Raw genomic sequence first — 127,504 nt, 5'->3', positions numbered from 1 at the left:
CACAGTTTTTACAACTGGTAGTACAGCTTATGTTTCCATACACCAACTTTACAGCCTCTTGACTCTTAAGATCATTCAACACAACCTGTACAATAGAGCAGTTTCCGAACATCTACGTCACACACACACAAAAAAAAAATCATCATCTGTCAGTGCTATTCCCTTAGACCATTGACCTCTCCATACAAGTTTATTTTTACCACTTTATTCATGTTCCTGTCATTAATTGCTTACAGCTGTTATATGAAATGGATCACTTAATGTTATTTCATTTTTAAATGTTTTCAACACAGTGTAATTTAAATCAAGTAGCTTGAGGTCTGCTTGAGTCCAGTATGACACAATAACTTTACTGTCGTAACAGTTTATACCATGACAGTTTCCACCCACCTTCACAATGCGCTGCTGTTTTAATTCGTTGGATGAGATTGTCATAAACTGAATTTTGTGAGACAGCTAGTTCAGTGCTCGTTACTGGGGTGACACCAAGAGGCTTGTCATCTATTTGTAGTCGATCAGTTACAGTTTGACTATAAGTATCCACTATGTTTACAGCATGGTTATAGTAGTCATCTATGATAAGACGATCGGTAGTAAGGAGAGTCATTCCTGTTATCCAGCATCTGTGATTATCTTCCGACGTTTTCACACAAATATCTCCCTTGTAAGAAAATTGCTTAGACTTCAATGTTGTACATTCTATTTCGATACCAAATGGTGTTTAATAATTGTAGTTAGCACCGTTGATATTATTTCATAAGGACTGAAACTGTGACACTTGTTTAAATATGCAAGCTCTTTCTTGCAGTCTTCTATCATTTCAACTGCTCGTTTTACTTCCACCAAAAGATTATCTGCCTTGTTTTTTGGCTGTTTAATTTCTTTGATTGACAAGAGGATTGCCATTAAAAATCTGTTTCTATCGTTTACAAGGTCTTGTATTTTGTTTGAAATTTTGGGAATTATTTTCTTTAAACTACTTTTTTTTATTAATGCCATCCTTTGTTTATGTTCATCTAAATCTTTGGATTCATTTATTTCCAAAGTTCTTCTAATTACATTTTTCAAGGGTGCAAGTTAAATTTACAGATTACTTTACGACGATGTTATGTGTATAAAACGAAATTGATCAGAAATTTTTGTACCTATTTTTTCAAGATTTTCACCGGTACTCTTTCCCATCAAAAGGGTTTTAAAAAATGTTGGTAAATAGCTCATTTTTTGAGCAAAGAAAGTTGAATCCTAGGTAACCCCAAACACGGGAAATTTAAGTTCTTTCAGGGAAAATCCCCCAATAATCCCTTATGACCCATTTTTGTGTTTATAGGACACTTTTGTGCAAGAAAATTCCCCGCTGGTTTAAATTTTGAGCAGTAGAAGTTTTTATAGGGAATGTTTTTTTTAATAAAACAGTATTGATGTGGGGAAAGGGGTTATATCTCCATGAGTTTTTTGTAACGGGTTTTTACATAAGTGTTAAACTTTTCAATTTTTGTAATAGACATTGTGCACCCCTTTCCCGGAAACCCGGGAGCATACCCGATTTGAAAATTGTCTTTGCTTCAAGCTTTTTTGCTTTTGTTTTAAAATTTAATGATTTCCTGAAAAAGGTCGGGGGAAGATCGGGTTTGGGGAAGAAAAAAATCCCAAAGAACGTCTACTTTTTACATCAAAATTTTATTAAATGGTAAGGGTAATGAAAACATTACTGTTTTTGAATCTGATTTCAAAATTTCAAAAACCCTTGTTCCCTTGGCAAAATAAGTCAAATAAAAATGAGTTTTCTTCGGAAAACCCTTTTTTAAAAATCAAAAACACAAGTTAAAATTTTAAAACAACGGAGTTGATAAAAAAGGATTTTAGATAAACCTTTATTTTTAATATTTTTTATCAGCACCATTTTTAAAAAAAAGTTATGCAAAAGGGGTTCCCCATATTTTTTAATTTAAAGGGATAGACAAAAAAATTAAATTTTCAAAATAATTAAAAGGGAAAACCCAAAAATCTCTAAAGTTTTTTAAATTATCCAAATTTTCATGTCTAACAGAGTTAAGAAATTCAAACAATTTCTAGATATTTCTACAGTCATAAAACTTTCAATAACAATTTTTCAAGCAAATATTAAATCAGTAACTTCCACATAGTCATCAACAAATATACTGTAGAGCAATACAAAACATACACATAAGGCTTACTGATAGAGAAAAAAAAAAGATCTTTTAAAAAACGGTCGGAACTGAAACATATCAATAGCTTTATTTCATGCTTGTTCAAGGAATTGACGTATAATGCTTGAGTAATTGTTTTTATAAAGTTCTATTAGTTAGCTTAGGTTTAAAAGCTAACTTCATGCTTAGCTCTTTGATGAACTAAATCATCAAAATAATTACAAAACATAAAAAATAAAATTCAGCTCTTAAGTTCAAGTTAAAATATTTTCAGAAGAACAACAAGCATTATTGTTTTACCAATTGTTTAATTTACATTTTTTTCCACGACTCAGTAAGAAGTTTAAACTCAAACAAGAATTAGATAGAAAGTTTACACTAAAAAAAAGACCAAGTGTTTCATGGATTGATAAATTTAGTTTAAACTAATTATGACCCAGTATTTCATAGGTAGGTAGGAAATCTAATCTTAAAGAAGGCAAACAATTAAACATGAGGATAGAATTCTTGAAATAAACAAATCAATATATTTCTTGGGTTTTCAATTTTAACAAAACAACATGTTTTATACGTAGGTAGATAGGAAATTTAATCTCAAACAATACCACATATTCCATACATGGATAGAAAAATTATAAATCATAAAAGACATTATAATACTTGAAATAATGGACATCAATATATGAATATGACAAACGTAAAATATGTTGATTTAACATGTACAGATACACTCAATTTTTATGACAACTTTGGAAAAATCAACAACAGTGGTACAGTATACATAATAAGAAAATTTATAAAATTGTCTTCTTTTTTTAACTTTATATCTTATCGTCTTTTATTCTGATTTATGAAACAAACAAAATGACTAGTTTTCAAGACATAAAGTTTAAATGAAGAAAACAGAGGATCTTTACAAACAAACACAGCAGAACCCATACATATATAAATACTGAGCTGTCGGGTTTTTTTTAATCATCTGGACGTCGTGAAGTTAAGATTTTTCAGAGAATTAAAATATTTTTTGTCGGATTGCGTTTAAGTTAATCAGAAGTTAATCATATCTGATCCCATGGGCTGAAACATTTGCAGTGTTAAATAGATATTTTTTTTTTTCCATTTTGATGTAAAGTTAAGCTGAAAAAGTAGGTTACATCTGGCAAATTAAAACTGTTAATATTATGTTGATTACTAGAGAGAAGTATATCTCCAAATAGGAATCACCACACAAGCATACAAAAATAGTAATAATACAAGGATTTTTTTAACATTTTTTCAAAACTTAATTTCAAAACCAGGTTCTAAACAAGTAAACCTAAATTCTAAAATAGGTATACGATTGTCGCTAAAAATATATATGCTGACCCTGTGTACTCATATACTAGTACACCCTGACACTGTCCCAATGTTCTAACTCCTGGTGAAAAATGAATTATAATTTACGATTATATTACCTTCTTATTCCAAAGAGCTTTGGAAGGTCTGTAACAAAACATGAACGAAGGTATTATTTCACAGAACAGTAAGACAATTTTGAAGAACACAGAGTTTTTGTTGTTTTGTTTTTTGCAATTTACCATTTACATGTATTTTTTTCATTTAAATTACATACATATTCTAATTCATAAAGTACTCCTGGTTTCATTCAAAGAAAAGAAACAGACTCCCAAACACATCTCAGACAAAACTAAATACTATATAAGTTAAGAAAATCCATCTATGTAAATATGTTATCAAATAAATATATAATCATACAATTTTGAGCAAAAAGAGTCACAAAGAGTTACATCAACATAACAAAAATTAATTCCATAAAAAATTGTTGTTTTGATTCTAAACAGAATGTAAGAACTAAATGTCTACAGTAAAGATGAAAATAAAATTTTGGTAAAATATACATAAGTATTTTGTTTTATTTTGCTATATCAAGGATAATAGTTAGCATTTTAATCATGAAGTCGAAGATAGAATGATAATCATATAAAATGAGCCATGAATAACACTGTTAAATAAGTTATCTCAAGTGAATATTTATTGATACATATATAGTTTTGGTACATATACATCCTTATATTTTTTCCTTTTTACACAGTACATACATATGTGCAGATATACATACACTCGCACTACAGACACCTGTTTAACATTTGACAGCTGTGAAATTATATGGTATCAAAACGTTGAAAACACAAGAAAATTAAATCTTCAAATACTGTTAAAACGATCATGTAATAATCTGGACATACTGGTTGCACTGTAATGGCTTTTTAAATTAATCGTTCTATATTGTTCAGTATCAACAGGTGTTATCAAATACAGTGTGACAGAATAACATATCTTTAGATGGAACATGTAACATTATTTATTATACGGGAAAGAACCTTCTTTAATAATTCTTATCTATATCTACCTCGTCACATGACCTTGTACATACGCAACCACTTTATATGATGTATAAATTTCAAACAACATGTTATATTCTCCCATGTCCATAAATATTATGTGACCTTTTAATATGATGTAACAAATCCAAATGACCTTATTCAAGCATGATCTTTTCATACAATATATCCTGATTAACGTGATGTGACTGACACTTTACCTGAAATTTCCATCCATACATTACAACACCCGTACATAGATAAATACTGATTTCCAAAAAAATAAAAAAATAAAAAGAATATACCAATCACTATCACATTACAGACAGACGGACAGAAAGACAGGCCACAAGACAATGACTAGCAACAAGAAATTTGCAACAACCTTTTAGCATCAACAAGATATAACTGTAGAACACAAAAACTCATACATTTATCCATATTCTGTTAATTAAACTAAAGACAAATCATAATAACCCAGGAGATCAAAAGTTATTTTATAGAATCTGTGCAATATACCACTAATATACAGAGATGCACTGGTCAAGTAGCATGCTAAATTTCAGTATGAAGCCTCAAGTTAATACACTAATAGAGTGAAAATTGTACAACAAAAAATTAAAGTTAAAAGCCAGTGATGCAGCCAGTCAGACAAGACAAAAACAAAATTCCCAATAACAATGTTGTTTTTTCTGCAGATAAAGATTTCTGATTTCATTCTGACTAAAATAGAATTTCAAATACAAAAACAATATGTATGTAAACAAAATGGTATATTAAAAATAAAAAATAAAAGTTTTTGATAAGCATTATCGATCACTTTTCTTTTGATCATAAAAATGACATTTTTGGTGCAATTAGACTGTAAAACATGTTTTAAAAAAACAACCTTAGGGCGCTGTATCGACTTATATTTATTTAAAGTGTTTAGTTTTCTTTACAAAAAAATATCAATTTATTAATAATATACAAAAATAATAGCACAAATAAAATATTTTGGTCCCATTGAACTCCTTTTCCATTTACATACAGAGTAAAGTATTAATTTATGCCAGACCTAATAACAAATACTTTATGTTTGACCACTTTTATTTAATTTGCATCAATATCAAATCATTTACTTATATTGGATCACCTACATCGGACCTCTTATATCAGATCTAACCACACCTGCTTCACGTCATATCTGTTTAAGTTAACTTTACAATTATTAATAAATATCTGATCAGAAGTATCAAGTAACATTCTGCCTATCTGTGAATTGTGAGTGGACAGGTAAAAATCAAAATAAGATGATATTTTGCCATATTTTAGGTCAATTTTACTATGAAAAAATAATCAAAAATCAATGTGAACAATGGGAATCTAAAAATGTTGTTTAGGATGTAACGTAACATTAAATTTTTAAAGAGAAAGGGGCAGTCTTTTTTAATTATAAAGGTCGTTTTCATATTGAATCATACAACATTTTTATTGTCAATTATTGGTCAATCACCATTTATAAATAAATTACAAATTCAACTCAACGTGACAGCAAAAAAATGAGCATAATGTCACTCAAATAATAAAATACATTTAATAGAAAGGAACCCTTAATGACACACCTGTTGTTTTTTGTTTTGTTGCTGAAAAATGAATGATTTTATAAAGTGTAAGACCAAACAGAAAAATACTAAATGTCAATTCTTGTTTTTTTGAAAAAATGTCTGTGACTTATGTCAGACTAAATAATAAATATTGATTTATGTCAGACTCATTCAACATTATTATTGAATGAAAATGATTGTAGATTCACAACAGACATCACAACAAAGCCTGACATAATGTCAGACATAATATATCATACATATCTTAAATCATTTCATTCATTTCTTTAATTAGAAACCTATTGATTAGTATTATAAGAAAAAAACACTACTTTATTTTCAATTTCTTTAACCTTTAAAAAAACATCACAACACATAGGTTTATGTCAGACTGAAACAAAAATATTATAATCTCATGCAAAGCCTCAAAACACTTCAGTCAATTTTATATGGATATAGTCAATTTTACTGAGAAAATAAATAACAAGAGGGCCATGATGGCCCTGAGGTCGCTCACCTGTATATAGGCCCCCCCACCCCCGGGCCAATTTTTACCCAAGGGCTTTTATTTGTTTATTTGAACAGACTTGGTAGACACCCATAAGAAGATGTTTCATGCTAAACATCTAATTTCTAGCTCATTGGGTTTTTTAAAAGAAGATTTTTAAAGTTTTTACTATACACATATAGTTAAAAACAATGACACCCCTGGGGCAGGGCCAGTTTTGACCCCCGGGCTTTTATTTGAACAAACTTTGTAGATATTTACTTAAAGATGTTTCATGCTCAATATCTAAACTCTAGCTCTTTGAGTTCTTTAAAAGAAGATTTTTTAAGTTTTTGCTATACACATATAAGGAAAATCAATGACCCCCCCCCCCCCCCCGGGCGGGGCCAGTTTTGACCCCGGGGCTTTTATTTGAACATACTTGGTAGACACCCATTAGAACATGTTTAATGCTAAATATCTTAGCTCTAGCTCTTTGAGTTCTTTAAAAGAAGATTTTTTAAGTTATTACTATATATGCATATAGGGAAAATCAATGACCCCCTTTGGGCGGGGCCAGTTTTGACCCAAGGGCTTTTATTTGAACAAACTTGGTAGACACTTATTAGAAGATGTTTCATGCTAAATATCTTAGCTCTAGCTCTTTGGGTTCTTTAAAAGAAGATTTTTTAAGTTTTTACTATATGCATATAGGGAAAATCTATGACCCCCTGGGGCGGGGTCAATTTTGACCCCCAGGGCTTTTATTTGAACAAACTTGGTAGACATTCACTAGAACAAATTCAAGATGTTTCATGCCAAATATCTAAGCTCTAGCTCTTATGGTTCTTTAAAAGAAGATTTTTTTAAGTTTTTACTATATGCATATAGGGAAAATCAATGACCCCCCGGGGTGGGGCCAATTTTGACCACAGGGCTTTAATTTGAACAAACTTGGTAGACACTCACTAGAAGATGTTTCATGCTTAATATCTTAGCTCTAGCTCTTTGGGTTCTTTAAAAGAAGATTTATAAGTTTTTACTATATGCATATAGGGAAAATCAATGACCCCCTGGGGCGGGGCCAATTTGACCCCAGGGCTTTTATTTGAACAAACTTGGTAGACATTCACTAGAAGATGTTTCATGCTTAATATCTAAGCTCTAGCTCTTACGGTTCTTTAAAAGAAGATTTTTTAAGTTTTTACTATATGCATATAGGGAAAATCAATGACCCCCCGGGGCGGGGCCAATTTTGACCCAAGGGCTTTTATTTGAACAAACTTGGTAGACACTCACTAGAAGATGTTTCATGCTAAATATCTTAGCTCTAGCTCTTTGGGTTCTTTAAAAGAAGATTTTTTAAGTTTTTACTATATGCATATAGGGAAAATCAATGACCCCCTGGGGCGGGGCCAATTTTGACCCCAGGGCTTTTATTTGAACAAACTTGGTAGACACTCACTAGAAGATGTTTCATGCCAAATATCTAAGCTCTAGCTCTTGGGGTTGTTTAAAAGAAGATATTTAAAGATTTTTCTTTCCGTTGCCATGGCAACCAGAGTTCTGCATGGAATTAAATTCTTTGAACAATTTTTAAAGGTGACCACCAAAGGAACATTCCTGTGAAGTTTGGATGAAATTGGCTCAGTGGTTTATGAGGAGATGTCATTTAAAGCAAAAGTTTACGGACGGCCGGACGGACGCTGGACGAAAAGTGATCACAAAAGCTCACCCTGTCACTTTGTGACAGGTGAGCTAAAAACAAATCTTCTCAATCCTAACAAAGAAATATTTCTAGCTCAACAAATGTATTCCATGCTTTAAAGGTCCATTCTCCCCAGCAAAGCTATATTCGTACTTCTTTAAAGCTTTTTTTATTGGTGGTGCTCTGTTATAGTTTCCAAAAACTCACTAATTTGCCAATTACCTGCATTATCTTTTGCTTCTGTTGCTGTTTGGCAAGTAGTACAGGTTGAGTGTTTTAATATTTTGTATGGAAGTCAAAATACTACTATTTTGTTTACATTTTCCCTAATTTAATGGCCAATTATTTCACTTACAGCACTACTTTCTTCAGGTGATAAGCATCTAACATGCTCTAAAATGACTATTTATCTTGTGCATTTATGTCATACAATTAAAATTTGATAGTACTAACCACATCAGAGCAAAGAGACAGAAAATTACAACCCATAAAATATATTGCACAGTTCAACATAACTGTGTATTGCACATCTAAACACTATAACATATATTCATACAACTCAATAATCATGTCTCAAATATGTTCAACATTAAAATATTTTCAACCTTTAAATTTTCAAACTTTTAACTACATGTAACAAGTAAAACATAACTTAAATTCTTTAACTTGAAACCAGTAAAGAGTTTATTTTCAAAAACAGGATAAAAAACTTTCTAAAAAACAGTGTCAATCTATGTTAATATACAACTTATTGTAAAATGATCTATACATGTGACTTACTTAAAGAAACTATCTATGCTCAAATCTGTTCAAAGATAATATTAAAGTGGATTGATCTACAATGGGCACATTTTCCATAAGTATTTCAAATATTGATGAAAACAATAGAAATTCATCATTTTGATATTTTTATAAAATATTGCTTAAAAAATTGATAAAGCTCTAAATGATTGAATATGAATATTCATATTGTGAATAATACAATTTTGTTCTAGAATATTTTATTATCTGCTATATAAATGCATGGTATATCAGGTTCCATATCTCATACTTGCCAACAACATCCATATGTTAAGTATTTCATGGTTTGTTGCTAGTTTTGATAATAGACATTATCAACATAATTATCTATTTGTAAAACAGACCTTCTATTATAGACCAATTCACTTTAACAATGCAGACATTTTCTGTTACAATATGAAATAAATAAAATTACAACTTTGTCTGCAAATGAAAATTAGCTAGCAAAACCTGTACACATAACTATCTTAACAACAACATCACTGCAAAAATTTGATTTCTAAATAATCAAAGGCCACAATTTAATTCAATTTGCCTATGAACAACTAACATAAAACTTATAGCCATTTCCAATGGTCTTTTAAATTCTTAATGGTGAATCTATACCGACTTATCACCAATTCAAAAGGTCATTAAAATTGTAGATGGTGAATCTGTTCCAACAGGTATGGCATTGCTGTTTAAATCCCATAATACTTGACATATAAAATCTTTACTGGAAATTAAGAACATATAGGAAAAAACCCATATATTTCCATGTTCAAAGGTCTTTTAAGTCCTTAAAAATGACTAACTTTGGCCTTATTTAACAGTAAAAGACCTTGACCTTTGTATTCAAAACTGCTTTCAACTTAAAAGGGGAGGATACTCTGCATTCTTTCTATGTGGTTAACTATGACTGCTATAAATATATTTCAATTCCTGGTAATTAATAAACACCTTAAAAATGTCACCATGAACTTCCATTTTAAATTTTTCCTATGACCTTTGACCTTAGAAAGTCTCCACATCCTCTGATTCTTTCTCCAACAAGAAAGAAGTATTTTGCTTCTGATTTTTAAGCATTCTTTACAACAAAGCTGTATACTGAGTCTGTCTTGCCCTAACATCTGCTTATAACTTCATTGTGTAAAGTATTCAGTCTTATGTAATATCATAATGACACACATCACTATGTATGGGCCATAACTCTTGTCACTTTTACATTTATTAAACAGTTGTCTCCCTCGATTTTAGTGTCCCGATGGTTTCTCCTTTGTTGTGTCATACACTCTGATTAATTCAGCCTGAAAAACAATACACAAAAGGTTATATGTTGTTTTTTCTTGTTTTGTTTTTGGTAAAAAAAAACGCTTTTGTAGCCCAAAGGGCTTAGTCTTTGCCACCAGTTTAGAGCCAAGACAGCCTGCACATTCAGGTTGTCTGGCCAGGATCTATAATGTTGTAAGCTCAAATTTTGTATACTGATATTAATAGTCTTAGATTTGCAAGAGACCCTCAAACAACAATGAAAATGTAATAAACAGAATTGCAGCTTCAATTAGGATAAAGTATACTGTTACCTACACATGGTTTTTTGTTGTGTTTTTTTTCATACCAATGCTATAAAGGTCATATGTGGCAACGAGACTTAACTTGTCTTTCTGTCTTGAGTAGAACCACCAACTTTCCGTAAGCTACAATGTAGCTTAAGATAGCTACATTGTACATTGCATTAAAAATGTAACACACATTTAAGATAAACAGCCAATTGTTAGGCTGTAAAGCTAATAAAATAGATTATAAAGCAGCAGAAAAGGTTTCCCTACCTGAGCAATAGAACCATGCTCCTCTTGTGAGAATGCAAACCCATCTGAAATCATGTAAAATATGAGTATTATTGTTTATTCTGTTTGAATTATGTCAAAGGAACAACTATATTGTGTGCCACAAATTTTCTTCCCATTCAATTTATGTCTTAGTTAATTAAATATTTACATTTAAGGTTATTAAGTTGGCTACATATTTCTTTATCTTTGAATTATGCAAGCATACCACTTCTTTTGGACAAACAATTTTTAAAAAAGCTAGTGAAATTACAAAATATGTTTACTATGATTAATATGGTGTAAAACTTAATTGGTTGCAATAAATGTCAACAACAGACTTTATCAAAATCTTTGTGTTTTGCCTAGAAATAATCATTAGTGAAGAAAATTTGTCACCACTTAATTGTGAAATAGAACATTTGGGGAAAAAGAGCAGTATTATGAAACACAGTATGATGTTAGTTAGTTGTACAAACTTGAAACTTGTTTTAGCAACTTCTACCGAATTATGATGATATGATTAATGGATAATATGCTGCAATTAAAAGCAAATATGGAATACAGTTAATGTAAAATGATGAAATATGGTATTACAAAGCATTTTAGGCTTTTCAAATTGGTGAAAATGCATTTATATCAATGAAATATGGCATCTTTCTGCAATTAAGGCATTTACTTTGGTGAAAAGGCACATTATAAACATCAATGAAATATGGCATATAAATATTAATAAATTTAGGCATTTGAAATTTATGTTAATCAAAGCAATAAAACAAGAGCACCGCTAGGCGGAGCATTATATGCCCGAAAGTATTTTTTTTTTAGTAAGGATGACCTTAACCGTTGACCTTTTGACCCCAAAATCAATAGGGGTCTTCTACCCAATATGGACAATCATCCTATGAAGTTTGAACATTGTGGGCCAAATGGAACTTAACATATGCTCCGGCAACTGTTTTCAGTATCAAGGTAATAGTGACCTTCACCTTTGACCTTTTGACCCCAAAATCAACAGGGGTCTTCTACCCAATATGGACAATCATCCTATGAAGTTTGAACATTGTGGGTCAAATGAAACTTAAGTTATGCGTGGAAACATATTTTTCAGTATCAATGTGATAGTGACCTTCACCTTTGACCTTGTGACCCCAAAATCAATAGGGGTCTTCTACCCAATATGGACAATCATCCTATGAAGTTTGAACATTGTGGGTCGAATGGAACTTAAGTTATGCTCTGGAAACTGTTTTCAGTTATAAGGTAATAGTGACCTTGACCTTTGACCTTTGACCCCAAAATCAATAGGGGTCTTCTACCCAATATGGACAATCATCCTATGTAGTTTGAACATTGTGGGCCAATTGGAACTTAAGTTATGCTCCGGAAACTGTTTTCAGTATCAAGGTCATAGTGACCTTGACCTTTGACCTTGTGACCCCAAAATCAATAGGGGTCTTCTTCCCAATATGGACAATCATCCTATGAAGTTTGAACATTGTGGGTCGAATGGAACTTAAGTTATGCTCTGGAAACTGTTTTCAGTTATAAGGTAATAGTGACCTTGACCTTTGACCTTTTGACCCCAAAATCAATAGGGGTCTTCTACCCAATATGGACAATCATCCTATGAAGTTTGAACATTGTGGGCCAATTGGAACTTAAGTTATGCTCCGGAAACTGTTTTCAGTATCAAGGTCATAGTGACCTTGACCTTTGACCTTGTGACCCCAAAATCAATAGGGGTCTTCTTCCCAATATGGACAATCATCCTATGAAGTTTGAACATTGTGGGTCGAATGGAACTTAAGTTATGCTCCGGAAACCGTTTTCAGTTTTAAGGTAATAGTGACCTTGACCTTTGACCTTTTGACCCCAAAATCAATAGGGGTCTTCTACCCAATATGGACAATCATCCTATGAAGTTTTAACATTGTGGGCCAAATGGAACTTAAGTTATGCTCCGGAAACCAAATTGCTAACGGACGGACGGACGGACGGACGTACGTACGGACGGACGGACGGACGGACAGACAGACAGACAGACAGACGGACGCCAGGGGGTATAACATAATATGCCCTTTCGGGCATATAAAAATGTGAAATATGGCATTTAACTAAACAATTAAGACACTTTTTAAAATTGATATTAAAAAAACACTAGATGATTTTGAAATATGGCACTATTAAGCAATAGAGGTATTTAAATTTAATGACTTATAAGATTTATATGAATGAAATATGGAATTATTTGGCAATTAAGGCATATAAATTTGATGAAAAAAGCAGAATATTGACTAAATATGGCATTTATATTGGCAATATAGCATTTTACACTATGAAACACATGTATGGCATTCAAGTACATGTCATAATATGCTTTTTATTGAAATTATTTTTATTAGACATAACAGTCACCTTGTTGTAACAAAACTATTAAAATGCTGTTGTAAAACTATGTATACCTCTAATTAATCATTAAAATTATTGTGGTTTATATTACATTAATTAGATAATTATATACCAAAATATTTTCTCCATTTGAATAATAAAAAAAATCATATGTAAAAAAGCATAAAGTAACATGAAATCAAGATCAAGAAGTAACTTTGAATGCAATAATATTTCTGAGAAATCGGAATCATGAAAATAATATTTTTGGGAAATCGGAAACATGAAAATAATATTTCTTGGAAATAGGAATCATGTAAGCAAAACAATTGCTTTTATCCAAATAAAATGAAATAAATTACACACGAAAATATGATGTCACCTTTATTATTTTACGCTAAATAATAACAAAATTGTCAAAACTCATGTAATTAAAAAATAACTCACTTTGCGGTAATTTTGAAAAAAATATAAGAAGGAAAAAAAATTGCAAATTATTAATTTTTTAGCACAAATAATCATTAAAAACACAAATCTTAATTGTAGTTGTTGTTGTTGTTGACAACATATACCAAAGTAAACCCAAAAATATATTCCCTCAGTTTTTTACCAATACCATCACCATAACATGCATTATATACATCACCTTTTTCATACTCTCACTAATGTAAACAGATCAATGAATCATTAGTATTTTCAAAACTATCACAAAAAAGAACATCATTTTGACAAAATCTTAACAAAAAATCTTCAAATATCTATTTTTTTAAATATCAAAATTGAAAAATCTGATTACCATAATTATAGATATTTATTTTTGCCAAAATTAATCTCCCCTGAATACTGTAAATGGCTTTAATTGAAAAAGGGAGGTAACTGATGAAAAAACAAATTAAGTCAGACAAGATTAAAATCCCCTTAAAAATTGCAAATGGTGTCAATGGCATACAGGCAAGTAACTCTTAATGGTCGATGTAACTTATATGGCTCTATAATACTATCCCTGTGTAATTTAATAATAGACAACTTAATAAATATGTACATAACTCTTGAATAAAATATCTTCCAATATCAATTAAAAATGTTTAAACAGATTTCTTTAATTGTCATGCCATCAAAAAGATAAGCAAAAGCCTGCAAGATCTGCAATAATCAGGCAATAGAAAGTCTAAGAAATTTTATTTCTTGGATATTGATAAATATGATTGTACAGGAAGGTTACATAATACGTATTTAGAACATACATTTGGTAAGACCTACGGTAATTAGAGTAAGAAAAATTTAACTATTGTGTTATACCTAGCATTCAAACCTACACCTAAACATATTACAGTTTCTAGCAAATCTATTAAATTACTAACACTTTCTGTAACTTTTTCTCTTGACTTACAAGCATTGTAACCAAACAAAGAAATAATACAATAATTAAAGTGTATCTGCATATTTAACTAACCTTGACTACTTCCAAATTGAATGAATTTTTTTTTAAATCTATGGCACACTATAACTTCTCCAAAACTTATGCTAGAGTTTCATTATGACCTCGTAGCTGGGTAAATTCACCAGCAACTATAACTAGCTACTTTTGGTTATTTCTCCCACATGCCTTTCCTGCTGGTAATTACATACCCTGTTACTATTAGAAATGACCTAGTGTCTTTCAAATGCCCTGAAAATGTACCAGTCCTGACTTTGTACTGAACAAGTTACATAAACAACCCTTACCTAATAGTGATTATATAAACATTCACTGAAGTAACTGTTTATATTTCCCATAACAACATTTTGTTATTAAAGTCCCATTACCATTTAGTAATTTATATTTGATCTGTATAAGTAATCTCCCTTTTTACCAACATTTACTTACACAAATTGATAAGCAAGCTTTTTAATTAAATCACATCACTGCTTTCTGTATGAAGAAAAACAATTACACAGTCTTTAATTTTTATTTTACAATAATCATTGCTTACTAATTTTAGGGGTACTAGCTTACTTATGATTAAGGTGTCTTTTGGAATGTTTCTGAACCTCAGGGCATCATGGCTTTGAGCCCTACTTGAGTCAAGACCATGTTCCCTCATATGACCAACAATGATAGTCAGTTCCAGGAAGCAGAGTTACTTAAGGTGTAAGTACTTATTTCACAATTGTTTCACAATTGTGCTTAACCTTAAGCCTGCTGTAATTGGGTGCCATAAGCCTTTCAAGCAGCTACCAGTATTATAAGAGCAAGGCCAATGTGTATATCTTTGCAGTCTAACCATGCTTGATATTGTTGATTGTTCAATGTTTGTATTTTGATGCTGAAATCCTTTTAACTCTGAATGGACTGTTCCAAATTCGAAGCAGGACTATACCATTATATTAATTGAACATTTAAGGGTTAAAATAGTTAAACTAAACCAATTGGTTAAGTAGGTTTTTAGTTATATTTCATGAAAATCCTCTTCTTATTAAGTTCATCCGCAAACATAAGATATAAAATCTAGATCTTCATCATTTGTGATTCCAAGGAAAAAAACTGATAGATGTCTATCAAATGAATGAAACTTCAGTACATTACATTGACCCTAAAAATACAAATAATTACAATATACGTAAGTTTAGATCTACAACTATGCATATCAAACTTATTCTATTTCTTTAAATTTCTTAAAACTACTTGAGCTATGTGAAATGCAAATGGTTCACTACACACTTCACCAAATTCTACAAAATTTCAAAGTCAATCAGTTGATCAAATATGCCTACACTGTGATTTTACAAAATTTTGCGGGAAAAATTGTCAGGCAGTTATGCAAAGCTACTCTGTAAGCATTTAAGCTATTTCGGGTTAATATAATTTAGCTATAGTTCTAAATGATGCAGTTAGTACTTTGCAGTATGATGTTCATTCAGTAGTAGTAAGAAATTAGGAGTGCTTGGTTCCCAGCACAAACAAATTGTGTTTGATTGGTTCCCAGCACAAATAAGATTGTATGCTTGGTTCCAGGCACAAAGTGTGACAATGCTTGGCTCCCAGCTCAAAGTGTATAATAATAATTCTATATGGTATGCTGTTTTACCAGGTAACTTACCACACGGAATTTCCTCAATATAACCACCTGTGCATCCAATTATATAGTTAAATCATTTACATGTGAGGCTTCAAATTTAATTTGTTTATTGTATGGAAGACACAATACAGGAGTAGTTTTTATTTGTATACTCACAAACTTTTTTGTAATTTTTGTTTAATGAAATATTTTTGATATTTAACTACCATGTGGACTGTCTATATTTCTGATAAGATGTAATATATATTTCATTTTTCAATGAAAAATCTATAAACCAAATGTATTTAGAACTTATAATACATAATCAAAAGTTTCTAAACAATTGTGCGTATAAAATATTTACAAAACTTCTGATGGCTAGGTTCAGCATAAGCTAACTGTATGGTGTAATGCTTGCAACAACAAAAATTTGTGAGTACCAAATAAAACTGAAAACCTGATATGAACCAATCATTTTACAACACACTGTGAATGATTCATGATTGTTATTTCTATATTCAGAAGAATAAATATAGAATAATATATATAAATCATGCAGAAAAACTAAGAATTCCAAGTTTTCAAGGTACTCATTACTGAATATGTAGACCAGTCAAGAAAATCTAGCATTTGATTGGATGGCACATGACACAATTCAAAATTCAACCAATGGTATGACTTTATTCCTAGACTGGTTTACAGATTTTGTGTTTAATCAATTTGAACCATTACTGAAGGATAGTCATATATCGCGCACTGCCTTTGTTTTCAGATATCAAACTATTATCTAAATCATGTAAAACCAACCCTTAACATGCTGAATTTATGTAATAAATTTGCAATGGAATAGTTCATTCAAAGTTTAATGGATTTCAATATCAAAGAACAAAAATTGAGCTACCAACAGTATAGAGCCTGGTCAGACTCCACATATGTGCAGACTAGCCTAGCTCTATATCGAATGGCAAAATTTAATGTTAATTACCCTTATTTCAAGCAGGTTAAAGGTTAGACTTAAGGACACTATATAAAACTTGAATGAACATCCTTGTTAATGCATTATCTAAGTTATAGCTACATAGAGAGGGAAATATGGAATACTAACATGATAATGTTGGTGATGGAGCTGTTGTAATGAAATAATAATGAGCCGCGTCACAAAAAAACCAACGCAATACGTTTACGACCAGCATGGATCCAGACCAGACTGCTCATCCGCGCAGTCTGATCAGGATCCATGCTGTTCGCTTACAAACCCTATTATAAGTAGAGAAGCTGATAGCGAACAGCATGGATACTGATCAGACTGCGCGGATGCACAGGCTGGTCCAGATCCATGCTGGTAGCAAACGCATTATGTTGGTTTTGTCGTGACGTGGCTCATATGATGATGAGTTTAACATAATTGTATAAATAATAAAAACATGATTAATGACTTTAACATGATTGTGTTTATAACAAAATGAAATAAAGAACAAACACAATAATCATCACTTTAGTGCAGTAACGGGTTAAGTCCTATTAAATTATATAAGAAGTTCACTTGTTACAGCACTAAGGTGACAATTATGAAATTATTATAAATATCTTAGATGGACCTTTCTATCTTTCAATCTAGACCAAAACTAATCATCATGTTTATGGAAAATTTAAGAAAATATACTGTACTGACTGAATAACACCAAAGCAGACCATGATCAGATGGCAAAGATTTGGTCTGCACTGATCGCATCACTTAATTCAGTTGCCGCTGGCTGGTTAAGGGTTAATTTAGTAAAATGTAACAGGAACAACAACAAAAATGTAATTCTGAATATGATATCTGTGAATTTCTCTGATAAATTCACAGATAGAATACATGATGAAATAGAAAAGGAAGAGTTGTAGATCTAGATTAAACAATGATATAAATTTTACACACATATTTATATTCCAGATAACAGTACAGAATTATTATCATATTACGAAATGTTCAAACAACATAAGGTAACAGACGTCTATCTATTTACTTACTAAATCCTATTACTTCTAAAAAATCATAACCAAAAAATAAATACTTAAACTGATCTATTACATTATCTTGTAAATCATAAAATAAAATATAGATCTATAACAAACAGCAGTGTATGTGAAAGAAACAGTAAGACACTATTGTACAATACAATTAAAAAAACAAGTACCAGATTTTATTGAAATAAATCAAGAAAAAGTTAAGTATATTAATACAGTGAAATAGACATACAACCTAATAAATTCAGGCAGAACAACATTGGATGACGATATAAATCAAACAACTTACGTGGTTGGTCTCCGGCCGGTACCCTGTTCATGGAACGGGAGAACACATTGCGTAGCAAACGTGCTGTTTCTGTTAATCTGAAATCATGAATGCAAAAAGTTTATGTCTAAAGTTTGTTATTTTACACTCGCAATCTCAACAGTTGGTACAGACAAAGGGAGCTAACTACTATTATTTTGATAATAAAAAGAAAAGCTTCCTTAGTAGAACCTCAACCTTTTAAGAAACACAAAAACTAATTTCTTAATGACACAAATACATGTAACATTCCAATTTCTATAGGGCCTTTGTTTGGGACTGAAATTGGGCCCCATTCCCCTCATATGAAATAATAATTCAAAACAAAAATTCCGTAATTTCTGTAGCGCTTGACACCTAGAAATCAAAATTTTGATGTTCTTCATTTTTTTTATGTGAAGTCAAGCTAATTATCATTATTGCATTTGTTTACTCTACTTTTCATAGTTATTGTGATGCAAATTTCCCCTCCAAAAATATAATTACCTTATGCCGAACAAGATCACAGTCTTTAAATACTAAATATATGATAATTGACATAGAGAACTTACTTTTTTTTAGTAGATCTAAGCACTATGGTGGTAGGGTCAACATGAGCGATCTCTGCTTCTTGTACCTTCTCTCTCAATGTCTTAAACATGGTACGTCTCAATCTGTTATCATATGAGAGGTTTCAATTTAAAATGATAACATTGCGCATATAAATCTGTTTCCATAAATATTGTACACCTCAGTTTATAATGATAAACACTGTATAGTGAACTTTATGATAAACACTGTACAGCTTAATGTATGACAAACATTCCAGATAAACCTAGATTTCTCAAAATAAAAAAATTAACATCAAATGTGTCAAACATAAATGTTTTACACAGAATATTTCAATTTCAAGTAACCAATAGTATAAAATCATTGGAGTTAAATTATACATAATTATGTCTCAATCTCATTGGTCAAAGTTACTTCAAAACTGTCCACACTGTTTATAGCTCACTACTTGGCAATAAAGTATATTAACAGCTTTCTTCTGTTCAACGCTGAAGTATATAAATCAATTAAATTACTGTTATGTACTATGTAATAGCACTTACACTTTCCATGCTAAGTCCCTGATGAGGCAGGTAAATGGTATAAGAAGTAAACCCATCCAAAATACAGAACAACCAAGAACATAACGATCCTGAAATAGAACAAACATGAGCTATAAATAGACGCCATCTGATTGGTTACTAAAATTACATATTTCAGCACTAAACGTCTTTGAGAGCAAATTTGTTGGGTTTTTTTTATTTATAAATAAGTGAGACAATATGATTTAAAGCTTTAGGACTGGACCCAGATAACCAATGCCTAGCATTTCTAAAACTACATGTGTACCTTTACATAACCTTATACTTTTGAAATTAAGAACCAGTCAGATACCATGCCAACTATTTCTGGTGCCAAATTTCAGTTGGGAACACATGACTATACACTTTCAAAAACAGGAACCAGAAACTAGCACAACCATTTCTGGTATCAGGTTTATGGTAGGAAATGCATGACTCTATAAACGATCAAAAAACGGAAACCAGTTACTTACCATGCCAACCATTTCTGGTGCCAGGTTTATGGTTGGGTACACATGGCTATACACTATCAAAAACAGGAACCAGCTTCCAATACTGCCCCAAATGGCTAAATGTGTTAACTGAAACACGAAAATTAAAATATCATATTACAAAATCTTAGTTAGTTTGTATGCTGACAAAGTGGTCCACTGATGTGTAGTGAACAGTATAGGGTCAGGTAAGAATGAACCAAATTCAAAGGCCAACTTTGCATATACTGGTGCAATATGGCTGTATCCTATGGACATAGTCCTTAATTTAATACAGAAAGTTTTAATAGTGACACATGTAATAAAGTTCAATCTTTTAACAAAAATTATATGACCATAGCTGTAGGTTATATATAAATCTCAGGAGGTTATATTTCCCCATATATCTGATCAGCAATGTTTATATTATTGCAATTTCTGGTTACACTAAATGTCCTAATAAAAAACAAACAAATAGGACATAAATTATGAGTAAATATTAACTGGTGCATAACCAATGGTAAAGAGTCAGACCAGAGAACAAATTGGGCAAGTTATCCTGGCTTTATACTGGTGGCATAACAATGCCATTTCTTTTTAGACAGGGACCTGTTTTTAATTCTGTAAATGTTCACAGTAATAAAAATTAATTAAGTTATATGTAGACAAAAGTTACATTACCCAAGTCCAAGCACTTGTTTCTAACCCAGCTTTGAGGCATACTGTGACTACAACATACTGAAATATACAACAAATAAACCTTGTGTTACATCCAACTTTAAGCCTTAAATATGAAAATGAAACAATTTATTGTTATGCTGAACTCTATATCAACCTAAGCTTAATTAATTCGGTGCTTTCATTTTAAATATTTTTTGTTTGTTTGTTTTGGGTTTAAGTCAACACATTTAAGGGTCATATGGCGTTCCATTTACTGGGGAGAACCCCTAGGTGCCCTTCCCCCCAAATTTTTTTAGGCAGGAAGGGTAATGAGTAAAACCCACCAACTTTCCGTAAGCTAGCGGATAGTTTCCCTTACATGAAAAAAACCAAAGCCTTCGGATTTGTCCACAGGGTGGGGCTAGTCTTTAAAAGTAACCCTTAACCACCGGCCACAGACGCCTCTCTTTTTTCAAAAATTTTTTATGCAAATTACAAAAATTTGTAATTAGTAAGAAAAAAAAACATTACTATTGTAAAATTTTTGGAGAATTTGAGGGGAAATGAAGACAATAAAGATAAAAGAAAATATTTTTAAAATTACTATTCCCTGGTTTTAAATTTTCTTACTTTTACAGGTTCATGTCTACAAAAATTTGATATTCAGTAAAACAAAATTTCCAACAAATAAATAATTTCCAACTTTTCCATCTGAGAATGCTACATCTGAAATAGAAATCAAGTGAATGCAAGTTAGACATTCATTCTTTTAATAGGAGCAAATTATAAGGTAAAGTTTACATAAATCTCATCATTTCATTTCATTCAAGATGTACATTTGTATTTGTCAATTAACATACAATTTTTTTTGTTGTAAAGATCCATGATGGAAAATTTCGATCACATTAATTCATCAAAAATACTATCTTCTGACTGCAGTTATATAATATAACAAGCTATTTTTTTCCATTTCTTGACTGTCTATGACAATGGCCATTCCATCACCCAAGCAACCAGATCAGACCAAGATGGGCCCCCACATCTGTGTCGCGTGATCATGGTGTGAACTGTTCCGTTTCCATTATTCAGTTAGTACATATTTTGAAATTTTACTTTAAATGATTTATGTTTTCATCCAGATTAGCATGCAAAATCACTTGAATTTGCAAAGTCACATAAGGCTTACTAAGTTCACCTTTTCTGCTACCTTTTAATAAAGAAACCTAACTAATTTAAAATCATGTGGCTGACATATCTTAAAAGAAGCAAGATATTAAAGGCTGAACCATACCATGTTGTAAAGCTATGATGGGCATCCAGAACAGAAGTATGGAATGAAATATAGAATTAGCAATCCACATCCAAAACACCTGAAAAATATAAATGATTAAATATACATCATTAAATCTTAGCCATAAAAGAAGCCAACAAGTGATTTTATTGGATTATAATACATCAAGTTTATATCTTACATTACAACCTATATATACATGTATACACCCAAAACTTATTTACATGTATATACTGGTACACAAAACTGTAATCATTTATATTCTTTAAAATTATTTAACCCATGGCTAGTTTACTTGAAAAAAGTCTAAAAATCATATTCACTGACAATTATTCTATTAAATAATGTAACTGTTACAGTTATATGATGATTTTTCAGGTTAACTGGTGTAAGAAGACGCCAGTAGGCACCTGAGTAGAACTATTGACTTTCCATAAGCTAGTTACAAAGCCTTTATGATATGATTGAAGTCCATGTCCCTAGCAGGCATCAAAAAATATTTTCAGAGTCACTCCTCCTGCAGGACTAATAGCTTCTAAATCATGTGCAAGCAACAGTTTTCTACTGGTCCTGCATTGAGTTCTCTTAAATTCTACTCAGAATTATAAGCAGACAAAATTTTCGATCTTTGCATAGCAAAGTTTAAACACAAAACAGTGCTGGGCAATTTGATGTCAATAACCTTTACTACTTGGGACACAGAGGCTCCTCAGTAAAAAAAACGATGCTTACTCAAATCAAAGGTAGGCGTTATGTATAAATATGCAATATTTGAATATATGTTTGAAACAGACATGTATGTCAAGATCAACAAATATTGATACCATACTTATATGTGTTTCAGAGAATTACACATATTAAGTATGGTAACAAAACATAATCATACAAACTGCCTTATACAAACTTGAATTATTTCATAAACCATTCCTGCAGACTGAAAAAAATTAAGTCTTACCTTCACATTAAACTGTTGAGCATTTTGTGATGACTTATAGAGTTCAGGGAACTTTAATCGGCTCTCGGCACTACAATACCGATCAAACAAACCCATTGCTAGGGGAGGAGCTGCCGTAAATATCTGCAATAACAGAAAATGTATCGTTACTATATCATCCAGTGAAGTTAAACAATTACCTTATAGAGAACCGATAGTGATTAGTCGTTACCTGCAATATAGAGCCAGGCCAGCCTGCACATCCATGCAGTCTGACTAAATTCTATACTGTTGGCTGACCAACTTCAAATTTTCATCTTGAAATCCCCAAAACTAATAATGAACAGTTCCAAAAATGAAAACTGGACAAGTCTATTTCAAAAATTTAGCAGGGCAAAGAATCACGAGACTCAGAACAGTGATGGCTTTTCAAATTTACTGTTTTTATTTCTGAATCCCTTTACAATAGCCATTGATAGTTCAAAACTAGGCAATTCCCTCGAACTAAGTTAAGATTGGTAACAAGTGAGTTAACTTTATCTGACAAAGAGACAGTTTCATGTCCTTGGTAATAATCTATGGCGTACCAAAAGAACCATAACACATTTTTCTATGAGAGGATATTTAATATTCATAGAAATGATCTATGGTGTACCAAGAGAGGCACCTCTCTGACCGCCTGTTTGAGTTTATGTATTATTTCTGAATGATTTAGTCTAGAAATACATTACTCAATCATCAGATTAAAACAGTAAGAAATTAAACAAAATTAAGTAAGTGCTTTTAAACATGAACACAGCTCTCATTTCATAGTAAATCACTTATTAATTACTGTTTGACATAATATAAATATTCAACTAAATGCACAAAATTGCTTTTATCACATGACATCACATCACATTATAATATTTCATTCTACACAAACAATACCTATCTATTTTGTAACATACCACATTATAAAATCCTATGGTCCATCTCTCGAACAGAATCTGACCGGAGAATCCATTTTGTAACGCAAACCAAAACTGTAACACAATAAAGCACATGCCTCATACAGCACACAGTGTAACTATCAAAGGTAACAGAGTTGTTTGTAGGAGGGACTATAGATCTAAGAGAAGGGGCTATAGAATAAGGAGGGGCTATAGATCCAGGAGGAGGGACTATAGATTAAAGAGGAGGAGCTACAGATTTATATACTATACTTAAGCATGTGAGGACTGTCATCATTTCCTATGCATTATCTTTCCAAATTTTCAGTGGAAATGACATTTCTATATTTGAAATTGAAAAGGCATTTTAATCATTCAGACTCAGCAACACTCATTTAAAATGCTCCTGCTTGAATTTTTAAATCCTATTTTCCAAATTATTTTTTTCAATGTCTAATTTGAGCAAAAGTTTGGCACATATTGAAAAAAAGTATATTTGTATGTTTCCTGATTAAAATTTTGTAAATTTGGAATCAAAAACTCAGTTTATTGTTGACTTTGAAAAGATAATGGTAAAATGATCACAATCCAACACAAATCATGCAAAAGCTTCACTAGACTATCTGGAATGCCTACGGCAGTATACATGTATTTCTCTGCGGTGATCTTTTGTCTAATAAATCTGTTTCCTAAAATAGAAAGTTAACATACAGATACATGCAACATCAAGTTTATGTGCTGTCCAAATTTAAGAACTTTCACTGACTGCACACGAAAGTGCAAAACAAAGTTGTCTTTACGTCTTGTCTGTAGTTCCTTGTGTATCTAAAAAAAGAAAACAGGGAGGCACTATAACAGCTGTCAACATCATAACATCAGTCAGCACTTTATCAGCAGACATAATTATAACAGCTGACAGCAGTCAAACAGCAATCAGTACTTTAACAGCCATCAGTACTTTAACAGCAGTCAGAACTTTAACAGCAGTTGGTACTATAATAGCAGTTGGTAATTTAACAGCAGTTGACATTATAACACCTGTCAGTACTTGAACAGCAGGCGGTACTTTAACAGCCATGAGTATTTTAACAGCCATGACTATTTTAATAGCAGTTCGGCACTATAACAGCAGAGGGCATTATACCAGCTTTTGGCACTCAAACAGCAGCCAGTTCTTTAACAGCAGACAGAACTGTAACAGCCGTCAGCACTGTAACAGCAGTCAGTATTTAAACAGCAGTCAGTACTTAAACAGCAGTCAGTACTTAAACAGCAGTTGGCACTTAAACAGCAGTCGGCACTTAAACAGCAGTCAATACTTTACCAGCAGTCAGCACTATTACAGCAGTTGGCACTTAAACAGCTGTCAGCATTTAAAAAAGCTGACGGCACTTAAACAGTAGTTGGCATAATAACAGCTGATGATATCTTAGTACACATTCAAAGCTACCTGTAAATATCATCCCACTCAGAAACTGTGCCTGCTCTAACAGCAGACGACTTCTTGTAATGCATGACAAAGCTATCAGCATTTGTTGCCTGAGATAGCTAAAGTACATTCATAATAAGATCCCCTACAACTCTTGTTTCAGATCAACATCTCACAAATGACTGAATCTGCAAGAGTGAGTTTTTTTATATTACAGCAGAAGACACAGATATATATATATATCTAGCCATGCAGCATTAACATATCTGAAAGTTGAAGATTCTACAGAATTATTTCACAACAGCTATACAATTCATTCAATAACAATATCATGCATATCTAAATACAACAAAAATGCTAGCAAATGTTTCATCCCAGATGCCCATTTAAAAAAAAATGTTTTGGTTGGGTTTTATGCCACACCAACACAGTGATTTAAATAGAGATTTTTCCAGCTTTACTGGTGCAGAAAGACATTATTTCAGGTACATTTTGGCTCCTAAATAGAACCATCAAGGTTCCATAAGCTATCTGTTCAGTCTAACCTAGCTTTATACAGGCTGACCAACTTTTTTGCATCTTGAAATCCCCAAAACTGACTCCAAAATAAAAGCTGGGAAAGTCCATCTTAGAAATGCAACAGGTTAAGAAAATGATTTCAAATAATTCTGCACATATAGTGTAAATTCAATCACTTGGTTCCCTATTTTTGCGCAAGCAATGAACTTTAAGCTAGCATTTTTGTTTTTCTATACAAATTTTCATAATTAAAAGTATGCACATTTGACAGTTCATATATCAAGGGAGGTAATAGAAGCAAGATAGTGAGAGCAAGGGAGGTAATTCAAGCAACATTAGCTGTTATGTACAATTGTCTTGCACATACCACATTATATAATCCTATTGTCCACCTTTCAAATAGGATCTGACCTGAAAATCCATTTGTCAAAGCAAACCATAGCTGAAACATAAACAATTGTTACGAAAAAATGTACAAAATGTCAAAGTGAAACCATAGCTGAAACATAAATACTTGTTATAATATATAAAATTTAAATACAATTGTTTCCGATATTCATTATCCATATTTTGACAATACACGTGTATAATCTGAAATAGACATTTTACAAATTATTTGTAAATCATATCATTAATGAAAAACAAAGAAAAGAAAAGTAATAACATCAACAATAGTTATGATGTCATGAAAAAGTAGATTTTTGTTTCAAAATCATGCATTAGGAAATGGATGGTGCAATAGACTTTATCCAGAACGAAGAATATTTTGGGATTTTCCATCCTAATCCAAGGGTACAAACAAATTTTTTACAGTTACAGCTTTGAAAATAAGTGCAAAAGATTGACTGATTTATTAAGACCAGTTTTGCACCGTGAAGTTATAATGGTAAAAGTTTGTTTGTACCAAGGAATTTGCTTGGAAAAACCTACATTTGCCGAGTTCCGGACATTTATAACTACCTGTCTAATCATAGAGCTTATTTTTGTTTGTTTGTATAAATAAAATAAACTTATCTAGCAAAATGATTATTCAAAGAGTAGAAAATATATGAAATGTACATGTTTAAGGCAGACCTAGGCCAACAAGATTTTTTGTTGTTGTTGCTTGATTTCAAGTGAATCCAACATTGTAAAAAGTCTTATGGCAATTTTTCACATTTGCAGGTGGGAAGGAACACTTCAGGTGCTATCAACACCTGATCAACACCTGAATATAACAATTAACCTTTAGCATTATCTATCTGGATAACTTTCTCATATAACAGAAGTCAAAGTCAATATTGAGATTTAAACTACAGTTTAGGTTTAAATTTAACTATTTAAGTTTGATTGCCAAACAAGTTCTTACAACTTATTTTAATCACTTTCGAGTCCCCTTCCTGGAACCAACCAGTACTGGTGTCATATTAAGAAACAATCCTGACCCGATTAAGGCCTTAACCTCTAGACCACCACTCCCCTTTAACTACAGTATATAGTCAAGTAATTCAAAAGTCAGCAATTTATAATGACTTAAAGTGACTTAAAGTACTGGTACACAATGTCCCCAAGAAGGGGGAGATAAGAAAAGAAGATATATATACCTCAATCACATAAAGACATATATTCTTATAGAAAGAATATAATATAAGTTTACACAGTCGGCTATAGCTCCAAGCTCCGTGCACCAGCAATAGTTTGTTGAGGAATTGAAACTGTTGAAAGAATAATATGTAAAGTATAATATATCGTATAATAATAATACAAGTATGATAAAGAAGAGCAACAATTCTGAAGCATATCTGTTAAGGACACTTAAAATATTATAATGAATTTATTAGTTATAAAGATTTTTTGACAGGTTATATGGCCCTATATAAATGATTGTTTGGAAATATAACCCAAACCACTATATGGTCATATAACCTGTCAGGAAGATACAGCAAACTTCCTTCTTTTTAGAGAAAAAAATGAGATTTCTTCATATATTGACAGCAGCCATATTTATAAAACTATATAAACGTCAAGATTATCCAATGAAAAGTGACGTTACAAACATGCAGTATTATGAAATAAAATATGAAGATTTAAGTGTATGTAAATATAAAACTAGAATTCAACTACAACATATCTGATATTTATATACATGTAGTGTCTAAAAATTGATAACAATACTTGATCTCATTAGAATGCATGGCAAGTCAAACGATCCAAGACTTCCCTTTTATTTAGTTTAATCAAAATGAAAGCTAAGTTAAAGATTCAAACCTGAGCAATGGCATAGTCGGAGGCGCATGCTGCCTGTAACCCCTCTACGCCACTTATACCAACACCTACATCGGCAGCCTGTATCATCCCGACATCGTTAGCACCATCTCCTATAGCAAGTGTTATTGCATTACACGACTTCTTCACCAAATCTACAAGTTCTGCTTTCTGTAGTGGTGATACCCTGAAATATACGGTTCATATTATTTGCTTGTACTATGATTATATTTAAAACCCTAAAAGTACAAAAAAAATATACATGTACATATACTTTTACTGTGAGATATTTTTACTTTAATTTTCCAGAACAATGCCAAATCTAAATAAATTTACACTGTATTAATTGTGATGACCTTTTTTTTACCTTCAGCCTGATTATACCCATGCAACCGGTACAGACCAAGATCATCCGTCTGATCATGGTCTGCACTGTTCACTATTCTGTCAGTAAATATTGAGTATAATTCCCCCCAACACCCCTCCCCCCCACAAAAAAAAAAAAAGATCCATGTTTATGTCCAAATTAAAAGATATATGTCATGTCATTTTTCAGATATCTAGCGCAATATTAGGTTTAAGCTATTATATGTACATGTAGCATGTTCAGAAAGTAAATTCGTTTAGATGTTATGCAGATAAGGCTATCATTAATATAAATGAGCAGAAATTTACTGGATAAAAACAATAAAAACAATAAAATTTATGGCAAGTTATAGGTCTAGATCTGTGAATTACAATCATAATCCCAAAGACATTTATAAAATTTTCAGTGAAAACGTTCAGCCTCAAAATCATAATCAAAAGTTATGCAAATATTAAGGCAAGTATACAAAACTCCCTCTATTCTTTCAATAGCCAAACTTTTTGTCCAAATCATGATTATTTTTACCCTGTTTCTCTCAAAAGATTAAAAGATAAGTAGGTCAACACTTTCCTTAGCCAATGCCAGTTATACTATACGTAGTGATTGTCATATGCATTAAAAAATTTCGAAACATATAAAACAAGAAACATGGCAATGCCATGAAACCAGGTTTTCAATTATCACCATTGTAGATAAATATGTTGTATTTGAAATACAAATACAAGCAACAAACAATGTAACTATGTGCAATGTAAAACATGAATAATGTAGGAGGAATTGCCACTGAGTAGTGTTCACTATATATTCTGTATAAGGAAAAAAAACAAAGGGCCATAATTAGGTCAAAAATTATCCAATCACAAAACTCCGACAAAATGTGCCAGGGCACTTGATGACAAAGCTTCTGTGAAAGTTTGAACAAAATCCGTTGAAAAATGTAGGACGAGTTCAGCACAGAAGAATTTGTTCACTATATATGGATAATTCTGTATAAGGAAAAAAATCAAAAGGCCATAATTAGGTCAAATATCATCCAATCACAAAACCCCGACAATATCCGCCAGGCCATTTGATAACAAAGCTTCTGTGAAAGTTTGGTCAAAATCCGTTGAGAAATGTAGGAGAAGTTGCGCACGATAGAAATTATTCACTATATATTCAGTATAAGGAAAAAAAACAAAGGGCCATAATTAGGTCAAATATTATCCAATCACAAAACCCAGACAATATGCCCAAGGGCAATTGGTGACAAAGGTTCTGTGAAAGTTTGGTCAAAATCCGTGGAGAAATGTAGGAGGAGTTGCGCACAGAAGAAATTGTTCACTATATATTCTTTATAAGGACAAAAAACAAAGGGCCATAATTAGGTCAAATATTATCCAATCGCAAAACCCCTACAATATGTGCCAGGGAACTTGATGACAAAGCTTCTGTGAAAGTTTGGTCAAAATCCGTTGAGAAATGTAGGAGGAGTTGTGCAAAGAAGAAATTGTTCACTATATATTCTATATAAGGAAAAAAAACAAAGGGCCATAATTAGGTCAAATATTATCCAATCGCAAAACCCCGACAATATGCGCCAGGGCACTTGATGACAAAGCTTCTGTGAAAGTTTTGGTCAAAATCCGTTGAGAAATGTAGAAGGAGTTGCGCACAGAAGAAATTGTTAACGCCCGCCCTCCCGCCCACCCGTCCGCCCGCCCATCCGCCCGCCGACATACCTCAATCTAATAACCAGTTTTTTCCTTCGGAAAACCTGGTTAAAAAGGCAAAAAAAGATATAATTGAGCCATGTCATGACAAAACCAACATAATGGGTTTGCGACCAGCATGAATCCAGACCAGCCTGCGCATCCGCACAGTCTGATCAGGATCCATGCTGTTCGCTATCAGTTTCTCTACTTGTAATAGGGTTGGTAAGCGAACAGCATGGATCCTGATCAGACTGCGCGGATGCGCAGGCTGGTCTGGATCCATGCTGGTCGCAAACCCACTATGTTGGTTTTGTCATGACGCGGCTCATATATTCAATGAGTGCCTTCTCTATATATACCTGCAGCATATGACAGCCTTGCATGACACAGCTATATCCAGAAAATCTTGTCTACAGTCACATGCCAATGCGTATTTCAGTGTCTGAAAGAAACAAAAAAGAGCGTTAATATATAAATTTAAATAAATCATATTAATTCTTTTCTTAACAAATCATGAAATGTTTATACTCTTAAATATGTTTGCTTGTCTTGAATTATTCCTTAACAAATCTGACACAAAAGAAAACATGAAAAAATTTCTGCAAATAATAATCAGTACTGAAACTTTAAAAAGAAGACCAGTCTCAGATTTGAAACAGCTGATTGGACGATTTCAAATACAAGTTTGATATTGACCAATGGGAAGGCTCTATAATAAGACTGGTCTTCATTTTTTTTTAAACCTTAAACATAACCAAGAGCCTTTGCCACGATTGTCTGTTAATGTTTAATTAAATCTATACTTTCCTGGAATTTGCTTTATAAAATAATGACACTTACAAAAGAAACGTTGTGGGGTCTTTTTTTGCTTACCCCGGTAACTTTGTCTTTTATTGGTTTAAAGCAATATCAAATTAGACTGTATGTATTAGGTAGTCTAGAATATTTCTGTTTCTTGATTAAAGTACCAAAATTGAAAATTTCAGGGAAGTGGGTTGAATTCTACCTTATACCTACTAAAAACACTAGTCAAATATTTTACTAGGAAATGTTTTATTCTGTTTTACCTATAATTTCATGGTACAAAAAAAAATCTCTTTCCAGACATGACTCTATTAAAACAATTTGATAAATCAATTTATTTTTAATTAATACATGCATGTTGACTTCAAAATAATACAACATTGCTCCTATTCCATCGATTTGGTCTTATATATGAATATTAATAAAATTGTCATTTATAAATAAGAAAGAATAAATGAACATTAATAAATTTTGCAAAAATGCTATATTTTCAAACCTTGACAATCTTTCAGTACAACATGATTGTTAAGTTTGTGGTATTTTAGTTCCTTCTTTTTTCATACAAATGACACTTTATTTTTGGACAAACTAGTCATAAGGAAGGAAGAAAAGAGGAGACAACTTGGCTCAATCCAGAACAACTTGTTTCTAATATAACTTCAGACTTCTTTTCCAGGAAAGTATACAGACATGTTAAGCACAAAGAATTTTTTAATCATGAATTATATTTTTAATTTTCTATCTATAGTTATGAATTTTCTGATAAACTAGTGCTGATAAAACAAAAATATTGAGTGTTTTTGTGATATACTGACAACAAATAATGCAATTCAACTTAAATGTTAAAACATGGAAAGCATTCTACAAAAGAATAAAATTGTATCAAAAATTCAAACGAAAAAAGGAAAAAAGAACAAAATATACATTTAAACTTAATTTTTTTACACCTATCTCCCCTATTTTCCTCTTTAGCCCATTCCACTGAACAGAACAGAAGAGAAGAATCTATTTAAGGAATATAGGGGTAGGAAGAAATAAGCATATAACTCTGGCTCCCACTATATTCCTTAATAGTTTATTCCACTTCTTAAACTGGAAGGAACTTTCATCAGGTTAATAGGGACAGAAGGTTATCAGTAACAAATAGATTCTTGTTCAATGCAGAAAGAGTTTATATGTAAATAACAGTGAAGAAAAGAATGTACATAGTATTTAACTAGATTAACAAATCAAATGACTCGCTAAATTCGACTTGCAGAACGGAAAAAAAACACAAAGAACTGCATTAAAAAGCTGATCAATATGAGAATTTCATTTCTCCATTTCTAACAATGGCTCTTACAGTATTATTTATCAAAGTAAAAAAATTGAAGGCTCACATTTACTTTCCCTGACATAAGACTGACATAAGTCAGGGGGTTCAATTTTACATTTAACAGCATCATAAGTACATTGTGAAACTAGTGTGTAATTTTCTGTTAACTTTTCTGGCCCAAAATTTAAAACAAGTTACTAAATTTACATTTCAACAAAACAAGACAGTATACAGATTAAAAGACAATTAATAAATTAATTTTCAACACGGATCCATGCAGTCAAAGTGCATTTCCAACACACATGGTTATATATATATCTTAAACATAGTTACACACATATATATATAGGTAAAAAAGGGAGGTTACTCTGCCCAAATATAAAGCTAGCGGATACAAAATTAAAACAACAGGCATACTTTATACTTGGCATAAAATTTCACTTTCTTTAAACCTACGCGATCTTTTGGTTTTATGCATTCACAAGCCAATGCATGGCTCAGGCTCTGTGGAAATAAATCAAAGACAAAGTGCAGTGATCTGAACAAAGACAGAGCAAAAAAACATTAAAATAAAAAAATCATGATGATTTTTAAAATATTGTGAATTACATCTTGAGAGGTCCTTATTTTTACTCTCAAAAGAAAAACAAAAAAATAATGTCAAGAAAAAAAATTTAATATAACAATTCTTTCTTGCTCTTTTTATCATTTCTTTCATGTAAAAAGTTTAAAATTCTTTTTTCATCATTAAATAACTTTCACCATTTCATCACTCTTCATACATTAAACCACTTTCTGTCACTGAACAAAAAAAAAACCAAAACAAACAAAAAACGCTTAAGGTGATATATTATTCATTCAAAATGATAATTTTACATAAAATTTGGAATTAAATAAACAAAATATTCTATATAAAAAAAAAATCAGGTAATTATTAAAATTGAAATTATCTGAATAAAAAAATCATCCCGTGACAGCCAAAAAAAAAAAGAGTAAAGAAATCAATTTCAAAACTTGCGTTGAGAAGGATTGAGTTAAAATTGTTAAAATAAATAATTATTGCCACTAACTAAAACAAAACACTTTTAACAAATATACATGTATATAACATTCGGTGATAGTACAAAAGTACAAAAACACAGTGCTGGTGTCAATTAACTTTAAAAACTAATAAATACAGCTGCGTAAATTAATTCACATATGAGCCGCACCATGACAAAACCAACATAATGGGTTTTGCAACCAGCATGGATCCAGACCAGCCTGCGCATCCGCGCAGTCTGATCAGGATCCATGCTGTTCGCTATCAATTTCTCTACTTGTTATAGGGTTTGTAAGCAAACAGCATGGATCCTGATCATTGCGCATATGGGCAGGCTGGTCTGGATCCATGCTGGTCGCAAACCCATTATGTTGGTTTTGTCATGACGCGGCTCATTTATCTTTTTTAATGTAATTGAAGCAAACTGATCTGGTTAAACAAATAACAAAATACTACAAAATGACCACTGGTTAGTAAATATACAATTTACCTAGAGCAATATATGGAGATATGAAAAGTAAGGTCTCATTGGTCTTTTCTTAAAAGTATTTTTTGGCACAATACAGGGGCCTTTTCAAATTTAACGTAACTGTTTTAAATTTCTATAATATTAAAGATTTCCCCAAACCTACATCTTTATGGAATATTAATCGTGGCTTTCTATGAAAAAGCAATTTATATATATCTGCATTTATCATCTTAAATAGTGAATACAATTCTTTTCCACTAAAATTACCAATAATATGTCAAAATATGCAATTATACCGCTAACCCCACCCACTCTGTAAGTTATTTGATAGAAATATGGCCATAAAATAGTGATTTCAATCAAATTTGACATCAAGCTTTCAAGGTTACCCAAGGTGATGTGTAAATATTTTATATATTTCTTAAACACTTATATACTTTTCTTTTTCAATAAGTTTTTTAATACTAATTTATTTTATTCATCCTATGCATGCTTCTTTAAAAGTATACTTTCTGACACACTGCTATAAAATATATGAAAATTTGACCTTGACACTAATGAGACCTTACCCTCTCTAACAATTATTTGTGTATCTATATCTACAGTTATAAATGATGAGGATTTGAACAATTACCTTCCCGTCAATGATGAGTGCCACCTCATTCTCCTTCCTGATCAGGTCGCCAAACTCTTCTACATGCTTGCGTAACACTTCCCTTGTACCCTGCAACCAGTATAATTAAAATATTTGCAACACGTCATATGGTTTATGGATCTTGGACAGTGACCTTTTATGCTTCAACCAAAATCCATTCCCTTTAATTGTTTCAGAGATACCAAACTTGCACATAAAAACTTAAACTAAAGTGTGACGGGGATACAGAAACCTTGGTGAGTACAAAAGCTTGATCTATTCTTCGAAATTCTGATACTTCAAGCAAGTTTTTATTAGGACCTGAAACTTTTCAGTGAGACCCCAACCAGATTTTTTTGTTTGTTTGTTTCATTTTACGCCTTTTCCCAACAGTATTTCAGTCATATAGGCGGGCAGTTTCCTAACCATCATTCCTGGAGAGTTACACCAGTACTAGACTACCTTCCTCAGTGCTAAACTACCAAAGCATCTTACGGGGATCGAACCCACACCAGAGAGGTAACTGTATTAGAAGTCATTGACTCTAACCCCTCCACCATGGAACCAGATATCTGGCAGTACTTAACATACATTTTAAACTACATTCTGTTACAAAAATAGTCCATTGGTCAGGCAAAAAAATGGCCAAAATATTTGATAAGCCAAACTTTCCAACTACTTGGAAAACTTGACAAACATGCTTATTATAACACTAACAGTGTATAAAGCTGTACATATGCAGCAAAAATTATTGTTTGCATTTTAAAGAATACTTAGAAAAAGCTTGTTTAGTAGTATATTAACTTAAAAGCCAATGGCACATGCACAAAAATATTCCTTAATGGTTAAAATGCTTCTTAATATAGCAGCATATCATTTTGTTCCAGAACATTTTTTTTTCTGTTTGAGTACAATCTTTACAATGTGTAAAATAATGGAGACATTTCATGTCACAACTCTTTCAAAAATCGACCATAACATAAAGTTATGGAACCAATATTATTTTACTATTGATAAATTTCATATTTTCTTAAGATATAGCTTTATATCCTTTAATACAGTAAAGAAAAGGGGCAGGAAAAACTTACATCCAGACTATGTTCATTAATAAGAAGTAACGGCATTCCTTGTGTGAGAAGTTTACATGAATACCCTGGAAAAAACAAACAATTAACACATTATATGTATAATAACATTATAACAAATATTGTTTTATTAAATATCAAAACACTGCCTAACCAATTAAAGACTTATAAAGATTTTTATATAGATTTTTGAATCCGAAAGAATATTTTAAGTACAGACAAAGAAACAGGATCAGTAAGGCTACCAAAACTTGAAAATTTTGTGGCATGAAGGGTTCGTGAAAAGTGACCTTTATTTACAAGGTGGTCTTTATTCAGAGGTAATCTTCAACACAGGTTTGACTGTAAAAACAGAAACTTGAACTTTTTAGCCAGAGACTTACCTATATTTATGGCAGTTTCTTGTTTATCTCCGGTCAGTACCCAGATCTTAATGTCTGCTTTGGCAAGGTTAGCTATTGTATCAGGAACTCCCTGTAAACACCAATAACAACATATTTAAATATGATGGGTCATTTAAATACATTGATTATTTGAAAATATTGACAATAGTAATCCGTTATTTTTCCTTTATATTGTAGAATTGTCACCTCAACACCAGGTTTGTTCAACAGTTTTCTTTGCTCCGTTTAGTGATAAAAGTATTTGCCCTGGCAATAATAACACCATCACAAAGTCTATAAATAATATCTAGCAAACTTTTGCGCTTACTTTTTTAATCGAAAGCCTTTTAAAGAATGTCTTATCCAAGTAAAAACATAATTGATGTATTTCAATGATAGAAACAAGTTAGGAACCACTAAGCTCCTCATTTAATGTAATAGACCGGTCCAGCTTTCAAGTCAGAACAGTCCATTCCAAGTTTAAGGGATTTAAATACCAAAATTTACAAAAACTGAGCTACCAACAGTAAGCCTGATCAAACTGCACAGGTATGTAGACTGGCCTGGCTCTTCACTGGTGCAAGAGCTAACTAATTTGGTTTTATTTCAATAAGGGTTAAGATAAGCCCTTGGTATGATATCTTATCAAACTTAGTTCCAAGCTCTCAAAGTTAATGTTTCAGCATTGACCTAACTCCAGGTGCATCAAATCTTTTTATAAAATTAACTTTACCTCTTGCAATTTGTCTTCTATAGCTGTAGCACCAATGAGATTTAAGCTCTGTAAAAAAATAATAAAAAAATAATGAACGCTTGAAGCTATAAGCTTATTGAAACACTCTCGAATCTGTTCCTGGAAACAACCAGTACTAAACAATGTATGTAAAGTTTCTTGCTTAAGGAAACAACAATTTTCCCCGGACAAGGTTTGAACCCACGTGGTCAGCAACTCTAGAACATAAACCACTCGGCCATGCAGCCACAATCAAATTTTAAGAGAATTATAAAACATGAAACAGTCTCCATGCGATAATGTCATCCTTACCCTTTCGATCAGTTCTGCAGCCTCTTCAAGTTTTTTCTCCCGGTTCTGTATTGACGTACTAGCTTTATAGTAAGTATGTTTCCATTCATCGTAAAATTCTTCGTTCACTTCCGTTGAGGCTATACATAGTGTGCGTAACCCAAGATGAGCAAACTGTTCTAAATGCTGGAGTGTTATATCGCTGAATTTATGCTTGTCTTCTAGTCTCTCGTATATCACTGTGTCCTGTAAGAATAACAAATGTGTGAAATCTACAATCAGAGACTATAAAACTTCAAAATAGTTCTAAGAGAATAGTTAAAATTGATTTGAAGTTTCAGGTGCAATAATTTTTCTTTAATTTTACAAACACCATGAAAAAACTGCTCTTTGGGAGTTATGTAGAACGCTGAACATAAGAAACTTCATCACTTCCCACTTTCTAGGGTGTATTGCATTTTCATCAGCTACAGTCCTCGAATTTCTGTAAAATGTGTTACTTGTAATGTTCAGGGCAAAAAAACTCTGTTGTATAAAGAAATAATTATTTTGTTCAAACAGGTGCAGTAGTCCCCCATATTGGTTTTCAGTGGTGATAAAAATTCAATAATAAATTGTACATATTACAAATAAATGTAACATCACTTAAGGTATAAATTTAATGATCTCCCAATAATGTCCAATCTCTTGCAGAGTCAAAAACATGACTGTAATTCTTAGCTGGCAATTAGCAGGAAGTTAGTATGTCAGAAAAATTGCCAAGTTGGAGAATTCTCAAACCTGACATTTTTTGTAACGAAAGTTACATAATTATATTACAGTAATATATACTCACAGCTCCTTTACAATATAATTTGATTTTCCCATCTGGAGTTCTTACAACCACAGACATCCTCTTACGATCACTGAAATAAAAAGTTCAAAGTAAAAAACCTTAGCTATATTGCTTTTTTAGTAAGCTTTCCTTATCACTGGAGTCTTGGGAAACAAAGTTTATTTTTCATACACTTGAAAACTAATTAGATTTATCAAAAGAAAGCTTTGGGATTAAAGAACATAAAATTAATCTTGAACATCTTAGAAATAAATGTGGATATCGATTCAATCTAACATCAAAGACTGTTGTAACACCTTGACATTTATATATCTCATACTACTCTTATTAAATTTTTCATGCCTTCTTTAAAGGTTATGCAAAAACAATCAAATGTTAAATAGTTAAGTCAGATAAACAAAATAAGTCATGAAATACTTTTCTTAATCTAATTCAGGGCAAATACACTAAAGGGAGAGGAAAAGTCACTCGAGCAGAGGAGACTCAAACCCACGTTTTTGACATAACTTTTTTGTATTAACAAATAATATCACAGCTAGAAAACAATTTATAATGAAGAAGATAACATATGAGCCGCGTCATGACAAAACCAACATAGTGGGTTTGCGACCAGCATGGATCCAGACCAGCCTGCGCATCCGCGCAGTCTGATCAGGATCCATGCTGTTCGCTATCAGTTTCTATACTTGTAATAGGGTTTGTAAGCGAACAGCATGGATCCTGATCAGACTGCCCGGATGTGCAGGCTTGTCTGGGTCCATGCTGGTTGCAAACCCATTATGTTGGTTTTGTCATGACGCAGCTCATATCTATTAAGTGATATCAAATTGCTTAAGTCACATATTTCCCCAAGTTCTTCACCAAATCTCCCATATGAAGTGCTCATCACTGTGGTGGCACATAATAAGTCATGGTCAATTTATTTTAAGTACCAGGGATGAATGAATGACCTATTGTGACCAATTCAGTGGTTGGTGCTGCAAAATTCTGTTTGGAAAAACAATGACCCCTTGGATGATGTTGCTGCCATCTTTACCACTAACAATAAAAGGGAATGCTATATGAACTCTTAAAAGGTGCATATAGATATTTTAGACAGCAATGTCATAGAACAATAAGCAATCAATTCTAACTTACCTTGTAAATTCCAGTACATTAAGTATTTCATATCTTTCTTCTTTATCAAACTGAAAAAAAAACATGAAATTTTCTACATAAGATGACTTGAATTTTTTCAGTGATTAAATAGAATTTTAACGATTCACTAAAATATAAAAGTTCAGACAGTCACTATGTTTGTTGAACCACTAATGTTATCATAAAGACCTGCTGACTTTCACATAAGCAAAGAAGGAACATATCTATGTAATTTGTAATATTTAATGTCCGAATACCTAGTCTTACCAAAGTAGTAAGTAAGGGAGGTAACTAGCAAATACTACAAAAGAAGTTAACAAGTAATTGATAATTCTACTGACCACATCAATGACAACAGCATCTGGTGTTCTAGCAGAAAACACAAAACCAAGTTGTTTAGCTCCCTTGACAAGAGCGCCCTCATCTAGAAATACAAATAGGATCATGATTACAAGTATAAACATAAAATTAATCATAAATGATTGAAATAAAATATTTGAAACAAGACATAAGTAAAAATCTTATGTGCATGTATGTCAAACTTCACCATGTTCTTATTACAGTACAACACAAGATGCATGGGATTTTGACCACCTTATTAAGATCACTGTCAGAGGTTTTGTCCATCTTCTAACTCTCACAGATTATACTTAAAAGATGGGAAAAAGGGGCATTACTTTGTAAAATTATAACTAAAGAGTTATGGAACCTGTGCCCATCATGTTAGATAATCACAGAGAACAAGTGTGTGAAGTATAGTTTTAACCCATTCCCATTAAGTAGTTTTGGAGATACCAACTTCATGCAATACCTTAACAAAAGTGTGACATTGTCCTCGATGCTGGGGCAAGTACAATAGTTCTCTCTATTCTTCAAAAGTCAAGATGAAAAATGCTTCAAATAGTCAAACTTAAAAACAAAACATCTCCACACTGGAAAAGGTAGTCATAATTCATACACCTAATATTGAAATTGGTCTACTAATTATCATCAAGTACACAATGCAGAAGATGGTTTGTCATCTGGATGTCTCAAATAATATCAAGACTTACCTGGTGATGAAGCCTGGTAAATTATAGACGAGTCAGGAGATTTCTCAGGTACAACTGTATGACAAACTGCTAATAATGTTAGAAATTCCCGAATCTCTCCTGCTGTATCCTGAAATAATAAATATGGTTAATTTTTATATTTATTTATTTATTTATCAAGTTCAAAACATGTCATCTTCCTTTACACAAAACTTTTCTGCCATGACTTTTTCCTTCTTAGAAATGTCTATACAGTTACCTAAGAATAAACAAAACAACATGTAACAGATACTTTACAGATGCTGAAAGCATAAAGCACAGTTTGTCAAGGCCAAATTTTGTTGTATGGTATTATCAGGTTAGAAATATTAGCCACCAGTGATACAACAATTCAGAATTTATAGAATTAATGAAAACTCAAGTTTACACAACAATTTTTTTGTTTCTGAAAGAAAAAACATTTTTCTTTGCCTTTTTTTTTATATTTTCAAAATAAACGTTACTTCAATGTTCTATAAATTGATAAAAAAAATTCTACAATTATGAAATATTCACTTTCTTTGTTCATTTGTTTAATTGTATGTTTTGTTTTTTAAGCTGATTTTAACACATTTTTGGTCATATATCTTCAGCCAGTCTCATGCAGCTGGTTTCCCTTAACCAGCTTTACTGGATATCTAGCCAGTAACTACCAATTTCTTTATAAGAAACATACTATTTATCACACAAGAGGCAAACAAAATATTCAAAACTTACATGATTTTGTTTGAGGTTCTGTATTAAGGTATCATCATTAAAGGCCCCTTCACTTTCCTCATTGTTCCTGTATATCAAAAATATTTTAAAGTGAAAATCACTCACGAAATAATACAGAATTATTATTACTTGTTTAAATGATTCTTGTTCTTTCTCTGTTGTTTATACAGATTTTATTTTAGTTTGATTGTATAGACTAATGGTATAGGCTGGTAAATTTTCACTTCTAGCACTTAACATTAAGAGAACATTTCTACAACATTAGTAAAATATAAAAGGTTCTGAAAATAAAACATCCATCTTAAAGGTCCATTAAGCCATTAAAGCCTCAGAAATGCTATCATTTTTATCTTCCATAAACTTTTTATTTTTTGGTCTCCTGTTACAGTTTCAAAAAAGTTACTCATTGGCCATATAGCCGAGGCATATTTTGCTTCTTTTGAGTATAATTATATTGATTTAGTATTTTGTATGGAAGTTAAAACACTACTTTGTTTACAGTTTGCTACCTTTATAACAAATTATTTTTCATTCAGTTCTATTTACTAGATGTGATAAGCATCTCACATGTTCTAAATCCATTATAACAACATTTTAAAACAGAAAAAATTATTCCTTATTCATTTCTGTGGAATAAAAGTGCCTTTAATGACTTTGTATGCTATACTTGTACTTATATGCTATTTGTACTGGCTACTTTCAGTCCACAGAAATTTAATATCAAAATAATAAAACTTCAATAGCCCAGTCTTGAAAGGAGGTGAGAAAGTTCTGGTCTGGCTATATGCCAGTGGCATTTGCTTATTACTATCTTCTAAATATAAGAGAACATGTTTTTATAACTTACCCGTACATTATACCAGCAACTGAACATTTCCGGAATGTCATCACATTTCTTGTTAATGTCCCAGTCTTATCAGAGAATATATACTTTATCTGAAGATAAACAATGATAATATTGAATTCAAACACGAATGCAAGAAATTGAAAACCTTTAAATGAAGAATTGACTGTTCCAGTCTCTTTAGAAGACATATTGGTATACAAGTAAATATGTAAAAGTATTAATAAAATAGAAAATTCTTCTGATATCTTAACTTATCAATATGAAATATATATGAAATTTCTTAATTACATGTACTTATAATTTATACCTGTTACAAAGTGTTTAAACCAACAGTTGGAAACATGTAATAAGTGATCACGTATATCATACCTGTCCTAATTCTTCATTTAGGTTTGAGGTTCGAGCCATAGCTGGAGTGTCAGTTTCTTCACAATACATGTCCAGGTCCTGTAATATTTATATATTATTACATTTACAAAGTTTCTTCACTGAAAGCTGTCCCAAGTATTATTTATTAAAGGTGAATGACTGAAGGAGAGCGCATGATGTTATGAGGAAAAAATCAGTCAAAACAACTTACATGTAAAACCAATAAAATGGTAGGAAATAAATGGATAATATGTTTCTTTTGCATGTAAAATCAAATTATATTTCATCAACTAATACCAACTGCTGTATGACTTAATCACTTAAAATATTGCATTTTGCTGTTCACTCAGTGAAATATATTTCGATATCACATGCAAAACAAACAAAATATCGTCTATAAACATGTGTACATTCTATGTACATATAGACATCATCATTTAGTATGTATGACTGTATCCAGCATAATGGAAAGATTTGCATTTAGACAACAGTATTTACAGAATGACATGTAAATCAATAAACATGCCTTAGAGATATATACATCTTGAAAAAAACTATTTATATTCATTAAAACCAGAGCAAAAAAAGGAAGAAATTCTTAGAATTTCGTGTGTCTGTATTTAATCGCATAGAGTTCCATCAATATAAATGTATCCATGGCCATTTCATCAAAAAAAAATATTTCTATTCTATTATTCTATTTAGGAAGGTGACTGGAATAGAACATATGTTTAATTCACTATAGTGGTGAAGCAGTATTTCTAGACGCTTGCAGAAGTAATGATCATAAAGTAGAAAAATATTGTTTTTCCCCAAATTTTTACATTTTTCATTTATTATCGTATATAAATCAGTGTGAAAGAGTTGAATAAGATGCCTTTAAAAAAATAAGCGCATTTCAGCGGGTGAAAAGCCAAGATTTAGCATTTAATCATTTAAGCGCCTTGTCTGGTATACTGTGCTCCTCTTAGTACATGGTAACGCTTTGAAACCAGAAAGAAAACAACAAATGAAACTTATGGTACAAAAATTGTCATAATCTATAACATATAGGTACTTTCTGCTAAATGCCACAAGAAAACAACAATATATTCAGTCAAAGTCAATTTTAATGGACAAAACGTAGACCATATGTCAACCATTTTAAAAACAGTATGTCATCATTTAAATCGCGGTAATGGTATTACATTTCAGTTTTTTCATGTTTCAGTTAATATTTATACATGTAACTTTGCTTGATTTTAAATATTAAAATTATCCTTACTTTGTAACTCAAAATTTATTTTTTCAACTAACAAGAACATTTAGAAAATGATAATTGTTTCAGACATACGCACAAATTTAATGTACTATTATTGCTTTTTGCAGAAATTTGTAAAATGTTGTTCTGTTTTACGTAAAAATCTAGAGATTTAAAATATTTTGCACAAAAACTTTGTTGCATAGGTGTATGAATAAAATATGTAAATTCTGACCAATTTTAAAACTGGTAACATGAAAATATGCCATTACCGTGAAATAAGTGATGACGCGGAATTAGTGATGTAGTGAAATAAGTGATGACGCGGAATTAGTGATGTTGAGTATATATACCAGAATACGGTATTTAGTGTGGTGCTCAGAACCTTTTTTTTTATTCTCACTCTAACTTTATTCAGATTTGTACATTGTACATCATTACTACATACATTTTATATACAAACATTAAGTTAATATAAAAGTAATAATAATCAAGATATTTTTTTCACAATTCATTATCTAAATATATATAGGAAAAAGAAAACAAATTAATACACGTATATGATACATCGCAGAATACCCACGGCCAAACCATTAACATTTATCATGTTATGTTATATTTTAATCAACCATGGGTATCTGACAATGATGATACAAAAGAAAAAATGTACAGACAAACGGAAAGGAGAATGGGAAATTATTCGTATAATATTAAAACGCTCAACAAAATGTAAATAAGACTTACCCAGTTTATAAATATAGCTTGTATAAACTTGACAACTTCCAGTGTTACTTGTAAACTAATTGGGATGAGATTGTTGAATAAGATTATGAAAGTCAGAAAATTATATCCAAAGTTTGATGGTGGCAAATCTGAAGAAAAAAAATACAAGAAAGAAAATTATAGCATTTACAATCCTAGGATTTTTATAATTTCCAATTTTAAGATGCTGTGATTGTGGATTCCAGGATTTTCGCCAAATGGATATTTGACCCCCCCCCCCCCACCTTTTTTTGCTATTGATTATATTGATTAAAGCTTACTTAACTTCAGAAACATGTCCAATTACAACAGGAAGAGACTAATTTATTTAGCAATTAAGAACATGTATTTATAATATTTTATAGGTTTTTTTTACCTGTAAAATTGATACAATTAATATTATATTCTTCATCCTGTATATAATCAGTGTAATACTACAATTCTGACATTTTATGATATCATAATTATACATGTATTTAGTGACTTGATAAAAATTAAATTTATATTGACACTGACGAGCAAAATGCTCAAGTTAATGATAGCAAAATGCAGAAGTAAAAATTAAAGGAAAAATTGTGTTATGTTGCGATTTAATTGTAGAGATATGTTCATTAATACGTACCATCATAGCCTAGGTACCAGTGTCCAGCTTTATGTTCACCAGACCAGATCATATTGGCTATTGTACAGATAAGGGATAGCAGTAACAATATTCCAAACAAAAACAGTATCTGAAATAAAGAAAAATATCACAGTGTCAATTATAAGTATAGGCATACAATGTATATACCCCCACCATCCACTGTTATCAGTTAATGGATGACAGCAAGAGTGTGACAGGAAGGACAAATTTATATCCTCCTACGCATCCGCAAGTTGTGGAGCAACAATAAAGAATGCTTATCAACCTTACAAAATGAATCTATAAAGAACCCCTAAGCTAATTATATTTCCAACAATTCTACTTTAATACTTTGTAGAAATTAAATTTCAAAAATATTAATTTGCAAATGGAAATAAAACCTATATAACATACCTGTAAATTTGTTACTTTTTCAACATTTGATCGTTTTAACGGAGCAGACGTAGAATTTAACATCAGTTTGCTCTCGTGACCTGTATACACCACAATACCTGAAATAACATACAGTTTATATATTCTCTGTATAAATAAATAACAAAGTGGCAGCATGCCCGAGTGGTTAACACGACAAACTAGTAATCTAATGATTGCTATCTGTATGGGTTCAAACCCTGTCAGGGGTGAGCCGTTTTTTCCTTGAGCAAGGAACTTTACACTCATTGTTAAGTACTGGTTGATTTCATAATTATATATATATATAACTTACAGCTTTCTACACAATCAAACCAAAAAAAATTTCTGTATAAACAAAATAAATTACACAATAAGGAAATAGGACTTCTAGTATGTTAATAGTACTAAACTACATAAGCACACTTAGTGTATTAAATTACATACTACTCAGTAAATAACTCCAAACAAAAAAAATGTGATATATGAAACTGTACCAATGTTAAATTCTTTACACATACCAAGGTGTACAGACAATTTGTCAGGTTTTTTTATGCCGATTTGAATCGCATAATTGCCGATATCTCAACAGCTGCTACACGTAACTGGCTTTACTTACTGTCATTACTCTCCAAGTGACCTCACATGATTCCTGGGGTAGTTGTTGGTCACTTGGAGAGTAACAGAAATAAATATTTTGCATCAAAATAATTCATACCGAATATCCAGTTAGTATTTCTCAACATGGCTCCCCTCAGTACCAACTGATCTGGTCCTAGTGGTATTGCCCTGAAAATATAAAGGGAGATAATTCTAAAATAACAACAAAAATCAAGGGAGGCAACTTTTATTTACCACTTTGATTCAGATTTACTTTTTATTGATATAAATGAGGACTTGGTGATTAGTAATTGTTTGAAGGCATACATATTTAGTGTTCTCATCATGATAAATATAACAGTGCCTAAAATATTCTATGTTAAATATTTCCACAAGAGAGTTCTTTACAATTAACTATCTTAAGACAGAACCATCTGTTTACCCTTTGAATGCTTTGAATTGTAGTTGTCATAATATGCTTTCAATTGTAGTTGTCATAATATGCTTTGAATTGCAGTTGTCATAATATATCATGTATCATTATATATGATTATTATTATATGTCAGACTGGGTTCTTATTTCTAAGTACTTTGAAATCAATATCCATACCATGTACAATCAACAGTTCCAAACTTATCACATGGCAAGTATTTCAAAATTGTCAAATTGGTATGGTTACAGTTTGATCTTAACCTAAATCCAGAACATTGTCTGTAAAATAAATCTGAGACGGTCTATATAAACAATGTCTCTCTATATAGCTGGGCACTTACTGTCTACGAGATGGCCGTATATTTCCCACAAAGTCCAGTAAATGTCTGTTTGGCGGCTCACATTCTATGGTCCCTGTTAATTCTGACAGATCCTCTTTATTTAACAGCTTTGCTGTCTGGGGTAAACCCTGTCATTATAGAAACACAAGTAGTATATCTAACTGTAGAATATTCTGGTTTATATATAATAAATATAGAAGAATAATAATTTGTATGGTTTGGTTTTTTCATCACACTGATACTAATATTAGGTTCTAAGGCCACATCCCAAATTTCCTATTTGGGGGAGATCTCAGGTCTTCGCATGAGCAAGCACCTAAGAAGAATGAACCAACTTTCCATTAGCATGCCAGATTGATTCCTCACATGAAAGACTGTAAAGTCTTTGGTGGAATTCAAACTCCAGAGCTTTCTCGACTGTTCTATGTGCCTGACAGTACAACAAGAGCCTGGATAATGTGTAGAATTTTCTAAGTTCAAAAAGGGCCATTATTTCTGTCAAAATGATTGATAGAGTAATGGCCCTTCACTCATTTTGGAGATACAAACTTGCATACAAGAACTTGACCAAAGTGTGACACTGACACATGGGTGAGTACAACAGCTCTCACTTTTCCTAAAACATGTAAAATATAGGTCAGCTAGAAATCAGTCAAACCATCCATTTTCCTTTTTTTACTCTACTGAGACACTGTCAGCATTTTAATTAATTAAGTTTTTTTTTTTCATTTTCATTAAGACAACAAAAATTGAACACTATTCATTTGCCAGTGTGATTAAAATTTGTGAGTCAATACTAGTCACAGAATCTATACATCTTAAAAAATTTTAGAATTAGAATTTGAAGCTGATTGCATTCAAGACAACTATCACCATCTTTCAAGAGTATTTCTGTCCTTCCCTTTCACTCCAACTAATAACAACAATGTGGCAACCAACATTTAACCTTTTTTGCTACTTTTTATAAAAATCAATATAAAATGAAACACTGTGGTAATTAGGTGAAAATTTTGATACAGAATTCAGAAAAATAGCAACATTCAAGTAAAGAAATGTTGTGAAGACACAATTCTAATTAGGAACAATATGATTAATGGCTGAAACACGAGCAAATATTTCTTTTTCTTAGAAAAGTCAGTTTTTCACAGCAGTATGTTTAAAGAAAAACGTGACTGCAGCTAGAATTAAGGCTGGTTTCTTATTGTTACTAGCCGTCTTCAACATTGACTGATTCTTTGTTTCTCCATACAAGTAAGAAAGGTATTTCAGTGTAACAGCATTACACATAAAACATCAGCTGCTGGTGTTATTAATAAATGCCAATATGTTGCATACATAGAGCATTGAAAAATAGGCCGTAACTCTGCAAAAAAATTTCAGATCACACAATCATCTTCAGCCTTTAACAGCATTACTTACACATAATCAGTTGCTAATGAAATTAATTTATGTCTATATGTTGCATACATAGAGCTATAATTGTAAAATGGGCTGTAACTCTGTGTAAAATATCACAAATCTTAAGCCTCACATATTTTGGGCTCAGCACAAATTTTCTAAACTATTTCACTCTTAAATGGCAAGTTTTGTCAGTCTCCTTCCATGTAAAGTTTCTTTTAAAATCCTTATGTGGTACATGTATTTTATAGTTGGTGTCTGGAAAATAATCAAATAGTCAGAGGCCCAGACAAAACAAGATTGATGAACAGTAAGATCACATTACTTTAGAAATAAGGTGGGGTACAGTATTTTTTTTTTTTATATTTACTATTTTGAGAATGAAATCGATAAAGTTTCCTTTGAGATGTGTTATTTTTTTCTGGTTTTTTTTTGTGAATTTCAATCTAATCCAATCAGCTAATAAAATTGATTTCTATCTAAACAAAAGGTAGAGAGTTATACCTGTCTGATTTTGAGATTTGTTTCTCCATCTAAATTGGATGTTTCTATATAACACATAGCCTGTGGCTCACTGAAAATACACAAATAAAATAACATTTTAGTACTCTGTTGCTACAGTCTGGTGCCCCTCTGGACTGGTCCCACTCATGTCTGTATGACATTCTAAAGCATCAAATTGACTCAAAATGAATCTGTCATATCAGCAAACACTTTCATTCCACATTTAAATGTCTAGAAATTGCTTGAAATAAACTTTGTGAAAAAACAAGAGCTGTCGGTAGGACAGCATGCTCGACTATTCTTAGTGCTTGATAGTAAAAAAAATGCCTGATACAGTTACCTCCTCCTGTTTACAGGTTGGGGTCATGATGGTGAAGAAGTGTGCAAAGTTTCAAAGCCATATGTCAATGGACTTTGAAAATATTTGAACTATTACAAAAACTTTAACGTAAATTCTAAGTCGAAAAAGGGGCATAATTCTGTCAAAATGCTTGATAGAGTTACCTCCTCCTGTCTACAGGTTGGGGTCATGATGGTGAACAAGTGTGCAAAGTTTCAAAGCCATATGTCAATGGACTTTGAAAATATTTGAACTATTACAAAAACTTTAACGTAAATTCTAAGTCGAAAAAGGGGCATAATTCTGTCAAAATGCTTGATACAGTTACCTCCTCCTGTCTACAGGTTGGGGTCATGATGGTGAACAAGTGTGCAAAGTTTCAAAGCCATATGTCAATGGACTTTGAAAATATTTGAACTATTACAAAAACTTTAACGTAAAATTCTAAGTCGAAAAAGGGGCATAATTCTGTCAAAATACTTGATAGAGTTACTCCTCCTGTCTACAGGTTGGGGTCATGATGGTGAACAAGTGTGCAAAGTTTCAAAGCCATATGTCAATGGACTTTGAAAATATTTGAACTATTACAAAAACTTTAACGTAAATTCTAAGTCGAAAAAGGGGCATAATTCTGTCAAAATGCTTGATAGAGTTACCTCCTCCTGTCTACAGGTTGGGGTCATGATGGTGAACAAGTGTGCAAAGTTTCAAAGCCATATGTCAATGGACTTTGAAAATATTTGAACTATTACAAAAACTTTAACATAAGTGGTTACGCCGACGCCGACGCCGACGCTCGGGTGACTGCAATAGCTCTACTTATTCTTATCGAATAGTCGAGCTAAAAAATGGTTTTACAAACATTAAGATAACTTTTGACTAAATTGATAGATTTCAAGTTTGAAAGGTTTTACAAAAAACATAAGGAGGTATATAAACATGAAGTTAACTAGACCTGCCCTCACTTATCACTCCCGCCTCTAGTGCCATCACAAACTAAGATTATCTACTCAAGCAATATAGAATCTATAGGTGAAAATCAATTGACCATGAACTCTGTATATATGTTCCATGAACTGGAGATACATATATGAATTTCTATGATAACCCTTAGTCTCCTTGAACCAAAAAATGCACCAATAGAAAGCCAGACCAGCCTGCATTTCCATGTTCTGCACTATTGGTAGCCCTTATTTTTACTTGTGAAACTGAAAACCCTTAAACTTTAAATTAACTGTTCCAAATTCAGAGCTTGTAAAGTCTACTGAAGAAATTCAGGGAGCATAAAAACAGATGTTATCCATTATGTAAAACCAGCATGGTTTAGATCAAATAAAACAAGTCTTACCTAGATGATAAAAGAATGAGATCAGCTGGAAAAAACTGTCCATTAATGATCTTGACTATATCTCCTATAACTATATGCTTCCATTTTAATGACTGCCACACTCCATTCCGTAACACTGAAAATATAAAATTATGTGTATACAGTTTATTTGTTATTGTCTTTTGCTGTTGTTTAATTTTTTTGTTGAGGGGGTGTTTGTTTGTTTGTTTTGTCTTTTCTTTTTTTGGGGGGGATGGGGGGGGGGAGAAGTGGCAAATCAAATTTCTGTCATTCAACAGCAGGTCATTTTCAGATTTTTCTGGATTTTGTGCCAACACTACTTGAATCTTTTCTCAGTACAAGCTGCAGTCCACTTCTTGATAAAGACTTTTACATAATTTTCAAGGTAGGGTAGTGGGGACTGGGGGCAAATAATCAAATTGAAGTAGTAAAAAAATCAAACATTTCTACCAATTTCAAAAAGTATTGGGTTCTAACACATATTGCAAAATAGATCAAATACAATACCACAACCCAATTCCTGATCACCTATCTCGTAACCCTGGCACACTAAAGTATCACCGATAAAAGAAACAAGGGAATTTCTTTTTTGACATCAACAAGTTATAAAACTTTTTCACTATAGGTCTGACATTTAACCATTAACTCTTATTTTAATATTTCTAGCTCTCTCTCCTTTTTTGTCTTTTTTGCTATTTCCCTTAATTTTCTCGAAGCCTTATATAGCTTTCAAGAAATATTGAAAAAGCCACGAAAATGCAGAATTTGTCAAGCTTCAAGAGCACTACAAATAAAACCCATTAAATAACACTGCTGAAAACAAGAAATATTGTAAACCTTGGCAGCTTGATCTACTTAGCACACTTTACTTGCCATTAAAACATGACAAAATGATCTTAAAACCCATTAAATGGCATTCAGCAAATCTCTCCAAGATTTATGTGCACAGGCATTCAAAATAGAAAAAAAACAGCAAGATAAATCAAGAAACATCCTAGCTTCAACATACTCATCTCCGGTCCAAAAGAAACGCATTCAAAATAAAAAAAACAACAAGAACATGACAGTTTTAGAAACATCCTATCCTCAATTTACTAATCTCCAGTACAAAAGACAAGAGGGCCATGATGGCCCTGAGGTCGCTCACCTGTATATAGCCCCCCCCCCTCCCCCCCCCGGGCCAATTTTTACCCAAGGGCTTTTATTTGTTTATTTGAACAGGCTTGGTAGACACCCATAAGAAGATGTTTTATGCTAAACATCTAAGGTCTAGCTCATTGGGTTTTTTAAAAGAAGATTTTTTAAGTTTTTACTATACACATAAATTATAGTTAAAAACAATGACACCCCTGGGGCAGGGCCAGTTTTGACCCAGGGCTTTCATTTGAACAAACTTTGTAGATATTAACTTAAAGATGTTTCATGCCTAATATCTAAACTCTAGCTATTTGGGTTTTTTCAAAGAAGATTTTTAAGTTTTTGCTTTACACATATAAGGAAAAACAATGACCCCCTGGGGCGGGGCCAGTTTTGACCCTAGGGCTTTTATTTGAACACACTTGGTAGACACCCATTAGAACATGTTTCATGCTAAATATCTTAGCTCTAGCTCTTTGGGTTCTTTAAAAGAAGATTTTTTAAGTTTTTACTATATGCATATAGGGAAAATCAATGACACCCTGGGGCGGGGCCAATTTTGACCCCAGGGCTTTTATTTGAACAAACTTGGTAGACATTCACTAGAAGATGTTTCATGCCAAATATCTAAGCTCTAGCTCTTACAGTTCTTTAAAAGAAGATTTTTTAAGTTTTTACTATATGCATATAGGGAAAATCAAAGACCCCCTGGGGCGGGGCCAATTTTAACCCCAGGGCTTTTATTTGAACAAACTTGGTAGACACTCACTAGAAGACGTTTCATGCCAAATATCTTAGCTCTAGCTCTTTGGGTTCTTTAAAAGAAGATTTTTTAAGTTTTTACTATATGCATATAGGGAAAATCTATGACCCCCTGGGGCGGGGCCAATTTTGACCTCAGGACTTTTATTTGAACAAACTTGGTAGACACCCATTAGAACATGTTTCATGCCAAATATCTTAGCTCTAGCTCTTTGGGTTCTTTAAAAGAAGATTTTTTAAGTTTTTACTATATGCATATAGGGAAAATCAATGGCCCCCCAGGCGGGGTCAATTTTGACCCCAGGGTTTTTATTTGAACAAACTTGGTAGACACTCGCTAGAAGATGTTTCATGCTAAATATCTTAGCTCTAGCTCTTTGGAATCTTTAAAAGAAGATTTTTTAAGTTTTTACTATATGCATATAGGGAAAATCTATGACCCCCTGGGGCAGGGCCAATTTTGACCCCAGGGCTTTTATTTGAACTTGGTAGACACTCGTTAGAAGATGATTCATGCCAAATATCTAAGCTCTAGCTCTTAGGGTTGTTTAAAAGAAGATATTTAAAGATTTTTCTTTCGGTTGCCATGGCAACCAGAGTTCTGCATGGAATTAAATTCTTTGAACAATTTTTAAAGGTGACCACCAAAGGAACATTCCTGTGAAGTTTGGATGAAATTGGCTCAGTGGTTTATGAGATGTCATTTAAAGCAAAAGTTTACAGACAGACGGACGGACGCCGGACGAAAAGCGATCACAAAAGCTCACCCTGTCACTTTGTGACAGGTGAGCTAAAAGCTGACTATGAACAGTGTAAAGAACATTCCCGTAGGAAACTACCCATTGTTAATGTGAGGCTTTATTCAAATCAAAATGCACAAGTCTATTAAATAGTCAACCAGTCTGCTCCAACTACAGAGACATGATGATGGCATATGCCTGTAGTCATCACACCAAAAATGCAAAAGAATTAACATAAGAAACTACTAGACAGTTGTCTATGCTTTAAACAAATTACAGTAACAATAGGGTTAATATACAAGTATCTTGATCTAAAACTTGTATTTGACTTTAGTGGATTTTACTAGGCGAGGATGTTATAAGGCACAGAAGCACTGAGCTTTCTCCATTTAAGCCGCGCCACAACAAAAACTAACATAATGTGTTTGCGACCAGCATGGATCCAGACCAGCCTGCGGGTCCGCGCAGTCTGATCAGGATCCGTGCTGTTCGCTATCAGTTTCTTTACTTGTTTATAGGAGCATGGATCCTGATCAGACTGCGCGGATGTGCAGGCTGGTCTGGATCCATGCTGGTCGCAAACACATCATGTTGGTTTTGTCATGACGCGGCTCATTTGTGTAAAATCCTAGAGAGCCATCTACATACAAATAGTTCATGGTATATAAAACTGATGCTCATTAGTTTGCAACCAGTTATCTTTCTCTAGGCAATATAATGATTCAGGCATGACAAAACTTACCTAAAACTTTTCTATTATTAACTGTGTCATCTGCTCTATGTCTTTTCTGTAAAATAAAAGTCATAAAATGAAACTAAATAAGCCAATTTCATCATTAACACTCCAGTCATAAAAGTTCAAACTCCCTCCAGTTTAAATATGTATAAACACAATATAGTAAGAAAATAGAGAAAAAGAACAGAATCTCTGAAGAAGGCCAAAATGGCAACGTTGAAAATGTTGCAGGCTGGCATGCAAAATTTCAAAGAATCAATGCTGGTAAAAGCTGTTTTATGACGGATAATTGCCATTATTTTTTACATCAATTATAAGAACCAGTGAAAGAGAGAAATTTTACAATCATTGTTAGAAAATATACAAGTTTGTTTCTGATAGTGAGACTACACATTACACTTTGCTACAAAGACTTGTGCTTATAGTAATACCAGTTTAAAATCACATTGATAAGATCACAGAAAAAAACACTATTTGCATTCATTTTATATAAAAAATAAATAGCCGACCACAGGAAATAGTCTAATACCATCATACTAGCAGGTACATTGTAATTGACTCTTTCGTATCTGTATATTTGTTATGGGTTTTTATGCCAATTTTAACCCATTTTTGGTCTTACCTTGGCTATCAGTCTTTCACATCTGTACATTTGTTATGGATTTTTATGCTCATTTTAACTTATTTTGGTGATATCTCAGCCGTTGTTCCTCCTCACCGGCTTTCCAGGATAACTTAACATCAATTACCAATATCTTAGCAAGAAACAGACTACTAATCCTACTTAATTTCTAAATCAGCAGTGAGAAACATATGACCATTAGACTCTATATGTCCGAGATCAATTATCAAAAAAAACTTCGCCTTGTCTGGCAATTTATACACCGACCCCTTCATAACAAATGAGCCACATCACGACAAAACCAACATAAGGGGTTTGCGCATCTGCGCAGTCTGATCAGGATCCATGCTATTCGCTTACAGACCCTATAACAAGTAGAGAAACTGATAGCGAACAGCATGGATCCAGACCAGCCTGCGCATCTGCGCAGTCTGATCAGGATCCATGCTGTTCGCTTACAGACCATATAACAAGTAGAGAAACTGATAGCGAACAGCATGGATCCTGATCAGACTGCGCGGATGCGCAGGCTGGTCTGGATCCATGCTGGTCGCAAATCCATTATGTTGGTTTTGTTGTGACACGGCTCAAATTCAATGCTCTCTCTCTAATAATCTAAATGGGCAGACCTTTCTGGATATTGCACAAGAGTTCACTTACATAATCTTCGATGATTTCTTTAATGGCGGATACAGAGAGGATAAATAACAATGGAACAGCTGTAGTGTACCTTCCTGTAGGTGAAACCTTCGGAATTTGCTGAAATGTCAAACAATTTTCTGATGTCACAAAGATCAATTAAGGCGAAGTTTCCAATTTAGAAAATTGATTATCATAAATGACAGACCAAATTTAGCGTCAAGTAACAATTTATGAAGAAGACAGGAACAAATTATTATAGGCTGTCCATATTATTGTATTGTTATTATTATGTCCTTGATTACAGACTTTATTAAGTTATAACCTTATTAGTAGTTATTACTATTCATGCCCAGTAGAACAGACATTCTTTCATTTTCCTTAATAATTTTGCTGCAAAATTACCCATAATGTTGCCTATATCTGAAAGCAAGCTAGTTTTTTAAGTACAAAATGTTCAAAGTTTGTTAAAGGTATTAAGAATTAACTTTTTTATACCAAAATTCAGGTGCTGGATATGTGCTACATAACAGTAATAAATGTCCATGAAATAAAGTTATGTGTGGCAAATTATTCAAATTCAGCAATCTAAACCACTGGAGACGTGGCCTTGTGGTTAAGGTAATTGTCTCTCCACCATGAGGCTTTAGGTTTGAGTCCTGTTTAACCACCAATGTGTTTTTCTATTGATTAAAGTGTCTGCCACTTAAACCAGAAATCATAGGACCTAAGGTTTAATTTTACGATTCTCCCAAGGCATGATCCTATTGTGATCACAGCCATGTTACTTACACCAGTACTAGTTAGACCAGAAAATAAATCATTGCATTTGTTCAAATCTTCAAATAAGCATCAAGCTTTCATGCCACAAGCTATAGTCCTAACATTCTGCCACCACAGTCCCAGGTCCTAAACTTACCTGTAGTAATGCTATGAACAGGAAAAAAATGTTGGCATATCTTCTGAACTGTTCAAACAAGAATTTCGGCAAAAATGATATCAAGCTGTACTTGGCTGTGCTGAAAATACAAAGAAAAAGCATATATATTTTATTTTATTTTTTAGAAAGCCTTGAAATTGCCATAAGATTGCAATAATCAAGAGTTTGTGCATCCATTCCATGAATGCAAACAATCCTTTTGTAATGTAGAAATGGAACACTATACAAAATTACAAACTATGTACAGCAAAACCTGTGTTAAAGACCATCTCCAAATAAAGATTACACTATAAATAAAGGCCATTCCTTGACCACCCTTCATTGATTAAACAGAACACAGTAACCTCCAAATAAAGACCACTTGTCTTTAAAGGTCATGTTGTGAATGGTCTCCCCTTTGTATGGCCTTTTTTCACAGGCTTGACAGTAATCTCATAACATTTACAATTCTATTCCATGCACCAAATCCTAATCTATACCCCCCCCCCCCCCCCCAGAGATTAAGAAAGACTGCTGTATATGTTGAAGAAATTAGCTTTTGCAAGTATCAAACAACAAAAAGAATATGGAATTTTTGTAATAAGTGAATGTAAAGGCAAACAAAAATTTAATCAATTTTCCTACAGTGATAAAATCTCCAAGGTTGCAATGATCAAAGTGTAACAGCTCATAGAAAAGCTTGACATATACCTGCAAGACTTTTTCAATACACACAAAACTAATCAGGTAATTTGCCACAGCAAGAGATATTTTTTTATTTGTATTTTTTTTGTTTTGTTTTAAGATGATTCTGATTTCATTTTGCTCCTTTCAATCTTCAGTGCAGGAGAAAAAATGAAAGGTGCCCCTCTTGTCATCCCTGACTGTTTCAATGATTAATACTTGATCATCATGTATATTATGATATTATAGTCGACTATAATATTATACATGGCCATTAAGTATGTAATGATATTAAAACTTAACATATTCACATCAAGTTTATTCAAAATTCCTTATTGGTGTAAAAATTAACAGCTGTTGACTTAACTCTTCAACTTAACAAGTGGATTGTTCATTCAGTTATATTAAAGTTGTGTTAAACACAGAGACTTTATGGACCTTTTTTTAACCCTTCAACAGAATACTACAAAGATTCTATAATTTCGTAAATTTACCCCACTTCTTTATTGATTGAGTTTTAAACTAAACAAATACTTTTAAGCCAACACAGTCCTACAGTGACATTTTTCTTTCCTAAATCCCAAGCAAGTTTCTTTTTTTCTTCTTCTTTTGGTTTATTTAGTATTGCAATTTGGTTGCCCTCATCTGCTAAACTCCTTAACAGTAAATATTTTCATGGCAGTATTTGGATACAGCAGTTGCCCCATTCCAGAGGTGACTCTGGTTGGACTTTTACATGACTGGTGTAGAACATTGGCAAAACAGACCACAGTTATAGAGTCTCACTAGAATGACCATTGGTATTGATAGTGATGGAGCACAGCATCAAACCTGCAACCGAGCAACTTGTTCTTTTATATGCCTCGTATAGAGCACTGATACAAAGAAACTCAGCGAAAAGGCCATTTGCATTGTTAGTTTATGTCGAGACTGTGGCATGGAATCTACGACCCCAGGATTGAGAGAAAAACACTTCCTTATAGATTTATTTATCAACTTTGACTTTCCAATGGATCCACGCAGAAAAACTTGCCCAAAGAATTTCTGAGCATGTTGTGAAGTGTTCTGTCAATACAAATGGAACACAAACAATTAAATGAAATCAAATATTGTCATCTGATAAGCTGCGGACCGTAATTGACAAAAATCTGCAAATATAACGTCCTGATCAAACAAAAATATCACTTTCCTAGAATGGGAAAATAATGCTGTAAAATTTGTCGTCTGCTTCAAATGTGATACAGCTTTCATTTTCTATTTGCTATTGGTTTTGATTTAATGTAGGTTTAATAGGTATATATTCCCAAAGCCTGAAACTGGCTTCAAGAGTCGCCTTCAAGTTCTGAATCTAAAATTAATCGAAGAAATTATAAAAGAAAAGTTGTTGGGTTCAATCAATGGGTTTCCTCATTGACATCATCATCATCATCATCATCATCATCATCATCATCATCATCAAGGTAACAGTTGACATTTCATCTTTCCAGGGGTGAGTAGAACCACCTACAAGCTTCTGTAACTTAACTCGTTAATCTCCCTCACATGAAGATTTCAAGTTTCCAGATAAAACTTATTTAAACCCAATGATAACCAAAATACCTCGACCACTTGGCTAAACAGGAAGAATTCAACCCTTAACCTGTTGAATCTCTTTAATGGCCCATTATGCCTCAGAGAGTCATCTTTTTTATTTTACAAAAAATTATTATTTTTGGTATCTTGGTACAGATGAAAAAAATACTCATTTATCACATAATTATGTGAACTATCTTTTGCTCTGTGCATGGGCAATTGGTCACATTTTCTAATTATTGTAAATTAGTATTTTGTATGGAAGTTTACATTTTGCTACCTTACGACACATTACTGAATGTTCGGTGCCACTTTATTCAGTTGATAAACATCAAATATGCTCCATTATTAAATACATGCTTGACATTTAAAAGAATTATAATTGATGGATTGATCATTCCTGAAGCAGAATGTGCAGAATGGGTTTGTCCAGCTTCTTCTTCTGGAACTGTCCATTATCAATTATGGGGGTATCAAGATAAAAATTTGGTCAGCCAACAGTATAGAACCTGGTCAGACATCAGGGATGTACAGGCTTAGGCCTGCAACTCTTATAATGCTGGAGGCATAGGTTGGATACTTTCCATACAGCAGAGTAAGGAAGAAATAAACTTTCACTGCCCAAACCAAAATGCATGCCTGCGACAAGCTTGCCGCAAGCTTGTCACAAGCTTGCCGCAAGCTTACAGCTTAAATACAAGGTTGCTGCATGCTTGCAACAAGCTTGCGCAAGCTTGCGATGACTTTTAAAATATATTGCAAGCTTGTTTAAATTCATGCAAGCTTGCAAACATTTGATTTAAGCTTGCAATGCCCGCAAGCTTGCAATTTAGTAGACACTTTAGAAAATTTTGTACAAAATCTACACTTAGAAATTTCTTGTTAAAGTAATTGAAACACTTAGAAAATTTTTGTCAAAAGTGTACACATTAAAAAAAAAATTCCAAAAATGATAGTATCAGTGATAATTAACTAGTTTAAACTAGATTACCACGCTAAAGTTTATTATTAGTTATTAGTTATTTTATATATTCAGCTCAGTATTGTAAATTTACGAAGAAAATATAAAATCATCATCTATTTAATGCAAGTTACTGTAAATGATTTGAAATTTGACACTTTATACATTTCATGTAGTTGGAAAAGGGTATCTCAAAAAAATGTCTGTGCAAAAGAAGTAAAATGAATTGATTGTTAAATACATATTATTATTTTCAATAAATCTACATGAAGTTATGTACAATGAAATAATATCCATTTAATTACAGGCTTTAAGTTTAACTATAAATTAATTAAAGTCTGTGATTCAATCATTCAGACACTATAATAATCAAGATGGGATTGCATTGCTTTGCCATTTTTAAATTCTAAGAATTCATGTTTTTGGATAACAATAAATAAATAAATAAACAAAACAAAAACAGTGCATGAAATAATCTCATATATATTCTATATTAAATTAATCAATATATATTGCTTTTATTTAGGAAATAAATACTACATCCACTGAGATTTTACTCTACACACATCAGAGCCTTGATATAAATTCATTGACCATCTGTGCATGACTAATTTACTCCTGGTCATTCCGACAGATCAGGCTGTTCCATGTGATTATTTTTGGGGAGAGATAACATTATAAATTTCATATGCAGAATGTGTCTAGAAGGACATTGCAATCTTTTTGTACAAAAATTTGTAATGATTTTTTAAAATCCTATATATCTATTAGCTTTGATATTTTCTTTTACGCTCAAAGAATGAAAGTAAAATGTTGAGAAGATTAACCCTGCTTTACATAATGATAGACCTGTCCAGTTATACAGTAACTGTTGTAAAATTTGAATTCTAAGATATCTGGGTCAGCAAAGAGAGCAGAGGATGTACTTGATATTTCAGCAGTTTTGGAGATATTGTTTTGTTTAACATTTAAAGTGTTTATTAAGTATTGGTATGATAACAATCAGAATCACCTGGGACAAGGAGATATACAACAGAATCAGGTATTTATAAACCTTAAGTTACATTAAATTAAATGCAGAAACAGGTTATATATCAAATTATTAACATTTGTAACAAGAGATCAAGTTTGTTTTTATATTTTCAACTTCATGCATTTGTTTTTCTGATAATTCTTTTTAATCTATACATGTATAATCTGTAAAATATAAATTATTCAATGATTTCTTTTTAATGATTGTTTATATTTGTTTAAATGGCATGTTAGTAGATCTTTTTCATTTTCCTGCAAATTAAACAAATTAAATCAATTTGATTAAATAGAACTAAATGGTACAATCAGTAGTTAAGTTGTACAGCTGAACAGGGTCAATCATAATCATTGTGTTATTTTACATGTATGTGTTGTTGTTTTCAATGGAACAATCTAAATTATATTATACATAAATAATTTGCAGGCTGGGACATAAGTGCTGACTGTGAGAAATAGCGGCAGTGTTTAATAATGATGTGCAGTATTAATCCTGAAAAGGTATATTATTAAATCTCAATACTTTTCTATTCCACATCTTTTCTTGAAAAAATACATACTGGGTAATAAATATTGTCACAAATTTACTTAATTCTCATACAGAGAAATTCTTACAAATTCTTACAAATTAAACATTTGTGCACATTGAAATAAGATATACTGCATTGCTTTAGTATTTTTTGAAAATGCATAAGCATAGTTAATATTTAATAGTTAATACTGTTGAAACATTAGATTCGATGTTATTAAAAGATATGTAATATAACTGCATTTATGCAATAAAACATAGTTCATTACTGCATCTGTATTTAATTAATTATGAATTTTATCTTTAAAGGTCAGCACAACCATAAGAAGTTCTAGGAAACACTGGCAGAGGACTAAAAATGGACACCGATAAAAGAAATAGTAATTTAAATAATCAGAAACATTTAAAACAAATTTAAGATTGAATAGTTTGTCACTGACAGACTAAGAGCAAAATAATTGCTTAAAACAAAGTGTTGGATTCTAAGAGAAAACAAGAACCTACCAAAACCTGCAGCTAGAAAAAAACTGTTTGTGTTATAGTGAAGTAGGCTGTTCTATTCTGTATTTGGACTAAAGGATATGTATTAAATTTTGTGAAAGAAATATGTGATCATGTTAAACTCATAAGATTCTACCCCAAACTTCCTGTGCTGAATTCCATCCCAGAAATTTTACATTTTTAAGAACATTCAGGGATGCTGGAATTAGGCTGGATTTTTTCAATGTCATTCCCTCAAGGCTGGACTATTTACCATGGTAATTGGAAGAAAAACATTAGTATATGAAAAATTTAACATCAAGCTTCTTTTTACAATTTATGATTAAATAAGTTTATCATGGTAATTAATGCCTTTTTTTTTTGCATGTTATATAAGATTCAGAGACTGTTATACGTAGCAGCTCCCTTTCCAAATAGGGTTTACAGTTTTTGCAAGCCTGCGATTAAGCTTGCGCAAGCTTATACATTAAGCTTGTAGTTATACATGCACAAGCTTGCGACTTAGCCTGTGCAGGCTTGCAGATAAACCTGCGCAAGCTTGCAAATAAGCTTGCGCAAGCTTACGATTAAGCTTGCGCAAGCTTGCGATTAAGCTTGCGCAAGCTTGCGATTAAGCTTGCGCAAGCTTAAATATTAACTAGTTTGCAGTCAGATTTTTTTTAAATAACTGATCGCAAGCTTGCCGCAAGGTTCCAATTACTAGCCAGTAGCAAGCTTGCAACTTAAGCTTGCAGCAAGCTTGTGACAAGCTTGCAATGTTAGCTTGCGATTTTGGTTTGGGTGAATAGGAATAGTTATTACATACCAGATTTTATTTGAGCAGTATTTGCCAGGTTGTGAGGAGTTAATGTAGATGATTCTTTCATTTTGAGGTTGTACTTCTTCTGTCGTCTCGGAGCCTAATGCACTAGGCATTGGCTGATATTCTGAAATATAACAAAATTTATGTAATACAGATGTTAGAAAATGCCTCAAATTATTGGTTTGTTCTCTCTAAAAACACACAAGTTTTGGACTTCAAAAGCTTCATACGTATGAATACGCATTTATTTCTACTAAGAAATGGACTATTTCCACTTTTTCCTCATTATCAAACATTAATTTATTTTATTGAGCTATGACTTTCATATTTTACTCCTGTTCAGTGTATAATCATATGCAACCCAAAATATATATTCCTCAAAAAAAAGAAAACAAGGAGTGAAATATTTCTAATAAGTGACCTCTCTAGATGGTCACTACAAACAGGATTGTGTGTATGTCATTATTCTAATCTACCACATTAAGGCAATAGGAAACCTTCTATTTTTTTCTTAGACAGTTATTCAATTAGCTAATGTATTGCGTCAATCCTTATGTAAGAGATACGTTGTCAATAAAACAGAGCCGAGTACCACATCTGTATGCATTGAGGTACGGATCTTAAGTAATATAAATGCATGAGGGACCGATAGTAAGTTATAATAGAGACACTGCCAATGGTTGCGATGGGGCAGAAACAAATGAGTCCAGTCTAATTATCAATACATTTCACTGTCCTGGATCACGTTTACAAATTTGCATACCAAAATAATGCAAGCTCATCCTATCCATCTTAATTATTCCGAGGCAATATTTTTCTACCGTTCTGGGAAATATATACATTTGTGCATAATTATACATGCAAATTCAATCATCGAAGATTTGTAAATACCATTTCTATATTAAAGTAAGAATAACAGAATAAGCTGAATTTCAGAACTTTGACAGACAGACATTACTTCTCTTAATCAGAGATCGAAAATTCCACTTGTCCGCTCGTACATGTAATTACGAGTAGAATTTAAGAGAATTCAATGCATGAAGAGTAGAAAAATGTTGCCAGCACATAAGACTTAGAAACTACTCCTCCTGCAGGGCGAGTGTCACTCTGAAAATAATTTTCGATGCCATACCTGAGTATGACTTCTGACAAATCAAAACATAAGAATCAGTGAACAAGAGAGCAAAAATGGCTTAAAAAATTCAAAAACCATTTAACAATACACATATTGATTTAGTCTTTAAATGCATAATACATTTATAAGCAGCAATATAATGACTTTCCCATAATGCCAAGGATCAAAATTAGTATTTAAACCCAGTGGCATGGCATAAAACTTGTAGATTTTTTTAACAGAGCTTGTAAAAATTCAGTTAATATTGAAAATAGTTCTTTAAAAGTTACTTTCACAACATGCTTTTAATTCTTGATCCTTATTTTCACAACAATAATGTCAACAGAATGAAGTACTATCCAAAGGTATAAAGTCTGACCACTAAATTCACTTGCAAATTAATTATTCTGAGACCTTTTTTTGGCTACTTAATTTGTTGGTGGCAGCGTGGCTGAGTGTTTAACTAGGATCTAAGGATTGCTGACCGTTTGGGTTCAAACGCTGTCAGGGGCAAGCTCTTGTTTCCTTGAGCAAGAAACTTTACATTTATTGCTTACTTACTGGTTGGTTCCAGGAACGGATTTGAGAGTGTTTTAATATGCATATAGCTTCCGAACACAATCAAACTAAAGTAAATTTGTATAAACTAAATTTGATATATATATATTTTACATGGAAATCCCTAAATATAACAATGGAAAGTTACAAAGTCAAAGTAGGATTAGTTAATTATATATGAATTTAGTACTGGGAACGGTTACCATACTTTACAGACACAATAATTTCATCTGAGAATAACAGATATTGTACTTTTACAGTAAAATCTATATAATGTTAAATCAATACTAGAAAACGTTCCTTCTTTCACTGCTGTAAACCTGAGACTATTAACCTTTTATTCTGCTAAATGTATGTTATGGGCTTGTCCTCATTATGCTAAATGTGTGTTATGGACAAGTCCTTATTCTGTTAAATGTGTGTTAAAAGCTGGTCTTTAATCTGCTAAATGTATGTTACAAATGGACACATATCCTCATATTATAGATTTTGCAAAATGTATAACATGGACTTAAATTGTCGTGCTCCGAGTCTGATTTTTTTTAACTTTCCACAATATTAAGTTAAAACTTATAATATTAAACAGCCGGACAGAAACTGTTGGCCTGATTCTAAACTTGAGGCATTAACTTAGTGTGACTGGCACACACCAATCGACCCTATGAAATGTTGAAATGCTCTCTACATTTTCACCCAGTCTCCAATTTATCTAAGAAAACCTGCAGGCAGCTTGAATACACATCTGTTTAAATGCATTATGCACACAAGCTAAAACTACAAATTCATGTTGTTTTGCCAGCATCACAGAAACAACAATTGTTATCAAATTTCATGCTTCCCTGCCATCATTAATATTTAATAATTCCAACAGCATCCATGCAATTAGTGCTTTCCCATTACATAACAAAATATCAGCTGAGACTTCACACAATATTTATGCATCGGAATTCATAACATCGATATTCACATGTATTCATAAAATCTATAAAAATCGATCTTCGTCAAATACTTACGGTTAGAAACAGGTATCATGTACACGATTATTGGCTCTGTCATGATTCAATAAATTTTCCCAATTTTCCGAACTTTTTACATATAATCTCACATTATTGGAATGATATAACGTACTCCCACACGATTTCATTGGCTCTCAAGTGTTTGACAAGGAATCAATGATAAAATCAATGTCGGGTAAAACTTCCTGTTAGCATCTTAGAAATGTCTACAAACTGGGTCTCTATAATTCATGGCCTTCGATTAAGTCAATATTATAAATTCCTCACTTTCTGATGTCTAATGCCAACTTTTATATAACACATATTATTACAGACTCATTGACAAGCCTACATAAGTATATATTTTGTAAAGCCTTAGAAAATAAGACATAATGCAAATAAATCTAAGAAGCGCCAAAAGTGTGATATCCCTGTAATAATTATTGTGTCGCAGAAAAAAAATCAATAGAAAATATCAATAATTACAATATTAATATTGATCAAGTATTAGAGAAGGCTTCTTAATCCAAAGATTGTACTTTCAAGCCATACTGGATATCAAGATCTATTTCCTGTATTCATTGACCTAGAAAAGAACACACAACTTGTCTGCACATTCACACAGTCTCACATGGAAGTTCTACAATGTTTGAAATAGCTTTTATTTTAAATTGTGTTACTGAAATTCCTTTAATCAATAATGAATAGTTCTTAAATTTAATGGCCTTAATACCCTGCCGAAAAGTCCAACAGAAAGTGGTAAGCCAGCCTAGCTTGAACCCCTGTACTGAGTCTGAACAAGCTCTATACTGTTGGCTGACCAATGACATAATTATTAAATTATCTAACTTGTCCTATAATGATTAAAGATAATATTATTATGAATTTTGCATAATTTGAACCCTGGGCTTCATATATGTTGATTGACCCAGATGACATAATTTATTAAAATCTATCGTCTATATGATTAAAGACTATAATTTGAATATTGAAATAAGGTGTGATTAAATATATAAAATCTTCACAATTGTACAGATTTATTGATAAGTAGCGGGTAATATATCTTATTTGAAAAATATAATAATGATGACCAATGATAAGATAAAAATCTATAATTACACAACCTCCCTGACAGTGATATTGACCATTCTGGTCAGTATTATTTTCAACTGGGTCTATAAGTCTCCATATTGACTTAACCAAGTCCTCTACAGAACAATTTATGGAGAAAAAAAACAACAAAATTTCATAAAAAAAATAATGCCTAACTAAAGTTTATTCCTGAAAATGATGTTTAAATAACAGATCTTTTGATCCTCTTATATGATATACAAGGCCTTTAGAGCTTTAAGTGACTTAATTATGTATAAAACTAATTATTTTCTTCCAATATTGTCCATATTCCATTGCATAAAACTAAGGCATATAATATGGCAATTAATATTTGAATTTCTGCAAAATCATCAACAAAATGTCTTGAATCCAAAAAATGGATGAAATTTCCTGGAAAATGTTTTCGTTGTGTTTGTCATGAGTAAATCCTATAATCCCAATGGATTTATGATTTAAATATTCCAAAATCCCTCAACTCTTGAGACAGAACAATTATACTTTAAAACCTTACTCCAACTAACTTTACATAATGAACTTAATAGTCTCCCTTATGATTTTAATAATGGGACAGTGCATTATAAGACCTTCAGTAATTTCATTATCAAAATATATGTTCTAAAACTGAAAAAAAAAATTCATTTCATTCTACTATCACACAAATAGGGCCAGCGACATTAACACAGATGTACAGATGGCATTATAACCAGATAAAGCAAGCTGGCATTAGACACAAGCTAACAGCTGGATATAACAGATATAACAGCTGGGCATTATGACACAAACAGTTCCCCAAGCTGGAATTATAACAATAGCTACAGCTGACATTGATTGGACATTATAGTGTTACAGTGGAATTTTAATGAGATCAAGATAGTAACAGCTGATATAATTTGACACAGTGATAGTAAGCCTTGGCATTGGTGAAGATAGAAATAATATGGGCAGTTGGCATTTTATGACACAATAAGTAGTAAAAGGCTATATAATTTGCAATTAGATATACAGCTGGCATTGATGACACCAGGGGGATAAAGCTAGTTTGACATTTATGACAACCATACAAGTGCAGCTGGCATTATGACACAGATAGTACAGTTGGCATTGTGACACAGATAGTGCAGCTGGCATTATGACACAGATAAAGCAGCTGGCATTATGACACAGATGCTACTGCTGGCATTATGACACAGATTGTACAGCTGGCATTATGACAAAAAGTGCAGCTGGTATTATGACACAGATAGTACAGCTGGCATTATAACACAGATAAAGCAGTTGGCATTATGACACAGATAGTAAAGCTGGCATTAATGAAAACACAGGAAGGGTACGATTGTGTTTGAGACACAGTTATGCCAGTTGCATTTATGATACAGCTAAAGTGAGCTTGAACATTTGTCAACACTGATTTTGTTACAAGCCTGGCATTAATGACACATATAGTGGCAGTCTTGGCATTTCATGACACATTATAGTAAAGCTAGGTTATAACAAAACACTAGTGCACGGGTCATTATAAACCCCCGAGACAGCCATTTTGGCATTAAATAAACAGTTTAGTGCGCTGGCATTAACAGTTTTGAAAAAAAGATTACGGGCTCTGAGTTGGGAAATTTAAAAGGGTAACAGTGCATTAGAAGAAAAAATTCATAGATTTCCTATTTTTTTTCTTGATTCTATCCTTTTGCACTAAACAAAATTTTCCCAAAAATTTCAAAAAAATTAAGCTTTTACATTTTCATCATTGTTACCAATTTTTCAAAAATGAAATATTTTTTTATACTTTTTTATTCAAATTTTTAATATTTTTTTTTTTTTAAACTCAAAAGGGCCCATCAAATTATTTTTTTTTCCTTTCCAATCCCCTTTTTAAAAATAAAAAGGGCCCAAAATATTCTTCCCATAGCAACTTAAAACAACTAATCCCATTTTTCAAAACAATCATTCTTTCCTTCTTTTATGTATCCAAAGCTTTCAACATATATACTTAAGCAGCTTGAATTCAATTTCCACATTTTCCCTAAAACTGAATATATACTTCAGAAAACACTATGTTTGTTAAATAAAAATTGCTAAAAATTTATGCGAAACATTTGTAAATGCTTGTAAGATCTCCAAAAACATGAAACCTACTACAGTTTGTACTATTTTATTGCTATAAAGGGAATAAGCCAAGGAGTTGATTCAGAACAGCCGCATAAATTATTCAGACTATACAATGATTTTCTTCATCAATATCATTGAAGTTACAAACATTACCTTTTACTGCATTTGTAGATTTTACAGTTTTACTACAGTCAAATATATATACCACATATTCATAAATCAGTAACTTATATGTCACTTTAATTTATAAAAGTCTTAACAGAAAAAATGAAATCTATAGCTATATAGCGAGGGCAGACATTGTTTTTAGCTAGTTTAGACCAGAAATACCAAGGGAGTCATTTAGAGTATATACTCCGATCAAATACAATAATTCAAATGTTTTCGTTTTTTTGCGCTAAAAGGGATAATAAAAACCTTTTTTATTTAGAATATCATATATAAATAAATATACATAAAAAGGTGATTATATCGCCCAGTAAAAAAGAAAAATTTAAAAGATAAGACTTTTTCTTTCAAATTTGGAAAAAAAAAACCCCCAAGAAAACATAAAAACCATTTTCATAGATCCTTTAAATTTGATTAACGATCGAAACAGAATAGAAAGATCTATTTATGGGCCCAAAAGCCACCCAAACACTAAGAAACCTGTAAATCTTCTCGTAAATCAACCCAAATTAAAGGGGGGAGAAAAACTGGGATAACCATAAAAAGTTTGGGAAAATACAAAATAAGGGGAATCAACAATAAAAAAAATCCAAAATTTTTGGGCTATTAACAAAAATGTTTAAGGGGTTTTCAGGGGGAAAATTTTACATTTTAAATTTTCATTTCCCACCTTTTCCAACAAAAATTTTTAAATGGCCCTTGTCCTTTTCCCAAAATCTAAAAAAACCTTTGGAGAAAAATTCCCCATTTTTAAATTAATTTTAAACCCCTTACCACACTAAATACTTAAATAAACTTGTCCTTTTTAAATTTCCCGGGAACAAAACTTTTTCACCTTTTTTAAAAGGGGGAAATTTAAAATTTATAATTTAGAAAACCAAAAAAAACCCGAACACGTGCCAACCAGGGATCAAAAATGGATGCGAGGGAATTAAAGTTTTCCTAGCTAAAATGTACTTTTGAAAAGGGTTAAAATTTTGTTAAAAAAAAAATTTCTAGGGGTTTTTCAGAATAAATAACTAGCAAGCTGCATAGAAAACATTTTTTTGGCAGGTGTTATGTTATTTGAAATTCCCAATTAAGAAAAGTATTTTTCCTTCAAAAAAATTTTCCCAATTTTAAAAAAAGTCAAGATATTTTAATTTAACAAACCCTTTAATGAAAAAAATGAGGGAAAATAGTAAAATTATATTAAAATTTATTTATATCATAAAAATTATTGATTTGTGAGCCATTAAATATAAATATTTTGACCTGTAAATGTTGACATTTTTCCCCAAATGTAAATATTGACGAGGCGACAAAACCAGCGAATTTTTATTACACCCAATGAATATTTTTTAAAATTTTTTCTGTAAAATGAATTGCACTTTTTTTCGATCATAAAATAAATAACTAAAATTAATCATTCTTTAACCAGATTAATCACATCATATCAAACATTTTTGTAAATTTTAATCATTTTAAACCCATATTGATCATTTTTAAAAGAATTATGTTATTTGGCTTGCCACTCCCGCGTAGAGTATTAGCCCTAAGAGCATACAATTTTTCAAAAATTGTCACAAAATGGATATAAAATGTCCCATGCTCTCATTTCAAAAAACTGCAAACATAAAAAAATTTTTTAAATTTAAAAACACCATTCAAAAAAAAATTACCCATATATAAAAAATGCTTTTTTAAATTATTATTTCCCCAAACCCCTTTTTAGGGGGAAAAAAAAACCAAAATTAAAAAAAAACCAAAAAAAAATTATTATAAAATGTAAAATTTTATTATCAGGGTTTAATTATAACAATAATAAATTAAAATCATAGAATTATCATTTTTGGTGCAAAAAACCCGGGGGGACAAACGAGTTATTGAATTTTTTGATGTTTTTAACATCTGAAATTTTTCACGAGCCGGGGACAAAATTTAAACCCAACCCCCTCGGGAAACAGGAGTGATTTTGGGGAACAAAAGTTTTCATTTTGCCCTTCACAGAAAAGAAAGATTTATGATGTCCATGGATTTTTAGAATGAATATAAATTTTGACTTAGCAAAACATTTTGACCTTTAGATATGATTTTAGAAAATTCAAACAAAGGTTATAAATAGCAAAGAAGATTTCATTTTTCTTACAAGTTTAGGTTCATGTAGGATAAAATTAAACATAAAAATTTTACAGAAGTAAAAATTTGACAAATTTGAAATCTATATGGAAAAAATATATTATATATATATATCTTTTCTTTAAAACAAATAGATATCAAAATTCTTTTCTGAAAACTAAAAATTGACCCAAAAATATCATAATGGAATGCAGTTACCATTAAGTTACCAGTTAGCAGTTAGTGATCAAACAATCCAAGATATCAACAAATAATATTACATTTATTTTTTTTATTACAAATTTGAATGCCCTCAATTATGCCACTTATCCCTTAAAAAAAATTTTTTTTTAAATGTTAACCCCATATTAGATTAAAAAAGGGGAATATATGGGATTTAAAAGGCCACAAAGTTTTTAAGCCATAGCACAAAGTAAAAAAGCGATAACCCAACAAAACTCACCTTTAAGAAATCTAAATCATGGGGCCCGTAGGCTAAAAAAACCTTTCCCAAATTTCTTTCCCTTTTTTTTTCCATGTTCAAGATTTTTTTCCCAAAAACACTTTGATTAACATTTTTATTTTTCCCACAAAAAATTTTTTAAAACCCTTTAAAATGAACCCAATTGGCTTATATATGAAAAATTAATACTTTTTACTTTGGTTCCCTCCCAGGGAAATTATCTTATTTGAGAATTGTAAGTACAGCTTTTTATTTTTATTGACCGATACAAAAATTTTAAGTTAAAGAAAATCCTTTTCAAATTGCCTCCCTTTGCTTAACCCATTTTCAAATATTCCATTAAGTCAACTCTTAGCATCTTAAAGTAATATTTAAAATATTTAATTTGGAAATTCCATTATTAAATCTAGTTCAGAATTATTCTTTTAAATAAAGAACCTCCAACAAAAACAACCTCAACTAAGGGAGGTAATAAAAATTCCAAGTGAAACAAGTCAAGTAATTTAAAAAAATCAAAGTAGTTTCAGATCAACAGCTGAAAGGCTGAGTGACAAAAATATTTATACCTAAACCTTAGATAGTGACAATTACAAAGATAAAAAACAATAATAAACACTGAGGTCAATCACTAATGTAAATGATAGCTCTCTTTACGAGGAAAAAATGATCTCTGTCCATCACATCAATGATTTTACAAATGTATATCCATTATCACTTTGGAAACAAATTACTACACACTTCACAAAGCAAGTTATTTCTACACTTTACCTATCGTTAAAAAACATTAACAGTTCATCTTTGTTTCATCGATAGCAAATTTTCATGTCTATTTCTTTTTTTTTTTATATACCTACAGAGAAAAAATTTCTAATACTATATAATGTACCAGACGAATAGCAAATTTTTTTTTTTTTTTGCCACTTTAATATATAATAGTCTGACAAATTTTCTCGGGAACAATTTGTTTTTATTCAAAGTGTCATTGCATGTGAAGTAATATCAGTTTCTTTTTCCTAGAATGTACAATGTATTCTTACTAAGGCCTATTTACTCAGACATTAGTCACAGAAATCACGATAAAAAATAATCCTCATGAGATATAACATTTTAGTAATGTAGTCACTTTTAAAGAAATAGCCATTACTCAGTGATAATCATTATGATGCTTTTAAGAAAATTCCTTATTTTAGAACTTAAACATTTGACAAAAACAAAGGAATCCCAATGTAAATCTAAATTATATACATGTACAATGAATTTTATATCAGCCTCTTAGACTGTCAATTGTGCAGTTTTGTTTAAAAAAATTTTTTACAAAGGACACTGTTATAAATTAAAAGCTTATTATCAGTGTAAAAACTTAAAGCTCTTATTTTGTTTGTTTGTTTGTTTATCTTGTTTTTAAGCCAATTTTAAAAACATTTTTGGTCATATCTCGTAAGTTTATCATATATCTCCAATCATATCTTGTGTTATTTATAGAATAATCAAGATATATTTAGAAAACAAGCAATGGTTTACGCCTAAAATATACAGTCATGTTATGCATTACTGATGAAAATGACACAATAAAATTATTAATTTGACAAATTTATTTATTATAAAACATGGTAGTAAAAAGAAAATGCCTATTTTGAATGAAAGTGAAACTTAATTTCAAGTACCAAAAGTTAAAATTTTCAAAATTTTCGAAAAAAATTTTATAAAAATTCCAAATCATAAAATTAAACCCACACTAATTATCAATTCATGGGGTTAAACTTCAAAGATTAAAAAATTTTATTCGAAAATTTTAAATTTAATTTTCCAGAAAAAGAATATTTTTCTAACTTTCTATTTGAAAACCTGTTCAACAAATACCAGGGGGGGAAATTTTGGGAGCCCTTATTTCAAACAATAGTTTGCGTAACTTCTTTTCTTATAATTCATTAAATCAGTAAAAACAAAAAAAAACACAAAAACTAATCATTTCCCTGTCAAAAACACCCCCCCCGGGGGCAGCAAGGGGGGGGTGAATTTGGGGGGATCATTTTAACGGTCATTTTTTTATTTTTTTTCAATTCAACTTTCAAAAAATTTTTTAAAAAAGCCTAATATTTTTTTGACTTTTTCAAAAAATTTTAGATTGTTTCTTTTAAATAATAAAAAAAATCCCAAAATTTAATTTTTTTGTTTAAAAAGATTATCATTTTGGGAGTCAATTTAACTTTTACTGCCTTTGAGCCAGACAGGGGGGGAATTTAATAATTAAAAAAGTTTTTCAAACACAAAGAGGGAAAACAAGGGGGAAATCAAAAAATTTAAAGACTAAACATTGTTTAAATAATTAAATTTCAAAAACAAATTTTCCCGGGTTAAATTTGGGGAACTAAATAAATTAAAAAATGAAAGTATTACTTAAAAGTAAAAGTAACCTTAACCCCCATGAAAACAAAATTGTTTAATAAGTCAAAAAATCAAAAATATAGTTTTACTTTACTAAAATTTAGACTTTTCCGGGGAAAGAATTTAAACTAAATTTCCAAAAAATTAATTTTTTTTAAAACCCAAAGGAGCAGGATAATATTTAAAATAATCCCTTTTAAAAATTTTTATCAAACATTTAAAAATTAAAAGCACCCTAACCTTTACAAAATTAGTGGGACGGGGGTTTTAGAGCAGGGTTTTCGGGGAAATATACCCCCACCCCACAAGTTTTTTCCCAAAATTGATATAATTGTTTCAAAATGCTAAAAAAAAAAGAACAAACTGCCCTGTAATATTTAATATCCGGGGAAACTTTTCAAATCATTTAAAAATTTAGTACAACACTAAAAAAAATCCTATTTCAATTTTCTTTCCCCAATTAAAATTTAATTAACAATGCTTTTTTTAGAGCCCAAAACAGAGATCTTTTTTTAACCCCGGGGGCAATCATTATTACAGACCAAAACTCCCATTTTATTTTTTATTCTACCAGACTTTTAAACATCAATATAAAGAAGGGGATCAAAGTTATTTTTGATTTTAAAAATCCAGATTTTCCAGCACTACCTCAACAAAAAATTTATAATCTGTTAGAGAAAAAAAATTACATCAGGAAAATGAAAAAAACTTTTTCAGATCACTGGAGTATTTAACAACCTGGCAAATGAAACAGTTCATGTTTTCACTGAAGGCATTTAATCACACTTCACTGATTGTATCCAAATAACTGAGTTAACAAATCAGCCAAAAACAATATTTTTTATGATTATATATATTTTTTTTTTCATCCTTGTTTTCCACCTGTTCCAAATGGTAATGAAGATATCAATCCCACGATTCCAATGATGTCACAATGATTAATTAAAGAAGTCACATAGTGTTCTGTATTCTAAGGAATACACGGAACGTCGAGTGTTCCAGTGTCACAGGTTTATTGAAATCTGACGCAGACGTGTCCTACATTACTTTGAAAAAAAGAAAACCCTAGAGACGTAAATACCCTGGTTTTATATATCTCCATCAAATCTATCCTCCGTCAAAGACTTTGACAATAGTAGTTGCATTGATAGTCTTTAATGTTCTATACTGTTCAACACTACATTATCAGCATTGACTCTCGCTAATTACGAGTTTTTTTGTCTTTGTTTAGAGGGTGAATTTTTTTTTCTATTACAGCCCTTTGCTAACTGATAACAGTACGGAAACAAATAATGTCACCAAGCTACAGGCTTATTGATTAATCCACGATTATCAGGAATATTATTTGTTCCGGCAAGTCGTATCACGATTCCATGGAGGCCGACTGGCTATCACTTCTGCAGCAATAAACATCAGACAAAACTTTGCATGTTGCATGACGTATGAAAACGTATTCATGCACCTGTGCATTGCCAAGAAATTACACATATGATGCCACATTAATGGGTTTTAAAGTGTAAATGTTAGATTAAACAGATCATTGTATTACCATATGGTATTTTTTATAGCTATTAAGTATTAGGTACAGGCATTTTTTTCTGGTTTCTTTTTTGTGTGCTAAAACAAGAGGTATACCGGTATCCAGCCTCAGAAGAAATAAAACATTCAACTGTGAAACATACTGATAATCATTTATTAAATATTTTTATGATTTTCATAAAAATGAAAAAAATAACTATATATGACAATAATAATTTCTTTTACATAATTATTATGAATTTACCCTATTTAAAAAAAACCTTTGGTGTTCATTAAAAAACCTATAGTGTTGCAGATGCTGCATTAGTTCATTAATAGTTCATGAACAATCTCTAAGGACAGTTCATGTATAGAAATTCATGAACTAATGTTTTTAAGAACTAGTTCATGTCTATAGAAATTCATGAACTTGCTTTTAAGAACTACCTATGTTTGTAAGCTTGATTGATGGATAATTCATGAATACCATTGAAATTTTCATGATTTTTTCAAGGTATAACAGAGGAGTGATGAAATTATTCAAATTTGAGTAAAAATTGTTTTCTGCATATTATAAATATAAGCCTATATGAACTTATGAAGGCAACATTATTATATACATGTAACTATATCCTGTTTCATAATCCTGTATTATCCTGTATAGTATTCAAACTATTAGACTTCAATAAGGAAAACTATCACAGCAATAATCTACAATGTAAAATCAGCATTTTATGAATCATTAAAAATTTCTACTTTCTATTTCTACTTTCTATATTCGCTACAAGATGAGTAATAAACTGCGAGGCTGAGAGTTTCTGCGAAATAAAATCAAGATTTCTGCATAAATATTGTCTATGTGGTATTAAGCAGTGATACAAGATCTAACTTTATATTTCCAACGCAACACTATTAAATTGTAAATAATTTCAAGTAGAGAACTAGAGAATGAATGAATTATGCATTTTGTGTATCAGTCTCTTTTTTTTAATATTCTGCACAGATGTTTTTAAAATTTTGCCCTTTCCTTTTAATGCAATAACACATTTTATCACACACCCGTGCCGATTTTGCGACTCCGTAAATATGGTATTGCACGGCCGTGCATATATTTTGACGTGACGTCATTAGCGTTATACAAACATAGTGTAAAGACGCGCTAAATAGAGGATATTTGTTTGTTTTGCATTAAGATTGAAATATAATTTCACTGAGTGAACACCAGATGCAATATTTTCACGAGTGGCGTAGCCACGAGTGAAAATATAATAGCTGGTGTTCACGAATGAAATATTTTTCAATCTTATATGTAAAACAAATAAATTTTCTTTTTATTTCATGCTTTTTAAGTGATTTTAAGTATTTTTTACTGGTTTTGCCGCGTAACGTCACGCATTCTCCTTTGTGACGTCATCACATCATGACGTCACATAATCAATTTTGAAATATAGGTCTGTTAAATTTCTTTAATTTTGTTACGTTTTTAACATGATGTATGATGACATCGACTTTCTTTTCCTAAAGAAGCAAAATTTACGCACGACGGCATTAATTTCTGCCTGTTATTCCATTTAGTTATGATTTTCTTTTCATCCGCATTCAGATATAGTCCGGCTACAGTGAAAATTATATTTTATAAATTTCACTAGTGGTTTATCAGAATATAATCATCTGATATATTACAATAAAACACTGGAAAGCATGAAATAAATGTTAGCGTTATACTATAGGCGCGTCAATGAAAACTGACTCTTATTTCACTTTAAACGGTCTTTATTTTGGGTATGTGATAAATAGAATATTAAATTCGTGTAAGTTCATTACTGAATTTATTGCACTCGTTGAATAAAATAATATTATGCTCGCCAGAGGCTCGCATAATATGATTTTATTCAACTCGTGCAATAAATTCAGTATTGAACTTACACTCATTCAATATCCTCTATACATAACATTGTAAGAAATATATAACTACAAGAAGAATAAGCTTTTTTAATGATATATAAAAACTATATATAGAGAAAGCAGACGCACTATAATCTAACCAATCTGTCTGACTTTACAAATTGAAGGGTCACAAGTTCAATAATCCAACTTCTCCAACTGAAATCAATCATGAGGCTTTAACCTTTAGCCTATTGGCTGCGATTGAATTTTAACTCATGAAATTAGTGCAGCCAAAGATTGGCCGGCACTGATCCATCTTATCATGGTCTGCACCAGTATAGCTAGAGCCAGGCCAGGCTGTCCATCCTTGCAGTCTCTCCTGAAGCTCTATACTCTATCCGAGTACACTCATACTTTTTCACAGATATCCTTAAAACTGCATGCCTCCAGATAAACCCCCCAAAAAAATCAAGAAATCAACTTTTAGAAAAATGACCCAAGATTTTAAAAAAGGTAAAAATATTCACAATTCAAGTAATGTAATTATATATGCAATGAATGATTGATTTATTTTGCAGTATTTTTAACCATATTTCTACTGTGTGACTAATATGCAGTTGGGGCTATTTTTGCATATTTTGAGGGGTTTTTTTTACCTTAATTTGGATTGAATGTGCTATTTGCAATGTGTAAATTATTTCTTTGTTCACTTGACAATATTTTACTTTTAAGTACATTTTTAAAATTTTCATGAAAATTAGCAAAATTCTGGAGGTGTGCTGCTTTAAAGTTCCAAAATGGGAGCTGGACAAGACCAGTTAAAACATATAGCAGATCAATGGTAAAGGTGCTAAAATAGTTAACAAATTAACATGCCCTATTCTGTTTCAATAACTAAAGATTTCAGTCAATTCTGGAGGATGATTCTTTGCTAACAAAATCAAAATACCCGTAAAATTCCTATTAAACGCCCCCGGGGGCTAAACATTTTTCAAAAGGGGGGCTATTATTACACCACAGTTTTTCCTAAATCCAAAAATCATTGTAAATACATTTAGTGTTAGCAAGTGTTGGTAATAACATTAAAATGTGTTAAGATTTTAAAGTTCATACTATAAAATAAAATGGATTCCAAATGATTTGAATGAAATTATGGATTTATACTCATGAGTTCAGCACTGATGAGTAGATTATTTTTCTGATCAACAAAAAGGCCTGGGGGGCCTTTATTAGGGGAGGGGCGTTTATTAGGAATGTTATGGTAATCAAAATAAAGTCTTATCAATACAAGTTATGATTGCATAATGATCCAAAAATTGTGTACTAACACCAATCTGAGCATTATATATATTTATTACAAATGGAAATATAATGTTATCATTTTACATACCACAGAGGGACATAAAAACAACACTACCAGTCTCTGCTATAAATTTCTCCTTATTCTGAGAAATGAAATCTGTAGAAGGGAAATAAAAAATCATAGAATGAAGTTAACGATTCATGAGGGAATATCATTGAGTAATATAAACAGGAATAAAGTGGCAGTCTTTATGATACTTTCAGCCTTTTTTTTACATTATCAAATGCAGATTCTGTATTGAAAGTCGCTTATCAATATACCATCGATATACAACATTTGATCGATATTGTTTCACAATTTACGAAACCTTATAATGCAATTAAAAACCAAATTCTTCAAGTCTGATGAAGATGTCAGAAGGGATTTGAAGGCAACATAGTAGAACATAATCATTTTTCCATAGAGCCACCTAAAAAAATTATGAAATTATAAGTTTTAACATACATAAAACGGGTATGTTTTGTTATTGACAGTTACTGCTTCAACAGGCCGTCAGGGTTAAAAATCAATCACTCTGTTCAATGTAATACAATATGGCCATGAATCATTTTCCATCATTTCTCATTATACAGAGTGTATTAACGTATCGTATTTATATCTATTATTAATCAATATCATTTTTTCAAGAAATGTCTTCTGTTATTTCTTGAATCTTGATATAACTAAGGTGTATACATTGTGTTAATCTTCAATGAATAATTGTACATCTTTTAAAGTGTCTTCTAAAAAAAATCTGATTCTAGGCATGATAATGTCACTTGTAGATGAGATTTTTCCTTAATTAATGAATAATTACAGTTGTATACATGTAAATGTTCCAGAGCAATTTCTCCATTAGAGTACTGAATGTTCAACAAGAGGGCTCTGAGCACCCTGTATTGCTCACCTGAAAAATCAGGCAAAAATAACTCACAGGTTTTTAAATGGCATTTAAAGACCATGCAAGTTGAAATTGTTTAAAGCTAAAAATTTCATTTAATGCTTAGCAAATCATCTTGTTCACCTGGCCAAATCAATTCTCTTCTTATTTTTGGCATATTACATACAACAAAACAATGAACCCAGGTGAGGTAAAATTTGATCAAAATGTTAAATGAAATGGCATCCCGTATTACTGTACATAAAATTGTATGGTTTTATTATTGAGTATCACATTCTTGGAAACGTCCAATGATCCATTACATATGTAAAGGATTTTGATATTGAAGTTCAAAAATTTACCAGCAACAACTTGGGCGGACCTCGGCATGGTGACAAAATTAATGCATGACTTCGGAAAGACATTATATTGCAACTGGGTTAAAAGCAAATAGTACTTAATCCCCCATTTACAAATTGAAGCTTTAATAATGTATCAGATAGACATTACACGAAGTTGTCCAACAGTATGGTATTGATTTCTTCATTATACAGTATGGTATGGATTTAGCTATAAAATACTTAGTACAGAGACTTCTCTGGGCAAATTTCAGTAAAACATTGTTGTTGTTATTTTAATACATTTTGATTCTTGTCGATAATGCCCTTTTAGTAAAAACCATAACCGATGGATACAATTTATATATTGTAGGTACAGAAAACAAAGACCTTGGTAACAGCCTCCAAGGAACAATTTGTCATGGCATATCATGGAAAATAATTTTAAAAGGACTCCACTATTAGGTTTTTTGACATAACAGGATTGGAAATAACAGGATTTTGTTTGAGAATAATGTACCATTTGATAAAGGTCTGAACCAATATCTTGTGTGCAAAATCTTATATTTCTTGATGACTTTTTTAAAGAATTTATAATAATTCTTGTTGTAAAAAAATTATGGCCTAAAAATAAAGTTATGAAACTGAAGTTGTTTTGCATTGTTCATGACTTTATCATCCTGACATAACAACATGTAAAAAATCTGAAGAATTGTTGCAATTCAACTTGACCAATATATTTCATCACCTAAGTGCAGTTTCAGGTTAACTATTATTATAATTTAAAAGGAGTTAACCCGTTACTGCACTACTGTGATGATTTATTTCACAGAATTGAACCCATAAGTTAAATTCCTTATTTACGATTTTTTACTGAAAAAATACAAATATTGACACCTTTTTTTTTTTTTTTTTTGTGAAGGGGGGGGGGGGTAGAGTTGCATGAGTAATCACTGTTTAACATAGCAATCATAAAACTACTTATGCATATTGTTTTTTCCTATTTTTACTTGTTTTTGGAACTACACGTATGTGAAGAGAAATAAAGAGTTGTCAGTATAACTTGAGAGCATGCTTGACTATTCTTAGTGCTAATGTTAAGTAAACCTAAAGTATTTATAATGTAGAATTTTCTTAACTTCAAAACAGGCCATAATTCTCTTCCAAATTCCATGTTAGAGTCAATTGTGCCTGGGATAGTGACTTTTTATGCTCTAGAATAAGTGACACTCAAGCTCTAAAACAAGTGTGTGAAGTTTGCAACCAATGCCCTTCAGTAGTTTTACAGATATCAACTAATTGCATGCAAAAAAAAGCAGATTATGACTGTGACTGATGCCCGGGTGGGGATAGTAGCTCTTTCTATTCTTGACATAGCTGAGTTACACACCTAAGTCTAATCAACTTTTACAGAGTACTTTACTGTCTATATGAGTTTAATATTGTAAATTTTAGCGTTATTTGAACTTTTACAAAAAATTGTCAACTTTAGCCAAAAATTGTCATCTGTTGTGCAAGTTAAGAATGAAATTAGCTACCAGTAATTATATACCATCAGTTTATACTAGCTATATGTTCTTAATCTTAAATATTCTTCTTATCCTGAATCAGCCGGGGTTTCTATGGTAACAAAAATATATTAGACAAAGATCATGTGATATGTAAAATCAGGATAATTTCTAACGAGGCCTTATAATGCCAAATCTATTTACAGAATAATATTCATACACTTGAAATAACAAGAGCAAGTTACTGGGTACAGCTATTGTGTAACTTCATATCCATGTTAACATTTTATTTGCATATCACTATAACTACAATATAAATCACCTGAGAACACTCTTGGTGCCACTGGAACCAACATCTTCTCTTCCATATAAAAAGATATTAAATATCATTAAGTATTTAATAATTTATGTATCATTTAGTATTTATGTAAATTTAGTATCTATGTAAATATTATTTTTTTCACAGTCCTTACAAAATGACAATCAATGTACTTTCAGCATTTGCACCAAGTTATGTTCCAATAGAAAACATTATTGGATCCAATCATATCAATTCAGCCTTGCTTTTTTTATTTCCAGAGTCCAAAAAGTCGATATCAAATCCATATCACAGCCCAAATATCTTCAATTTCATTTCAAGAGTCCACAAGGTTCATATTAAATCCATATTACACCCCATATAGCCTCATTTTCATTTCTGGGGTCCAATAGGTTAATATCAAATCCATATCGCACCCCATCACTTATTGCTTTATATTTTTTGAGAGTCCAAAATAGAGAGGCCATGGAGCATGGATGAGAACAATACTGATTCTACTGGACTTGTATACATATACAAAATCTATATCAGATATGGCTAGTACCTTGTCCAATATAGGTTTGACAGTTGATGTGTCCTCATCCATTATATACTCACCAATGTATCATATAGAGGATATTTGTTTGTTTGTGTGTAAGATGAAATTTTATTTCATCGAGTGGGCTTTAAAAACAGTATTCTCACGAGTGGCGAAGCCACGAGTGAGAATACTGTTTTTAAAGTTCACAAGATGAAATAAAATTACATCTTACACAACAAACAGACAAATTTTCTTTTTATTTTATGCTTAAAAACAAGTTAAAACGAAATTTCCATAATTTTAACGTTAATATTAAAACTGTTTCCCCCATTGAGAGCCCCATTTATTCGGAATTTCTCATTAAAAAAAGAAGTCTTGAGCTGAAAAATAAGTCCGCCAATCAACATTAAATGACGGTGATATTTATTAATTTTATTAAAAAAATATGAATGATCGCTTGTTTTGATAATAAAAACAAACAATTCTTGTAGGAGAAAAAGTCCAACCATCCATCCATATTTCTGTTACTTAGTGCGAATTTATATTAGACCTGGCTTTGTAAATTGTAAGCGGCAGCCATTTTTTAAAGTTGTGTATTTCATGGGAGGAAAATAATTGTGTAAGATTCAGAGGGATATAATTTGGATTTGTTAGTCATACACATTTTTAAAAGAAAGAAAACTTATTTGAGGATTGTAACAGACAAAAAATAAGTGTTGACAGATGTGAAAACATTCAGAAAAGGAGCTAGGAAAATGGAAAACTTGGAAACCTGCTCAAGAACGCTGGGTTGATTTAACTTATTCTTCGAGTTATGGCTGTCAATGCTTTCAATTTTTCATAAAGCATATGGCAGTTATTGCTCGTAGGATACTTTAATATGCCCAAATGTCATCAAGAGCAGTTTTGCATGGGGAAGGAATGTATTTTTGAGACTGTCAAAATGAAACAAAAGAACGAAATTTGGTGATTGGAATTTCATGAATTTGAATGAATAGAAGTAAGTTTTCTTCTTTTTATTACTTTTGACATTTAAGTTTTTTATCAATTTCAGTTTTGCTTTTTCTTTAAACAGCCTGACATTGTCAGAATTGTCAGCAAATATAAAATTGAGGTACCACATGGGGAAAATCTTAAAAAAGTAGTTTCGTCGTTGAAAAGAGTGAAATTATATTTTGATAATTTTCACTGTGAAATTACCAAATATAATTTTCACGGATAAATCAGTAATCCACTGAAAAGCATAAAATAAAACCATAATATTACATTAAAAGTGAAGATAAATCAATACATTATATGCATATCTTAAATACATCTGGTACTCCAGGGATCAAGCTTCAAACTTTTGTTCACAATGATGCTGTTTTTGTACTAAACAGAAACAGCAATACATTCCCTCATGAAATCACCCACATCACCCTGACCAATTCATCAAATGTCTAGAAGCTTATTAAAGAAAGTGCCAATGAAATTGAGTGCAAGTTGTATTTATTTTTGCAGATTCTGCAGCTTCACTGCGGAATACTTAAGAAGTTCTGCAATATAAAATTAATACAAGATCAAACATTTAAAGATTTGAACTAATCTATGAAACTCTTATAAAACTGCAGAATCATTGACCATAATTGCATGTATCTGAAACATTTTTGACAGACTTTTTAATGCATATCTAAATCTACAATACACTCTTTTGTAATGGCAATACTTAATTTAGTGAGAGGTGCATTTAATTCTCTAAGTATTCTTTGCCTATTATCTCATTAAAGATTATAAAAATTTCATAATAAGTAGATGCAATGAATAAATGCATCTTCACTCAAGAATATAATTGAAATTAAATAAAGACGATTCTCAGAATCTGAAAACAGTTTTGGAATATCTATTAAAGGGACATCACTGAATTTTCTTAAAATAACCAAGTTAGAAATAATTTTTTTCAAGATTTTTGTACCATTTGATATAAGCTTGTACCAATTATTTGTCTGCAAAATTTCAGATTATTTGCTCTGTTTTTCCAGAATTCATTTAATTGTGCAAAATGACCTAATATGAAATGCATTAAAATGTTTTTCACTAAAAAGAGCTAAAAATCGCACAATAAATGATTTTAAATTCTCAGATTATTTTTCATTATTTATTGCACCATAATTTATTCATTTTATGTACGAAAGTTGATTGATGAAAGAATTCAAAATTCAGTATTTCTAAGCTTTTTGCTCTTGTTGAGCTCCTTTAATGTTTCAAGCTTGATAGAAATTCAAAACATTCAAGACATCATAAAATTTCCAAGTTTATCACTTAATATACTTACAACCGGTATTCCCTTTTAAAAACAAACAATAAACATTAAATTGAGCGGCGTCACAACAAAACCAACATAATGGGTTTGCGACCAGCATGGATCCAGATCAGCCTGCTCATCCCCTCAGTCTGATCAGGATCCATGCTGTTCGCTTACAAACCCTATAGCAAGTAGAGAAACTGATAGCGAACAGCATGGATCCTGATCAGACTGTGCGGATGCGCAGGCTGGTCTGGATCCTGGATGATGCTGGTCGCAAACCGGGCGCCATTATGTTGGTTTTGTCGTGACGCAGCTCATTTTAATGATTAGTGTGTCATTGACTCCACATAATACACTACATGTAGGAACTATAACCTATCATAATAATGATGTCGACAAAATAAATTTTGTCAAGAAAATTCTTCTCCACAAGCATACAGGAACATATATTTCTATTCACTCTCTTCTTAATTGTGCATATTAGAAAGGAAAATAAACATGAAAATTTCTTGCATTACAAAGTTCGAGTTTGCATTTAAATAAATTCACTAAGGCCTATGACCTCACTTAGGCTTAGCTATCACCACACTAAGGCCTGTTATCACATCAAGGCTTAATAATAATATGACCTAACCAAGGCCTATGACCTCACTAAGGTCTATCACCACACTAAGGCCTCTCACCTCACTTAATACAGGTTTAATGGTTAAAAATCAATTGTTTATCATGTAATGTACTTACTTCTTTGTTCCCAAGCAGATGTAACAGGAGCTAGTGGTATATTGTCACCTGGATACATTATTACCTCCCTTTATTTCAATCATTCTAGGCTTCACTCAAAATCTGTTTATAAACTTTGCACAGTTACACTCAAAATCTGTAATTCAGCATCAACTGTGCACAGTGAACACTCAAAATTAACTTAAGCACTCTCAGGTACTCAAAATCTATAATTCAATATCAAATAAGCATAAATTCTGAGACACTCAAAATCTGTCATCAATATCAATTTATTCCAATGCTGTAATTCAAATCAAAATCTGTAATTAAATATATACTAAGCACTGTCAAAGACTCAAAGACATTTAATTTGAACTTTACAATCAATTGAACTTAGACAAGCTTAAACAAATGAAATAATAATTCTGTTATTTACATTATCAACAAGACTAAATTGACGTCAATTCATTAAAAAAAGTCTTAAGTAAATAAAATCCACTGACGCTTCGGAAATTCTGTAATTTACATTCACTATTCACCTAGTCATCAATTTTTCAATTTTTCAATATTCTTCACAAGATATATTTCACACAATAAAACAATTGAGTCTTTTCCATTATAATAACCTTCCTCCAAAAAAAATAACTGCACTGAGACTGTATAGTATCAGAGAATGTAATTCAGACTTAAAGCTGACATTCAAATGATTCTCGACTTAAGAAACGTAAAATCCAAGGTCATTTATCTATCTCAATCCAATTTACATTTATCTCCTAAAATCTCACTTCAGTGGTGTCCTTATCTAAAAATGTTTGCTATTTGTAAAAACTCATTTCTAACTAATGTGCAAAAAGTAGCACGGCCGATAAATCAATGTCATGTATTTGATAAAAAAAAAATATTTTGTCAATACAAAGATTGTATTTCACAGAAAACTTCCATTAGCCTCTCTTACAACAGAAGCACTGTCTAAACACTCGATATGTCCTCTACAATGACAGATTATCCTTTTTCACAACTTCAGAACACATGAAACAACAACTTTTTTTTGTTTCACACATATATTTTCCTTATTCTTATTCATAAAAACCTACTACACAGAATGAGTGACTGAACTATGACTTCCTTATAATCATAAAATAAAGGACTTCCTTAAACACAATCACACTAATATCGTGTCCTTGCAGTGTTATTTTACAACTATATCTCCTTAAACACTTCACCTATTACATCGGCAGAACATCGCGTAAATTCGTGCAAGCATCCATCATGGTGACAAAAATTTCCAATATTGGCATTTTGTCCGATTTAAATGCTACCGTCACAGAGTAAGTTTTTGTTTCCTAGTCGAATGATCAGCATTTTGCCACCATCGTTTTCCTGTTTGAGTAGTAATTATAAGTCCCGATCAATAAAGCATAATTTTACCGGCAATTCCTTTCTCTACATAAACGAACGATATAAAGTATCTGCTGAAATGCTCTATCGTACTACTTTGTACTTATAAGTAAGTCTCAGCAGAAATACCATAATTGTATGTTTTTAATCTCGAAACCACTTACAAAAACCGTAGACGGAGCTGGATCACGTTTCTCTTTTGCAGATTACGTAGTCATGGGAAGATCTACGTCTAGGGACCACTTTTAGAGGAAAATAATTATGAATGTTAAGCCTAGGGATTGTCATACAGGAAATAATTTTTTCAGAATGTCATCTGAAATTTTTCAGCATCAATCAGTTTGCCAGAGTTAATCATATCACAGATCTTTATCCTTATCCTACTGAATATCTTAAATGGACTTGTCCATCTTTCAATCTGGACAAAACCATTCATTTTTTAGGGGAATTTTTTAAAATACATGTATGTACTGACTGAATAGCAAACAGTGCAGACCATGATCTTGGTGATCTGGTTTGTACTGGTTTCATGGGTACATTCTCTAGACAACAGCAAGTGAAGGATTAAAATCTGAATGAGTCCTGGGGGAAAAATTAGCTTCACATTGTTTCAACTGTAATTCAAGTATTTGCATTAACATGTATGCACCTGAATAGTGAATACATGTAAATGACTAAAAAGGATTGAATAGATATTCTTTTCATTCCATCATAACTGCTTTTGGGACAGTATTTGTATTTTCCATTGTTATGTATCAACTTATGAAGCTAATAAAGCGAAACAATTGTATTGATATTTAAAATTGTGTTGGTTTTTGATCTATTTGTACTATTTTACTAAAACAAACTTAAATATTCATACATGTATTTCCTTGATTTGTATTGAAAAATTGAGTCTGCATGAATATAAATAGACAAAGAAAACTTCAAAGTTAAATGAAATAGAGTCATTAATTACACTTAAAGGAATGGAAGTTACCACTGAAATCAAACTTTGTTGTCCATCTTTTTCAGATATTTTTAAGCCAAGTTATTGAATTTAAATGATGAAAATCTAAACAAATTCTCAACATCTCAATCAAAATTACATTAAATTCTACCGAATCTGAAAACACAATTTCTTATTCTAACCAAGTACCAAAAAGACAATTTCGTCTTCACTTTTGATTGGATGACAACTGTTTTCCAATAAAGCAAAAGCTTCGGTTTGGCAACTGAAGTTGAAGTGATGTCTTAGAAAATATTAGTATTTGCGGCCCGGTGATTTAAGGCTGTCTAAAGATGCATACTGACCTTTCGGAGATTCATTCATTCTTTCTTGGAACGTCAATCAAGTTGAGAGGAACAAAGAGTGGCAAGGAACGCGCCAATTATATTGCCTCCTGTCAATACTTTACCCATAATATCAGTACCAAGTAAAAATCGTTTATCTATATATGGGTTGGCATTCAAACAAGTTACTTCCTCAACATTCATTATTTTCCCCAAGTCGAGAAATGATAGATTTTTTTTCATAAGAAAATTACACTTCATGTGCAGTTTTTTGGATTTTCTGGAAAATCAACACAAAAATCTCTCTAGAATGAAAAGGAAATTACAGCCTTTGCTTAAATACAGTTGCAGCAACTATCCAGCATATATAATTATATTTTCTCAATCAATACATAACATAAAATCATAACAATAACAGTAATGCAAACAGCTAATATTTCTTTTTCTTTCTTCAAAAGGAACATTTTCCTCTTCTTTAGAAAGGGCAAATTATGAGCATTTTAAAAAATATGGTAAACGGCATCGCCTAAATAATATAGCAATGAAATTGAAATTCCTTGTCATAAAAGTAGCAAAATGTAAACAATCATTATAACTGTACTAATTGCAAAAGAGAAACAGAAGCTAAAGATGGTCAAGGTAACCAGTAATGAGTAACTTTTTTAAAACTATAACAGGACAGCAAAATAAAGGCTTTTGTGAAATTAGAATAAATTTAAGGCAATTCTGGGGCATTATAAATGGGTCAGACCAAGATAGATTAGAATTCATCACATTTTCACAAGCATCAAAAGCTTCATGTCTAATATGTAAAAGGATGATGCACACCTTAAACAAACCCCCTGATTAAAAGTCCCTTTTGAAAGATTGTTTCTAATTTGGGTATGGGTCAACACTGATGTTAGCCTGGTAACCCAACTGGGCCTAAAACAGCACCTTGTCTATTCTAAGGGGCTAACATTACAAAATGCTGCAAACTAATTTACCTTACTATCATATGATTACACTATAAAAATATGAATATTCCAGACTATAAAAATGTAGCCCAAAACTCCATTTAATAGAAATGCTTTACTTCCGAAGCCTATGGAATCAAAAAATTGAATTCAAGAAGTCAATGAAAATTTCAAGTTTAACCATTATACCTTTTCTAGTTCTTTCTACATCAACTACATTCAAGTAAAATTTGGAATAAGTAACATGTAGGCTTCTATCTGAAATTGCAGCTATAGGCTGTCTGCTTAATGCTGACACAGCAATTTCTCTATCATATTACATAAATGGCATTGTAGACATTATGTCATTTACAATCTAATTAAACATGCATTACAAGACTTGTTTAATCAATACTTAATATGGTTTGGCGGTTGTATGGGAGAATGTCCCAGTTACATTTACAGCATTTTGTTTTTTATTTATTTTCTTAAAAATAAAATGTTTAGAAAATGTCATTGGTCTCTTATGATGCTCATAATATTGTCAATAAAATCTTTAATATAAATCTATAAAGAAAGGGACAAAAAAGGGACATAAAACCAGTACATGGATAAGGATAAAAAATAATGGGATTAAATTTTTTTGAAAAGTTTCATCAAAATTTTACAAAGATGTACATGTCCGATGAGGTTTTTAAACCTTGCATGCCAAGTAACTGTTGATAACAGTTACAACTATCAACAGTTACAACTGGGTAAATATATTGATATATTGAGAAGTTCTATTGAGAGTGCACCATCAATTATCTATAAGTAATAGAAAGAGCACCAAAACACGAGGCTATCTGATTTGTACGAGGGGGCGTAGCCCCCGAGTATAAATCAGATTGCCGAGTGTTTTGGTGTTCTTTCTCTTTTGTATCATAGTCAAACATAAAAGCACGTTCCCTGTTGTCACAATATGAAACCCCGGCAAAAATGAACCAATGAACGAACATCTGAATATGACATTTCTGTCGCTTTCCCTTTCTCTGCCGTCACAATATGTAAACCCCAGCAAAAATGAGCCAATCAATGGGCATGCTCTGGAGTGCGGGTAACTAATACCCGCACTCCAGTTAACGCACTGTGCATGTATATGTATACGATTTAACCCCGACACATTTTCAACAGAAAGGTCTCCGAACTATGATACAACAATAAAATGTTGTTTGAATCCTGGTATATGATGGAGAAATACCCATATATTATTAAGCAAAGTTTGGATAACATCTTTTATCCCAATAGTCTTCAAAAGTGTATTGGTTTTCATTTGAAACATAAATAAAGCAACATCAACAAAACTTGTACAAATTTTCTTGAATTCTAAGAATCTACAGTTTTGTTATGTAGTATTTACTTGATCAACATTTTACAAAAGCTTTTTCACACTGAACCTCTTTGAAAATATAAGCAGTAGAATTTCTGAGATACACACAAATTTATAAATTGTCTCTTCAATACAGCTACTGGTAAGATTCTTCTCTAATTATGTCTGTGCTGAGAATCGGAAATTTGTGCTCAAGTTTTGTTACATAAATCTTCGGTGGTCTGTAATGTGCTTCTGACCACTTTAAAACCGCTGAGAATTCCTAGACAACTGATGGAATAATGACCGCACATTTTGTATCTCACGAAGATGGAAATCTGAGTCTTAAGTGAACTAAACCTCACACGCTTTTAATATTAATCATCCCCAAAGACACTGCTAGACTTTCAATCAAAGTAAAAGACACTTATAGGTCCTAAAAGCTTATAGGCATTTCAATTTCAGAACATATATTTCATGATCTTAAATATTACCTCTAGTTTGCCTAAATTGTCACTGCTTCAATTAAATTAATTACCGAAATGGAAGAATCTCAACAGAAATAAAAATTCTATATTTTTCCATAAGCAGTTGCCTCCCTTTTTTACAGGCTAAATGTCTGCACGCTGCTTTCTTAATATATTAAGACAAGCTCATTTACTGGCTTTAACCTAAATGTAAATGGACAATTTCCCTGCATTGAATTGGGAACAGTCCATTATCATTATAAATGGACTGTTCTGAATTTGGAGCATGCCAAGTACATTACAAAGGTTTTTTCCCTGGCAAGCACTTTGGGAACATTAACCCTGAACACCCAGAATTGTAGACAAATTGGGAAAACTGACAACATATATTATAAACATCAAATAAGGCAAAGAAATCAAATCAATATTGGTAATCAAAATGGGCCAGAAAGAAACACTGATTTCATAAATTAAGATGGGTAAGGGTTAATCATCTACAGATAGGAAGACCTTACTGGCTTGCATTATGTGTAAAAGACAAGACAGTCTCGAAATTACGATATCAAGTGTCCCAAGAATAAACAAAAGTTGACATATCCTATTCTTGGCTAGTCAAAACAGATGGAGCTTTTCATTTTCTATCATTTGATAATTTCCTAGAATCACACAGCTCCCCGACAAAAGTGTCATTTCCATTAATAATAAAATCAGAAAGTAACCAAGTAGCAAAAATTTTGGATTTATGGGAAAAAATGCTGATTTACAGTGCAACCTATGCACAGTGATCCTTTTGTAGAGCAGTTACATCTTTACAACAGAGCTGTCATCGATAGAAACAATATGGATGTATTGTTGATATGCCTTGCACTAGATCAATGACAGCTCTTCTTTACAATAGCAGTATTGTGTCTTTCAAGTGTAACAATGCACAGTCAAAATATTTGTTTAATCCCAAAGTTTGTTACTCTGCAGAGATGGCATTGTACATGTATATATACAGAAAGACCAAATTCACATACATCATGAATAAACCTGATGGGTTCCTGTAAGAAAATATTGTTTTCTTTCAACTTACAACTATTATTCAACAATAACAACAAGCAAAATTTGAAACTGTGTGTGAAACTAGGACAGCATTGGGGACGTTCAAACAAGTTTTAATTATGATGGAGAACTATAGAAAATATTAAATTAGAATACAATCTAGATTAAAAGGCTATCATACATGATACAGTATATTGAAATTCTGATAACATATATTTGCATTATATATGTATATGTATTCATCATATATATATTTTCATCCTTAATATAACACATGCAAACAATGTATATATACATGTGCATGCCATGTTTGTGAACATTCAAAATGTTTTTTAAATACATGTAATTCATTTTATGGAATTGGTAGCATAATGTAAATAATCATAAAGTTTGCATGTCTTTAAACAGTCTTTCCTTCTTATCAATTTAGATTAAAATCTACAGTCAACCTTAGAAAGCCAACTTTCAGGAAATAAGTATGATCCAACATGAATAATTAAATTAAGATCAATTTTTTTTTGCAAAAAAATTTCACTATTTTAAAAAATTTTTACAATTATCATCATAGGAAACCAATGGTTCCTAAAATTTTTGAAAGAGCATATTCCTAAATTAAATGTAATAAATTCAACAGTCAGCAGTTTTTGCTACTTAATAAAGTCAAACAACTACAAGTCGATAATTGTACTAAATCCAAGTAGGGCTACAGCAATAATACTCCAAACATTAGGGGAATACAGTCTGCAAACATTTCAAGTAGCAAGGTTTTTTTATATTAAAGCTAGTGTACACAATCTACATGGAACTCTGCACAATATCATTATAGGTGAGGCAGCTAGCTGACTGTTGGGAAATCTGGACAATACTGTGTAGGTCTGCTGAGAATTTCGAGTATGTCTACCATGTGACAGTTTGATTAATTCAGCTACTTCAATTCCCTAGCCAGACAAAATTGTCCATAATTAAGTCTTGTTGACAATTTACAATACAATGCCAAGCCCCTCTAAAATCCTGTAATCATGATGTACAATGTTAGATAAATAAAGAATTTTTTTTTATTTAAAATGTTTATAATTCAACTGTCAAGGAAAACAAGAAACATATTGTCTTATGTTGTCTTGACAAAATTGATAAACATGACCTTCCCTAAATAATGCAAGAAAAACTTATTTTTGTATAAATATATTGATTTTGTTTCAGCTAAATTAAGACTAAGAAGTTAAAGTTACTTTTTCAATTTAGAATCTTTAGTGTCATTTTGATCTATAGATATGAATGCTAATTTTTTATGTAATATTAATATTACCACCTTATCTGACATTACATCATTTCAATATGTTGTTGACTTTTATTTCTGAAGAAGACATTTAATTATGTAAGTCGAAACTAGCAGAAAGTATTAGACTTGATATTAATTTTATGTTATCAACAAAAAAAAAATGAAATTTTTTAATAAAGTTTTTTTTAGCATGATTATATTTTATGATAGTGTATTGATTTGTAAAAGGTTGTGTCAGTTTACAGGGCACTAATCTTGTTCATCACAAAACCAAATGTAAAAATATATAGACCACAACAAAAACAAGAGGGCCATGATGGCCCTGAGGTCGCTCACCTGTATATAGGCCCCCCCCCCACCCCCCAACGTTGCAGGGCCAATTTTAACCCAAGGGCTTTTATTTGCACAAACTTGGTAGACACCCATAAGAAGATGTTTCATGCTAAACATCTAAGCTCTAGCTCATTGGGCTTTTTAAAAGAAGATTTTTTTTAAAGTTTTTACTATACACATATAGTTAAAAACAATGACACCCCTGGGGCCGGGCCAGTTTTGACCCCAGGGCTTTTATTTGAACAAACTTTGTAGACACTAACTAGAAGATGTTTCATGCTTAATATCTAAACTCTAGCTATTTGGGTTTTTTCAAAGAAGATTTCAAGTTTTTGCTTTACACATATAAGGAAAAGCAATGATCCCCGGGGTGGGGCCAATTTTGACCCCAGGTCTTTTATTTGAACAAACTTTGTAGACACTCACTAAAAGATGTTTCATGCTTAATATCTTAACTATAGCTATTTGGGTTTTTTCAAAGAAGATTTTTTAAGTTTTTGCTATACACATATAAGGAAAATCAATGACCCCCGGGGCAATGCCAATTTTGACCCCAGGGCTTTTATTTGAACAAACTTTGTAGACACCTATTAGAACATGTTTGATGCTAAATATCTTAGCCATAGCTCTGGAGTTCTTTAAAAGAAGATTTTTTAAGTTTTTACTATATGCATATAGGGAAGATCAATGACCCCCCGGGGCAGGGCCAATTTTGACCCCAGGGCTTTTATTTGAACAAACTTGGTAGAAACTTATTAGAACATGTTTCATGCTAAATATCTTAGCTCTAACTCTTTGGGTTCTTTAAAAGAAGATTTTTAAGTTTTTACTATATGCATATAGGGAAAATCAATGACCCCCTGGGGCGGGGCCAATTTTGACCCCAGGGCTTTTATTTGAACAAACTTGGTAGACACTGATTAGAACATGTTTGATGCTCAATATCTTAGCCATAGCTCTTTGAGTTCTTTAAAAGAAGATTTTTTAAGTTTTTACTATATGCATATAGGGAAAACCAATGACCCCCCAGGGCGGGGCCAATTTTGACCCAAGGGCTTTTATTTGAACAAACTTGGTAGACACCCATTAGAACATGTTTCATGCTAAATATCTTAGCTCTAGCTCTTTGAGTTCTTTAAAAGAAGATTTTTTAAGTTTTTACTATATGCATATAGGGAAAATCAATGACCCCCTGGGGCGGGGACAATTTTGACCCCAGGGCTTTTATTTGAACAAACTTGGTAGACACTCACTAGAAGATGTTTCATGCCAAATATCTAAGCTCTAGCTCTTATGGTTTTTTAAAAGAAGATATTTAAAGTTTTTTCTTTCGGTTGCCATGGCAACCAGAGTTCTGCATGGAATTAAATTCTTTGAACAATTTTTATAGGTGACCACCAAAGGAACATTCCTGTGAAGTTTGGATGAAATTGGCTTAGTGGTTTATGTGGAGATGTCATTTAAAGTAAAAGTTTACGGACGGACGACGGACGGACGCCGGACGAAAAGCGATCACAAAAGCTCACCCTGTCACTTTGTGACAGGTGAGCTAAAAATGATATATATTTAAAGGACTGTTTTCATCGCAAAAAAAATGTTAATTTTGTTGATTAACTTACTGAATCTTACCATCTCACTGATACTAATAAACAAAACTTGGATGAAAGAAATTACTAACTTTCATCAATTAAATAAAACACTTAAGCGACTTTTTCTACTATTCAGATTTTACTGTTTAAAACAACAGTCAATGTTATTTATCATAAATCAAATATCATTTATAATGTTTATGACATTGAAAAAGAAAAATTTTAGTTGTGCACCCTTAGCTTTCATTTCTGTTAGAAAAACTATTCTGTGTTGCTGACCCAGAGTCATGGAAATAGTCCAGTTTAAGTTAAGAACTTTCCATTGTGTTATTTTAAAACTTTTTTTTTTAAATCAACCTGAAGTATTACCATATTTTGGCCAGGAATTATAACTATACATGTATGTAGTTTGCAGCTTAGCAAGCCTATCATTCAGCAATTTAAAGTTAGAACTTCATGTAAGATCAATCTTTGTTCATAGAACAATCAAATAACTTATTAAAACCTGAGACACATTCAATTGACCATAACTCTGCCTTGTTTTAATATAAAACCGTTTTTACTGCCTAGAAATCTGATTGTAACCACTGTAAATGACAACAATAAATTAACAATTTCCTCGATTCATGGCTCACTGTTCTTCTATATTTTTCATCTCCACTATTGTTGACATCATCATCTATTTTTATCACTCTGGAGAGAAATCAATGGCCACTCTTTCACGTTGTATTGGATATACATTTCTGTGAGAATCAATATTTCAGCGCCATGTAAAAACATAGAAAGCTTCATTGCTTTCTATATGAACGCTGGTATGAAAAAATGTCTCTTTAATGTTAACTGACATATTGAATTCTTATTGAAATTCAATTCTATAGCTCTTGAAATAAATAAAAAATCTTTTGAAATAAGCTTATTTATCTTCATTATTTCAAGGGTAATTCACATCTCTACTTTTAACGTCAATGACAACGTGAACGTCTTTTGACGTCATTTGTAAAATGATATCAAGGGTCCTTTTCTCATGCCTACATTCATATGACTATTATGCTGAGTACAGATATAACTTATAATTAGAGGCAAATTAAAATTGTGGATTTATGCCTTCACTGTAAAATCAATTTACAGCGACAATGTTCCAACTTCTATATAAAGAAGTGGTATTTATATACAGCATTTTCAAAGTATATTTTTCCCTTTCAGTTACCAAAAAAAAAATTCAGGGGGTTCTGAAGACAAAAGTTGGATTAATATAAAAAAAAATGTTGTGACATATATATGCATAAATTTATGAAAACTTCCTTTGACTGAAAAAGAAACTCTCTTCCCAAACAACAAAAAAAGGTTAAGCTGATAATGAAAATTTAGAAGATAATGGAAATTTACACAAGACCCATAAAAAGCTACTGGATTTTCCCAAATCAGACAAAAATTATGCAGAACTTATGTCAGTTCCACACAAAACTGCTTTTAGCAGTTATAAAACAAGCTGAAAAATAAAATGCAAAAAAATATTTCCACTAGTTTTCCATTTTATGCCAGTTTTCTCAATATAGAAGAAACATGACCTAAATTATGCCAAATAAAGTACATATCATTTTTTCCTAGAGCAATAAGTAAGGGAAGCAACTCCTATCAAATATACCGACTGAGTTTATAACAGCCTTGTCTTCTCCTGGTAGAACAAAATTGGAAACTCACCAAATACCTTAAATGTCACAAATAATCAAGAACCGGTGGTAAAACGTCAGAAAAAAATATTATAGTGCCAAAAATATTTCATATATATCTGGAATGTGAAACTAAAAGTAAATAATACTTTGCCAAAAAAATCTTATAAACGTTTTTGTTGAGATATTACACTAAGTAAATAACTCAGCAGCCAAGTAAAGTTTATATTCACGTTACCTTGAATCATTCTATTTGAATTTGAATAGTAATGATGATATTGAAACTTTATGAAGCAAACATATAAAACCATGTAGGATTTTTACTATTATTAGATACCTTAGTAAGAATAAAGTAAGATAATTTTCTTCCAATTTAAAATTTATTATTTTCATTGGAAATCTACTGGAATAGACTGTTTAAGAGCTGCAACGATACAGTTACTTAAGAAGCGTACTTCAATATGCCACATCTATATATTGCCAGTAATTTTGGAACCTGGGAAATTAATTTTGCCATTTTTGAAATGATCATTCTTGATCTCTATGAGTTTTGCTTGTACTGTTGCCTATAATTAATGAAAAATGTTCCATTACAAGTGTTGACTCCCCTGCTGAATTGACACTGGAAAATGAATTCATGCAACATACATGATGTAGGCTACTTGGCACTGATAATTTTTTGTTATTTTGTCAAATTGATGCGGGTCCAGGTGCAATCCTAAGTGCTTAAAGGCCCAACTGGACTATAAAAGCCAGCAGATGGCGCTAGGGCAGGTTTCTTATTAATTTTATGCATGCTTCACTTCAGGGACCCTTTTTCAAAGATTTAAGATTAATTACCAAATACATTTAAACAACACTTGGCATGTATGTAGGCATAGATATTCTTGATATAGATTGACCAAAATTATTCAAAATAAAACTTTGTTAAGTGTGTTTCTGGAAAAAAATACTGGCTGTCAAATTTGAAATTTGAATTTCCATGGGAGGAGCCAACTGATCATTACAGGTCATGAACCTTCAGTAGTAAACAGATGCACGTGGCAGTGTTTATTTCAGTGAGAGAGATTTGTAGCAGACGATATATATTTCAGGGAGAGAGATTTTCAGCAGACGACACATTCGAATGCTGAATACATGATAAGAAAAAACAATAACTTTTACTGATCTTACTTTATCAAAAAGTATTTATATCCAACAAATTTACAATAATCCATTAATCTATGATTTTTTTTTTAATTTCAAAGTACTGATTAAACTTGTATTTAAATGGTTTAAACTTCATGAAAACAGTAAAAGTAACTTCCAGGTATAGTTCATTTACACAATATATTTTGTTGTAAGTATCTTGTAGTCAAAATAACATTTCACAAATTTTAATGTTTATCATTTGTATAAAATTTTTATATATTAATAGTTTAAAAAATTTTTTAATTCCTGTCAAGATCATTTTTAGCAGTTTTTCTTAAAAGAAATGTCCCATGTAAGGCACATCTTTTGGATTTGGATATAGTTGTCTGGCTTGATGAAAAAAAACTGACTTCAAAAATAATATCTGGACAAGATGGCTTGATAATGTCTTTTAATTAATCTGATTAACCTGTGAGTTATATAAAACATCCATTAAACCTCTCCTGTGTAAAATCAGCTGTTTTGTTTATATTCTCTCTGTAGGTTAACACTGCATTCTATTTTTAGCTCATGGTTTATAACAGACAGTTTTACACCACTGATTAGTCACACCCACAAATACTCGCTGCCGCGGCAGCGAATGTTGCCCCTTTAATGCCACATTTCTCTGTAACATGGCATTGATCGCAAACATTCTGTCTTCTAGAACTTCAATGAACTATTTTTCCTATAATTTAAAAGTAACTGTCACATACAGTACATAGCATTCTTTCCTTATAGACTATTTATCTGACTTAAGTCTCTTTTGTCTAGTATTATAATTCATTGTGTGACATCATCTATTAGCTATGTTTCTGGATGTAGATATAGCTTATATTTTTTGTTTATCTTTGAAGTTAAGAAATATATGTGACTTATGTTTCATTGACTCACTATAAAAACCTATAACCTATGTCCGCAATCTGGTACATGTAATATAAAAATCAACTACATTGTGACAAAAAATCCCAGGTTGTGTTCCTGCATAACTAACTTGCCAAAAGACTTAAGGAAATTAATGAATACCGAGTCAAGTACAGGTGTAAACAAGTAGCAATTTGTGTTATTCCTAAAATTTTAAAGCCACCCCAAAGACTGAAAGAGAACAGATAAAGATCTGTTTTTTATTTATCTCTGTAATTCAGTATTTCTATAACTATATAACGGTGACATTCAATACTGTTATATATATAGTATATATATAAATAATCCAAATTTTTATAAGTCAATATAATTGCCCAAAATTATACAATACCAACCAAACCAACACTGAATTCAACAGTCATGTCCATAGAACATTTCTAAATTATTATTCTGAATAATAAAAATGCGAAAAGAAAAATGCTAATACCTCTACTGAAATCAACAAGATCTTGACCTGTGTTTATATTTTCCATTATACAAACAAACGCTTCTGCATCTTGCCTTTGAGCAAAACAATTGTACTAAAATGTTATCAACACAGTTTGACAGATCAAACGCTCCAACGGTAACAACCAAATTATTCCGATTATCCAGCTTCCATGACGCATGCGCAACAATTATATGTTAAACGCCGTCATATAACGTTCCGTTTAGTTTTGCGAAAATTTTGTGGGTATGAACCATCGTAATTGCCTTTTTCCCATTTTTTAATTTCAGTTAGGATTGATTTTTGTAAGTAGTTATGATATAATTAAGTAGACTTCATAAAATAGTGATATGAAAAATCATGTTAAACTGTTAATTTATATATTTTCCAAAAATCCTTAACATCCAGCCATTGGCTGGACCTGTTACTGAACATGCCAATTATGTTTCTCGTTATAAATTAGCTAATAGCTTGAATAACTGCAAGGATCATATCTCAGAAACGCTTTTGTGGTAGCAACTTGAAACTTAATTGACGGACAGATCTTATTCAGGAGTGCAGCAAAACAAGAATGATAACTCTACTTTTCATATTTTTTATAGTTATTGCCATTGGTTGTTTTTCATGCTTAGTATTTGTCTCGAGCGTGGCTTGAAGAATTGGAGAGATGTCATTGAATGCAATACTCAGAAATGATGATATGATAAAATCTATCATATTTTTTTTAGTTTTTAGTTATTGTGCTTTGTTATTTTTCAGCTTCCATGAAAAATATATAGTCAGGAGCATAACTTTTAAGTATATGTAATATCAATTTCAAACTTCGTAGGTGGATAGATCCCATTCAGAATTGTATTCCACAAGAGTGACAACTTTACCCATTATATAATCTTTACTTCCCTTTGTTATTTTTCCAGAGCTTAACTTGAAAGGTCTTGGAGATATCAACTTGAAATTCCATAGGTGGATAGATCTTAGTTAAGATACCAATAAACTCAGTCCCCTACAGTACCTAGCCACATAGAACCATTAGTAATGCACTCAGCAGGGCAACAAACAAAAAAGTTTATATTTAAAGCTAGATGCATCATTAGTCCTGTAGTAAAATTGGAGGTCTTTCTAGTCTTAAGTCATTTATCTTTTTCTTGAAAATTGAAAGTCGTTTCTATGACTTATATGAAGATGTTAGGTTGTTCATATTATAGTGCGTGTAATTTTCAGCAATGCTGTTAATTTATGCTTTGGAATTTTGGTCATAGGGTGATTGTTAAACAACAACTCTAATTTTCACTGTTAACACTTCATCTGCTGGAGAAAACAAAAGTAAATAAAAAATGTAGTTTCCTTTGTCAGGGCCAGTCTTCATATCTGACCAAGGTACATGCACACCAATATAGTTTTGCCAGTGTCGAGGATGAGGGTTTAAATAAGTGGAAATTCATAAACAACAATCTATTAGCAGTTATATGACATATTTTAATTCAGATTCAACATAATTCTATCATAAATATATAACATACATGTACATAAAGTCATTCCAATCCTTGATAATATTATAACCATAAAAAGAACATAATATAACAATTTTCAACACAACACTAATCCTGTACTGTGTATGTGTAAAATATAACATTATTGTCCAGAAACTGATCTAATGTTGATTTCACACACAAATAATGACAGAAAACAAAACTTTGTTTTACGAAATACAGAAAACAAAACTTTGTTTTACAAAATACAGCACAAGTTAGATTTTGTTTTCTTACATTGATCATAAACAAGGTCAACAGAAATAAAACAATGGTCCATACTGTTTTGCAAAGCCATACAGGAATATATACTGTGAAACAGACATAACTGTGCAAAGCAAATAAAATACAATATAACAACACACTGATCATAGGAAAAACTACAAGAGTGCCATCATAGCCCTATATTGCTCACCAGACTATGAAGTTTTCTCTTTATATGTAAATATGTTAGGAAATTTACACCAACCAAAAATTAATTATATCAAAATCTGACCAACAGATTTAACAAACTGTATATTCTGTAGAAAATACTTCAGAAGGTGTTATATTTTCCAGGAGTACATTGATTAATGTACAAATAAAAATTTTAATTTCATCAAAATAAAATGTTTTGTTTTTGTGTTATTTTTCTTCTGAATTATTCATGCTGGAAGCTCAAAATGTGTTTATTTCCTTGGATTTATAATTAACTGTTCTTGGATACTCAGTTTTCTTTTTAGTTTTCCCATATCTACATATAGCCATATCTATATATAGGGAAAAAATCTACCCTATAAGGTAGCCATGTTTTTTCTCGAATCAAAATAATCAAAATATATTTAGTAGGTGGTCACACTAGTATAATTTCTGTGAAATAATTAAATTTAGAAGGACTTAACCCATTACTGTACAAATTGCTCTCCTTCTATGTTTTTTAGCCAAAGAGTGGATGAGAAAACATAGCCACGTAGGAACTTATGAAATGAATGTCATCAAAAAGGAAAGTACAGTTGCCTTCTGTTTCTGTAGCCACCTAAGAATCCAAATGTTAGCACACTTAAAGGCACATTATGCCTCAGAAATCCTTTTTATATATTCTTTAAAAATGTCAAACATGTGTTTAATAATGTTTTAATAATGGATTCAGAGCATATTCAATGTTTTTCAACTGGCGAAAGTTGCGCTGAATGTGCAGTAATACATATATGTTGTAAAGGTATCAAAATGTAAACAAAGTAGTAGTTTGACTTCCATACAAAATACTAATTCACTATAATTATACCCATTGTTAATACAGCAAAAGAAGTAAAAGATCATTTATGTGGTAAATGAGTATTTTTTAGAAACTTAAACAAGATACATTTTTTCTTCTTTTGACAAATAAAAATGATTTCATTTCTGAGGCATAATAGGCCTTTAAGACAAACAAGGGACAGCGAGTGATCACAATAGCAAATCTAGAGCATGATGTGCTCTGGTAAGCTCAAAATAAGGTAGTACACATACAATGTATAAATAGGTCAAATGCATAAATAAATCTATCCCAGGGAAATGTAAATTTACCTACGATATATGTGTGAATGTCTTCATACAATGAGAAGTCAATGTATACAGTATAACTTAACCAATCCCAATCTTAACATACTAAATTTCTTAAATGGACTTGTCCAGCTTACATTTTAGGAACTGTCCATTATTAATCTTGGGCATATCAAGATGAAAACTAAAAGTCAGTCAACAGTACAGAGCTTGGTCAGACTGCATGGATGTGCAGGCTGGCCTGGCTCTATACTGTTAACATCTTTTCCAGTTCCTGCAGGCTAAGGACTGATGTAAATAAGATTTCCTCTGTAAGTAATTATATAAATACTTTACAAGAATTGACAAATAAACTTTCATGAGTTGGATTGACATACACTTAAAAAAATAAATCATTAAAGAAAGTTATATTAAATACATCATGTTTAAAAGCGAGACTTATCGAAAAATAAAGTACATGAAAATAAGTCACTATCCTTAGCAATGCTTTATTACACATGACCATGAAGTTCAACTTAGGTGATATTAAATGAAGTTTAACAGATCAGCCGTCTAAAATCCCCTCCCCGTGCTAGATTGACCCCCTTTTATACAAATATAATATTTACAGAATATTACAAAGTAATATGTATAATTATGCATAGCACTAACATACAGCTTCCATAATAAATAAAAACACATCTTGCACTATTCTAGAAAAAAAGAGTTTTCTCTCTTCATGTTGGAAATTTTGTCACAGGTTCAGTTAAAGTTACTAGGTTAAACAATAAATGCAATTTTACTTATACATTCAAAAATAAGGTAAATCAATCTCATAAAAGACAGTCCTTCTTTTTGCACCTATACATGATCTTGGGAAAAAAGCAGTGGAGCATCAGCTAGGACCTTCTTTTAAAGCTGCATGTTTCAGACGTGCCAAAATATTTAAAGAGAATCAAACTTGAGAAAAATGTTCTAAGATTTTAAGGAAAGTAAAATGATTTAAAATTTATGAGATAATTGACATGTCTTTTGTGATTAATAACTGATTTTGCAGTATTTATAACCATAATTCTACTGCATGACTAAAGCAGTAAGGGGTATTTTTTGCATATTTTTACCTTTTTTGGTAATTTTCGTGGTTTGTAAGTGCTGTTTTCAATGTGAAAATCACTTTCTTTGTTCACTTCACAATGCTTTACTTTTAAATATATTTTCAAAATTTTCATGAAAATTTGCATGAATTTGGAGGCATGCTGCTTTAAGACAGTTTGAATACTATCACAGTATCTTAAACTAAATACAAATCATTTCAATTAGTGAAGAAAAATAATTTCTTTTAAATCTTTTTAAGTTTATCATCTTCTTTAATCTAGCTAAGTCATGTTTTCATTAAAAATACTCTGTTTCAAAAATAAATCAAAGGTAGGGAAGGTATATCTTATTTTCACACTCATCTCTGGAATACTGCCATTTTTCTTTATTGTAAAATATATGTACTTTAAAGACTGGATTTAGCATGAACCATTGTAACAGTTGTTAACTCTTGTGTATTAAGGGGAACGACTATCAAAAAACAATTTTGATCAAACATTTTTTTTTTTAAAAAGGGGCATAACTCCAAATTATAAAACTTATTTTAGAATACAGTTTTATATCTTGCAACTTCATCAACTCATGATAAGCAAAAATTTCAAGTTTCAAATTAAAGCCTTTTAAAATATTTGAATAATTGGCTACATTAAAGTTATGCATCATGACAACAATGGTGTTGCAGCAATCATAATGGCTCAACTTTTTCTTTAAAAAAAAGCATGCTGAAAAATATTTTCTTTATTCTGTTACCAGAGACCAAACTGTTTTCTTAACGTAACTTAATCTATATACATGAAAAAAAGAAATACAAGAAAATCTTGAATTTCTGTTCAGGAAACTATCTCTAGTTAGAGATAAAAATTGTCTTTAAAAAAATTAAGCTATCCGTAGCATGGGTCCAGCTAAATATTCCATCAATACTATTACATGTACACTTTAAATATAGATACATAACCTGTATAAAATACCATCTATTACACACTCTGTGGTTCCCATTATTTTAGTTTTTATTTTACAATGCAAGTTCTGTACACTTTATATACACTTTTCACAATCTCGAACTGTCTATGCTGGATTTGTGCATAAACATTACACACTGCTAGAACACACGGAATCTGTAGAAAGTACACATATGCCAACTGAAGTTCCAGTTTAAAATCAATGAGAGTACATAAACAATTATCACACCTGTGACAGGAAATAGCAAGGCTCGAGTGTTCTTTAAAAATGGTAACGCTGAAATTGAAAAATGAAAAAAATACATGTACATACGGTACATTTTAAAATAATTTCAAATAAAAAGTAAGTCGAATTCGTAAAACATCATTGCTTCTCTCTCATTTTTTAAATAAATTATTGAAGTTACAGCAAAATCCCTAAATTATGAAAGTGACATTAGTCAATGTAAATTTGGGGTCAAGGTCATATTTCAGAGGAAATTTTTGTGGTTAGAAATGTTGAAAACTGTACCTTATGAAATAAAGACGTTGTGGCCTTTATTGGCAGATAAGACAAAAATATAATGTCTCCATTTCATCAAACGACATAAACATCAATACATACTAGCATTTTATTTCAAAGAGTATGGTTATTGTTCCAGATTACAGTTGGGGGTTTTATGCCAATTTATGTCATTGCAAGTAGCAACTATAAATGTCATTATTGGCTACTTATTAGCTTATAGGAGTCAGGACTATTATATTAATGGTATATAAGTCACAGTGCTATTTTTTGTTGTTTGTTTTATTAGGTTTTATGTCACACCTACACAGTATAGGTCATATCGCGACGTTCCAGCTTTACTGGAGGAACACCTCAGGTGTCCTTTCGTGCATTCTTTATTAGGCGTGAATGGGCACCTGAGTAGAACCACTGACGTTTCTTAAGCTAACTGGATGGCTTCCTCACACAGTGCTATAAGTCAATATTTATATTTGTTAGTATGCAAATTTTTCTCATAGTAAGAGTGGACTTAATTTATGCAAATATACATCAATGCCATAAGATGATATAACCAAATTTATATTTCAGGGCTATAAGTAAATTGTTGGTCAGTCTGGGCTCTGTACCAGAGGACATGATAGTGGCAATTGTATTAGTCAGAACTGTAAGCCGATCTATCTCATTGACAGTCGTGGCTTTATACACTACTTAATATGTAACCAAATAATCTTGAGTCAATTTTAATTTTATAACAGTCTTACATCTAGAATACAATTATGCTTATGTAAAGCTTGAATAATTGCAAGTAGATTTATATTATCATTATGAACTTACCACTGTAACCAAGAAATGTGATGTATATATAGTAACAAATTGCCACCAACCACAGTGTATTACCAAAGAATCGACCAACAAACCAGTCTTGGTTTATCACAGCTGTAACAAAAATTGAAACATTAAATAAATTACATCATAAAGTATAGTAAAAAGTCTTTCAATGCAAGAAAAAACAAAATTTTACAGTTTTACTACATACAGTAAATTCCACTTGTAACAATATTGCTTATAACAATGCTGTTTCCACGGTCCCGACTTTTGTTTCAAAATTGGTTGCCTCCTGGATATAACAATATAAATTCAGCGATTCCCTTAATATTGTTATTGTACTGTACTTTTAGTTAAAAGACAGACCTTTGGAAAGATTAAAACTTAAGTTACATAGATGATACTGAATGAGTGTAGGTTTAATACTAAATTTATTGAACGAGTTGAATAAAATTATACTACACGAGCCTCTGGCGAGCATAATATTGTTTTATTCAACAAGTTCAATAAATTTAGTATTGAATCTACATGATTATAATACTATTTCTTTAATGTTTATTAAGCTCAAATTTGATATTTTAAAATGCTGATAAATGCTATACGGTCTCTTTTTAATTGTAAAATAAACATCTTTTGCATTTTTGTTCAAGCTGTATGTATCATGAAAGAAAGATCTTGACTTACAACTTGTGTGTAAAATTTTATATCATTTGCTCACTTCGTGCTTCCAGAATTATTGTATAAAATGTGATAAATAAGCCCAAAACTATTTAACTCAAAATCGCATTTAAACTCACAATTTTATTATCTTTTGAATATCTTATGTTAAGTGCTCCAGCTGATCAATTTAAGAAATTCAAATTTAATGTTTTTTCCCCCGCTTTTGGACCTTTGTGGAGTTGCTTCAACTTAAGAAATGATTTATGCAAAAATAAACAGCCATGGCATAATCATAGAACCATACTACAGTTGTTTGTGCAGCCAAATCATGCTCTATACATAATACCTCTGGCTGACAAATTTTTAACTTGACATCCCTAAATTAATAATGGTCTGCTGCAAAAAAGGAAGCAGGACAAGTCCATTCTTCAGGACAAGGGTAAACAAAATGACTTACAGTGTAGAAAAGCCAGCTGAAAAAGATGAAGAATCATAAGAAGAGGGAAGAAGGCGTTGAGATGAACGTCAAAAGCGTAACCCCACTCTACGTCCTGACCTTTCGGGATCTCTTGACCTCTGGGCGGCGATATTACCATATATCTGTTTGTAATAAACCTATCAAAAACAAATCATTATAATTATTAAAACTGATCTGACTATCAATAAAGATCATCAAAAATGTCATAAACCTTATCCTAAAATAAAAATGATATATAAAAACAACAAAACTAAATGGAGCATCTACGGCTGAGTGTTTAACGTCTTTGACTTCAAGCCACTTCCCCTTACTGCTGTTCTAGGTTAAAATTTGGATAATTTCATGTGAGTTTTGCTATCTAGCAAGCTTACAGAATGTTGGTGGTTCTACTCAGATGCTCACTCATGCCAGATATACAAGGAGGGGCACCTAAAGTCTTTCTCCACCAGTATAAAGCTGGACAAAAATCACCATATCGCTGATACAGTGTTGACAGGGCCTTTTTTCTTTCTATAACAGGGGCCGGTATAGGGCTGCTTCCCCAAAGAAAATTTCTTTAAAATCATGCAATTTTCCCCAGAAATTGAATTTACATCAAGTTTTTTCTTCCCCTTTTGCAAATATACCATGTAATTTTTCCCCAAAATTAAGGGCTGGGCTGCTTCCCCAACTTGTGAAAAAAAGCCCTGGTTGGTGCAATTTAAAACCAAACAAACAGCAATTTTTATGTTATATCATTTACAAAATATGTTGGGAAAGGATATGGGCATAATGCAGCAACAAAATTATCAAGTTTTTAGACATAAGCCAATCAATATCTGGATATCACCATTAATCTATTGGAACCTAGCTGGATAGGTAACTCACATACAAAAATTCATCTTCAAAGATACTTGATATTTAAACAAAAGCTTGGAAGCCCGAGCAATAAAAAAGCAGGCGTAGACAATTATTTTCAGAGTCACTAGTCCTGCAGGACAAGTAGCTTCCATTTCCATTGTGCTGGCAACATTTTTCTACTTGTCCTGCATCAAGTACTCTTAAATAATACTTGTAATTAAGAGCGGACAAGTGGAATTTTCGATCTCTGAAAAGACTTTACTTTTTACTTCAGAATGTGTTTTATATACATGCTTTGTAGGCATTCTTACCAGAACAATGTGGCAATTAGTAGTCCCACGCCTATACAGTCTACAAATACCACCCAGAGTATAAACTTGAGAAATCCTAGAAAATGTAGACCTAGCACCACAGCAAATCCAATTGATGGAAACTGGAAATTAAACAAAGAAAAATCTAGTGACTGTATTCCTAAAAACTTTCACAGATATAATATATCTCAATTTTTATAGGATGTTTCACGTTTTTAATAAGGATGTGGTTTTTGCGGGAACAAACTTTCGCACAATATATATATATATTTTGACAGCGAATTTCGCAAATATTTAGTCACTGTGGTAAAGAGAATATATATGTTACTTCATATTACTAAGATCACAGTTTGTTACTATATTTGTTCTCTCTAAACCAGCAAGACATGACTAAGGCATACAATATTGATACTAGAAATGTGTCATCATGCCACGGATGCCCCCGCATGCAGCCAAAATTTCAGATGTTATAATATTTAGTTCCAAATTTGTTTGCACAAATAATTTTTTTCATTTTAAGTTCAAAGCCCTTAAAACTTTTCAATGTTAACACAAACCATTTTCATACAATGTTCAAGGCACTGAAATTATTCAGTCTAAACCTTTTGAAAATAGCATATTTCATATTTGTAGCCAAAATAATGGCTACATACATTTCAGTGCTGAAACTGAAAGTTCAAAATTTTTACAACATTCAAGAAAGATAAGTTTGTCCAAAATCATTGAACCACGACCAAATTCAAACTTAAACTGCTTATTCCTAAGATGTATCTATATTATTTTCAAAGTGAAAGGGACATAACTCTGCCAAAAGTCATCGAACCATGACCAAATTCAAACTTGACCTGCCCATTCCTTTGACATATCCATATGTCAAATTTGAGTAGTTGGGTAGATAATGAACAGAAACTGTAAATTTCATATTATTTTCAAAGTGAAAGGGGCATTACTCTGCCAAAAATCATTGAACCATGACCAAATTCCAACTTGGCCTGGGCATTCCAAAAATATATCCATATCTCAAATTTGAGTTGAATGTGTTGTACCATTGGGAGATAATAAACAGAAACTGAAAATTTCATATTATTTTCAAAGTGAAAGGGGCATAACTCTGCCAAAAATCATTGAACCATAACCAACTTTGAACTTGACCTGCGCATTCCCTTAACGTATCCATATGTCAAGTTTGAGTTAAAAGTGTTGTACCATTGGGGAGATAATGACCGGAAACTGAAAATTTCATATCATTTCCAAAGTGAAAGGGGCATAACTCTGCCAAAAATCATTGAACCATGACCAAATTTCGAACTTGACCTGTATTTTCTCACGACATATCCATATGTCAAATTTGAGTTGAATGTGTTGTACTGTTGGGGAGATAATGAACGGAAACTGAAAATTTCATATTATTTTCAAAGTAAAAGGGGCATAACATCTGCCAAAAATCATCGAACCCATGACCAAATTCGAACTTTGACCTGTATTTTTCTCATGACATAATCCATATGTCAAAGTTTGAGTTGAATGTGTTGTACCATTGGGAGATAATGAACGGAAACTGAAAATTTCATATTATTTTAAAGTAAAGGGGCATAACTCTGCAAAAATCATCAAAACCATGACCAAATTCGAACTTGACTTGTATTTTCTCACGACATATCCATATGTCAAATTTGAGTTGAATGTGTGCAACCGTTACTAAGATAATGAACGGAAACTGATGATGACGGAATGACAGAATGACGGAATGACGGAAGGACGGAAGGACGGAACAGGGTAACACTTTATGCCCCGGCCATTACATGGCGGGGGCATAAAAATCTTTAAACTTTACCTATATTAAATTTAAATAATCTACTTGAAAAAGAAACCAATTAATGCATGATTTTCAGAGAAAACTGAAATGTACATGTAATAAGGCTAAATCAACAATTATAGATTTGAGAAAGGATTTTAAACCAAGCAAACATTACATACTTATCAACCAAAAACTCAGCAAGACTAGGAAAGCAGGGTCATCTCTTGCCCACTGGTCTTTTGTGTCTGAAATAAGATATACAGAGCACTTATTATTAAGTGAATAACTCAAATTTCCATAGCTGAAGGTGAAAGAGATAAAATGTTACAGTTAGTGCTTGAAACAAAACAAAACAATGCAATACAGATATTGAATCTGTTCAATTTACAAACCTATACATCATTAGCATGTAATGTTGGCATTTGTAAATTGTATGAATGGGTGGATAATTACTTTATGCATATACACAGTCATGTATTTACATGAATTTTCAGAAAAGATTACTTAAATTAAGTCTTTTGTGAAAACTGATTCAGAATACTTCAAAGAAACCAGGACACTGAATAATGTTTCTTACTTACTTTTCCTATACTGAAAATTTCTGTATCTGAAAAAGGCAGAAAAGTTTCTTTTAAATAATTGAAATAAACAAACACAAACATTCAGTAATTATTTATTGCATACATTTCGGCTATATGCCTTCATCAGTGCAAAACATAAGGAAGCGACGTCATAACGGAACACGCGTAAAACTTTATGGCGTTTAGCAGCAAAAATAGGGTAACATGTAGAAACAAATATTTATGTTATAAATAAAGCTGGTATATGTATTAAAATGGATCAATAGTGATACAGATGTCTATCAGACAGTGTTAATAAAAGTAAAATAATAGACAAACATAAATATATTCATGTTACACATTATAAATCAAACAATACTTTATTATTTGGTCCATTTGGAATCATAGTATTTTTTTTTTCTAAATAATTAAACACATACAGCAAGATTTTCAAATATATAAAATATCTTCTGGAGGTATGCTGTTTTAAACTATTATAGATACAGTGTAAGTAATTTTCCTTGAGCCCCTAATTTGAAAAAACCTTTATACATGTATATAATAATAATTGTATGCTTGCCTCCTTATTTCAAAATTTGAGGTATGTATAACTTTTAACAAGTCAATAGGAACACTATTTATCTTCATCGCTAACCTATAAAACTATTGTAAATACAATTTACAAAAACTTTATCTTACACTTTTTGTGGCGCTACAAACAGATATATCATTTGCCAGAATGCATATTCAAAATCCATCTGTTTAAATTTTAACAACCGCCTCAAATATTTCTGTCGTTTTGCATTTGCCGATAATCTCAGTTCCTGCCTCGCAGGGTCCTCTGTCTTGGAGAAGTATGGTGATGATGGGGGAGATGCATGTGGAGAAAGTGTCGGTGACATTGTCGGAGAAACACTCCGGTAACTGAAAGCATCTCTCTGACTGGTCATTATCAAACCTGAGAGAAACCTGCTTAAACAAAAAGACAGAAAAATATTAAACGAGTATAAATACCATTATTTAAATACACAGATTCTTAAGAATTATTTTTTAAAAAAATCTTGCAGACTGTGAGACATTAAATTATCACAAAAGAAATTTATGTTATGTGTATTGATAATATTGTTAATGCCAAAGATTAATGCAAGATATATTGGCTTTGCTGATGTTTATCTAATTATAGCAACATGTGCAGTTACATGACAGGTCATAACTCTATTGGGTCACCACTTCATTACACCAGAAACTTTTTTTCTAATTAAAAATAAAAGTATATATATACATGTATGGGGTATCCGTTTGAGTCTTGAAATGACTCTCTGACCCTTCAAATTTCCAAAAGGCCAGATTTGACCCTCAGGATTTTAACTGGAGGGTCAAATTTTGTTAAAATCATGGGGATTTTGCCTTGTAGTCGGTCAAACTTAGTCAAAATGACCCTAAGGATTTCATGGCTAGTGAACACCCTGTATAATATATATTATAATATATAATCAAAATCTTTAATGGATTATGATTATGGGCCCATATGGCTAGCCACTGCCTAAATAACAAAGCTAATTTCCCAAACACTATCTTTCCATTAACAAGTAGCCTAATTTATTCAGCATGAATGGATTGACCCATTTTACAAACTTTTTCATACCGTTGGAAAAAGACTGCCTGTCCAAAAATTATCTCGTTGTCTCTGACAAGTCTTATTAGTTGGACTAATAAATAATTAATGAATGTGATTAGGTAATTCATTATAGAATTAGTCTTTATAGCGAGCTCGACGAGCTGGCCCGAAGGGCCTGCTAGCAAAGCGAGCTTTACTGTAACGCGAGTACCTGCTAAGTGATGGTTTTGAAAACTTTCGTCCGAAGTACCGAATTGGACACATCGCAACTTTTCGAATTACAAGATAACGATAAAAGCCCATGTACTCTGATTGAAAACGGAAGCGTAGACTGGTGTCCTGCGCACTTATATAGGAACCATAATAGAAAGGGGGAACCAGAATAAACGGAAGCAGCGTATAAAATACCGAATGACAATTTTAAAACGGAAAATGTAAAATAAAAATTAACGATTATTTTAAACTATCTTACGGTAAAAGAAAATCGAGCTCGCTTTTTTGAGCTTTGCCCTTTTTCATATAACATAAAAATGTAAATTTTTCAACTAAATCAATTAGTGTAGTATTTACATCATGTTGGGGGTCTTGCGCGGCGGTGATTACTTGCGCCTTGAGAAATTTCCTTTCGTTTGGTTGTTTGTTTATGCTGTCGCTAGAATTTTTCACCAAAATTTGGACTTGGACTTACTTTGAGTTATAACAAGGTAAGAAAGTTAAAAAATATCTGTCAAACATTTTTTTCATTATTTTCGTCATCCTAATTTTTTATTCATAACAGCCCCCCGACTATTTTCCCATTATAATTCTAGTTTAAATTCAATCAGTTCAAAATTTCACGTCCAGTAAGTATTTAAAAAAATATCACATACAGATTTTAAACAAGATTGCAACCGCTTAAACGGTGTAAATTTTTTTTTCCCCTTTGCAAATAAAGATGTATTCATTTTTAATCTCCTGCCGATTCCACGCATTTTGTAAAATGGAAGCCCTCCCGGTTTTCAATTTTTTTTCTAGGAAGCGTAAAATTACTAAAAGGTGTCAACACAAAGATTTAATTTGTTAACTGGGGGTTTGTACTGGGTGTGTAGTCAAGGCATTCTTTGAAATTTATGGTACAGAAATTGAACGATTTGGACTTGTAGTGATGTTTTTCAGGTGTCCCAGGGTGTGATTAAGTGTGACAGTAAAATAAACAAACCCTTGATGTAAAATAAGTTTGTGTTACAGTTTTTTTTTTAAAACAGTTTAAAATTAACTTTTCATTAATTTGGAAATCACAAAAATTTATAATTGAAGTACTACTGGGGACCCATAAACTTTAAAAACAAGTACCAATACGTCATTCATTAAATGCGCAAGATCACCGGGGACAATTGAAATGTTGGATTAAACATGGTGGTAAGTGTTTACAACTTGTTTGCAATTCTGCAGTTAATTGAGTATTTTCCAAAAAAAATATTTGGGTGTCATTATATGTCTTTATGATTTTTGCAAATAGGAAAATAATTTTGATTATTTTGTATTTATTTGAATTGTAGTAAATTAGCCGATAAGTGTTTAGGTGCGCAAGATTACCGGACAGCATCGTATTATCTCTAAGAACAAAAAATTTCCTCATCCAAAATGTTGTATCCGACTACTCTACACCTTTACAAACATGACTAGGCACCAGTTGTTGATATTTTACTCGATCAAACATTAAATGAAACATTTCCTACCTTGGGTATGATATATTTTTAACCAGTTTGAATCTAACAATTCACAACATTTATTCAGAAAAACGTTAAAATAACCATGAAAATCCTGTTTTGCTGTCAAACGGAAGTTTACTTACGGGGTGCATACATAGGCCATGAGAATCGTTTTCGAATAGGTCAAAAGCAACTAAAAGTAGTTTCTAAAAACAGTCTGACGGTCAGATTACAGATCGATTGGCTGCAAAAAAGAGCAGGGAACCCCGTAAGATTCAATATAACATCAGGTTATTAAATGAAAATGTGATGTTTACAAGTATGAAATTTATTTAATAAAACTAACACTAAACTGCAGAATTGGTTTTTAAGAAAATGAAGTGATTCATAAGTATCTAGGATAATTTTTCATGTTTAGAAAAGTATTAATTATGCCATCAGTTGAAAATTTCAGTTAAAAGGGGATTTTCATCCTTCGGGACATTATTTTGTGAAAAATTTAGTCGGTCAAACCTGTATATAACAAGATCTTGCTGTTTTCAAACTTATTTTATGTTTTTTTGTTTGTTTTTCTTGCTATGATGTGTTATAGTTAAAAAATAATAATTAATGCCAAAAAACAGTTAATTTCAGTTAATTTTGACCAGGGTCTTTCTCTTTTTAATTTATAAGTATTAGTTTTATTTTCTACGAAAGTCATATCTATGAATATGACTCATATATTTTCATTTTTTCATTTTTTAATATTTTTCAGGTTTTTTTTCTTGATCTGATAATTGATAATGTTAAAATAATTACACATGCAGAAAATCGTTAAATTTGACCCATAAATAAAAAAAGTTATAAGTTATATTTGTTGCGCATTCTATAGGCGGATAGAAGATATCGAATATTAATAAGACTCTTTATTTTCAAACTAATAAATCAAGTGAATACAGTATAGCTCACGAAAATAATTTTCAAAATAGGTTGTTTTTGAGATTGGCAGTTTTTAAATATCATATTGTATAATATACGCCTGATAGCATTTAATGCGAGATGCTGAATTTAGCAACATAAAATATAATTTGGATCGTGAATGTGTAAATCTTGTAAATAAGTGTTTCTCCTATCATTGAATTAGGATTGAGCACCGACGATCTATATTTAGCTTGCAGCGACATGTCAGCTTTTAATTATTACTACCGGTGTATATATTAAAGGCCTTAAATGCTATTAGTTATATTTTACTGTTAATTAGTACCCAAAATTGTCACACATGTTCTAAATATCCATTAATACAATATTATAAAATATATGTTTACTCTTCCTACAGAAATAAACTTTTTTTTATGTCTTCGGCTCGTTGAAATATGGATATGATATTTGACACTTAAGTCTGATGCGCATACCCTCATTTTCATTAATGATACATTTTTTTATACGTCTAAAATTTTGTATCACTTCCAGAGTTACCAATTTTGCATCAAACTTCAAGTGTATGGTCATTCAAAAGTCAAAAGCCTCCGTAATTCCCGTTGGTTGGAGGACTATAATCACAATTAGCTGGTGCATTACATACACTTGCAAATGCTTGCATATTATTTCTTTCAGATAACTTAAAATGAAAGACTGAATATTTAATGTTTCTTTGTAGGTCTATGATCAGAATTTGTGTTTAGACTCAATCAAACAGAGTCTGCAATTTTCATATAATTTTGTTGCGATTAATGCTTCCGAGGGATCACTTCGATTCCAGATTTTTATACTTCACAACAGCAGGTGTCAAGTGCTGTGTGCAGCCGTACTTCACCTCAGTGTTGTTATATTTTTCTGTTCCTTCGGGATCATTGATGCCAGCACTATTAAGTGTTGAGAATTGAGTACCGCTCAAGCTGGTGCTAGGGGGCGTGAGGGATGTTGCACTTATTCATTATCCATCATGTACAGACGCAATCAAACCGAGTCTGCAATTTTTATATAATTTTGTTGTGATAAATGCTTCCGTGGGATCACTTTGTTTCAGGATTTTTAGACGAAGCAGTTTTAAGTTGCTTCCTTAAAGGAATCAATGTTATTGTGCTCATTCTTTCTAACATACATGTACTATATAATGCTTCGAATGCACTTTTGTTTTTATATACAGAATTAAAATCCGATTATTTTCATAGAATTTATTATCCTAATGAACAATTGGCCTGTAAGAGGCATTTGGTTCTAGCCGTGAGAAAAGTGCAGACAATGATCTGACGAACAATCTGTGCCACTGTTCGCTATTCAGTTAAATTAGCACTTATTTTGAAAATGATGAATGGTAATGTCCAATTTGAAAAATGGACTATTCATTTTGGATATTAAGCGTAAGCGTGGTAATGATTAAACAAATTAGTTTCAGCTTTGACTTTGGCTTTAATAGATTTATAAGATATTCAAACTGAATGTTTAAATGGGTGATTCGATACAATACGAGTATGCAAGGCACATTTAAGCAACTTTGTTTTAAATTGGATTAGGTAAGGGCACATCAATCTGAATTCTTATTAAACAAATAAAATGGAAGAGTTTATTACAACATCTGAATGTTTTAATTTATATAGTTGGTCTCAAACAATAGAAAACCAGTAATCATTGAATGTAAATTTCCATGAAGCTGGCCATTTGTTCCACTGCGAACCCAGACACTATCCCCTTGGTTTAAATCGATAATCCATTCTTTGGTTGTAGACGTGAATTCGTTATTAGTAGTACTGTCAGCATAAATATCGAATAAATGCACGCCTTCTTTCGTCAGTACTAAATAAAATTTCTGTCCATTCTCGATTGACATGGCTAGTGACACCAAGTATGCGCCTTTGGTGGGAGCAGTGATTACACCGGTGTTGGAATTGTAAGCACTTCCTATGTTTGCAAACACTTTGTCGAAAATAATCGTATCGCCTTGTCTAAGGTCAACTTCACTTTGTGATAAAGCGGCCGAAAAAGCAATATTCACAGGGTTACCTGTAATGTTAGAAAATGTTTTTAACGTAAGATGTAATTTTCTAGCAATCAAGACAACAAGAGATTGTCACAGACATTTTAGTAGCCCTCTACCTATGCTGTCATATTCTCTACCTCAATTAACTCATGTAAATTCACTTTTAAAGAATTTATTTCTGACACATAACTAGGAAGAAATTATGCAAAAATTAGGAAATTGACATTACTTTTACATCATGGGAACAAATGTTAAAGATCCTGTAACTCAAATTTTTTAAGGTTTTGTATCATTAATATGATGCTCAAATGAAGATATAGCAATATTGTAAGGTCCAAAAAGCATTATTTGTAAAGATATTACCGAATGTACATTTCATGTAAATAAAGAGAGGTAATTAGAAATTTATTTTCGATAAAGACGTAACCAAATTTTTAATGCATATATTTTACAGATTATTTATTATGCGAATAAACATTTGCAGTACATATTTAACATATTCTTGGAGGTTTGGAAATTGTTTTAGAAGAATAATTGTACACGTTTATAAACTTTCACTTAAATGTTGTTACATCATTAATTACAACATACTTTAAATTTAATGTTATGAGTAATTACAGGATGTTTGTAATGTATCAAATTTCATTGTTGTTGTTTATTTTAGTAATTTCTATAACCATAGCAACCACATTAAAAACATTTATATGCCATACATAATCTCCATATGGTCCTCTATCTACATACTAAGTATCTTCAGCCTCCCCTTTGAACTTTTTGTGTTATAGCAGGACCTAGATTTCTTGGTCCCCGATCTATATATTAAGTATCATCAACTTATCTTTTGTGCTTTTTAAGTCCCTCTGTCCACATACATGTATCAAGCATCATGAACATAGTTTTTGTAAGTTTTAAGTTCTCATCGGATCAAGATTTCTTTGAATGGACGAAATGACAGACATATAGACAGACGGACGGATGAAAAAATGAAAAAAAGATGATGGTGAAAGCGCGATGGTACGATGGTGAAAGCGAGATAGTACGGTGGTGAAAGCGCGATGGCACGATGGTGAAAACGCGATGGAACGATGGTGAAAACGCGATGGCACGATGATGAAAACACGATGGTGCGATGGTACGATGGTGGAAACGCGATGGTACGATGGTGAAATCACAATGGTACGATGGTGAAAACGCGATGTAACATCGCGCTTTCACTATCGTACTATCGCGCCATCGCGATTTCACCATCGTACCATTGTGATACGATGGTACGATGGTGAAAGCGAGATAGTACGGTGGTGAAAACGCGATGGTACGTTGGTGAAAACACGATGGTACGATGATGAAAACGCGATGGTACGTTGGTGAAAACACGATGGCGCGATAGTACGATAGTGAAAGCGCGATGTTTCACCATCGTGCAATAGCGTTTTCACCATCGTACCATCGCGTTTTCACGATCGTGCCATCGCGTTTTCACCATCGGACCATCGCATTTTCACCAACGTGCCATCGTCTTCCGGTGGTCATGCGCAATGCTATATTTTAATCAACAATGTATGCCTTCTTATTATTGAACCGCACACCCTTTCTATTTGTGTATCTTTTAGATCTTAGTGTTTGGAACATGAAATTAACAAAAGGCAATCACTCAAAAATTAAAACGAAGTTGTCATCCTTGTGGACTGTACATGTAAAGTTTTAAGTCGATATATAAAATAAAGCAAGAGAAAAAATGCAAACATATATATAGCATATAACCATATATTAAATAGTCGTTGATCTATATACAGTATCACATCATAATTTTTTGTAAAGATAACAAGTTTTATTATTTATAACTAAAATTAAATATCAAGTATTCTAAACTTGTTTTTTAATATCTACCTTAACAGAATCTGACATCTTTCTGTATGTGTACTGATTATACTGACCGAAAGGCGATGGTACGATGGAACGATGGTGAAAACGCAATGGGACGATGGTGAAAACGCGATGACACGATGGTGAAAACGCGATGGTACGATGATGAAAACGCGATGGTACGATGATGAAACACGATGGTATGATGGTGAAAGCGCGATGGTACGATGATTACTTAATCCAAAATCATCGAACCATCTTGAACTGCTGATTCCTTAGATGTATGTATATGTCAAATTTGAGTTGAATGTGTACAGCCATTTGGGAGATAATGAACGGAAACTAAAAATTTCTGATTTTTTTCAAAGTTCATGAGGGATAACTCTGTATGCTATCATCAAACCATGACCAAATTCGAGCATGACCAGTGTATTCTTATTACATATCCATATGTTAAATTTGAGTTGAATATGTACAACTGTTGGGGAGATAATGCACGGAAACTGAAAATTTCTTTCTTTTTTTCCAAGGTAAAAGTGGCATTTCTCTGCCAAAAATCATCAAACCATGACCAAATTCGAACTTGAGTTATGCCCCTTTCACTTTGAAAATAATTAGAAATTTTCAGTTTCCCTTCATTATCACCTCAAGGGTATTACACATTCAACTCAAATTTGACATATGGATATGTCAAAGGAATGCACAGGTCAAGTTCAAATTTGGTCATGGTTTTGATGATAGCTGACAGAGTTATCCCTCTTGTACTTTGAAAAAAAAATCAGAAATTTTTAGTTTCTGTTCATTATCTCCCCAATGGTTATACACAGTCAACTCATATTTGACATATAGATACATTTTATAGATACATCTTAGGAATAAGCTGTTCAAGTTTGAATTTGGCTGTGGTTGAATGATTTTGGACAAAGTTATCTCTCTTGAATATTGGAAAAATTTCAGCACTCATACTTTTGTGGAAATGCATGTATTCATTATTTTGGCTACACATATGCTATATGCAATTTACTAAAGGTTAACACTAAATAGTTTCAGTGCCTTGAACTTTGTATAAAATGATCTGTGTTAACATTGAATAGTTTTAAGGGCTTTGAACTTTAAATGTGAAAACAAATTTGGAACGAAATATTATAACATTTGAAATTTTGGCTGCATGCGGGGGCATCCGTAGCGTGACGACACATTTCTAGTTGTATTTGTTTCAGTGTTTGGGCAATTCAAAATACATATGCAACGTACTGTATGTCGATAAATTCATACCTGGTTGTGGCGGAGATGTTGCAGGAAGTGTTGGCGAGAAGGTAAACGCACGTTTTCCCATTGTTTCTGTGAAGAATACAAAAGAGCGATTTGAAACTTCTGACCTAATCTTTCATGAAGAAACATTATTTGAGTTGAATTACCATACATTATAGTATTTATTTCCTTTATTATATACATATTCATATTTATAAAATATACATTTACATATCGAAGATAAAGCAGCTTGCTTGTCAGGTATGAGAAAAAAGATTGTCAAGGCAGAGTAACAATTAAAGAACGTACCCATCGACAAATCCAGCAACACAGTGCCACCACACTAGGGCACCGAATGTTCCATTATAATTTTAAAAACGAAATTATTAGCATTACAGAAGGACTGGCTTCTGTCAATAAATATGTTATCGGTTATAATAAGATTTATAATACTGCACGTTTGTAATGGCGTTTTTCATTTGATTATCGTGACGTTTATATACATGTAGTGTTATATAAACGGCTGCTTAGATATTTCACTTTTTTATAAAAAAGAAGCTTGCTGTATTGTAAATTCGTTATAAAGATTCCTGATAAGTTATATCGCCGTATAGAACCGGTTGTTTTAAATATAACACTCGCCTAGCGTCTCTGGTTATAAACAGCCGTTTATATAAGGTCATATAGCTTGTCGAAAATCTTTGTAACTGATAAAACTTTAGGTTGTTTATAGGCTATATGTAGCATGCATACTGCTTATATGATTCTTTATCTCCATATTTTCTTTTCCGTGTAGATCCGTCGTGACTTCTAGATCTGCTTTGTAGTCAATCTCTTCATTCAAATCTGTTTTTGGCTGATTTATGTCAGTCTGTAATATATTAATGAAATATATTTCTTATTTGAGAGTGACATCAACTAGCTGAGCAAAGGGCAAATTGATTTAGCACATGACATAATGTTCTTTTTCAAGGCAAAAATTGACGAATTGAATATGTTTCTGAAAACTGTAAAGAAAAACAAGAAATCAAGGTGTACAGGAAACCAAAAACATATATATACTTTTTCGAAACCCCTTCTCCCTCCCTTACTAATATGTACTAAACTAAAACCCCTGACCCCCGCATTCCATACTTAAACATGCATAGCAACCTTATACCGTTCGTCGGTAATAGGACAAAACTAACAAAATTTTGTTGGTTGATAGGATAAATTACTCGTACCTTCAACACTGAAGTGTGTAGTTTCTCATTTTGTAGTTGATGGATCTCGGATACAAGTTCTTTATTATCGTTTTGCAACATTTTCACTGTATCTAGTAGGCCGTCCACAGTATTTTCCAAAGCCAAAACGCGAAATTTCAGATCACGTATCTCTGAAGACTTATCTAGCACATTTTGAGCCTCTTTCAAACTCTTCAACTCCGTCATTATTTCTGTCAGTGTATTTCCATCAACAACATGTTGGCCGGTTGTAGACGAAATCACCGTTAAGACAAAAATACAAGCAAGTACGTTCTGTAATTCCATCGTGATGATTGAAAAATGTGCTAACAGTGCTTTACGACAAAATGAAAAGACACATTAAGTGTGGTTATTTGTTCACACGATATTTAAGATTCGCATTGTCATTTGCTGATAAGCTGAAATAAAGTAGCTAAATAAAAATGTTAGATAAAACAAAAATTGCATAATGTAAGATATCTAACTAATGTCCCTGTTTTGTATTTTTATTTAAATTAAAGTTTATTTTAGACATGAGAGGGCACTTAAGCAGTACTGACTTTACGTAGGCTAGCGGGATAGCGGCATTCATTCATCTCATGAGATAATATTATTTTAGGACCCGAACCCATAGCGCTGAGAGGGCAAGTGATTTAGAGTATAAAAATGACCTTAAGACTGTTGGTGTGACCTAAAAAGCAAAGAAAATGTAATCTTCCGGGTTTAGTTTTGTTTGTCAAATATAATATACACATGTATAACCAACAAATTTAATAGACGGCGCAATTTTATTCAGAATTATGCCATAAACAAGTCGTACAAATAATGTCTTAAACAACACTTGTAACTAACACAGTTGTAATGGTAAAGTTAATCATTTCAAACGTATCGCTTCATCATCAGTGTTTTCAAGGCCTTTATCTGGTGAGACTTACCAGAATCATTTATTGTAATAATTTTCGGGATTCATGCTAGCTGTTTTTGTGTTGACCTGAGGTAAATTTATTTGCAGTCAGGACTGCAGCAGTTAACTTGTTGTTTCCTTATATCAGGCTAATTATGGTGGCTTTATGACGGGTGGGAAAAACGCTGATGCAAATTTCAACAACAGCCATGTTAACATGGCCATACCCCGCCGAATTTGTTTGCTCATTAGAAGAATGTATATGTAGTAGAGCAGTAAGAGGTCTTTAATTTGGTAATGAAAACTGATGGCTGAAGTGATTACAAGTTTGAAACCTATGTGAATACTGATGGCTGAAAATAACTAAAGGCAATTACTGAAAAATAATGCAGAAAGAGTATCATTCTTGTGTGCTGCACTCCATCTCAATGAGATCTATCCACCTATGAAATTTCAAGTTGATACCTCTAACACTTTTTGAGAGAAGCTCTGTACAAAAAGCAGAAAAATAACAAAGGGCAATAACTCAAAATTTATAAAGAGTAGGATAGAGTTATCATTGTTGCGCACAGCATTCCTCCTCAATAAGATCTATCCACCTATGAAGTTTCATGTTGACAGCTCAAAGACTTTTTGAGTTATGCTATACTCATTAAAAATTAAGCATGAAAAATAACAAAGGGCAATAACTCAAAAATTATGAAGGGTTGAGTTATCATTCTTGTGCATTGCACACCTCCTGAGAGAGATCTATCCACCTATTAAGTTTCATGTTGATATCTCAAAGGCATTTTGAGTTATGTTCTGGACAAAAAATTAAGTTTGAAAAATAACAAAGGGCAATAACTGAAAAAATATGAAGGAAAGAATTATCATTCTAATGCAATGCACTCCTCCTCAATATGATCTGTTAACCTATGAAGTTTCAAGTTGATACCTCAAAACCTTTTTGAGATATGCTCCGGACAAAAATGTGGGACGGAAGGACGAACGGACGGACGGAGACTATTTCTATACATGTGTATCCCCCGCCGCCTTTTCGGCGGGAGATAAAAAGCTGGCGAATCTAACACGTTGATCACACGTAGAGATAGGAAATATGTTGAAACGTGTACCGTTAACATATATTTTATTTGGGTTGAGGACTACTAGTATTTTCAGTTGCAGAATACTTTTAATCTTTTTTCTACTCCAGAATATCTTTAAGCGCGGTCGAAAGAAAAAAAGAAGTTTCTTTTTATTAAATTATACAGAAAAACTGAATTCCATCCAACAGGAAAGGAATCAATTCGGTGGTTGCCTTGTTTCCTTAACCCTTTAAAAACGTTGCTTTCTTATTTCCAAGGAAGCTTTCGGCTAGGTGACATAACGCCGATGGTTCTTCTTAGGGTCCCGTTTGTGCTTAAAATAATTGCTGTTTAATGTGATAAGCACTCTCATTATCTCTTAGTTACGTTGGTTAAACTCAGATGAAGTTGATGATACCAGTTTCATAGATTTTTTGAAATAATCCTTAAGTATTTTCAACCGTGTTCTGGTGATAACTAACCATCGGCAATTTAGTCGATAGTTCACAATGCGCGATATGGAACCTTAAGTCCTCAACCATTTAAAGCTGGAAACTCTCCATATTTTCTCACAGTATTTGTGTGACGTTAAACCCAACCAAACCATAAAACATCGATCAGAACTGTCATGTTAAACTTGATAAAAGTCTTTACTTTTTTATAATTTGCCCCTGTTTGAAAATTACATATTTTAATATGAAGGCATTAATTTGTACTATAAGGCCGCCAATCCAAATGAAATATCAAAGAGTAATGTATTAATATATAATACATATGTATAAGTATTTCAACATTTATTGTTACATTTGCAAGTACGTTATATGTTAATACAAAGGCAATGGTAAATTAAACATTTTATGAAAAATATGGATTCAAATCAAAATCAGATTGATAAAACGTATAATAAATCTATTCCTATATCAATAGAAGGATACATTTAACACCAAGAAACATAATGTTATATCAAATAAAAATACAACAAATCTAGATATCAACAAAGCAAGCTAATGTATCAATATCGATTCAATCTTTTTTTATATCAACACATACAACAATCGTAAAATGTATGAGTGATTGACGAAAGTTTTCTTAGTTTTGCTAAGTTTACGATATTGTAACATAATAGCAATAAATAGTTCACTATTGTTTCTGGGTTGTTACGTTGCTCTCTTTATAAAAATGTTTTGTTGTTGTTGTTTAGTGTTGTTTAAGAGTTTTTGCCGTAAGCTATTTTTGTCGCTATCATATTCCAGTTGCAAAAGATTAAATACTGGTTTGATGCGTATTTGATAATTCGTTTGTTTATTTGTTCGTTTGTTCATAATTAATGATTCATGACTAGCAATTGTAAACTCTGATTTATCATGAATACTTTGCCTAATGAAAGTGGACGGACATTAATGCACATTGATTAGCAGATAATGCGCAGACTCCTGGCTTTAAACAATCACTACCCATGTTTGAAAACACCGTGTCAAAAAGAAACTCACCCCCTTATTCCCGACTGTGCCCAAGAAATATAAAAGCTTATGTGCTCGGTGGGTTCTTTTAGGCAAAAAAAGTATAATCGTCGACTTCAATTCATTTGCCTCTACCACTATGACTTCAAATCCCGCCAGGGACGTTGAATTCTATAAGATGAGAAAATCACCCGGCTAACTCGAGGAACGTCAGTGATTTAATATAATGCACGACGAGGGACTTGTAGTCTTCCTGAATGACTAAAGCAGGGAAGTCGCCATATATGACTTATATAGTATCTGTTTGACTTTAGAGCCAAAAATATCAAACCTATTGTATTCGGCATGGAGACCATTTCGCGTCTCCTACACTGCACTTAAACCAAATACACATCCTTTACCATGAATCGGTCCCAAATTGTTAAAAAAACGTTGAGATATGCTTTAAATGTCAATGCTTGTTGTTATTTGCGGATACATCCGCCTGTAACATCCAAGCAAATCACACTAATGTAAGTTAAATGAAACCTATATTCCTCATGACATTTAGCCTGTAATTGTGTGGGTCATATTTAACGCGATATTTAACCTGGCGTTTGTTAAAAAAATCGTGATTCCTGTTCCCAGTTTTCATGTAAACATGTTAATCTGAACATTGACAGGTCAGGACAAGTTAACTATGTTTCAGTTTACAAATTAGATAAAATGTGTTAATTTAGTTCATTAATAACTTCTTATTCATTCTCAATAAGTCCATCATTTTTTCAATTTTAGATGGAGCTTATGCCAATTAAGTCAAAGTTTGCCATTATCAATAGTTTTGACGGAAAAGCACAGATGATGCAAATCGTCAGTTTGTATTCCATCTTTAATGCGTTGATGTTATAATTTAGGAATAGAAAACAATGATGACTTTTCACCATTTATTTTTGTATGGTTTGTTGCGTACACCGACTTAGTATTAGAAGCCCCATATGGCGCGTTCCAGCTCTCTACTGGACATGTAGTTATAAGACATCGCTGCCTTCCGTGCTTATTTCAATTTCAACACGAATAGCACCTGATAAGAACTACCGATGTTCCGTAATTCCTGTCGGGATTCGAACCAACAGCGGTAAGGGACAAGTGGTTTGTAGTCAGAGACGTTAACCACTCAGCCATGTACGCCCCAGAGACAAGATGAAAAACAAGTAACCTTGATGAAATGCTCTCAGGCAACACTGTTTTACATTCGCTTTGACATTTGTTTGTAAGCTAAAACAAGACACTCGCGATTATATAACATTTTTCGATATCATCTAAAATAGGACAATAAACGTGATAGATAAAAGAATAGTGAAAAAAGACAAAAATTACGGAACAAATTCAATAATCTGATAATAGTTAATTTTACATTATTCAGTCTTAATCTGTAAGAGATATGGATAACAAATACTAGGCTTTTGTAGGTATTCACATTTAAGCTGTAGTAATTATCAGTGCTGCAAATTCATAGGGTAAAATGACACCGAAGTGGTCTATGTCAGCCAACAGCAAGTTTTATATACCAAATTGTTCGTCTTGATCTGTAGTTTCAGGAATGAATATTCATTTGGTTCAAATCCGATGCGTAGCTTAAAAATCCAAGATGGCGTCGTCAAAGATGGCCGCCAAATCCCTAAATATTCTAGAATATTAGTATGTGCTCATATTTTGTTTTCCCGCTTTTGTATTTCAAGTAAAAATTTTGCACGGAAGATATCATTTAAAGCGTTTTATACGAAGAGATTTATTTTATTGGAGAAACAGATTGCTTTTTGCTTTTTTTATACGTAATTAAGCAAAATAATGCGTAAACATATGGGTTTTGCTATGATACTCTTGTCTAGCTTTAACAGAGAAATATTTTATTACATTATTTGTGTTATTTCCACACCATTGTAATGTACTCATGAGAGTAATGCTTTAATGCATTCATATCATATCTTAAGAAATCTTTCTTTGTAATTATGCAGTAGAGACATATAAAATGGAGGGCGGTACATTAAAATAGTTTTCCAATGTAAGGTTGTAACTGGTACTTATTTTTCTATCAATTATTTCCCGAAATTTTGTGTTTCTGTCAAATTATAGCTTCTTTAGTGCAGTCCATGTAAGTAATTAACATAATACACCAGGAAATATGATAATTTGCTTCTAGTTATTTAATGAATTATTGTTCAAATCGTACCCCACCCACTATGAATAAAAAATCTAAAGAAACTCTGACCCTCTCGATTATACTGATATATAGGAATGGCCAATATTTACGTAAGTTAATAAACATATGGTGATTTTCAAAGTGTGATACTATTACAGTATATCCTGTCAGATCTAAAAAATCTGTTCAAAAGTGAGTTACCAATTTAATAACATGATTTTGTTAGTAAAGTTCACCTAAGGATTTTGAAAAGTTACAATGTATGCAAAACAATCTCTGCTTAATTTATTTATATGTTACACACCTTTTTATGTCAAATGAAATGTAATTCTTTTTTAAATTTCTTAAATTGACAAAATAGTCATTTAAAAGTTGGATATTTTATCTACAATAGATCTTATTACTCTGTTGACCTTCGGTTTGCATGAAACATGCATAGTAGTCGGATAAAAAAAAACATAATGATTATATGAAAATTTAGCTTGACATTATAACTGTGTTTGTGTTATTTTAATTCCTTCTATTTGACCTTTTCGAGTTGTGTGGTTCTAGTATTTCTTTTTAAAAAGTGTATACAATAACCCGTTCTGGATAAATAGTGTATAATAACCCTTTGGATATGCTACCTGCTTTTTAAACGATTATATTTGATCCCGTTTTATAATCCATTTTATTAGTTTCGCCCACTGTTCTCTATTTTCTTGTGGACAATATGATTAGCACGAACATTTTACATTGAAGATACCATGATCACTTTCGTAATGAATACATCTATGGACGTGTCTTCACTTCTTTTAAAAGTGTGTACCATATGTAAAATTGAGAATTCTGCTCAAGCCGGTGCTAAAGGGTGTGGATGGTAGGTAACTTGCAATTACCACTACCGGTATGTTCCTATATGACGACACAGTGTAAATAAAAACATATCCCCGCCAAGTAAATTCTCTAAACAATTGTTATGGTTACATTAGACTAAATAAATAAAATACATACATACAATGATCGTGTAAAATATGTACCATTAACGGTACAGCCTAATTTACCTATAACCAAAGTACTCGATGCCTGTAAAGGAAGACAGAGCAACAAGAACATCACTTACCAAGACAGAAAGACGACATTTGAAACAATTAAGAACGCAGCAAAATGTCAAAAACAAAAATGCTTGGCAGGCTCGGTTTGATTTGAGCCTGTTCATGAAACACGCACTGTCAAGTGCAAACTTACAGTACACGCCCTAGCACCGAATAAGCAGAATTCAACATTTAATCATGTTATGGTGAACTTTGGACTTAGAAACAACCGCAGACTGCGCTTATAATTGGTATCATTGGAACTTCAATGTGACAGTTAGTGTCATCTCGTAACAAAAGCGGCCGTAGTGGTCCCAAGTACAAGAATTAGTGTCCCTAAACGGAAAACAATGAGCGGACGAAATAAAATGGATTTTTTGTGAAAAGTGGATCAGAGCCTGCATGCCCAGTAAGCTGTTCATCTCCAAATAAATCAGGCACTGCTGTATACTAGCGTAAAAGAATAATTGAGAGAAAACAGAATTCCAGCTAACACAACATGTCCAACACAACAAATTGGAAATGCATGCAGGCTCTGTTTGATTGAGCCGTTCATTCAGACGTACTGGAAAGTGGACAAGTTTACTGTCCAACGCACCCTGAGCACCTGCATTAAGCAAGATTTCACATTTAAAATGTGTAAAAGGTTAAATTGAATTCAGAAAATCTGCAAGACGTGTTTCTACGGCGTATCATGGAACCTTCAATGTGACACAGTAGTTGCCATTCATGAAAAAGCGACGTATGCTCCAAGTAATAAATGGCTAATTGCCCTAAACGACGAAAAAAATGGAGCGTAACTAAATAAAAAATGAATATTTGACAGGGGATCTGGCTATAAAGCGCCGCATATCAAATAAGACGCCAAAGCATAATTTAAAAAGCAGCGCAACCAATCTATCCTTAAAGGTGGATTATACAGTACTGAACTACCCAAGTTGGAAAAGACAAATAGAAAAAAGCTGAAAGACCACTAACATTATATACAACAGACCAATAATGTCTGTGCCTGAACGCAATCCTTCAAGGAATTTAGAATACAATTAAATTTTATATCTTAATCTGAACATACGACCGACCAAGACTTTGTAAAATAATTTACGTAATTCTATCGCCTTGCTTAAGGAAGTTCCAGTAATAAATAAATTTGCGTTCATAGAATCACTCCACACGACAGCAGGACCAGGCAACTCTAATTAACTTAGAAATATAAATACCCAATATGATGTTGCATGAAGTACAACAACCTTTTTTTTTTTTAAAAAAAAAAAACAATTATCAAAGATTTTAGTTACTATTTATTGTTTATGCATAG

At 31.9% G+C, this 127,504-nt stretch overlaps 3 protein-coding genes and 1 long non-coding RNA gene across 4 annotated transcripts; 1 reads left to right on the top strand and 3 right to left on the bottom strand.

Annotated features, from left to right (window-relative positions):
* Nucleotides 1-6,477: 6,477 nt before the first annotated feature.
* LOC132743605 (probable phospholipid-transporting ATPase IA) lies at nucleotides 6,478-84,184 on the bottom strand. The gene is made up of 38 exons (XM_060732135.1): nucleotides 84,031-84,184; nucleotides 61,698-61,818; nucleotides 55,617-55,716; nucleotides 54,719-54,817; nucleotides 53,443-53,488; nucleotides 50,062-50,176; nucleotides 48,374-48,443; nucleotides 46,472-46,599; nucleotides 45,816-45,886; nucleotides 45,101-45,198; nucleotides 44,687-44,795; nucleotides 44,047-44,174; nucleotides 42,063-42,140; nucleotides 41,694-41,782; nucleotides 40,847-40,913; nucleotides 40,112-40,220; nucleotides 39,401-39,483; nucleotides 39,060-39,109; nucleotides 37,923-37,992; nucleotides 37,109-37,333; nucleotides 36,797-36,844; nucleotides 36,064-36,154; nucleotides 35,684-35,748; nucleotides 34,596-34,685; nucleotides 30,691-30,773; nucleotides 28,274-28,457; nucleotides 27,610-27,720; nucleotides 24,097-24,171; nucleotides 23,168-23,290; nucleotides 22,213-22,291; nucleotides 21,594-21,647; nucleotides 20,943-21,007; nucleotides 20,265-20,372; nucleotides 19,774-19,862; nucleotides 19,234-19,335; nucleotides 18,665-18,741; nucleotides 10,940-10,983; nucleotides 6,478-10,417 (listed from the first exon to the last, which is right to left on the bottom strand). The coding sequence occupies exons 1-38, from the start codon at nucleotides 84,086-84,088 to the stop codon at nucleotides 10,364-10,366; spliced, it is 3,456 nt and encodes a 1,151-aa protein (XP_060588118.1). The 5' UTR covers nucleotides 84,089-84,184; the 3' UTR covers nucleotides 6,478-10,363.
* Nucleotides 59,660-60,873, top strand: LOC132743602 (uncharacterized). Its single transcript, XR_009627593.1, has 3 exons — nucleotides 59,660-59,875; nucleotides 60,290-60,363; nucleotides 60,701-60,873. It is a non-coding gene; the product is annotated as an uncharacterized LOC132743602 (long non-coding RNA).
* Nucleotides 84,185-99,320: 15,136 nt separating the features above from the next.
* On the bottom strand, nucleotides 99,321-110,027 carry LOC132743604 (protein unc-50 homolog A-like). Its single transcript, XM_060732134.1, has 7 exons — nucleotides 109,604-110,027; nucleotides 108,926-108,951; nucleotides 108,524-108,589; nucleotides 106,547-106,667; nucleotides 105,375-105,532; nucleotides 104,267-104,368; nucleotides 99,321-103,225 (listed from the first exon to the last, which is right to left on the bottom strand). Exons 1-7 carry the CDS (start codon nucleotides 109,852-109,854, stop codon nucleotides 103,089-103,091), a joined length of 861 nt encoding a protein of 286 aa, XP_060588117.1. The 5' UTR covers nucleotides 109,855-110,027; the 3' UTR covers nucleotides 99,321-103,088.
* Nucleotides 110,028-114,743: 4,716 nt separating this feature from the next.
* Nucleotides 114,744-119,905, bottom strand: LOC132743603 (heavy metal-binding protein HIP-like). Its single transcript, XM_060732133.1, has 4 exons — nucleotides 119,507-119,905; nucleotides 119,037-119,154; nucleotides 118,308-118,373; nucleotides 114,744-115,192 (listed from the first exon to the last, which is right to left on the bottom strand). The coding sequence occupies exons 1-4, from the start codon at nucleotides 119,810-119,812 to the stop codon at nucleotides 114,777-114,779; spliced, it is 906 nt and encodes a 301-aa protein (XP_060588116.1). The 5' UTR covers nucleotides 119,813-119,905; the 3' UTR covers nucleotides 114,744-114,776.
* Between the last annotated feature and the right edge of the window lie 7,599 nt (nucleotides 119,906-127,504).

This window comes from Ruditapes philippinarum, unplaced genomic scaffold, assembly GCF_026571515.1.
Source record: "Ruditapes philippinarum isolate M1 unplaced genomic scaffold, ASM2657151v2 ctg6437_1_1_1_1, whole genome shotgun sequence".
Taxonomy (NCBI): Eukaryota; Metazoa; Mollusca; class Bivalvia; order Venerida; family Veneridae; genus Ruditapes; species Ruditapes philippinarum.
Note: the sequence above shows the minus strand (reverse complement) of the source record. Positions and strands in the feature narration are given on the sequence as shown.

Coding starts and splice junctions, on each gene's coding strand:
- LOC132743604 (XM_060732134.1), bottom strand. CDS start 109,854: ATGACCAGTCAGAGAGATGCTTTCAGTTACCGGAGTGTTTCTCCGACA. Junction 105,533..106,546: donor CTAATTGCCACATTGTTCTG/GTAAGAATGCCT, acceptor TGTTTTTGATAG/GTTTATTACAAACAGATATA. Junction 104,369..105,374: donor TCAGCTGGCTTTTCTACACT/GTAAGTCATTTT, acceptor TTTTTGTTACAG/CTGTGATAAACCAAGACTGG.
- LOC132743605 (XM_060732135.1), bottom strand. CDS start 84,088: ATGTATCCAGGTGACAATATACCACTAGCTCCTGTTACATCTGCTTGG. Junction 27,721..28,273: donor CCGACTATGCCATTGCTCAG/GTTTGAATCTTT, acceptor TTCTTTCAACAG/TTTCAATTCCTCAACAAACT. Junction 19,863..20,264: donor CACCAGAAATGGTTGGCATG/GTAAGTAACTGG, acceptor GTTCTATTTCAG/GATCGTTATGTTCTTGGTTG.
- LOC132743603 (XM_060732133.1), bottom strand. CDS start 119,812: ATGGAATTACAGAACGTACTTGCTTGTATTTTTGTCTTAACGGTGATT. Junction 118,374..119,036: donor GATAAAGAATCATATAAGCA/GTATGCATGCTA, acceptor TATTCTTCACAG/AAACAATGGGAAAACGTGCG. Junction 115,193..118,307: donor AACATCTCCGCCACAACCAG/GTATGAATTTAT, acceptor CTAACATTACAG/GTAACCCTGTGAATATTGCT.